A 109,946-nucleotide genomic window follows, 5' to 3' on the forward strand; every position below is an offset into this window, starting at 1 on the left:
CAGCACAAAGGGAAAATGAAGGCTTAGTCTTGGGGATGGAGTGCCTGCCAAGTACACACCAGAGCACAACCATCAGGAACTGTTTTGCCTGCCATCTGAATCTTTGTGCCATCTGGAAGCCGATCCAGATGGGCCAGTTTATCCCAGGGTAGCTTTAAACAGAATGGCTCATGGACAAACGAAGGTTCCTGTTGCTATTGCTGTTCTCAACTGCTTCTCATACTGTTCCTCTTCTACTTGTTCTAGCTTTCTCCCACCACCAGTGAGCACTTTTGCTCATCCAAAAGTGGGATGGGATGACCTGGGTCTGTAACCCTGACAAGTCTGGTTCCCTGATCATCATTCCCTTCTGGGGTCATGGCTATTGCATTGATCCACTTACTAACAAAATCAGGCAACTCAGTACTAAGTGATGCCCAGACACGTTCCCTGCATGACATGTGGCCTTCCTTGCCCCTGTTGGAGAGCGGCAGGGCCTTCAACACTCAAGTCTTTTCCTGTGGGCCCTTCAGCATGAGAAACATAAAGCAGCAGGTGGGAACTCTCTCTCTCAAGCCCAGAATTCCATAACTGGGAAGCCTAGAACAGTGAAACAGGAAGTTTCAATTCCCAGGTGGACCACTTGGAGTATTGAGTAGAACTTTTGTCATTCTTATTCTGTGATTTCTAGATCCAAATATTCTCCCTAATAGGTCACTGTATCCTATGTTGGCGGTTGAAAGTGGATACTCCACCCAGGAGGGTGCCCAGCACCTTAGCTCTAAGAGGAGGGCATTTTCAGGGTGATGTGGCCTCTGCTAAACCAGTGGATCTCGTGGTCATTGTCTCATGTCTACGTCTCCTATGCTGTCAAACTGATCTCTTGATCCACAGCTACGTTATAAGAAATCCCACTGCTGTGACTAGAACCCTCTTCTCAAATTCTGCTTCTACTTGCTGGAATATTGCCCCTGTTCCACCTACTAAGTGCAACTAAAAACCCTGGATACTATGCTCACAATTGTGTCATTAAAATAAGCAAACACAAGAAAAATTCCTAGAAGTGGAGGAAAGGTGGCTGATGGTTAGGGTCTTGGGACCCAGGAAACAACACACGGTAAGGTCTCCAAATTTTCTTTTTTGTCTCCTATATCCCAGACTCAGAGCTAAAGATGCTGACAATCCAGAGATGACCATTGGCACAGAAAAAAAATAATAAAATCATAAAACCAAACCAACAAAAGCCTTATTTTTCTATTCAAAGATCAGGAGAATCATCCTTAGTAAGACAGTCAAGTGTCAGTCAATCATCATTGCACACAAGCAGCACAGATGGATGCTTCCAGCAATACTGACCAAAGCCAGTGCAGAGCCCACTCCCAGGAACATCACCTGTTCCTTCCATTGGAGAGCCCTCTCCCAGGCCATCACGCATTCCTTCCAGTGGACAGCCTACTCCCAGGGTCATCACACGTTGCTTGCGGTGCAGAGCCCACTCCTGGGGCCATCACGCGTTCCTTCCAGTGGACAGCCCGCTCCTGGGGCCATCACGTGTTCTTTCCAGTGCAGAGCCCGCTCCTGGGGCCATCACGCGTTCCTTCCAGTGGACAGCCCGCTCCTGGGGCCATCATGCGTTCCTTCCAGTGGACAGCCCGCTCCTGGGGCCATCACGCGTTCCTTCCAGTGGACAGCCCGCTCCTGGGGCCATCACGCGTTCCTTCCAGTGGACAGCCCGCTCCTGGGGCCATCACGCGTTCCTTCCAGTGGACAGCCCGCTCCTGGGGCCATCACGCGTTCCTTCGTGTATCAGTAGCACTTTCAGGTCAGGTGCTCAATGCGTCCACCTCCCCCTTGCTACTGGCTCCAGTAATTACACCCTCTTTGCTGTTGACGTTTAAGTTCTACCATCTGGCTTCTGTGGTTTGGAAATCTGATTTTTGTCCCCCCCACCCACCCAACATCCAGAACTCTCATCTCTGAAATACTTTTTACCACCCTCAGTCCTAACCTGCAGCGGACAATTAACCTGTGCTTCCTATATGTGCTCGAAACTTCTCATCAGGGAATTTCTTACTGCTTTGACCAACAGTGCATCCTGCAGGCCCTCCCAGCAAACACAGCCTGAAAGTGGACATCCCAGGCTTAATCCTGTCCACTGTGGCAGGTCGGCTTCTCCACAGCTTCGGATCCCTCTCCCACCATCACAGCAATTCCGACATTTTGGTTTCAGTTTCCCTCGGTGCCCCGGGCCGTCCTAGAACCCACGTAGCCTCACCTCCTGGACTCCATAACAAGTCTGCCTCACAGAGGAGCACTGCCGTATTTATGAACTGTCCCCTAGCCAACTCTGTATCCCATTCTGCTTGATCCAGTACCCTCAGAATCCAGCCCTGCCAAGAAGGGAATTTTGAAAAAACGTTCGTGGAAAAGTGAAGTGAAATGACAAGTGTATCATGCTATTTAAAACAAAACTCTGTTGTGATCATTATGAATCCATTGGCCTTTTTTCTCGTCACAAAGTACATTTTTCCATGAACATTTCGGAAGTCTTACATGTGTACATACAGTCATATGTGCACATCCACATGGGTGCTGGGGCTCCCTCTTAGCAGGTCCAGCGTGGATGGGCTGTGTCATTGACACAGCTCCAGTCATTGGACTAATGACCAGGAGGGAAACTGAAAACATGACCCTGAGGAGCATTCACATCACTACACAAGGCAGAGGACACGGCATTGGCTTAAATCCAGGTGCATTGAGGGAGATAGAAATGTGCTATATATGTAAATCACTTGAGTATCTTTTGATAATAATAACTATTTTTTAAAAGATGTATTTATTTCTATTGGAAAGGCAGACTTACAGAAAGAAGGAGAGACAGAGAGGAAGATCTTCCATCTGTTGGTTCACCCCCCAAATGGCCGCAATAGATGGAGCTGAGCCTATTTGAAACCAGGATCCAGGAACTTCTTTCAGGTCTCCCATGTGGGTGCAGGGTTCCAAGGCTTTGGGCCATCTTCTACTGCTTTCCCAGGCCGTAAGTGGGGAGCTAGATGGGAAGTGGAGCAGCTGGGACGCAGGCCAGTGTCCATTTGGGGCGCCAGGATTTGAAGGTGCAAGGCTAGCCAGTTGAGCCATTGCTGTGGCCCCCATAGCCCTCCCTCACTGCGTTGTCCTCCTGTTGCATGTTGCACTCTTTGCACAGCTTTTCACGGTACAGTTTTGTGCTCTTGCTTCAAAGTCTAGTGCCTCCTCTCCCCTTAGTCTCTCTAAAAGTCCTCAGATGGGTTTCCAGGTAAAATACGGATTGTGAAGTTGATGGGTTTCAGGGCAGATGTGGGAACCTTCCATCTCCAAGGGTCAGGGTGCAAGGCCTGCCTCTGCTTCAGATTTTAGATTTCCTCTGGGGTGCACCCTGACAGGCAACAAGGGATTGCTCAAGTCCATAGCCCCCTGCTGCTCATGTGGGAGACCCCGCATTTAGCCCCTGCTCCTACTGTTAGCCGGTCTAAATCCTGGCTGAGGTGGATCTCTGGAGAGTCAACTAGCAGGCAGATAATCTCTCTCCCTCTATCTATCTCTTTTTTGCCTCTCAGATACACACAGTTTTAAAAAGTTTTGAATTTGAATTTCAATTAAGTAACAGTAACTATCAGCTAAGCAGGTTCTGTGTAATATTTTACCTTATTAATATGAAGGTACTTTAAAAGTTCATAGATAGTGGAATGGCTAGAGAAGCTTAATTTGATGCAAAAATGATGAAATCCATGAGTTTCTTTTTATTATTATTATTATTATCATTATAATCCACACTTGCTACAAACCTTTTAAAGACTTCTTGCATTTAAAACTCTTACAATGTTTTTCTGGAATTCAATGTTTTAACTGAGTGTCCTGCATGTTATTTGCCAAAGCTGGCCACTCTCCCTCAGGACAAATCATTTGCTGTTCTCTCAGCCCGCGTTCCCAGAACACAGCACGGGGGACCCTCACATGCTCAGGCTGCAATGCAGACCCCGGGGCAGGAGGTAAGCTGAGCAGGGAGCTCCTTGCAGCTTCCTGGGGCGAGGCGGCTGGCCGGAGGCTCTGAACGGCGCGTGGAAATGCATGTGCACTGCTATGTGTCCCAGGCCTGGGAGCTGTTCCTCTATGGACAAAAAGCAGGGATGGATCAGCTGAGTCCTCTATTTTTTTTAAATTTTTATTTATTTATTTTTTTATTGGAAAGTCAGATATACAGAGAGGAGGAGAGACAGAGAGGAAGATCTTCCATCTGCTGATTCACTCCCCAAGTGGCTGCAATGGCCAGAGCTGAGCCAATCTGAAGCTAGGAGCCAGGAGCTTCTTCCAGGTTCCCCACGTGGGTGCAGCGTCCCAAGGCTTTGGGCTGTCGTTGCTTTTCCAGGCCACAGGAAGGAGCGACAGCAGCTTGGGGAAGCCAGGTGCTGTGTCCTGTGCCATGGTCTTTTTTTTTTTTTTTTTTTTTTTTTTTTTTGCAAGCATTTACCAAGCATGAAGTCCAGCATCTTATTGTCCAGATAAGTTCAACAGTTTTTTGGGGAGACCATCTTTGTCTGAAGGTAGAGCCGGCAGAGTATCATCCCGGTCAATTAAAAGCCTCGAGATAACATCAGTAACAATTTATAACATTATGGAATTAATTGACATGGTACTGAGTAACCAATACGTTAAAAAAAAAAAAATGCAAGTTCTTAACCACATTCTGTGACTTCTTCATTGACATTTCAGTTCCTGTGCCCGGACGGGTAGCAGGAGCGGCAGGAGCTGTGAGCTGCTCCTAGGGGTGGGGTAAAGCCCTGCAGAAATCACGCCCTGTCTGGAAGCTGAGGCAGCTGTGCTATCAGGAGCCAAGTGATGGCAGTGACATCAGTGGAATGTGTGACAAAGTCCTGAGGTAAGGGGGGCACCGGGGTCGGGAGGGTGCGTGTGGCCCAGAGTGAATTCTGCTCCATGTGTTACAGTTCTGCCTCCTCCCACTGAAACCCATGCCCTCTGCTGGGGATCTCCCCGAGTCAGCAATAGCCCTGCCATGGATGCTGCTTCTGCTGACCCCTTCATCAGATGCATCTGGGGAAGGCTGTCGAGAGCAGACCCCCCACTCCCGGGCTGCAGGTGCTGCCACTCTCTGTTACTGGAGTGCCTAAGTGCAGAGTGGAGGCAGAGAAGGGGTTCTCTCCCCCTCGTTATATTTCATACTCATCCCCCTACGGGAACATTCTCTATACTGCTTGTGTTATCAGTGATGCTAAGGGTAGTTCAGCCTTCAGACAGCCTGAGCTCAGAGCTTGCATGATGTCCCCAAGGGTCGGCTTCTGTCTCAGGCTCCTTAACCCCACAGCGCTTACTGCAGGACACGTTAAATGGTTGAGAGGCAGGTGGGGTCGGGGAGTGTTTGCTGTAATAAGAGATTGGATAAAGAACGGTGAACAAACCAACATAGACCACACTTAACAAGGACTGCAGGTGCCTCAGCACCTCAAAGAATTCTGTTGCAGTGGTTCTGAGTATTTGGAAATGCCAGCTATTTTTAGCTGTTCAAGGAGTCTTTTTGCAACCATTAAACCAAACATGGGCTTGGATTACATGAGCCCAAATACATCTACCAAGATAGAAAGAGAAAACTGTCATGCATGAGTGTGACTAGAAGCTAGAGGCTCAAGCCCAACTTTGTAGTCGTTCACAGATTTTTACAGCGTGGCGCCCAATAGCCGCAGGTGGCTCAGGTCCTTCTGGTGCCCCCAGGGTAGCTGTGAGCTTCCTGCGCTTGGCAAACACTTCCTCCTTCGGTATCAAGCTGACAATGCTGGTTAATTCCTAAGCATGAAGGATATATGGAAAATTCGGGAGGCTTCATTCTCTTCAATTATCATTAATTTAAAGAGGAGACATGCATTCCATCAGTATAGTTATAAGAAGATAACCATAATTCCTTCTCCCCTTCACCCCATTCTTACCTTACTTTCATCCTTTGATTTTTGCTAAGATTTATTTTTCAGTGTCATGCATTCCTTTCATGGTCAATGCTGGGCCAGTCCTGGGTTCAGATGGCGGAAGCCCTGTGAGACCAAGCTCCCCAGCTAGCATATCCTTTTAGCTTCACATCTTCACAGACACTTTCAATCCCCTCTTATGTGTTCTCTCTTCATGGTCAGTGCCGTTGTTCTGCCCCACTTTTGGACTTAGTTCCTGACAGAAACTACAGCCACATCGACTCTATTCCACACAGTCACTTTGAGTCCCCAGGTTTTCCCAGAGCTCACACATGGAGGCCACTGGGAGGAAGACCAAGATTTTCACCATAAAATAGCTAAATCTGGGGCCTGGCACGATAGGGTAGCAGCTAAAGTCCTCGCCTTGAACACATCAGGATCCCATATGGGCACCAGTTCTAATCCTGGCAGTCCCACTCCCCACACAGCTCCCTGCCTGAGACCTGGGAAAGCAGTTGAGGATGGCCCAAAGCCTTGGGACCCTGCACCAGCGTGGGGAACCTGGAGAAAGTTCCTGGCACCTGGCTTCGAATTGGCGCAGCCCTGGCCTTTGCGGTCACTTGGGGAGTGAGCCATAGGATGGAAGATGTTCCCCTCTGTCTCTCCTCCTCTCCATATATCTGACTTTCCGATAAAAATAAATAAATCTGAAAGATAGATTGTTTCAAGCATCTTTCTTGTGAGTGCAGGTGAGTGGCGTGTTCCTGACACAAGGGGGCGCTATTTCTGCAGTTTGTAAATGCAAGGGGGAACATACCTTGACAATAGGATACCAGATATTCTATCATTGTCTACACATACAATTGTATGATGTACTCAAATGACAGAATGTCAAACTTGTTGCTACAGGACTATACTACTGTAGTAATGTGGGGAGGAATGGTTGGAGAGGAAATGAGGAAGGGGAAAGGGAGGGCAAGGGGGGAAACCGTATAATAATGAAAACAATAGTAGTAATGAAAAGAACTGGGGAGGAAGGCAGTTGCTGTATGCTTCTGGCTGGGCAGGGTCTCTGCAGCTAGGAGATGTGTTCTAACTTATCAGTCCCTCCCCAAGGGCTGGACCAGCGGGGCCTCCTGTGCTGAGCCGGGGACCCAACCAGTGCGTCTCCGCTCTTGGCCTAGAACACGCAGGCACCATCTACTAGAAGCTGTGGAGCAGGTGAACATGCTAGAGTCTAGCCCAACCCTGACACTCTTCCGGCAGGGCCTCCATCGCTAGCTTAGAGGCGAAGATGTTAGTGGTGCTAAACCAGGTTCATTATCGCCTGCAGGGACACGCGCCTCCGGGGCACATGGAAGGCACTTCGCACATCATTGCTCAGCTGGAGAAAGCTGGTTAAGAACCTTTTCCCTGTGAATCACCTCAAGGCAAGCGAAGACTCACAGTCACTCTGCATCCACCCCTGCCTTGCAAAGCAAGGAAATAGAGGGTAGAGTGCGGTGACCTCGGCTTTAAAGCCCAGGTCTCCTGAGTGCCAGGGTCCCGCAGCACGCACCCTGACTGGCTGATCCCGGAGCACAAACGGCCCTGTGGCTGGCCTGTGCTTGCAGAGGGACGTGGGTGCAAAGCCACGAGAGCATCGGGTGAGGAAAGAACCAGAACCGCAAAGAGCCTCCCAGCCCGCCCTGGGGCCAGCCCTGGGGCCTGCCCTGGTGGCCTCGCATCTGAAGACAGGGGGAAGAACTCATGTGGCGTGGTGCAAGGGACCTTGGGTCAGCTCCTTCCTCTGTGTAGCCACGTCCACAGCGTAGCTTGTGACTCTGCCACTCTCAGGACAGTCACGCCCCAGCCCTGGTCAGCTTTTCCTATCAGAAGCTGTCCCTCATTGCCTGACCTGGCAGGGCAGTGACACGGCTTGAGAACCCCCCACTCTGCCTTTGCCCCCTCTGGCTCTCACACCATTCACAGGGGGGTCTTCGCTGGCTCTCTGCTCCTACTGTTTTATCTGCACGATGATGTGGCTCTCACAAGGCCTGGCACCGCGTTTTCACTGTCAGCCCTTTGGATGTGTGTGTGTGTGTGTGTGTGTGTGTGTGTGTGTGCGTGTTTGGAAAGGCAGATTTACAGAAGAAGGAGAGACAGAGAAAACAGCTTTCGATACTGGTTTACTCCCCAAATGGTCACAATGGCTGGAGCACAGCTGATCCAAAGCCAGGAGCTAGGGCTTCTGCTGGGTCTCCCACACAGGCGCAGGGCTCCAAGGTTTTGGGCCATCTTCTACTGCTTTCCCAGGCCGCAAGCAGGGAGCTGGATTAGAAGTGGAGCAGCCAGGACATGAACTGGTGCCCATAGGCAATCCTGGTACTTGAGGAGAAGGATTAGCCAGTTGAGCCACAGCTCCCGGCTTCTCCCACTCCCTGATGTGCTGTCTTTTTGAAGTCTGATGTAGCAAACCAAAGGCATCCCATAGCAGTGGCCTGTGTCACATGCCAGCCAGGTCCTGCGTCCATCACCGCAACTCAGTGCTAAGCTGCTGCCATGAATGTGAAACCCTGTAAGCACTCTGGGGAGGGCTAACAGCTGGGCATGTGTCCCCAGCCTCTCACAGTCACCACGTCAAAGTCATCACAGACTCAGAGGAGACAGCTACACTTGGCATCAGCGGTCTCGGGTTCAAGCCTCGCTCCCTCCCCTTCGTGCAAGATCCAATGCCTGGCCTCTCACCGAGGGGTCCTGCTGGGGTTGGGGAAGGGATACACACAGGAAGCTGGAGTTGGGGGTCTGAGTCCATCACTGACTGCAAGAACTTTGAAATGGGACTCAGGTACCCTTATCACCAGGAAGACAACCCACCCCATTCCTCTGCCTTAAAAAAAAAAAGAGAGAGAGAGATTTATTTATTTTTTATTGTAAAGTCAGATATACAGAGAGCAGGACAGACAGAGAGGAAGATCTTCTGTCCGATGATTCACTCCCCAAGTAACCGCAACAGCCGGTGCTTGCACCAATCTGAAGCCAGGAGCCAGGAACCTCTTCCAGGTCTCCCACACGGGTACAGGGTCCCAATGCTTTGGGCCGTCCTCGACTGCTTTCCCAGGCCACAAGCAGGGATCTGGATGGGAAGCAGGACCACTGGGATTAGAACCAGTGTCCATGTGGGATCCTGGCATCTGCAAGGCAAGGACTTTAGACGCTAGGCCATTGTGCCGGGACCTCCTATGCCTTTTTGATGGCAAAAAAATTTTTTTACTGCATGCTTAGAAACTGAGCTAAAGATTCCATTTCCCTGGTAGTCAAAATGATGTGTGCAGTCTTGGGCCAATCTAATACAGCATAGAGTGATGCGTGCAGCCTCCAGGACCAGCCCTTTCAACAGGAGTCATGCGCATTGCTGCATCTTCACGGCAGGAATGCAGGGTGCGAGGGCTGTGCAGCTGGGGAGGCCGTTCTGCTGCAGCTAGGTTCCCGCCCACCCAGTCGGAGCCTTACAAGAGAGAAACACAAATGAAAGTGGCTATATCTTGGGTTTCTCTGCAACCTCAGGCTAACATTAACTAATGTAAGTGCGTCTGACAAACTGTCATGAAGAAAATGGTGAGGATACTGTAGAAAGAAGGCCAGGGGTTAGAACTGGATACCTGGAGGGCATGCTACCAGTTGGCTCTGTCATTTGCAGAATCACCGAAATGATATTGCCCATGTTGGGCCACAAGGAAGTTGCTGTTGAAATTCTCATTGCACTGAAATTGACCCAAGACTTCCCGTTTCTCTGGAAGTGACTTCATGAGGCTTGATAAAAAGCCCCAAGTCAAGCTGAGAAGGCCTGGAGCCCTGGCCCAGTGCTGCTTGGGTCCGCCCTAAGCAGACATGAGGGTGATGGTGTCCGTCTTTGGGGTATTATGACAGCTGGTTGGCACACAACGCTTGGCCCAGAACTGTCACTTGATCCTTTCTGTCCTGCCCAGTGCCTCTGCCTTGCTCTGGGCAGAGCAGCCTGTAACACGCTATTCCTCACAAGGAGGCATGCAGATGGCTGTCAGCCCACACCTGGGACGCAGGAGAACATGGGCACAGCCCAGGACTCTTTAGACAAACTGAGTGGACATGAAAAAGGAGGACAGCCTTGTGGCATTTGGAGAGCGTGACAATGCAGGCCGTCGCGTGGATGAAGTGCCATGATCGAAGGTGGCTGGGGAAGAATGGCTTGTTGGTTCAGGTTCAGTGTGTCAAAGTTCTGGTGGCACGGGTCTTCACGAAGAAACCTGAGAGAAGCTCTCTGCTGGACAGTCCAGGGACTGACATCAACCTGAACCCCTATCGAGTCTCAGAAGAAGCTCTCTTAACAAATCAGGAACAATCAGACATTGTGCAAGCAGGTAAGTTGCGGGCCACGTGGTCCAAATCCTACAACCAGCATTCTTTTGTATCAGCTTACAGCCCCCGCAGAGAAGGACTGCTAATCTGGGAACCCAAACTCATCCGCCACAACCTCCAGCCAAGGTCTTGGCCTTCGCAATGCCTGTGCGGCTCCTCCGGGAGGGAGAGAAAGAAACCCACTCGGACGGGCTGTATTTCTGGAAGCTGGGTGTCTGTTTCCACTGGTCCCTCCTCACTGCAAGCCCAGCTGTTGCTCCCATCTTAGCCTAGTCAAGTTCAAGGCTGGAGTGTTCTCTTTCCCCACTAATCCCATGGCTGAAGTTCTAGCCTCTTAGAGCATGTCTCAGGTCAGAGCAGCCCCCAACACAGCTTTCCCTAGCTAACTAGTATTTCCCTAAGTGGATCTACAGATCCTAGAATATGGGCACAGAAAACTTATTCTGTTGCCACATGTTATATTTTAGTAGGTATAGGAGAAGATAGCCCATTGAACTGTGATCTTATGAATATCATGGCTCAGGACAACTCTAAAACTTAAAAAATAAGAATTTGACATATAGAAGGACCCTCAACTTGTGATTGCTTTGCTTACAGTTTTTCAACTTTTTGATGGCATGAAAGCCACAGGCATCCAGTGGAAACAGCACAGCACCTGTACAGTCACTCCATTTTTTAACTTTCATTGCAGAATCCAATAAATCGCACAAAGTATTCAACTCTTTATATTAAAATGTGCTTTGTGTTTGATGATTTGGCCCAACTACAGACCAATGTAAATGCTTTCAAGACTGGGCCTGGCTCTTCAAGCACCGTGATCCCTCGTGGGCACCAGTTCATGTTCGGGCTGCTCCCCTTCCCATCCAGCTCCCTGCTTGTGGACTGGGAAAGCAGTCGAGGATGGGCCAGAGCTTTAGGACCCTGCACCCACGAGAGAAGTTTCTGATTTTGGATCGGCCCAGCTCGGGCCATTATGGCCTTTTGCAGAATAAATGTGCAGGTGAAAGATACATCTCTCTGTCTCTCCTTCTTTCTGTAAATCTGCCTTTCCAATAAAAATAAATACTTAAAAAAATTAGTAGTATTGGGCCCGGCAGCATGGCCTAGCAGCTAAAGTCCTTGCCTTGAATGCACCAGGATCCCATATGGGCGCTGGTTCTAATCCTGGCAGCCCCACTTCCCATTCAGTTTGTGGGAAAGCAGTCGAGGACGGCCCAAAGCATTGGGACCCTGTACCCACGTGGGAGACCTGGAAGAAGTTCCTGGCTCCTGGCATCGGATTGGCGCAGTACCGGCTGTTGTGGCTCACTGGGGGAGTGAGTCATCGGACAGAAGATCTTCCTCTCTGTCTGTCCTGCTCTCTATATATCTGACTTTGCAGTAAAAATAAGTAAATAAAACTTAAAAAAATAGTAGTATAGACAAAGCTTTGATGTTCAGTAGGTGAGGGATATTAAACTCATTCTCCACTTAAGGTGTTCTCTTTTCTTCCCCCCCCCCCCCACTCCCAAGGTGAGGACTTTAGCTGCTAGGCCACGCCCCCAGGCCGCTTAAGGTGGTTTCAACTGGGCTGGCATTGTGATGCACAGGGTCAGGCCACCTTTTGTCATGCCAGATACCTTATCAGAGTGCTAGTCAAGTCCTAGTTACTCTACTTTCAATACTGCTTCCTTCTAACAGACCTGGAAAGGCAGCAAAAATGGTCCTAAAAATGGGACCAAAAAATGGGACCCTGCAACCTTTGTGGGAGACCTCTGCCTTCAGCCTGAACCAACCCTAGTCATGGTGGCCATTTGGGGAGTGACCAGGTACATAGATGATTCTCTCTTGCTTTATTTTCTCTGTCTCTGTCTCTCTCTTTCTCTCACTTGGTCTTTCAAATAAGTAAACAAATGAATTTTTATAAGCTAATATTTTCAAATTTACAAAGGTTTGTGACAGTATAACCCCGTAGTACATTAAGAAGTATGTTTAGATCTAAAAAAAAAAAATACAACAAATACATTCTGGTACAGGGGTCCAAGTGACACAAACATGATGTCTTTCACTATGTTGATTCTGCAGGTGGACGCGCCAGCCCATCCCCCATGTCCCTTTCTAGTCCACTCCTGGCTACCCCAGGAAGAGGTCTGGAATGTGAGCCGCTCCTGCCTCATGGTCTGTGTGCTTCTTATTTGGACCATGGCAACATTAGTGCATTGGATTGGTGATGACTGGGATTTGGCTCTGGGTGTTTTCAGGGAAAAAAAAAAAGCCAAAATAGGAAAAGAATGGCTTCTTTCATTGCTCCTGGGGCAAACAGCTGGCTGAACAGGGCTAGTGCATTCTCCAAAAGGAAAAATAGTAGGCAGAAATCTGGGATGGAACCAGAATCCCTACTCTGAACCTTGGACTAGAGAGCCCTCTCGGAAGAACTTTCTAGAACCTAAAGTATGAACTTAAATTTTATTATCACTTGCATCTCTTTTGGAGATTCAAAACACTTGCAGGTTTGCTTCCTTCCTGTTGGTTTGGTTTGGTTTTCACACCATTGTCTTTAAAAAAAGATTTGTTTATTTATGTATCTACTCAAGAAGTAAAGCATCGGAAGGGTATCGGGGGATCTTTCCACCTGCTGATTCACTCCCCAAATGGCCACACCAGCCAGAGCTGGAGCAGCCTGAGACTGCGAGCTAGGAACCATTGGGATCTCCTTCATGGGTGATCGGTGTCCAAGTACTTGGAATACCTGCCATGCCTTCCCAACTACATCAGCAGAAAGCTGGATGGGAGGCAGGGCAGGACTCCAACCGTTGCTCCAAACTGTTGGTCCCATCATGTTGTTTCATCTTGAGTTCTAGCCTGCGTAGCATGGAGCACACAAGGTGCACAGATCTCCAATGTCCCGCCCGGTGAGTTCTCATGTTCGTCTCCATCTGCACCAAGATCAGCCTGAGGAACATCCTCGGACTTGCCTGTGCCCTTGCCCCGCCAATGCCATGACACAGGGGCAACTGTTACTCTGCCATCTTTTATTCCCAGTTAAGGGTACCTATTCTCAAGCATTTCATCAGGTACTCATCCGCGTCTGTCTTCTTCTGCACAGTGCTGTGTTTTTGGAATTGATCGGCGTCTTTGTGTGTGCGTCATACTTTGCTTCAATTTGTTGCTGAGTAACATTGTAGGATGTGCACACTCTACAGCTTGTTAATTTGATTTTTGACATTTCTAGTTCATTCTAGAGCTGTGAGCCTCTCATTCACAGTTCTGCTTTGTGCAGTTTCAGCAACGCACAGCTACGGTCTGAAAGAATACAAGAAAAGGGCCCAGCATAATAGCCTAGTGGCTGAAGTCCTTACCTCGCATGTGCCAAGATCCCATTGGGCACCACACTGGTTTATATCTTGGTTGTTCCGCTTTCATTCCAGCTCCCTGCTTGTGGCCTGGAGAAGCAGTGGAGAACTGCCTGGGGAAGCAGTGGGAGCCTGCACCCACGTGGGAGACCCAGAAGAAGCTTGCCTTGGGAAGTCTGGCCACTTGGGAAGTGAATTAGCAGACAGAGGATCTTTCTCTTTTTTTTTTCTTATCTGTGGGAATCTGCTTTTCCAATACAAATGAATCTTAAAAAGAGAGAGAGAGAGAGTACAAGAAGAATTCCAGGAATAAGCAATTTTTGAGTTTTAGATTGGTTGTTACTCTGAGAAGGGCGATCACATCTCACACCCTTCTCGTCTGTCCTGCCTGGGATGTGAACCATCCTTTGCGCTAGCATGTCCATGCTGTGCTAATGACCTGCCTGATGTCAATTAGCAATCATCTAGGACATCTGTCAGTCATTGACACGTCAGTCATTGACACGCTACAACACTTGTGTTCAAGGAGTCACTGTTGCTCAATAACAGATCCAAAGAACAAGCGTAGCCACGTTGGCAGTTTAGGCACACCAAAGAGAAGACAGTAACGGTTTCTGAGTGAGAAAGTGCATGGGCAGGACTTGAAAGAATGTGGTCCTGCATCACCTTTATTATAGCAAATATGTTGGACGTTTATCTATTTTGTTAATCACCTACTGTACCTAATTTATATATTAACCTTATCATAGGAATGGACTCGTGGGAAATAATAGTGTGTGTATGTATATATTTATATACATACATACATACACATATAGTTTAGGCGTCCAGGTCTTGGAACACGTGCCCCCAAGAGGTGGCTACTGTGTTATGGGTAAGCCTGAATAGTGCTGGGATATAGGCTTGCTCACGTATTCTGACACATTTGCTCATTTCTCCTGAGAGAAAATGTCTTGGGTATGAGATTGCTGGGTTGTGGAGCAGACTCTTCAATCTTTTAGGAAATGAGTAAAGTAATTCTCCTGACAGCAACTTAAGGGAGACTATCCTGAGACAAGTAGTTAGAGATGTGTTTGTGGATCCCAACGTTTCCAGTGATCCATGCCTTTTCTATGCCAAGAGCCTATCCTGGGTGCCCAACCATACTTAGACTGTTCCCGTAAAATTGTTTTTTCACTATTGTATTATCATCGTTATTGGGATTTATAAGAACTCACATGACTCAGAGGGAATAGTGGATGAATTCCAGATCCTACCTTATGTATCCCCCTAACCAATTTTTTTTTCCTGGAATATTTTAAGGCAAATTCCAGACCTCTTTTAATTCGAGTCATGAATACAGTAATATGTTCCTCCGGCAGCTAAAAAAAAAAACCAAAAAAACAAAAAACAAAACAAAAACCATTTTAATATAATCATGTTATCACTGTCACTTAGGGAGAGGACTGCAGATTTCTTTTTTTTTAAAAAAAGATTTATTTATTTTTATTGGAAAGGCAGATATACAGAGAGGAGCAGAGACAGAGAGGAAGATCTTCCATCCGATGATTCACTCCCCAAGTGAGCCGCAACGGCCGGTGCGAGCCGATCTGAAGCCGGGAACCAGGAACCTCTTCCAGGTCTCCCACGTGGGTGCAGGGTCCCAAGCGCCCATATGGGATCCCGGGGCGTTCAAGGCGAGGACTTTAGCCGCTAGGCCACGCTGCCGGGCCCTGCAGATTTCTTAATATGGTCGCTAGCCTACCTGCACTTAGATTTTCCCCATGGTCTCAAAATTATTTGTGTATTTGAATTAGGATCCAATCAAATTCCACACATCGTATTTTTGGACACATTCTCTCTTTTGATTCTCCTTACATTTATAACAGTTCCTTCTCCCTCTTTATTTTTCAAAACATAATTTATTTGTTGAGGAAACCAGTTCGCTTGATCTATCAAAATTTCTCACATTCTGGGTTTTGCTGATTAATTAAATCCTCATGGGTCATCCCTGGACCATATGCCACATTTCCTGAAAACTGAGAGTTGGTTGGCTCAAGTCTGGTTTAGTTGTTCATGTTTTTACTTTTGCAGATACCACATCAGAAATGGTGCTGCATCCTCCCCCAGTGAATCATCTCAGGAAACCCTGGGTCTCAGATACTGAAGTTGATGGCTGCTGCCCACTGTTAGGCTGCCCAGGAATCCAGCTCACTTCCTGCTCTGTTCCTGCCCCTCCTCCAATGACCACACCGTCCACCTGTGACCCCGTCCCGCCCCACCAGATACCCGGCACCACAGCTGCCCTTCACTTTTTGCCACCTCAAGTCTGTGGCTTTAACAGTAAATCGCACGATGAGTCAGAGACAACATCCAAAGCCAAAGGGACTTCTACTGTTCCTGTTGCCATGGCTCACCCAATTTGGGAGTCTCCAATCCAGGAGTCTCTTTGTGGGGAGCCAGCTGGAAAGTCAAGCAGGGAGACTGTCAGAACTTGACTGTGATTCTGTAACATCCCCTGGAGATTGTCTCAGACTGGTATATGATGTCCGATACTGGAAACTATAGTGGCCATAAGACAGATGGCAGCTGGAAGACTTGTGGTTATAAAGGTGTTCTTACTGATGCCAAACCAGCTTTATAGAATTTTCGTGCAATTAGTGGTATGCCTGGGTTTGGACGTTAACCCAGAGAAGTAGTGCCTTAGTGGTAACTTGTGATCGGGCCTATTCAAGTGTTGGCAGATTTGCATTTTTTTTAAGTGGCTAAGCTTACAGTTAGGATTTCTCCACCCTGTATCAGAACACCTGGATTCAGTCTTGGCTCCAGCCCCTGACTTCAGCTTCCTGATAATGGGCACTCTACAAGGCGGCAGTAATGACTCCAGTCAACAAGCCCCTGCCGCTCACATGGCAGATCTGAATTGGGTTCCCAGTTCTGCCCAGTCTCTATTGATGCAGGCATTTGGGGACTAAATATATATACTGCTAATTATAAAGGTACTGTCCATTAGCATTAAGTCTATTCACATCGATGCATAATGGATTTCCACTAATTTTTCTTTTGCAAAACTGAAACTCTGTCCTTATCAAAGAATTCCCTTTATTCTCCTGCCCCCAAACCCTGGCCACCAGCACTCTGCTCTGTTTCCATGATTTTGATTACTCCAGAAATCAGAGCCCTTTGTCTCTGACTCATTTTCCTCAGTGGAATGTCCCAAGCTTCACTTCTGTTGTAGCATAAGATAAAATTCCCTTCTTCATAAAGAGTGCGTGATATTCTACTGCATGTATATGAGGTTACTTTTGTGGGGAAAATAGGATTAAAGACAAATTTAAGGGTTGGTATGTTGGATAGCAGCTTAAGCTGGCATGTAATGTCTAAGAGTCAATTTGAGTCCCAGCTGCTCTGCTTCTGATCCAACTCCCTGCTAACATGCCTGGAAAACCAGAAGATGGCCCAAGAGCTTGGGTGCCTGTTATCCACATGGGCAATCAAACTACAGTTAACCTGCTCTTGGTTTTGTCCTAGTCCACACCTGGTAGTTGCAGCCATTTGGGGAGTGAATCAATAGTTAGAAGATCTCTTTCTGCGCCCATCCGTCCAGCTGTCTACCTTACAAATAAAAATACTTGAAATAAAAAAGACAAGATTACATTGATATTCTCCAGGTCCTTGAGCCTGCCTGTGTGGTGGGTGCTGGCCCTGGGGACAGGAGGCCCAGAAGGGTCTGGGTTACCTGGCCCAGACCCTTCAGCCCATCTGCCTGGTGGGTGTTGGATCCATGAGCTCCTGGGGTGGGGGTTCCAGCAGGGCCCGGGCTCTCAGGCTCATGTTGCAAGAACTGGTCCTCCTCAGTGGAAAAGACAGAGTAGTGGACAGCTTGCCCAGATCCACGTAGAGGATATGGCAGCCCATTGGGGTATTCAGAAGACATCTGTTACCACAGCAGAAGAAGGAAAACAGAACAGATTGGACAACTAACCCAGCCCAACGATGACAGCAAATATCTGGGCAAATGGAGACTCTGAGGCCAACTATGTCAGCCAATGGACATTGAAAGTGTTTCCTCAGCCTTGGATCGGTAGGACCGAGAGCATTTCAGAACTATCGAAGTCACGTGGGCAGCACATCAGAATCCTGAGTTGATCCTGGGTGGCTGTTTCCCATTCCCAGGTATTGGGATGGTTGGGAGGCTGGGTGTGGCTTCTTCCCTTGTCTCCTCCCTCCCCCCAGATACAGGAAAAAAAAATGAAAAACTTGGAAACAACAATCACATCAACTTTTCCCTGACCTTTGACCCTTCCCACCCTGATCAACTATGTAAGGATCATCCAAAATAAAAAAAAAAAATTGTAATTATTTTAAATTGACAATATTTACATAGTTGATTAGGGCACAAAGGGTCAAGGGCTATAGGAAAGTGTGTAAGACCTTTTTTTCCACGTTATTATCATTGTTATTTTTTTCTGTATCTGGGGTAAGGGAAAGGACAAAGGGAGAAGCCCCACCCAACCTTCACCCATCCCAGGTCCCCAATGTGGAGCACACTCCAAGGGTCCTGCTCAAGTGGGTTTGATAGGTCAACAGTTCTGAATTGCTGCCAATCTCGCCACTCCAAGCAAGATGAAATTATCTCCAGAATCCACTGGCTGACATAGTTCACTTTAGAGTCTCCGTTTGCCCACATTTTCACTGCCAACACATGGCTGGGGTAGTTGAATGATTTACTCTGTTCCCTTTCATCTGTTGTGGTATTGGGTATCCTCTGCAGGTTCCTAAGCTCTGCCATATCCTCCATGTTCACCTGGATATGCTGTCCACTGCTCCGTCTGAACCTCTGAGGAGGCTCAGCTTTGACACTTGTGTCTACAGTCAGACCATGGAACCTGCACTTCTCTTCATGAATGGGGTTCTGAGTCCAGCAGTTCATTTGGAGGGATCCCCAAGAAACTTCATCTAAGGTGATCCCAGATCTGATTCTTGTGTGTGTTTGCCTGTACAGGGTCCGACACAGTCCGTCGCCCCAATCAGATTATGCATATGTTGGTGGTTGCAATTGCTGGGTCCAATTGTATCCAGCCCTGCCTTCCACAAGAACCAATGGGTGTTGCATTCCAGCCTGATTCTTCTGTCCAGCACACACTTGGCCCTTACACAAACCAGTGGGAGCTGCAGCCTAGTAGGAGTGACCTGCAATAACCTCCAGCAAGCCCGCCCCATGTACAGCAGACTGATCCAGTCTGTCCCACATCCCATTGTGCTCTGCTACATGTCAGTGAGCATTAAAGTCAGGTTCAACCCAACCGGCCCCCGATCCAGCCCACACACAAGCTGGCAGGGGCCATTCTGTCTAGCCATGTCTGGCCCAGTCCTGGTTTTCATGCTTTCCTATGGGAGTGGTCACCAACTATTTTCCAACTGGGCCACTCCCACTCCCAGAACATGCACTCTTCAAGTGGTTCTGCAGTTAAACTTGACAGAATTAGCCCCAGTGCCAGCAACTGCTAGCTGATGCTGCAACAAAGCTCAACCAATCCTCATCTACTCTGGTTTGTGCTTGCACCAGTAGGAACAGTCAGCTCAGCCTGGCTTTTCCCTGATCTAGCTCACATGAGGCCCACATGAGCCCTGCCTGGTCTGGTCTGCCCCCGTTCCAACTCACACTCTCCAGTGGGAGAGGCAGTTCAGCAGGGGAGCCCTCCACATTCCTCTGCTGGCTTTGACCCCTTCCTCCCTGGTTCCTACATGTGCCTGTTGGGCACTGCAGCCCAGTCTGGCATGGTCCCCTCACCTCGGCATTTGCCAGTGGGTGCTGTAGCCTAGATGGGGCCCAACCCACCCCCAATTCCAGCTGACACTGATGAGGGTTATAGCCTAACCCAGACAAGCAGGCACCCAGTCCCAGCCCTAATGTATGTTGGTATGTGTTGCGACCGAACCTGGCCCAACCCACACTCAGTTCTGGAGCTCAGATTCGCCAGTGGGTGATGTGAATTGGTTCAGCCAAATGTATGCCGGTGGGTATCTTTCCCTGGCCTGGTCTGGGCTGCTCCATAAAATGGTTCTTGCACTTATCCTCCTCCATCAGAACCTTTCCCAATGTCACGATCTCAACTCACACCGGTGGGTCCATGGGTCAGCCCTACTTAGTCCACCACCTGTCCTAGAAGGAATAGTGGCCTTTCCTGACTGACCTTCAGCCCATTCCAGTTCTTACTATTGGATGTTGTTTCAGCCCAGCCAAGGCTGGCCCATATCCAGACACAGCTCACAAATGGCTCAATAGGGGCAGAGACCTAGTCTAGTCTGTCCTACCTACCATAGTCCTCCAGAGCACCAGAGGGTGCTGGAGTCTATCCTGGCCCAGTGCGCCCAGCCCCAGTCCACACTTGTGCCTAGAGAAACTATAGCCATATCCAGACCAGAACACAGCCCCCACTCCAGCCCCTGCCCTCACCAGTGGGAACCCCAACCCAGCCAGGGTGTCCCCTTTGCTCCCCCAACCAGGCCTGTTCCCAACCATAGATCATGCGCATGCCAGTGGTTGCTCTGTCCCAGCTTGGTATAACCCCTCACCTGTTTTGGTCTTTACCTTATATGCTGTAGCCTGCTTCCATCCCTGGCTCATGCAAACCAATTGGTATAAGAGCCTAGCTCAACATGACCTGTGCTCCATCCTGATTTCTGTTCTTGTTGGTGAGCTAAGGTTTGCTTGGCCCTGCCCAATCTGCCTCCTTCCATAACCAACCTACACATTAGTCAACAGTTGGAGCCACTTTGTCCAGCTTTCCCGACCTCCAGGCCTGAACCATGTGATCGTCACTAGGGGAGTTTCCCAAGTTCCCCCACTTGACCCACTCCCAGACCCAGATTTCATAGATGGCAGTGGATGATAGGACAGTGCCCAGCGTAGTCTGCCCTTCCATCTTGGCCTTGTATGATCTGGTGAACATTGTGACCCAGCCCACCCCACACCCTGTTTTTATGCACATGCGGGTGCTGCAGCCTGGACCTGCCTAGACTGTTGTAGGTCCCTTTACCTATGAGTGATGGCAGGTTCCATGTTCACACCTAGCTCGGCACATCACCACCCAAACTCTTGAGCTAACCAGTGGGACTTTTATTTACACAGGGTTGGACCCACATATCCCCCACAGAAGCTACCACCAGACCTGGCTCTCTCGTGTGCTGATTAATGTCATGGTCCTGCCTAATGTGACCCATCCCCTGATCCAACATTCAGTCAGGTACTGGGACCTAGCCCTGCTAGACTAGCCCTAGCCTTAGCTTTGCATGGATTGGTGTGTGGTGGTCAGCATTGTTCAGTGGTAACATGTCCTACACAGGACTCACATGTATGCTGTTGTATCAATCTGACCCATACAGATCTTCTGGTCTTTCTCCTCCAAACCACCAGGTCTCAGTACCCTTGCTTATCTTCAAGGAAAAATTACCCTGTCATTGGGAGTCTTCAGGATTTATTCCTCACCTACATGCACAGTGGCCTCAACATAGATTTACCTAGGCAGCAATTCCACACCCCCAAGACCCCAGAGCTCACTGCCGGGCATCCAACAAGCAGAACCTGGAGCCAAATGGTGCACTGGCAGCTGGGCCCAGCTCACCACGTGGTCGTGTGGATCCAGGGCTCCAAGATGGGGTCCGACCTGTCTTGGATGCTCCCAGCAACCAACAGGCTGCTGGAAGTTCTCTCCACACAGGCCCCTAGGTCGCACTCTCCTGGTCCCACACACTGCACGATGTTGGCAGCGGGTGGAACCCGGCCGCCTTGTTCCCAAGAGATCGCTTCCTAGCATACCCACCAGAAAGGCAAGAACCTCTTGAGCCCAGGCAGGCCCAGGCCCAGCTTACCATGTGGTCACGGTGGCTGGAGCCGGGGCCCCAAGTACGGAGTCCGACCCAGCCCAACATCAAAATTTTAAAAAGAACAACTTTGACAATCACACAAATTTTTAATAACACACATTTTCCATGGACTATTTGAGCATAGCTGGTGTATTACATTTGCTTACCTTTCATCGTTGATGGGTGTTTTGGTGGCTTCCATCTGTGGCCTCTTGATATAATGTTGTGATGAACTTGAGTAGGCATCAATCTCTTTGAGATGCTGCTTTCCATTCTCTTGGATATGTACCCAGATGCAGGATGGCTGATCAAATAATTCTGTTTTAATTTTTTGAGGAATCACCGTACTGTTTTGCATCAGGACCATGTCATTTTACATCCCCACCAGCAGTATATGGAGTCCCCATTCCACCACGTATTCAGCAATTTGTGTGTGTGTGTGTGTGTGTGTGTGTGTGTGTGTGTGGGCGGGGGAGTGTAGGGATTAGAAGTACCTGCTGTTTGGATATTGGCCATCCTAGTGCATGTGAGGTATTAGCCCAAGGTTGTCTTCATTTGCACTTTTGTAATAATTAGTGACATTAAGGAATCATTTATTTATTTACTAACCATCTGTTTATCTTCTTTGGCAAAATGTCTATCAGGTCCTTTGCCTACATTCTTTAACAAGATTATTATTATAATAATTATTGTTATTATTGAGTCATAAGAATTCTTTGTATATTCTGGATTTTAATGTCTCATCAGATACATGATTTGCCATTGTTTTCTCCAGTTATAGAAATTACCTTTTCATTCTGGTGCATAAGAGATTTTAAGTTTGAGGTAAAACCAATAGTCTATTTTTGGTTTTGTTTGCTTGTAGTTTTGGCATCATAGCTCAGAAATTATTATCAAATCTAGCATCATGAATCATTTTCTTCCCTGTTTTCTTCTGGAAGCTTTACAGCTTTGGGTCTGAGGTTTAGACCTTTAATTTAGGAAGTTCTGTATTTAGTGTGATTTTATTTTATAACTGGATAACCTCCAGTTCTTTCCACACCATGTGTTGAAGAGATTGTCCTTTCTGCATTGTGTGGTCTTGCGTGGTAACTTTGTTGAAGATCACTTCATTATATGCCTGAGGGTTTATCTCTGAGCCTTCTATTCTGTTCCATTGGTTTGTGCATATGCCTGTGCCAGTATCACGTGATTTTGATTATTGTTGATTTAGCATATGTTTTAAATAAAAGATGGATGGGGGCTCCATCTTTGTTCTTTTTTTTTTTTCAAGATTATTTTGGCAATTGGGGTTTCATTTTGATTCCATATGAATTGGAGGAGCTGTTTTTCTATTTTTGCAAAAAAAAAAAAAATACCCCTGAGATTTTGACAGGGATTATTTTGAATTAGTGGATAATTTTGAATATTATACACAGGTCAACAATATTAATTCTTAGGGCTGGCATTGTGGTATATAATTTTAAGCCACTACCTGCAGTGCTAACATCCCATATGGGCTCTGGCTCAAGTCCCAGATGCTCCATTTCCCATACAGCTCCCAGTTAATGAGCCTGGGAAGACAGTGGAAGATAACCCAAGTCCTTGGGCTGCTGTACCTACATGAAAGCCCTGGATGAGGCTCCTGGCTTCAGCCTGGCCCAGCCCTGACTGTTGTGGCCATTTGGAAGTGAACCAGCAAGTGGAAAAACTCACCCTGTCTCTCCTCTAACTCTGACTTTCAAGCAAAATAAATAAGTCATTAAAAATTAAAATTGAAAAAATAGGAAAAAATATTAAATAATTTAATCCACAAACACAGGGCATGTTCCCGCTTATGTGTTCTTTCAGTAGCATTTTGTAGTTTATCAGTATATAGGTCATTTGTGTTGCTGGCTACATTTGTTCCTAAGTATTTCACTCTTTTAGATGCTATTATAAATGCTCTTACCTCAATTTCTTTCTTGGATACATTGTTAGTGCATAGGCACATGACTGATTTTTTTTTTTTTGGTCAAGTTTGTATTCTACAGTTTTTGAACCTTTTTATTAGTTCCATTAGTGTTTTCACAAAGTCTTAGAGTTTCCTATATATAGTATCATTTAATATGCAAACAGATAATTTTACATTTTCCTATTTGTGTGCCTTTTCTCTCTCTTTCCTTGCTTACTAGCTCTGGCTAGGACTTCCAGTGCAATATTGAGTACAAATAGCAAGAGTGGGCAAACCCGCCTTGTTCTTGATCCTGGCAAGGGAAAGCTTTAATTTGTGAGCATAATGCTAACTATGGTCTTTCTACAGTTTTATTTTTAAAACTGTATAGGGTTTGCATTGCCTTTGAGATACTTAATTTAGCAGATATTATTCAAAGCTAAAAGGTGATTACCCAGGATGTGCAACTGGCAATAGATGAACCTATGTGGATTTTTTTACATGTGGTTTTGTGGAGACATATGGACCCGCACCTGTCTTAGGAACCACGTTCTTGCAGACCTCAGTGTCAAGGCACATCCATCCTCTGTAAGCCATAATAAACTGCTTCCCTAAGTGGTCCTTAAAGCCAAGCCTAACATTTTACACAGGTGAGGTCAGCGGGCCAGTCTCTATAATGAATGGGGCAAGGGGGAGGAAGGCATATCTTTAAGCTCTGTTGAGGAAGAACTTGGAGGAAGAACCAGTTGCCTCTATCCCTTTAGGTATCTGGTGGCTGAAGAGACCTAGTCTCCCAGCTTGGGGATCTGTCTTGATAGATGTGATGAGGTGCATTGCAAGGAGAAGTGACCAGGAAAGAGCAAAACAGGGTTTCAGTGAGTGTCAGAATGAAGCACTTGGGGCTGGTGCAATAGCTCAACGGGCTACTACTCAGCCCGCAAGGTGCTAACATCTCATAAGGGCACCAATTCATGCCGTGGCTACTTCACTTCCCATCCAGCTCCCTGCGTGTAGCCTGGGAAAGCAGAAGAGGATGGCCCAGAACCTTGGTACTCTATACGCATATGGGAGGCCTGGAAGAGGCTCTGGACTTCAGATTAGTACAGTTCCAGCTGTTGTAGTCATTTGGGGCATGAACCAGCTGATGGAAGATCTTTCTGTCTTTCATTCTCTCTGTAAATCTGCCTTTCTAATAAAAAGAAGTAAATATTAAAAATAAAAAATAAAAGAATGAAGCATTTACTGTGAATAAGGAAACAGAGATTCAGCGTGAGGGCTGGGACTGTGATTTGCAGCTACAAGATGTTGAGAACTATCACCAGCAGCAAGACCAAGCCTCGCTTGGGAGCAGGGCTTGTTGTTTTAAGTGATAGCTGACTTGGGATTAAAGGGGAGAGCTTCCCTGCTTTGCCTGCTACCCGAGTGTGAACAGATGAGAGCAGGAGCTCTAATATCAGCGCCATAGAAGCCATGACACTTGGAAGGAGGGAGAGCTGTGAGCAGGATGCACTGTTAACGGCACTGCCCCAGCACTAATGGTTTCTATTCAGTCATGACAGTTATCCTTAGGTCATTAACACCTAATAGTACAGTCCCTAATTGCTTTCTGACCATCCCACTTCCTTCTTAGCAACCCTAGCTCTCGTTCTGGTTTACCAACTTTCAGGTCACCTTGACTTGGAGGGTGCATGGGTGTCAGAGACACTGTTACACACACACACACACACACACACACACACACACACACAGAGGGACCCAAGACACAGAACCAGAGAGCTCATTCACAAAGCCTGGAGCACAGCTGCAGAATTCAAACAAAAATGTCAAGGGAACAGAGTGTTCCAGCCCACTTCACTTCCTGTTGATAGTCTCTGGGGAGGTGGGGTGAGGCCTGGAGTCCCAGAATTGGGGTAGAGGGAGGGCAGGGGGCTGCATGGGGGTGGTGCAGGACTCAGGCCTTTTCAGGAGGTCACTCAGGAGTTGGGTCCCATCTGCAGAGCTGTTGACAGTCACTTCCTGACGCTGGCCATGGTCAGAGGAGGTTTTCAGTTACTGATGTGCCCAACCTACAGAAAAACAGGATGTGAGCTTTCAGATCTGATTGAGCCATGAGATGCAAATTCCTGCCTCACCCTGCCCCCAGCCAACCCCCCTACTGTGCCACCCACACCATTCCCTTTGTGCAGCAGGGACCCGTTCATCTCTGCGTGTGCCTGCCATCACGGGCTGTTGGCTCCCTCGGCTTGCTGGCCAGCCCTGCTGGGTGTGACCAGAATAAAGGCTTAACCCACTTCATAAGGGCTTCAGATTTATGTTCTTCATGATTCGGAGTTCCTTGCCATCTCCCTGGGTGATGGATGAGAAATGTCTACCCATGAGGATGCAAGAATGGTTGAGTAACTTTGCTTTCTACCAAGCACCTGTGCGTTAGGGCCCTGCAGTCCCCTTGACCCCCAGGTCCCTACAGGTAAGCGGTTGTCAAATCTCTCTTACCTCTTCCTTTTCTCTTTGTTGCTGCCTGAAAGCCGCTCCGTATGCAATGGGGGAAACTCAAAAGGGCACTTGAGCCAGAAACACCTCTGCTCAAGCTCAGTCATCTTCAAAATGCAAATGTCAGTTATTTTTACCAAGGCCAACATCAAGCGCGGAACAGCCCCGCAAGCTCAGCTGCCTTTCCCTCAGGAGTCTAGCGGATGCCCACTCAAAGGGCCTCGTGGGGAGTAGCCCTGCAAGTGCGAGGGCAACAGAAACCACCCTCCTTGCCCCGTCTATCCCCTCTGCAGCCACCCTGCTTACTTTGATCATAAAGTCCTTCCGCCAGAGCCCCATGGCACCCCTCCCCACGGAGCACGCCCTGGTCCACTTCCTCTTCCTCTTGCCCCTGGGCCTTGCATGAGGCTCCTCCATCACTGTCAACATGACCTTCCTCAGGACCCAGTAGCTTCCAATCCAAAACAGGCGTCAGGACATTCTGCCAAGAATTTTGTTCTCTTTCGGATTCAAGCAGTCAAGTGTCTATTTTTGCCTTCTCTGATCATTGCTGTTCCGACAGCACAGGGAGTCTGTGTTTGCCTCATGAGGCCTGGAACTGCACTGGTCCCACGGCACAAAGTCTTTTAAAGTCAGTAACATTGTCACAGATTAGGGGCAGAAAAAAACAAGGGAGACATCTGGGCTGTGGTAGTATCAGGAAGACTGACACAATGGGTTGGGGGGTAAGAGCAGGTGAAGGAATTGACACGCAACAAAGTTTTGAGAAACAGAAACGTCAGACTCTTGACTATACCAAGAAAGTTCCATAGAAATCTATGATATGCAATATTGAACTGTGTCTTTTTTTTAAGATTTCATTTTATTTTTATTGTAAAGTCAGATATACAGAGAGGAGGAGAGACAGAGAGGAAGATCTTCCATCCGATGATTCACTTCCCAAGTGACCACAACGGGCCTGTACTGCGCCAATCTGAAGCCAGGAGCCAGGGGAACTTCCTCTAGGTCTCCCTCGTGGCTGCAGGGTCCCAAGGCTTAGGGCCGTCCACAACTGCTTTCCCAGGCCACAAGCAGGGAGCTGGATGGGAAGTGGAGCTGCCAGGATTAGAACCAGTGCCCATATGGGATCCTGGCATGTTCAAGGTGAGGACTTTAGCCACTAGGCCTTGGCACCGGGCCCCTCTGTGTCTCTTTAAACTGGTTTCTAAAATAAAGAACACTCACTATTCCAGAGAGTGCAATCTTTGCCAAACTGAAACATGAAAATTTTCTCTCTTTTCCTCTTTCTCATCCTCTTCCAGGCTTCCGCCAGCATAAAATGTAAAACTGCATCTGAATCCAGAACATCCAAGACCTGCTGTGATAAGTACAAACAAGAAGAAATAAGGCAAAAAAAAAAAGATTTTCCTACTCGGGTGGGCTGTAGTCAGTCAAAGACATTGATAAAAAGTGGGTGGCAGTCACGCACAGCTGGCTCCAAAGGGAGCAGTGAATGCGGAACCACGTGAAGTGCACTTCTCGAGTTACTGGGACCTGCCCATGTCAGGATGAAGTGTGGCTGCTGTCATGACAGTGATGCGTCACTTCACTGCCTTTGTCATGCACCAGCATGAAGTTTTTAAAAAAAGATTTATTCATTGGGCCCGGCGGTGTGGCCTAGCAGCTAAAGTCCTCACCTTGAACGCGCCGGGATCCCATATGGGAGCTGGTTCTAATCCCGGCAGCTCTACTTCCCATCCAGCTCCCTGCTTGTGGCCTGGGAAAGCAGTCGAGGACGGCCCAAAGCTTTGGGACCCTGCACCCGTGTGGGAGACCTGGAAGAGGTTCCTGGTTCCCAGCATCGGATTGGCGCGCACTGGCCCGTTGCGGCTCACTTGGGGAGTGAAACATTGGATGGAAGATCTTCCTCTCTGTCTCTCCTCTCTGTGTATCCGGCTTTCCAATAATAATAAATCTTTAAAAAAAATATTTATTCATTTTTATGGGAAAGGTAAGGTTACAGAGACAGAGAAGAAAGAGTGACCAATCTTCTAGCAGTTGATTTCCTCCCCAAATGACCACAAATGGCCAGAGATGAGCCAATCCAAAGCCAGGAGCTTCCTCCAGGTCTCCCATATGGGTATAGGGACCCAAGAACTTAAGCCATCCTCTGCAACTTTCCCTGGCCCTAAGTAGAATGGATGGGAAGTAGAACAGCCAGGACACAAACTGGAACCCATATAGGATGCTGGCACTGCAGGCAGAGACGTTAGCCCGATTTACCACCCCATTAACATTATTCTAAAAGTTCTGGGTGTGGCAAGTTCTAGTATCACCTCTATTTTACCATTGATGAAACTGAGGGGCAGATTAGAAAGCATCTTGATGAAGGTCCCAGTTGAACCTAGGATGTCTGGCTTCAGAAGGGATATTTAAACCACTCTGTTACTGTAGGTTACAGTATTCTTTTTTTGGCTACATTTTTAGATGGACATGCAAGAACTGCATTACAAAATCATTGCTGGGATTTTCTGAAAGGGACAGCTGTCCGCTCACTCCTTCATTCATCTAGCATGTATTCACTCACAGCATTTTGAACCTGGCTCTGATCACAGACATGAGAACAAGACAGAGTGGAGTATGCCTTGAGTCTAAAGCTTAAAGTTCAGTGGGAGGATACAGAAAAGAAATGAGCAATTGTAGAAGAATTGTGTCTCTGATAGGAATAGCGTTCTCCAAGGAGGAAGCAGGCATGGTGCTCTGGCTGCCTTGCTAGAGGAAACCCAAGCTGAGGACTCAATAATGAGCAGGAGGCCACTTTCTGGAGAGCAGGAAACGTGTTCCAGGCAGGGCAAAGAGCCCATTCAGGGACGAGAAAATCACTTAGGATAGCTGCAAGTTGGAATGCTGGGTAAGAAGAGTACAGCTCTGTCAGGACCCGGAACCAGCGAGCCATGAAACAGTAAGCTTACCTTTTTTTAAAAACAAGATTCACTTTCTTTCTTTCTTTCTTTCTTTCTTTTTTTTTTTTTTTAAGTCAGATTTACAAAGAGAAGGAGACGCAGAGAGAAAGATCTATCGGCTGGTTCACTCCCCAAGTAGCCACAACAGCCAGAGCTGAGCCGATCCAAAGCCAGGAGTCAGGAACTTCCTCTAGGTCTTACATGCTGGCGCAGGGTCCCAAGGCCTTGGGCCATTGTCAACTGCTTTCCCAGGCCACAAGCAAGGAGCTGGATGGCAAGTTGAGCAGCTGGAACATCAACTGGCATCCATATGGGATCTTGGCATGTGCAAGGTGAGGACTTCAGTCACCAGGTTATGACACCAGGCCGAATAAATTTTGCTTTGAGTGCTTGGTGGCCCACTTACACACTATTGGAAGATTATTGATGGAGGAGATGGTGGTCAAAGTTGGAGGCAAAGGAGCAATTGGGAGATACAGAGGTCAGCTGGGCCACTGCCTTCATCCACATGGAGGCTACAGTGGACCCCTGGGGAGTTAGGGCCAGAGATGCTACAGCTGGAATTGCAATGCCTGATTTTGAGACATGAACAAAGACTCAAGATGACTTCCAGGTTTCGGTCATGAGGAAGTGGATGGATACCAAGACCACCACGAGCTGGAGAAACACAGGTGCAAGCATGGATTTTTAGTTGATTTTTGTGACGGAGCTCTTGGCCAGAGTTGAAAACAAAAATCGGTGCAGAAAACTTTCGATATGCCTGTTTGCCATGGATAAAGACAAAAGGGGTGAGTTGGTGGTGAAATGTGGTCCTTCCTTATGACCTGTTTCACTGTATTAGTGCAGAAGCATTGGAGGTGTTGATTCTGGACAAGTTCCTGCTCAGTCCAAGATGCTGATTGGAGTCAAGGTCTTCAAGGGTAAAACAGCAGCATCACACGACGTGACTGACAGTAGTGGAATGGGTACTGAAACGTGAAAGGACACCAGGAAAGTAGGCTTTTATTTTAGGGAATGTCATCCCACTATGGATTCAGCTTTTCTTTCTTCATTTGGAAGAAGAAAAATAAAGCATTATCATACCAAGGACTGAGATAGAAATGAAGACACCCCAAATTCTGACAATGGGGTTTAGTGACTGGCACAGCAGTCTCATCGCTCCTTGGGACACTCACCTCAGTGGAGGGTCTGGATTTGGGTTCCAGCTCTGTCCCCACTGTTCTACTACTGCAGATGCTAGGAGGCAGCAGGTGCTGGCACAAATCTTTGAGTCCCTGCCATCCATTTGGGAGTCCTTGGATTCAACTGCTAAATCCTGGATTTGCCCTGCACCTGATATTCTTTTTTCAGAATAAAACGTTTTCCTTCCCAAAGGTTGTTATTAGTTTAGTCTCCCAGTCTTCCCCCCAACCCTGACCCTCCTCCTTCCTCTCTCTCTCTCTGCCCTTGCCAACCTGAGTCTTTCTCTCCAGCCCCGTTCCACATTCATCCAAAGAACTCTTCTTTCTCTATACTGGTATATGTCAAATTTTGCCTTATTTTTTTTTAAAAAAATATTTAATTTTATTTGAAAGCCTAAGCTTTCAAATAAGAGATGGAGCGAGAAGCCTTCATCCACTGGGTCACTCCCCAAATGAATGCAGCAATCACAGCTGTGCTGATCCAAAGCCAGTAGCTTCTTATGGGTCTCCCATGTGGTGTCAGGGTCCCCAGTCACTTGAGCTATTCTCCACTGCTTTCCCAAGCACATTAGCAGGGAGCTGGATCAAAAGCAGAGCAGTTGCACCTGCTGTTCCCCAGTGCCCATCCTGGATTTAGTCTCCATTTTATAAGTTTGGATCTATTTGAATCAGCTGACTGTCTTCAATTATAACAAAAAGTTCCTAACTCAGTGCCTACACTATCAAGAAATATATTTCTTAACGTAACAAGAAGTCCAGGCAAAGTGTCTCTGGGATTGGTCAATTCAGTGCTTCAGCAAAGATAGTGAGTTCAGTTTTCAATGAATACTTACTGATGCCTTTCTGTGTCTTGTCTTGATTTAGACGCACATGAGATACATTGACAAAGAAACAGAGTCTGTGTGGTCATGGAGCTTACATTCTGGCTTTGCTCAGGTTTGTCTTATGATAGCAAAACGGCTGCTGTGGTTGCAGTTCTCAGCAAGGGCAACATAATACCCTAATTTTTACAAAGCATCACTTCCTTCATGAAGACTTCCCTCTTTGTCTAATACGCCCAAATCATCTCTTCATCTGTTAATGTTAATACATTATCTGGGCCATGGGAGTGGTATTTCTATAACCAGCTTAGAGAGTCTGGGATGTGGATCTCTGCTGAAACTGATGAAAGACCACCGAGAGCATGACTCCCATCCCTGTTGGCAGAAGGTTTTGTCTTCAAAGCTCCATGGGTCCTTATAACTTACAGAATACAAAGTGCCCAGATATCCTTCATGATACATGGATTAGGCCTGAGAAGCTCCTATTTCCTGGGCAGATCTGCCCAGTTCACTACCAAACCCAAGGAGATGCTTCAGAAGGGGAAGGGGCGGCTCTGCCAGCATCCCAAGAGTGTCCCCTCAGTATCACATCCAGTTGGCTCTTCTGCGTCCGCAATGACAGCATTGTGCTGCTGAGCCTCCTCTTGCCTGGAGTACCCACCCCTTGCTTCGAGCCCCTACATGGAGTGCTGGCCTCTTCACCATGCACAGGTTTGAGTCTGTCTAGCTGGACTCTTCTGTGGTCTTTCTTTGTTTTTATTTTTTCTACATGTTGTGTATTTATTTTCATTTTATTTGAAAGACATAGAGAGACACAAAGATCTTCCATCCGCTGATTTACTTCCAACGTGCCCCCAACAGTCAGGACTCCAGAGGCAGGACTCAAGAACCCAATCCAGGAACCAGCTACTTGAGCCATCACCTGCACAGTGTTCCCTTGGGATTAGTCTCTGGTCATGGTCCTTCAGCCGCAGTGTCACAGAAGCAATGGCATCCTGTCAGGTACCATGTGATGCTGCCGGCCATGCTGGCATCGATCATTTGATTGATGTGGCATCTGTTGTGCTGCTTCTTTGAAAAACTATTTTCACCCATTTTGGTTGAAGAAATTTTTTTTAAATATATATTTTTATTATATTATTTATGTATCTGAGGTGAAGGGGGATATTGAGGGAGAATCTCCACCCAGTCTCCCACCCGCCCAAGGTCCCAGATGTGGGGCATGCTGAGATACTTGCTCAAGTGGTCTTAATAGTCTTCCAGTTATGGATCGCTGCCAGTCACATCCCTCCCAGCTCGATTAGGTCATTGAAGAAGCCACTGATTGTCACAGTCCATCATGGAGTCTTCATTTGCCCAGTATTTCGCTGCCCAACGTTTAGCTGAGGTGGTTGATTGACCTGTTCCGTCCTTCGTCTTCTCCTAGCCAGGGCTCTGAGTCCAGCAGTTCGATTGGGGAGATCACCAAAGAGACTTAGAGGTATTCCCAGGTCAGATTCCCGCATGTTCCAGCAAGCACCGGGTCCGGCACAGTCCATCGCCACAATCAGTTGGTGGTTGCAATTGCTGGGCTGGCTCCGTTCTCAGTCCCGACTTGCACTGGAACCAAGGGTGTTGCAGTCCAGCCTGGTTCTGCCCAGCATGCACTCAACTCTTTCATCAACCAGTGGGGTCTGCAGCCCAGTCGGGTTGACCCACAATAACCGCCATCAGGCCCGCCCCTCACCATGGCCTGCCAGTATACATAGCAGACTAGTCCAGTCTGTCCCGTTTCCCATATGGCTCCAGTACCTGTCAATGGGCATTGAAGCTTAGTTCCCTCCAACCAACTCAACTATCCAGCCCTCACGGATACTGCTGAGTGCCTCTCCTTCTAGCCACCCCAGCCCCCGTCCTAGTTTTCATGCCCTCTCGCGGGAGTAGTGACCCAAGAGGGGGAACCCCACCACTTCCCTCTTGGGTCTCTCTCAGCCCCGGTTTATGATCTCTTTGGTTGAAGAAATTAATGAGAACCTTGTAGGAAGATAGCTTGAAATTACACAAAATCCCATTGCTCTTGCTCCCCACTTTACCCAGCATATTTAGCATACAAAGTCCTAAAAGAAAATGATAGTTGTCAGATGGCAAGTTTCTGCCTCTCCCCTAAACCCATTTATTAGTTTACATTGTGCTGTTTCCCACTTACTGGCATATATCTCTATGGATTATTTTTTAATTTTAGGTTTATTTTAAATTTTTATTAAAAAGGTATATCAGATTTACAGAAAGAAGGAGAGATAGAGAAAGATCTTCCATCTGCTGGTTCACTCCCCAAGTGGTTGCAACCACCAGAGCTGAGCTGATCTGAAGCCAGGAGCCAGGAGCTTCTTCCAGTCTCCCATAGAGGTGCAGGGTCCCAAGACTTTGGCCCATCCTCAACTGTTTTTCCAAGCCACAAGAAGGAAGCTGGATGGGAATAGAGCAGCCAGGATACAAACTGGCACCCATATGGGATCCTGGTGCTGGCAAGGTGAGAACTTCAGCTATTGAGCCATGGCACTGGGCCTCATTATGGACTCTTGAACTCTTATTTTATTTGAAAAGTCCTAATCCATCACCACTATTGTTAATTTTGATGCTTATCTTAATTTGGCTAGCAAGGTCTCCAACATGTGCACTGTGACCCAAATACTCAGGCCATCCTCCACTGCTTTCATAAGCACACTAGAAGAGAGCTGGAAGCAGCAAGGACTCATACTGGCAACCATGTGGGGTGCCGACATCTAAGGCAGTGGCTTAACGTGCTGTGCTCCAGTGCCAGCCTCTGTATGAATTCTTCACAAAATCATGGATTCATAGCCATACCTCCTATTGCAACCCAACACCACAAGGTTAATTCTAATACTTTGCATACTTGCACACCCCCTCCTTATCAGCAAGAAATATAAACCCCCAGATAGACAAAGACAGATATAGCTAGGTATGGCTTCCACATATCTGCCTGTTTGCTCAGGTTCCCACGCAGCCAACCTCCTGACCTCTGTGGGACAACTATCCCACAGGTCTGGTCAAAAGTCCTCGTTATGAAGCCCCCAGTCCCTGTGGATCCCCATCTCTGCTACTCCAGAACCCTCCCCTGCAGCCCGTGGCTGCCAAGCTACCTTCCTCCTGAGTTTACCTGTTGGAGAGTTTTCACCGTCCTCTGGAAAACCACAACCATGCAGAAGCCTTTCAACCTGTGTGTTCTCATATCAATATTTTCAGTGTTATTTGTGGCCAAACAAACTAGCGGTTTCTTGTTTATTCTTATATTTATTTTCTGGTGTTTGATTTTTTGCCACATTCCCAGGATTTAAGGCCTGTGTGTGTGTGTATCTGTAATCACAAAAGAACACTTGTTCATTGCTCTTAATTTCCAACATAGCTGATCAGCAAGCGGGTGTGGCCAGGATGAAATGGGTAATTGGAGCACTTTGCAGTTCTGCCTGAAAACAAGTGAAGTTACTGCTGAGCGTATTATCATGGCCTTTGATGATCTTTTCTTTCACTGGGTCTTTCTCCTCATTGCAAACTCGTTATGATTTAGCAACTAGGACCCTACTAATTTGCTTTATCCCTCCATTCTTGCATCCATCCACCTTTTCATTCCATAGTCAATTCACTAGGTCCTTATTTCAGGCCAACTGGTGCCCAGGATAGCCTCTGTACCCGCCCCTCTACCAGCACAGGCTGCATCTGCTGTTCTCTGGTTTCAGTTCTGTACTGGCCTCTATTTATTACGTGGCTGGTTCTGACCGTTGGGGCATACGAAGAGGAAGCCCTGAGTTGAGGGGTGGGGAAGGAAGGGGCACATACAGGAAGGGGATCATTGTGAACCAATCAGACCTCCCAGGAGGGAAGGACCAACTCCTCACAGAACCACTTTCCCTTCCTGTTGGGTCGTCAACCAATTGCCAGGACGCCAACAGGAACAAGGTGTTTACCAGCTGGGGTCGCCTCCACTCTGGCTCCTGGGGATCTTCTGGAGCGATGGGAGCAGAAGACAAGGGGAGGATCCCTGCAGGATTGCTTGGGGCTGCTGGGACCCAGCTCACGACTGTCCCTACTATCCTCTGCCTACCACCCCATTCCCATTTCCTACCCACTGCTTCAGAGAAGGGCTCTGCCTAGAGTCCGAGGAGCTGGGCAGAGCAGCCCACTTTGCACTTGGGACGCAGCAGGCTCATCTGCTTGGTGGGTCACCTGTTCTCAGCTAGGGGCGGGGAGCAGCTGCAAGCCACCCTGGTGGCTGTGATGTTATCAGGGCCTAACGGTTTCCTTTGGGTCGGCATTTCCGCCCTCCTGTTTATGAAGCCAGAAAACTGTGCTGGGGCAGCCCCAGTGGGGGCGGAAAAGAGGACTCCAAGGAAAGAGAAAGACCCCGGAAGCAGGCTTGGAAGATAGAGCGTAGATGACTCACTTTGAAAGCAGAGTTTCACTTTTCCTATTTGAAAGGCAGAGGGACTAAGAGAGACCCGTCTGCTGGTTTCTTCCCCAGATACCTGCAACAGCCAGGGCTGGATAAGGTTCAGGAACCTGCAACTCCATCCAGGTCTTCCATGTGGCAGACAGGGACTGCAGGCCTTGAGCCATCATTGGCTGCCCTGCAGGGTGCACACTGGCAGTGAGCTGAAGCAGAAGAGGAACAGCCAGGGCTCATCCTCAGGCATTCTGATAAGGGATGTGTGTGGAACACACGAAACCAAGCAGTGTATCAACTGCTACACTAATCCCAGCTCCACAACTCACCTGTAAAAAGGAGGAAAAAATTAAAAGCACAAGTGCACATTGCAAATGACTGGGAAATTTCTCATCCTGTGCTGGCCGGGCCCCATCACCATCACCTCTGTAGCTAGGAAGCTGGAATGGGAGGAGGCTCTACATGAACCCCTGGAGGCTTAGGGCTCCTTTCATTAGGCCCACGGCACTAGACTCTAAATAAAAGCAACATCAGGGCTCAACGTGATGATTCAACTGGTTAATCCTCCACCTGTAAGCTCTGGCATCCTATATGGGTGCCAGTTCATGTCCTGGCTGCTCAACTTCCCATTCAGCTCTCTGCTTCAGGCCTGGGAAAGCAGTTGAGGATGGCCCGAAGCTTTGGAACCCTATACCTGCATGGGAACCCCAGAAAAAGCTGCTGGCTCTTAGCTTCACATGGGCTCAGCTCAAGCCCTTGAGCCATTTGGGGAGTGACCAGTGGATGGAAGATCTTTTTCTTTATCTCTCCTCTCTGTAAATCTGCCTTTCCAATAAAAATAAATAAATCTTTTTAAAAAACAGCAACAGCTCCTTCTACATCTGGAGTATATATTCAAGGCCAAGCATTGCAAGGGTGGGTAATGGGGCCAGCATTGCAACTCAGTGAGTTAAGCTGTCACTTGTAATGCTGGCATCCCATATCAGCGTGCTGGTTCTGGTCCCAGGTGCTTTGTTTCCTATTCAGCACCCTGATCATGACCCTAAAGAATCACTGGACCCCTCCAACTCACGTAGGACACCCAGAATTAGCTCCTGGCTACAGCCTGGATCCAGCCGGGACTGTCACAGCCATTTGGGGGAGTGAAGCAGCAGACAGAAGATCTTGTTCCATTATTCTGCCTTTTGGATAAATAAAACAATTTTTTTTTTAAAAAAATGGTAAAACAAAAGCAGTTACTTTTTTTCAAAGTGCCCAGTTCACTGGGTGAAGAAGAACATCAGAGTGGTTAACTCTGCTACAAAGTAGCAGAGCTGGAATTTGCTTTGTCTGCTCCTGAAATCCTGTTTTACCCCCATGTTCAGCTGAGTTAGGTGACTGGAAACCACTCTGGCATTGGGGCTCCCGGTGTGTGCAAAAGTCAGGCAGGGGCTCGGCACGGTAGCCTAGTGGCTAAAGTCATCACTTTGCATGCACTGGTATCCCATATGGGCACCAGTTTGTATCCTGGCTGCTCTACTTCCCTTCTAGCTCCCTGCTTGTATTCTGGGAAAGCACTAGAGGATGGCACAAAGTCCTGGGACTCTGTACTCACATGGAAGACCTGGAAGAATCTCCTGGCTTCGGATCAGCTCAGCTCTGACTATTGCAGCCACTTTCTTGTCTCTATCTCTCCCTCTCTCTGTAAATCTGACTTTGCAATAAAAATAAATAAATCTTAAAAGAGACAGAGGGAGAGATGCTTAAAAAAAAAAAAAGAAAAAGAAAAAGAAAAAGAAAGGAAGTCAGACAGGAGGGTGAACTGATTTCCTAAAGATGAGTTTGGAAGTGGCCATGCCAGAGCACGGGTAATGCTGAGATGAGCCACTGAATCGGCGCTGTTCTCTTAGCCTGAGTACATACTCACTTCCCTTGGCATTCTTCCCCGCATCTCCCTTCACAAAACTCACCGCTGCCTGTCCCCAACCTTGTCTGATGACCTGGGCTCCAGGCTTGAGGATGGGGTTAGAGGGTATGGCATTGCGGCAGGATGACACAGGGACGCCCCCGCCAGCCAGTCGCCTGCATTTGTAAAACCGTCAGGAATGGGCACCGAGGACTGGTAGCCGAGCAGCGGACGAGGGTAGCAGACACCGAGCTTGGTGCAGAGCGCGGTCCCTGCTGCCTTGCTGCTGCCCAGGAGGCCGCCTGGCGCTGCCGTGGGGGTGGACAGTTGCTAGGCTGTCTCAGGGGAACCGCATGGTTAGGTCCTTGCCCTTTACTGTATTTAAGGAATGGAGAAAAGGTCCTTTAGCCAGTGACTTGTGGGGGCGGAAATTCCCACAAAAGCCCATCAGTGCAAGATTTGAGGAAGCGATTTACTATTCCAGGGGGCTTGGAAAACTTTGGGTTCTTGGCTTTTCTACTCCTCCTCCTGACACACAGATGGGTGGACGGATGGAAAGATCTTCCCCACGAGGGTGCAGCATCTTCCCTAAACCGGGCACTGGTGGGTACCCAAGGACTCCCGTGGCCTCCGGGGCCGCCTCAGTTTGAAAAGAACACCCAGGCTCGCTCATCTCCGGGAAAGAACTCCAGAACAGCCAGGTATGACACGCGGGCAATTTTAAGCAGAGAGCGAGAATGTTGGGGGCGGAAGAGGGGCAGAAAGAAGGAAAGATGAGCATGAAAGGGGGAGGAAAGGAAATGGATAGAGCGAAAGATCAAGGGAAAGAAAGTGCTCCAGCGAAGACAGAGGCTGAGACGGGCCGACAGCACCGGCAGACCGGTCCCCGGCGGCGGGACGCAGCGGCGAGGGCGCACCGTGGCGCCGCGCCCACGCTCGGGCTGGTTCAGAGAGCCGGTGGCTCCGGCTCTGGAGTCCTGCCCCGGCGGGGACAGTATCTGTTTAGATTTGTGTCTAAATTTAAACCCTGTTCACTGGCCTCCCTCCCCTCGCCTCTCCCCTCCCTTTTTTCCTCCCACTCTATTCTTCCTCCTCCTCCCTCCTCCTCCTTCCTCGTTCTCTCGCACTGGGCCCCCGCGGACGGGGCAGTCCCACAGCCGAGCACAGCCCGGTGCGCCGCCGCCCACTCGCCCTGCGCCGGCTGCAGCTGGAACCCGGCCCGGGAGCCGAGGGGACAGCGGGGATCGCCACTTCCAGCCCGGAGCTAGCGGGCACCTCTGCTGCGGGAGGACAACCCGGAGAACATGGAGGTACAGGAACCCGATCGGGGGTGCGGGGGTCACAGGCGGACCTTTGCAGGCAGCCATCCCACCCGGCGCAGGGAGCACTTGGCTATCCACCGCTGCCGCGGGGCAGCAGAGGAGCAAATGTGGGCTGCCCCGCACCTCAGTTTGCCAACTCTGGAGGTTTGACCATCGCCAGCCCTACCTGGCAGAAGCTCTGGACAGGCAGAGGGTGGGCAAGGAGAGACTTCAGAGGGAGAAGAGAAGGGCCTTTCTAGGGACCTAGGTGTTTGGATTGGGTGCTTTTTTTCGCGTAAGGAAAAGTTGGTGCACACGTTTGTAAGTGAGCAAATGTGTGGGCACAGACTGCAAGAAGCCAGAGCCTCCGAGGTTGAGCTGTTTATTGGAAAGAGAAACAGCGTTGCCAGGGTCTAGTGGGATCAGCCCTTCTCCTGTTCAGAGTCTGCTGCTATCTGAAACCCATTGTACCTGACATTCCTCCTTATTTTCACAGATGCCCCTTTCCTGGGATAGGATGGTGGCGCGGGGGGGGGGGGGGGACGGGGGGGGCGGCAGACAAATGGTCGTAATTCAGATCACACTTGAGACTCCACTGGCCAACCTTGCTTGCTGAGACTGGGTTCTGGGGCATGCTATGGACCGTCCCACAGTAAAGCTCCGCACTTGTGTAGACAGAGGGCTGGGGACTTTCCTAAGACTGTTCCAACATCTGCGGGTCTGAGGGACCATCCTGCAGTGTCAGAGCATGCTGTGGTTCCCCCAGAACCTCCAAGCCCCACAACTTGAAACTTCCATAGGTTATCGTCTCCCCCTCCCCTTCCCCTCCTTGAAATGGAAACTTGACTATGGAGCCCTGAGTTGATCTTAACAGACCTAGGGGTTTTGGAGAGAAGAAAGGGGAAGGTGCCAACGTTACACAGTTTTTTAAGGTGATTTCCCACTGGAATGGGAAAGGAGATCCATGCTGCGGCTAGCCTGAGGTCAGCAGCCATCAGGCCGGCAGGAGCCAGCTGCTCTGTGTTCCTGGCCTCTCCTCCCTGCTAGCTCTTCCCAGCTCCAGGCCCATGCCTGAGCCGTGCTCGTCTCTTCTGAGCTAACTCACTGCTTTGCCTGAAAAGTTCTGGGGCTTCTCTAAAGGGGCAAGTTTGTCTTTGGGCAGCTTTCTTTAGGCCTCCAGCTCAACCAGTTCTCTCCGCAAGAACCAAGATCAGCTGCAGAGAGAACTTAGAGAATGTGGGGGACTCTGGGATCTGCTGGACCCAGAGATGGCCCATCTGTAGCAGCATTTGCAAAGTAGGGGACCGTGGTGGGTGAAGGCCACGGGTGCAGCTAAGCAGGTGGTCTTTGGAAGTCATCTCTGAGGTTGTAGAAGCTCACGGCAACAGGCTCTTGCTGAGCAGGTGCACTCCAGGGCAGGGAAGGGAGAAGGCTGGGCTACCCCTCCATGGCCGAACCTGGTGAAGGTTCCCTAAGAAAAGGCTTTAACAGTGAGCTCCCTCCTCTGAACCAACGCAGGATGTCTGCACTGCAGGCCCCAGCTGGAGATTCCAAAGGGTTTACGCCCTGCCTAATCTCTTGCTGCAATGGATTGGAGATAAGAGGAAAGCAAACCTCAGGCTTGGAGCAGACTGCAGGACCCAGTGCAAGTCTGAACTACAGAGTGGAGGCCCGGTCCAGAGAGGCACTTGAGGGGTCCTTTGGTTGAGGAAGGAACAGTGGGTGACAGCAGCCCGGAAAGTCTCAGTGGAGCAACTTCCTGTGTTACTCTGGGGTGGAGGGGCGGGGCCGGGGAGGGCCCACTGGCTTCAAAGTGAGGAGGGCCGTGACTCACCAAGGGCCTACCTAGAAAATCAAGTCACCATGTGCTGGGGAGGGACACCTGACAGGCCACCCTGCACCTACCCCAGGCCATGGGTGTGCTGACTGCCAGACACTGCTTTCTGACATTGTAGAAGAGCCTGGGGGAGTAGGGGAGGCAAAAACCAAACCTTGTCACTGTTAGCACAGGTGAAGGAAGTGAAGAGATGAAGAGGAAACCAGGGAGGTGGTGAAGACCCACTCTTGGCCAGGAAGTGAATTTGTCAAGGTGGGGTGTGGCCGGCAAGAGTGAGGTGTGGGGATTCCTGAAAATCTAGAGTAAAACCTTCCACAGAGAGGTGAAACCCACTTGTGACATGACGCTTCTACCATATTTGGGAATAAGCTGAATCACATTCATTTTCACTACCATGGTTCTCACCAAACAAGGCATGCTTTCTCTAGCTCTCATTGGAAATGTTTGTTTTTAGTATTATTGTCGACTTGAAAGGCAGAGATCTTTCATTCGTGGTAGATTCCCTCAAATATCTGCAAGAGCTGGGGCTGGGCCAGGCTGAAGCCCAGGCCTCCTGTGTGCATGGCAGGGCCATGAGTACTGGAGCAGTCCTCTGCTACCTCCCTGGAACGCACACTCACAGGAAGCTAGATCAGAAGCACAGAGAGACTTGAACCCAAGGCACTCAGTTTTGGGGTTCAAGAGCTCCAGATGGTGTCCTAACCACTAGGCATAAACCTGCCCCTGGAAGTCTTTGAGAAATAGCCTTCATTGATTTGGAAGACAAAATTACAGAGAGGAAGAGAGACATAGCTCTTCCATCTGCTGGTCCGTTCCTCAGCTGACTGCAATGATTGGGCCAGACCAAAGCCAGGAAGTAGGAGCTTCATCCAGGTCTCCCCCATAAGGGCAGGGACTCAAGGACTTGAATCATCATCTGGTGGTTTCATAGGAGTGTTACCAGGGAGCTGGGTTGGAAGTGGAGCACTTGGGACTTGAACTGGTACCCTATGAGCTGCTGGCTTTGTAGGCAGCTTAATTTGCTGTGCTACAACGCCATCCCTGAGAAATATCATTTTAGAAACAACTTACCATTTTCAACAGCATGAGTCATGTCAGCCGTCATTAAGCCCTCTGGAATGAATAAAGTGAAGATGCCATCAAGTCAATGCCTTTTAAAAAAAAAAGAATATTGGGCCTGACATGATGGCCTAGCAGCTAAAGTCCTCGCCTTGAACACGCCGGGATCCCGTCTGGGTGCCGGTTCTAATTCCAGCAGCCCCACTTCCCATTCAGCTCCCTGCTTGTGGCCTGGGAAAGCAGTAGAGGACGGCTCAAAGCCTTGGGACCCTGCACCCACATGGGAGACCCAGAAGAGGCTCCAGACTCCTGGCTTCAGATCGGCTCAGCTGCAGCCATTGTGGCTGCAGATGGAAGATCTTCCTCTCTGTCTCTCCTCCTCTCCGTATATCTGCCTTTTCAATAAAAAATATTTTTAAAAAAATATTTATTTTTATTAGGAAGGCAGATTTACAGAGAGAAGGAGTGAGAAAGATCCTCCATCCACTGGTTCACTCCCCAAGTAGCCGCTATGGCCAGAGCTGAGCCAATCGGAAGCCAGGAGATTCTTCTGGGTCTCTCATACAGGTGCAGGGTCCCAAGGCTTTGAGTCATCTTCCACTGCCCTCCCAGGCCACAAGCAGAGAGCTGAATGGGAAGCAGAGCAGCTAGGACATGAACTGGCACCCATATGGGATCTTTGCGCATGCAAGGCAAAGAATTTAGTCACTAGGCTACCATACTGGGCCCAAGTCCATGCCTTTTGAAACTCACACTCGATGAATGAAATCAGACTCAGTGTATCTGATCATGTGTGTGACTTTCAAACACACGTGCTCCAGATGCATGACTGCTGCAAACCCTGAGTTCCGTGATAGCTGAGAGTAGAAGAGACTCGAGAAAAGCCTGAAAAGAAAGAAGGTGGCAGTGAGGAGGAGAAGGTGTAAGGTATGGGTGCAGGAAGAACATGGCAGCTTTTGACAATAGTGAGACACTGCCAAAGGGCCAGGAAGTGTAGTAAATGCTGGCCGAGTGAGTGGAGCAAGAAACCTAAGCCACCTGCAGGAAAGGATCACCTTCTCCTCATACAAATTCTCCTTGCTAGATGTGCCCCAAAGCAGTGCCCTTCGCTGGTTCATACAGAGCCACCCGTAGCTCTGAAAGGCCAGTGTGAATGATCAGGACTCAGCTCCACAGACAATGGGAAACACGGACAAGGGTTGTGTGAGATGATGACTGTGAGGTGGTGGCTCCTAGCCTGAGCAAAGGACCCATGGCAGAGCTTCTTTGCTGGCCAAGGGATAGTCTGACTTAGCAGACTTAGCAAGAATAGAAAGCATGGGGGAAGCGGGGGTCTTTAGCCATTCAGTGTAGATGCCAGTGAAGACACCCGTGTCTCACCTCGGGATACCTGGCTTCAGTGTGTAGCTCTGGTTCCTAACTCCAGCTTTGTGTCGATACAGATCTGGGGGGAGAGCGGTGATGGTTCAAAGTGGACAATCTGGATTCAGGTCCTGTGGAAATCAGAGGCCACTTGTGTTTGGAGTTCACCAGGGCACCCAGGAGAGTGGAGTTCTCTAGGGTGACAAGCAGAGACAGTGCGTGCTGGTACAGCTGTCTGGGCAGGGACTGTCTTAGGGGTTCTTGGTTCTCCAGAGATTAACACGGTGCCTGGCACATATTTGCTCTAATTTCTCACTTAAAGCCTGATTGATTGGATTCCTTTCCCCCTCCGCTTGCAATTCAAAGATCTCCACCTCTGGGAGTCTTCTTAGATGCCCTTGACCTCTTCAGCACTCTGTTCAAGTCGGTGTTCAAGGCACTATTACAGTACTCGATAAAGCTGCATTGCTGCCCCACTGGAAGCCTGACTCTGGAAGGTCCTTCAAGGCAGAAGCCATGGATCTTGGCTTGAGTGGGCTCCCAATAAAACTTGCTGAGTGAGTGAATGAATTACTGGCTTTTTTTTTTTAACTTAAATTTAAAACAAATTCTTTTTTTTTTAAAGATTTATTTATTTTATTACAAAGTCAGATGCACAGAGAGGAGGAGAGACAGAGGGGAAGATCTTCCGTCCGATGATTCACTCCCCAAGTGACCGCAACTGCCGGTGCTATGCCGATCTGAAGCCGGGAACCAGGAACTTCTTCCGGGTCTCCCATGCAGGTTCAGGGTCCCAAGGCTTTGGGCCGTCCTCAACTGCTTTCCCAGGCCACAAGCAGGGAGCTGGATGGGAAGTGGAGCTGCCGGGATTAGAACCAGCTCCCATATGGGATCCCGGGGCGTTCAAGGCGAGGACTTTAGCCACTAGGCCACACCGCCGGGCCTTAAAATCCAGTGTATTGGTTTGGCTTATGCTAAGAAGACAGGTCTGGGATGTTGAGAGAAACACAGATCTCTTAGGATGAAAATATAATAGGTGAAAGATTGGTGGGTGGGAACGTAGAGGACAGACATGTGTAGTCAAGAAATAGCTGGGGACCTGTGGTGTGGGGTAGCAGGTTTAGAAGCCACCTGTGACAGTGGCATCCCCGGTCTGAATTCTGATAAATTCCCCGCTGCTCTGCTTTTGAAGTAGCTTCCTGTTGATGTTACTGGGAAGGTGGTAAAGGATGACCCAGGTGCCTGGGCTCCTGCCCACCATGTGGTAGGCCCAAATGGAGTTCCTGACTCCTGTCTTCCTTGCTGATCTTCAGCCTTTGTAGCCATTTGGGGAATGAACCAGCAAATGGAAAAATCTTGTTCTCTGCATTCCCTTCTTTACTTTGCTCTCTCACTTTCAATGAAATGAGAAGGAACTGGAGACTTAAGATCTCACATGTAAATTAATATCTTAATTTTGCCTAAACAGGAACATAAGTACTAGCAACTAGCTGAGTGTACTTTCGAAAAGTTCAGTTTCTACTCTCTGAATCCCTCCTTTGTTCAGCCAACTAGTAGATACATAGAAATTGCATTTATCTCTTCACAACCATGTCTACCATTTCGCTGGAAAATGGAGGATTTAGTCAGTGAGAATCCAACCTTGTTGTCACTGAACAGATCATGAACTTCTAAACTAGACAGAGATGACAACTGAGCCCTTTTCCCTGAGGCAATGCCAAGGCTTTCCAGACAATACTTACTTATTCAACATTTCTTGTGTGTCTTAAATGGTCCGTAACACTTCGGGGGGCTATCTTGTCTTTTTATCCTCACAAACCATCTGTATTACTGACAGTTATGGTGTATGTGGATTAATAGAAATATATGTCATTGTTCATGCTGTAGTTTGTATTTTTATCGATGTGAGGGAACTTCAAAAAGTTCATTGGAAATGATATTAAAAGTATTTATTTAGGTGCAAAAAAATGGAGTCCATTCATATGAGGAGGTCTTCAAAAAAGTTCATAGAGAATGCAGAGTTGGGAAAAACTACGTATAGGTTTCAAAAAACGTTTGCACTAAAATAAACTTGTCTTACTTTCATCTATTTCATGAGCTTTTTGAAGTAGCCCCTCCCCATCTTTTTACCTTGTTAATGGTATTCCACCACCTTTAAAAAAATAATCATGGTGCTGGGAGGGCAGAGAGAAAGCCGTGACCAACTGGAAGCTTGTGAAACCCTGGAGGAAGCAGTCCCAGCCTCTCCCTGGGCCACTTGGTGACTGCCACATGCCTGCTACCCCACATTCCGCCTTCTGGCTCCTGTGTCCTGCGGGGGGGGGGGGGGGGGACCCTTGCGGTGACATTGGCTCCAGGGAGCACACATTGCCCATTGGTTGAGCTGCACGGGGACAGCTCTGATAGGTAGCCTGTGGGGCCATGAGCATTCCTGCCATGGCATCAGGTTTCAGAGCCGGAGCCACAGCCCAGCTCCTCACCGGCAGAGAGCCAGAGCCTGGCGCTGACGGGTTCGTGGGAAATGGGAACACTGGTGGCTGGCAGCCCACTGATCTTATCAGAGCCGAGAGAGAGAGAGAGAGAGAGAGAGAGAGAGAGAGAGAGAAAGAAGAGCCTTTGGGTTCCAGAGGAATCTGAAGGCGGCTCTGCCTCCTCCAGGAATAATGCTTTTAGGATGCAGGATGGAGCTGACCACCCCTACTTCTCTCACTGTGGTCTGCACATCAACATTGAGCTCTGGGTGGTGGGAGTAAAAGCATCGTCTGTCTGGCCCAGACATGATGCAAAGGAGGCTGCCAAGAACCCAAAAGGGGCGGCGGAGGAAGCCGGCGGCTTGCAATGTTTACCACAGGTGCTGGGGAGCGGTTCAACCAGAACCTGAAGAAGACCTGAAGATGTGGTCTTCTAGGGATCAAGGTGTCAGCACACGTCCATCAGGCGTCCAGCTCATGTTCCACCTGCAGTGACATGTAGGCATAGTGCAGCCTGAGACATCACTGCCCACACTGTTGATTTCATTGGGATCCTGCACCTTGAGTAGATCTTCGTGCTTTTAGCCCTGAGTCCCAGGGGGCAGTGAGCTGCCCATCGTCTTCCTTTTGGGTTGCCTGAGCACTACTCTCTGTCCAAGGAGTAGTGAACTCACCCTATGAAGACCTGTGTTCAGACAGATCGAGTCCTGTTCCAGGAGGGCCTCTAGCTGCCACAATTCTGTGCTTTGTGGATTTGCTAGGAGAGGTACAATAGACACACAGGGCCCTTATCTGTCCAGGGGGCCTGTGCGATGCCGCTAAAGCCCCTCCTGAATGGGTAACAGCCAGAGACTCCCAGCTGCAATCTCCCAGATGGGTCACTGAGACGTTCTGGACTCTAACGTGAATGCTTTTCGAAGCCAAGAACTTAAGCATTCACACCTTGAGCACTTTGTCAGAAATCTGCTTGTACCATATCAGGGCCTTCTCCCCGGGCCTGGGGTCACCATCACACCTGTTTCCCAGGCTGGGTCTTCAGTTCTCAGTCAGTAATAGCCCACAGGATGCTATGCCCTAGCTTTTTAAGAAGGATCAGTACACATGTGTGGCACCTTCCCTGTCTGGGATCGAACGAGGAGTGCGTCTCTCACCTTGCTGGCTCCTGCAGAACTCACAGTCAAGAAGGGAAGCAAGCGCCCAAACACATGAGTGCAGGACAGGAGGGAGGGCTCACAAGGCACAGGGGAGAGGCTCAGCCTGGGCTTCAGCGAGGGATTCCTGGTGGAGGTGTTTTCAGAGTTGAGTCTTTAGGGATGAATAGGAGTCAACCAAGTGCAAGAAGTTGGGAGCAGCGCTCCCATCAGAGGGAATGATGGCAACAAAGCTACTCATGTACGGGACAAGAGCCACAGTACAGGGTGCGCGTTCCAGGGTGCAGCGCGGGGTGAGCCGGAGATTGCTAGAGAGTAGAGCGAGGGAAGCATATTTCAGTTGGGTGGACTGGATGGGAAGGAGAGAAATGTAAGTTGTGGTTTTCTGCTGTTTGGGGAAGCAAGATCTATACACATGACATGACAGAAAGAAAAATACGAGATAGGATCTTGGTAAGCTGTAAGGTATGTGGGAGTTCAAAGTCAGCTTCTCTGGTGGGAGGCAGAGAGGATCTGCTGGGGATTCCTCTGCGAGGGTGGCTCTTCCCCTACCCCGGGCAGTCCTGGGTGCACAGTGCACAAGGGCCTTCAGTCTGTTGCAGAGCACGCTCCTGCTGTGGGCCTGCATCTAAAGCCCTCTGCCAAGGGGTCAGCAGGAAACAGGCTGCAGATCCCAAGAAAAAGCCGTTGGTCAAGCTCACCGAAAGACCCCAGGGTCCCCTGACCTGCATGCGGACGTGCACACACTCACAGGCACGTACACAGTCTCCTGATCCTCCACAACACCTCCTGCTGCAGCCACACATCTGTTTCCCTGCTCTGACCAGAGGCAACCCAGGGATGCCCCAGGGTATACTGAAGAGCAGCTGACCTAACGCAATAACCCAGGCCACAGCGCGACAGAAACCAGAATCCTAGCCTTTGCAACGACTATTGCACAACCCAGGGCGCACGAGGCCCCGCCCCCTCCCAAGGTCATCGAGAATGTCTGTCACGCTTGGTGCTGTAGGAGGCTTTGGTCTCCCTGCTAGACCTCCACCATCCCCCCAACACTTCATTCCAAGCACATGAGCTGGAGGGCTGCTCCTCCCTGCCTGCCAGGGGGCCTCCCCAAAGCCATTCCCAGGCCTCAGGTTCCTGGCTTGTCATGCTTTCCAGATAGGCCTTGATGGATAATGGGAACTTGGTTTCTGAGCAGCAACACTGATGCCAGCGTGGGAGAGACCCGGAGCATGTGGTCCTGGGAATGACGCCCACTTGTTGAATGCCTGCTCCTTACACATGTTTTGCCTCAATTTGTGCTTTAATCCTCGTAAAGTCTTGTGACATCTACGCTGCAGATACAGCTGCTGAGGCTTGACCGCGTTTAAATAATTTACCCCAGGTATGCGAAGAGATTAACGGAGGAGCCACATTCAAACCCACCCTGTAGGTGGGATCTCCTGGCCTCTGTTGCTTATCTTGCTCTCAGGGGAACCTGGCCACCCCCACTGCCCTGGTGCCTGTATGGATTCTCAGGGAGACCATGCATCCCACAACCCCCAGCTCAGGCCGTGGAGGAGGCCAGGCGGCCCCAGCCTTAGGGTGTGAATCTGGCACAGCTGGTCTCTGAGCCCCCACCTGCATGTCTACAGGGTTTCTGACAGGCTCTGGCTGTGTCTGTGGGTGCAGCTCACCCCAACGCTTAAGGCAAAAGAAGGAAGTGGGTGTTTTTTTGAACAATCATTTTGTAAGGCGTTAGAGGTTTGAGAGCAAGAAGGAACCTCAGCAATTTCTCTCAACCTCTTCATTTTGAAGATGAGGAAATTTAATAACTTTAGGAATTTATTCAAGGTCACATTTGAAAGCCTCACATTTCAAGTGGCTCAATCGGAAGCAGAAGGAAGCACACCATCAGGCATATTTGGTCCTGTGTGTGTGTGTGTTATGTGTGCGTGCATGTATATGCATGCATTTATACAGGGAGAGAAACAGATCCAGAGACATATAGACAGATTCCACGCACAGGTTCATTTCCCAATGCTTGCGACTGCCAAGGATAAACAGAGCTGAGCTTGGGAGCCAGGATCTTCATTCAGGTCTCCCATGTGGGTGTCAGGGACCCAAGTACTTGAGCCATCACCTGCTGCCTCCCAAGGCAGTAGGAAACTGCAATCTGCAGCAAAGCTGAGTATCAAACTCAAGTATTCTAGTGTGGGCATCTTTTACATATATACAAAAAGCGTTTGTTTCTTTGAAAGGCAGAACTGCGGACAGAGAGGGAGAGAGAAATCTTCCATCTGCAACAGTGGGGGCTAGGCCATGGCCAAGCCAGGAGCCCAGGAGCTTCTTCCGGGTCTCCCTTGTGGGTGCGGGGACCCAAGCAATTGAACCACCTGCAGGGGCTTTTTCAGGCTCATTAGCAGGGAGCTGGATTGAAAATGGAGGAGACGGGTCTTGAACTGGTGCCCAAATGGGATGCCGGCACTACAGGTAGCAGTTTAGCCTGTGTACAACACCTGTCCTAGGGCATAGGTGTCTCAACTTGTAGGCCAAACACTTGTCCATGATCCAGATATTTCAATACATAGTTATTTTCTTGTCTCTCTATTTCTGGACTTCTCTGAGGTCCTCCGGATTCAAATTTGATTTTTTAGGAATTCCTTGTAGCACCATTACCTAGGGAGCAAGGAGAAGGCAGCTTTGACTGTCTCTGTTTTAACAAATTCCCAGAGACCCAGAGCTGAGGCTCTGCGGGCCAGTCTACCAGGAGCAGTCCTGCCCCTACTCAAGCACATCAGGCTTGGGAAAACCCTAGGGCTTCTTCCCAGGAACTCTTTTGCCCTGGCTACCCACCCATGCTTGAACCTCCTTCAAAGATTCCAAAGGCAGTACAAGGGATGACCCCAAACCCTAGTTTTTCCTAGGAGAAATGTATGGGGACTTGGAGGGATGCCCTGTTCTCCAGGCTCCAACAGAATGCCTGGATGCTGCCTAGATGGAGAGCCTGATGTCTATGGGACTGGCAGGCCTGTGAGCTTATAGAGGCTGCTTTAACAAGTGACCCCAGCAGTGGATGGGGGGAGTTGGGTTGGGTTTGAAAGTGACAGAGATCCATTGTCTCAGTTCAGTTTGTTGGGGTGCTGGTTTTAGCCTCAGATGATCTACTTCCGCTCCAGCTCCCTGCTTATGCACCTGATTTGGGGAAACAGCAGGTCTATGTCTCTACCACCCAAGTGGGAGACCTGAATCAAGCTCCTGGCTTCCACCTTCAGACCAGCTCAGCTCTGCCTATTGTGGCCATCTGAGGAGTGAATTGGCTGATGGAAGATCTCTCTCTGTTTTTCTCTGTGTGTGTCTTTCTGTCTCTATAGCTCTGACTTTCAAACAAATATGTCTTTAGAAGAGGGGATCCTGACTTTGGGGGGACCACTGTTCACCACACAGAGGTCAGCGGTTTGCTGTCCTTACAGAGGAAGGTGCTTAGGGCTGCTGGGGTGAACCATTGGTGTTTGTGAGGTTGTTAGGAGGCTATTGTGCCCCCTACCCATGCCATTGGTGATCAAAGAGCATCCACTGACACCTGTTGTGTGACACGTACCCTGTTGCTATCACCCATATCCTCTGTTGTGCCCTCCTAGTGTGATGGCAGATACAATTCCCTGATCTGAGGGCTACAACTTTGGGAAGGAGGGCCCAGTATGATGGCTCAACTGGCTAATGCCGGGATCTCATATGGGCGCCAGTTCAGGTTCTGGCAGCCCCACTTTCGATCCAGCTCCCTGCTTGTGCCTGGGAAAGCAGAAGAGGATGATCCAAGTCCTTGGGACCCTGCGCCCACGTGGGAGACCTGAAGGAGTCTCCTGGATCCTCCCTTCTGATTGGCTGAGCTCCAGCTTGAGAAGTAGACCAACAGATAGAGGATCCTTCTCTCTGTCCTTCTCTCTATAAATCTGCCTTTCCAATAAAAATAAATAAATATTAACACACACACACACACACACACACACACACACACACACACACACACCCCACTGCAGCAAGGAGAAGCCCTCAGGGTGTTATGAGACTCACCTCTGCTTCTGTTGGTCTCTTCCCATGGAAATAGCTATCTGTGCCATCCAGGACCACTGCCCGTTTGGTAAAGGACACTGCCTGACAACACTGGGAAATTACATTTCGTAAAGTTTCTTGTGACATTCTGTTCTCCAACAGCTCATTCATCCATGCATTCAATGACATGTAGTGAGCAGCTACCAAGTGAGAGTTACTAAGATGTCTGAATTGCCCTTGCGATCCATACAGTCTGGAGGCAGAGATGAAAGAGATGATTACAAAACAATGTGATTGGTTCTGCAAAAAACAGTAACCAGTCCTATTGCGTAAGTAGCAGGATGGCCTGGCATTGCTGCAACAAACAGTGCCACAGCTTAGCAACTGAAAACAAGGCCTGTTTACTTCTAACTCGGGTGTGCTGTCTGTCTGTGGAGGGTTGGCCGGGGGCTCATGCAGATGGGGCAACTCCCAGGGGAACACTGCTGCTCTTCGTGACACAGGGAAGGAAGTTCTAGAGCTCTCGCCTGTGTCATCAGATGCTCTCTCCCTGAAGAGGCAGAAGAAGCCACACAGCTCCACTCCACCACCGGGGATGGGGGGACAGTTCCCCCATGACCCCAGATGATGAGAGTTGGACATCATTAGTGACCTGTGGGAGTTCTACAAGACTTTGCAGCAGATGATCTTTGAGCCGCGCCCAGAAGGGAGGCTGCATCTTTCAGGTTGGCAGGAGCGAGACGAGATGAGAGGAAAGCAGGTGTTCATCCTGATGGAAACAGAAGCTGCTTTGCAAGGAGGTTTACCTTGGTGCCAACCTATTCTTCATGCTTTAAGGTGGTTTAGAGAGGCAGGGGGCATTGACAGAGGAAGCTTATACATCCCGTTACTATGGGAAACCACAGCAGAGAAACAGAAAACAAGCTGCTAATACAGGTGTTCATTCCGTTCCTCCAACATCTTACTTCTGGAGCAGTCTGCACAGAGTTGATGCCATCAGGAGACTGCATGGAGCCGATACACTCCCCCGATGTGGGAGTCTTTCTGCCCATTGCTGATCTAGCAGTGTAACATCACCCACAGCCTGGTTGAATAGAAAATGCTATAGAGGAGGAAGGGGGCATCGGTTTCTTTTCTCCCCCCATGGTGACATAGCACTTGGAATCCCCATTTGTCTCCTCTCAGCCTTGTGCCTAAGCCCTGCCTCTGGTACCGGCTGAAGTGGGTGTTGAAAGTCAACCTGGGAGTAAGTTTGCAATTAGGCAACGGCTAAGAGACTGCACTCCCTCTGCATCTGGAAGCTTCCTTTGTCTCACTGTTGACCTTGTGATGGGCCCAGGGAGACACAGCTGCCCGCCTCTGGATCCTGGTCCCTTTCTCCAGCTGTTCAATTGATACCAGCTTTTCGTATGCACCTGGACTGCATGGAAAAGGAGACTGAGATCATGCATGATAAATATGGAAGTATCTTGAAAAAAGTTCTACTCTCCTAGCAATTGATGATGAAGGTGTCCATATGTATTGAACTGAAGTTGTGAAAAACTGTAATAAGCCAGAGAATACCTTCTGTAAGAAAGGTGCTGGAGTTCCCTGTGTCCTGTGGAAGGTGGCTGAAGAGCGGGTGATGTGGGTTGGTAAGTGTAAGCAAAGCCAGCCCTTCCAGTGTGGGATGGGGTGGGGCCATGTGAGACAGCAGGGGAGATGATGCGCTTCGGGCACACTTTCTTCTCCAGGCATTTTCCAGCGTCTCTCCCGCCCCCGTGGACCCCAAGCACCAAAAATCACAACCACAGCCCTACTCTTACCACCATGTGTACAACGGGGTCTTTAAAACATGCTTGGAGATTGTGTCTTTTGAGAAAACTATGCATGGATTTCAGGATTCTTTTGCACCAAAATAAACATCTTTTAATGCCATTTTCCCACACACAGTCTCCAAAGTCCTCTCACACCCACACCCTCATGAGAGAAGCCAGGAACGCAGGCTGCGTGCTGCAGGGTGGAAAGGTAGCCCGAGGGTCACGCAGCAGTAAGAGCACAGACCCAGGGGTGGAGGGCTGGGGTCAAGTCCCAACTTCGCCGTTTACTAGAGTGTGGTCTCTCTGCTTTGGTTTTCCCATCTGTAAAACGGAAAGAAGAGCAGACCCTCCCTACTAGAGCTGGTGTGAGGATGGGATGAGTGAACGGCCAGCCATGTCCAGTGCTCAGAACAGTGCCCAGCAGGTGAAAGATGCAACCTAACTGCTTGTTGAGGAAGAGGCCTAGACAGTGCTTCGGAAGAGAGCCAGGCTCGCTCACCTGCAACAGCTCTGAAGGGGACGTGGGGCGAATCACAGGATACCTGGAGTTCCTGGGCCTCAGAGTCTGTGATGGGGTGGTTCGTGCACAAGTCTGTGTTGGCAAAGCTCCCTGGCCTTTGGTAGGAGGCTGGGCGCTGGGGCAGTGTGGATGTGGCATCCCAACTGAGTTCAGATCAGAACCTGGGAGACTAGGGGGCTGAACTGCAGACTCACAGTGCAGGCAATGCCTGAGGAAAAGGGGGTGGCACTGCTGTGGTAAAAGGCAGAGCAACGAAAGGGGAGGCACGGGAGGAGATGGTGAGTGTGTGAAGTCCGTTCCCCTGTATACAGTGCAACCAGGGATGGCAAGGGGGCAGGAGGAAGGGGCAGCTGAGGCACAGTGGGCCCCCTGCTTTCCTTGGGGGACACATTCTAAGATCCCTAGTGGGCTGAAACCAGCGGTGGTACTAAATTCTGTAATTTAGCGACTTTTCCATCTTAAGAAGACACCGGTGTACCGTGACCATAATTTGTGCAGCTTAAGTTGTAACATTAAAAGTAATGTGATGGGCCTGAATTGATGGCCTAGCAGCTAAAGTCCTCACCTTGCATGCACCAGGATCCCATATGGGCCCCAGTTCAGATCCCAGCAGCCCCGCTTCTCATCCAGCTCCCTGCTTGTGGCCTAGGAAAGCAGTAGAGGACAGCCCAATGTATTGGGACACTGCACCCACATGGGAGACTTGGAGGAAGCTCCTAAATTCGGATCAGCCCAGCTCCAGCTGCAGTGGCTACTTGGGGAATGAATCATTGGACGGAAGATTTTCTTCTCTGTCTTTCTTCCTCTCTGTATATCTGACTTTCCAATAAAAATAAATAAATCTTTTTTAAAAACTAACATGGATTTTTTTTGCTCTTCTAATTTTACAGAGACTTGTTCTTACAGTCAATCTCAGCAACCTTGACAAATGATTTTTAAACAGTTTTTTAAAATGTTATTTGTTTGAAAGCCAGAGTGATAGAGAGAGGGAAAAAAATAGACGCAGAGAGATCAGCCATCTGCTGGTCCACTCTCCAAACAGCCACAATAGCTGAGGCTAGGCCAGGCCATAGGAGCCAAGGACTCTGTGTCTCCTACATGGGTGGCAGGGGCCCAGGTCCCTGGGTCATCAACTGCAGCCTGCCCAGGAACACTAGCAGGAAACTAGACCAGAAGTGGACTCTCACCAGAACGCTAATGTGGGATGCCTGCTTCACAGGCGGCAGCTTGTTATACTGTGCCACAATGCTGGCCCAGCATACCATGTTTGTTTGTTTAAGGTTTTTTTTTTAATTGGAAAGTCAGATTTACAGAGAGAAGGAGACACAGAGAGAAGCTCTTCCATCTGCTTGTTCCCTCCCCAAGTAGCTGCAATGACTGGAGTTGAGTTGATCCGAAGGCAAGAGCGAGGAGTTTCTTCCGGGTCTCCCATGTGGGTGCAGGGTTCCAACACATTGGGCATCCTTGACTGCCTTCCCAGGCCACAAGCAGGGAGCTGGAAGGGAAGTGGAGCAGCCGGGATACGAACCAGTGCTGGTGTATGCAAGGTGAGGATCCTGGTGCATGAAAGGCAAAGACTTTAGCCACTAGGCTATTGTGCTGAGACCAATGTTTTTCTTTTCTTGCTATCAAGAATTTTGACTTTTACCTAAAGGAAGCATTTTACAGGGCCCTACGTGGTAGTGTAGTGGTTAAAGTCCTCGCCTTGAACGCGCCGGGATCCCATATGGACGCCGGTTCTAATCCCAGCTGCCCCGCTTCCCATCCAGCCTCCTGCTTGTGGTCTGGGAAGCAGTCGAGGACAGCCCAAAGCCTTGGGACTCTGCACCTGCATGGGAGACCCAGAAGAGCTCCTGGCTCCTAGCTTCAGATTGGCTCAGCTCTAGTTGTTGCGGCCTCTTGGGCAGTGAACTATCGGACTGAGGATCTTCCTTTCTGCCTCTTCTTCTCTCTGTGTATCTGACTTTCCAATAAAAATAAATAAATCTTAAAAAAAAAGAAAGCATTTTGCAACTATGTCTTTGGCATATCTCAACTACTAGCACCACCAATCTTGTGTTTTGGGACCAGCGTTTAGTAAAATAAGAGTTACTTGAACATAAGCGCTGTGATGCTATCACGGTTAACTAATGGTCACTTCATGGGTATGCTGGCCAGAGAGCTGAGTCATGCCCCAGGTAGGACATAGTGGAACAGCACACATCTCATCATGGTGCTAGGAATGGGGATGAACTTAACACTCAGGTTGTTTATTTCTAGAACTTTCCATTTGATATTCTAAGGTCAGAGTTAACTGCAGATTAGTGAAACCACAGAAAGCGAAACCTCAGATGAGGGGCGACTCCTGGAGTGCTTCTCTCCCTCCCCTCCCTTCCCTGGGTTCCATGTACCCTGGCACTTCCTCTCCTTTCTCACCTCCATCGGGAAGCCCCCACTATGTAGCCAAGCAGGGTGTGATTCTGAGACTGCCAAGACTTTTGTGGGCCTGGGAAGCAAGAAGCCAATGGTTCATACCAGATCGCTTCTCCCCATCTCAGCTGGCATGGCTCCTGAGCTGCTGGCCGGGTGTAAGGAGCTGAGCGCTTTCGTATGCCAACAGGGTATTCTGATTTCCCAAGCAGTCACGTTTCTTGCATTACAATGGATTTTTTTTTTTTTTTTTTTTTTGGCAAGATGAATTTCAGAGCAGACAGAGCTACCTTTCCCAAAGTATTGTGATGAAGGACCCCCGGAAGGTCTCTGACAGCGTGCCACAGGACTCTGTCCTTGGCCTGGACTTGTTTAAAGTTTTTGCTAATGGCTCGGATGAGAAACAGAAAGAATCCAGATGACCTGCAGCTGGGATAGTTAATATGATACATGACATATTCAAGTTCAAAATGATTTATATAGAATGGGATGCTGGGCCAAAACCAACATAATGAAATTCAACAGGGATGAATGTAAAGTCCTTTGCTTGGCCTTGGGGAAATTCGTGCACCAGTGTGGGATGGACCTGGCTTGGAAACACACATGCCTTTGCTCACCCATTGCAGCCTCGTATTGGGCCTACTGCTTGGAAAGTGCTGTCCGATGCCTGGAGAGAGTAAATCATGAAGACGTAGTCCTGCTGTGTTGAATGTTGAGCAGTGGTGGTGGCAAGTGATAAGATGTGACCCCAAATAAAATAGGGATCAGGGATGCTGACATGCTACCCAAGTGACAAGAGCACAGGGCAGGCGGATTCCTGCAGACTGTTCTGCATGCGTGTGACTGGAGCAGGCTGCATGGGCCGGGGGGGTTGATAGCACTAGGATAAGGAGGGAGTGAAAGTCACATGGGACCACCTGAGGAATGTAAGTGCCGAGGCGGAAGGTGTGTGTGCGCACGTGCAAGCACACAGGAGGTGCCTTAGTAGGCCCCAGCGTGGCAGTGGGGTGGGGGGAAGCAGGTGCCGGTGAGAAGTGAAGCCTGACCTGGGAAAGGCAAGGAAGCTGTGAAGTCCAGGAGGCCAGAATCGTCATCCTTGCCCTTGGCTTGTGGTGGGAGTGTGTGCCAGGAGCCCTGGCAGTCCCAGGGGAAGAGAGCCATGTAGCTACGTTTTCTGCTTAGGGCCAGGGAAGAAGGAGGTCCCGGGGTTGGAGACCTGGGCAGGATACCTCATGGGAAATTCAGACCTGGGGCTGGGAGGTGAGTTGATGCCCAGACCGTGAAGCAAGACGCAGGCCAAGGGTGAGTCTGTGTTGTACTCTGGGAGCAGAGGACAGGGCAAGGGCATGGCCGTGGAGAGAAGGGCCTGGAAGTTGGTGTTAGGCGCAAAGTGACATTTTCCCTCAGCAAAAGACTCAGGTCTTGTGCCCCCAACACAGGACTTGGGCATCACCCCTGAGGGGTCTCTTCTGTGTGACTTCCTCCCCCTTCTCCCTCATTCTTTCTCCAGCTCTGGGGACTGGAGGCCTCCTGGGAGACAGGCTCCTTGAAATTTCTGTGCTGTGACCTGGAAGCTGGGCTAGTGGCAACCGGGCCAGAGAAGGGGACAGAATTACTTATCCTTTGGGTAGATGTCTCTTCAGTGCTTCTGGTAGCGATCCGGCTGTGGGTGCCCAGTCAGCTACGGCACAAGGCCCAGCCGTGCCCTGGGAAAGTTTCACTGGACCATTGTTACCGCTCGTAATGCAATTCTAAAGCATGGCAGAGATGCACCTGCTGAAAAACCCGAGGACTTTGACTCTTTGATTTCTAATCACTTTTTTTTAAGATTTATTTTTATTTTTTATTGGAAAGTCAGATCCACAGAGAGGAGAGACAGAGAGAAAATCTTCCGTCTGATGGTTCACTCCCCAAGTGACTGTAACGGCCGACGCTGAGCCAATCTGAAGCCAGGAGCCAGGAGTTTCTTCTGCATCTCCCACGCAGGTGCAGGGTCCCAAGGCTCTGGGCCATCCTCCACTGCTTTCCCAGGCCACAAGCAGGGAGCTGGATGAGAAGCAGGACTGCTGGGATTAGAACTGGCGCCCATATGGGATCCCGGCGCATGCAAGACGAGGACTTTAGCCACTAGGCTACCGAGCCGGACCCTCTGGTCACTTTCTAAAAATCATTGGTATTAAACTAATCTTAAGTATCTTAAGGTAAAACTAAAAATCCGTCATCCTAAGCTAACAGCCATTTTATTTTCCTTGCTCCCTCTCCTCCTGCATTCTATTCCCTTTGCAGTTAGACACATGCGAGGAGCACAAGGCAGGTCCGCTAGACAGGTTACTGCTTCCTGATTGGTGTGTTCCTTGTAGCCCTGTCCCTACAGAAACACAGCCAGTGTGCGTGCCATTCTGCACCCCGTCTTCTCCCATCATGCTGGTTCTAGATAATACTCTTGCTCTCTGTGATTGCGTTCTCATTTTAAATGCTCTGATGTGCATATAACATGATTGGCTTGATCTTTTTTTTTTTTTTTCTATTTTGGGCTATGACATTTGCTTCCACTTTCATAGCTATAACATAGCTATAAACAGAGCATGTATCCTTTTTCTTTCAAATTATTTCTTTGGAAGCAATTCCCAGGAGTGGAATTATCAGGTCAAAGGATGTGGATGTTTTTATGACTCTCGGTGCAGACTGCCAAATCGGCCCCAGCCCGCCCGCCTTCCACAAAGGCTTTCTGGTACCTGGTATGCACAAGTTGCAGGCTCAGCAAGATGTGCCCAGAAGGGGGTGTAGGGTGAGAGCGACTTAGGGGACCCTCACTCAGCAAACAGCCCTGTGCCCCCCTCGATGGGAAAGGGCAGGAAAGGGGTGTGGACACCCTGGGAAAGGCAGCAGGCATATGGTGCTTCCCATGGGAGCAGTGAGCGAAAATGACAGATCTCAGAGGGGCAGGCCACAAGGAGCCTGGGGACTCTGGGAACCTCACCCAGCCAGGGAGGGAGCAAAACACCTGCAGACCTGGGCTGGCCTCTGGGGGGAGGATGGCTTGTCCTTCAGGAAATCCCTGGGAGTCAAGGCTAGAGTTGTCTGCACCAGGAAAGAGAAGCACTCCCTCACTGGCTGGCTTAATAAGTATTTAGTGAACGCCTTCTGCATCAGGTTCTGTGCTGGGAACCCTGGCTATGGAGGGGAGTCACGCCAGTCTGCTTTCTTCAGAGTGTGTAGCCCAGTAAGGGAGTCGGATTGGCAGGTGCTTGGGACCGTCTGTTCTGTGCTTAGGACACACGAAGCCTGCCAGCACATCAGGGTCCCTCCCCGAGCAGGGGTGGCCCTGGAGGAGGGATGTTTTCCCCAAGGAGAGGATCTCTGAGCTCAGGCCAAGGACAAGGATGGGCTGGATGGCTTAAGCGTGTATGGCTGGAGAGAGAAGAGTAGATTTAGTTGTAGATCAGGCAGGACCTTGAGACTTGACCTGATTGGTGCCCAGGAGCCCTGCATGGCTCGCCTGAGCTTTAGTCTGGAGGACTCGACAGCATTTTCAACTGTCTCCGTGACATGCATGCTCCAATCCATTCTGTGAACTGTAACCTGAACTACCGTTTAAAGTGTGGGAGTCTGATCGTGTAATTCCCCACCCCAGCATCCTGAGAATAAAATGACTGGCAGCATCAGTAGGTGGCTATCGGGAGCTTTTGTTCTCTTCAGTCTCAACAGCCACATCTGACATAAGCTGAGCAGTGTGCCTGATGCTGGAAAGTTGACCTTTTGGTCTCCTCCGACTAAAGCCCGGAAGAGTCGGGCTCTGGCAGGGACTGTGGACGCTGGGCTGGAAAGAGGGGAATGTGTGGTGTGTGTGTGTGTGTGATTTATGATACAGTTCCAAATGCACAGGGATTTCCCCTTCCACCTCCCCTTTTCCCCCTCGCTCTTTCCCCCCACATTATTACAATGGTCTAGCCCTTCAGCAACAGTCACAAGTCCATCATTCTGCTATCTAAGTGTATCATGACATTGTAGATATAGACAATGATAGAAAGTCCAACATCCTGTTCTCAAGATGTATTTAACAGGGCCTGGCGGCGTGGCCTAGCAGCTAAAGTCCTCACCTTGAAAGCCCCGGGATCCCATATGGGCACCGGTTCTAATCCCGGCAGCTCCACTTCCCATCCAGCTCCCTGCTTGTGGCCTGGGAAAGCAGTTGAGGACGGCCCAATGCATTGGGACCCTGCACCCGCGAGGGAGACCTGGAAGAGGTTCCAGGTTCCCGGCTTCGGATCGGCGTGCATCGGCCCGTTGCGGCTCACTTGGGGAGTGAAACATCGGATGGAAGATCTTCCTCTCTGTCTCTCCTCCTCTGTGTATGTCCAGCTGTAATAAAATGAATAAATCTTTTTTAAAAAAAAGATGTATTTAACAGTTTATTGGGAGTCCTCCTTTTATTTGGAAGTGGAGATACACACTGCAACGTATCTCTACTCCCCGGTGTGCTGGTTTCCATTACACAGATCATCTTTGAGAATATATGTACACACATATTTACCTGTAGAACTATTTATCTTGCATTTAGCAATTATATCAGAGAAAACATATGATATTCATCCTTTGGGGATTGGCTTATTTCACTGAGCATAATGGTCTCTATTTGTTGCAAATGGTAGAATTTCACTTTTTTTATTATATTGTTGACAATCTTTACATAGTTAATTAGGGTTAAACAGGTTCAAGGGCTATAGGAAAGTGGGTAAGACTATTATTTCCATATTGTTTCCTTCATGTTTAAAGGGGGATATTAAGGGAGAAGGCCCACCCAATTTCCCATCCTCCCCAGGTCCCGGATGTAGGGCATGCTCCGAGGTTCTTGCTCAAGTGGTTTTGACGGTTCACCAGTTATGAATCGCTGCCAATCTTGCCACTCCAAGCACGATGAGGTTATTAAAGAATCTGCTGATTGACATAGTCCATCATAGAGTCTCCATTTGCCCCGTATTTCGCTACCAACATATAGCTGAGATGGTTGATCGACCTGTTCTGTCCTCTGTCTTTTCTTGGTTAGGGTTCTGAGTCCAGCATTTCGATTGGGGAGATCTCCAAAGAAACTTTGTGTGAGGTGTTCTCAGACCAGAGTCTTGTGTGTACTAGCAAGTACAGGGCCTGGCAAAATCCATCGCTCTGATCAGCTGGTGGTTGCAATTGCTGGGCTGGTTCTGTTTTCAGTCCCAACTCCCACTGGAACCAATGGGTGTTGCAGTCCAGCCTGGTTCTGCCCAGCACATACTCAGCCTTTGCATAAACCAGTGGGAGCTGCAGCCTAGTTGGAGTGACCCACAATAACCCCCACCAGGCCCGCCCCTACCCTGGTTTACCAGTATGTGTAGCAGTAGTCCAGTCTGTCCCATGTCCCGTTCGGCTCTAATACATATCAATGTGTATTAAAGCTTTGTCCCATCTAACCAGCTCCACTATGCAGCCCACACAGATGCTGTTGGATATCTGTCTCGCCACCCCAGCCCCTGTCCTCGTTTTCGTGCCATCCCCGTGAAAGTGGCAACCCAAGAGGGAGGAGCCCACTATTTCCCTCCCAGGCCTCTCCCACTCCCGGATTATGCATTCTCCAGGTGGTTCTGTGGTTGGACTTGACAGAATTAGCCCCCATGCCAGCTTCTGCCAGCTGATGCTGTGGCTAAGCCCAAACAACCCTCACCCACTCTAATTTTGTTTGCACCAGTAGGAACAATCAGCCCAGCCTGGCTTTTCCCTGATCTGGTCCTCATGAGGCGCACAGGTGTTGTAGCCCTGCCCAGTCTGGTCTGCCCACATCCCAGCTAACACTCTCCAGTGGGAGCAGCTGTCTAGCAAGGGAACCCCACCTTATTCCCCTGCCAGCTCTGCCCCCTCCCTTCCTGGTTCTCACATGTGCTGGTTGGACTCTTTGGTCACATTTGGTACAGGCAACCTTACCTTGGCATTCCGTATTGTGCACTAGTTTTTGTTGCGACCAAACCCGGCTCGACCCACACTGTTCTGTTGCTTGAATTTGCCAGTGGATGACGTGAACTGATTCAGCCTGGTCTGCCCCTGACCCATGCCAAATGTCTGCCAGTGGGTAACTTTCCAAGGCCTATTCTGGGCTGTTTCCTATCATGCTTTTTGTGCTTACCTGCTGGGTCTGTGTCCTGCCAGAGGAGTTGTCCAGGTTCCTCCATCAGAACCTCTCCCAATGCCAGATTTTGTGCATACCAGGGGGTCCATGAGCCAGCCCTACTCAGTTCACCTCCTGTCCTAGCAGGAACAGTGGGTTTTCCTGACTGGCCTTCAACCCAAACTGGTCCTTGCTGTTGGATGTTTCAGCCCAGCAATGGCTCGTCCATACCCACATTTGGCTCACACATGGCTCAGTAGGGGTTTAGACCTTGCCTAGTCCATCCCACATCTACCCTGGTCCTCCAGAATACCAGAGGGTGTTGGAGTCTGACCCGGCTTGGTGCATCCAATCCCAGTCCACACTTGTGCTAAGGGAGACTACAATCATTTCCTGATCAGAACGCAGACCCCATTCCAGCCCACACGTCCCTTGGTGGGAACCTCAACCCAGTTATGGTGTTCCCTTAGCTCCCCAACTGGGCCTGTTCCCAGCCGTAGATCACACGCCTGCCAGCGGTTGCTCTGACTCAACTTGGCTCAGCCCCTCACCTGTCACAACCTCTGCCTTAGACACTGTGGTTAGTGTTCCTGGCTCATGCAGACCAGTAGGTGCAAGAGCCTATCTCGGCATGACCTGTGCTCCATCCTGGTCTCTAGTTTTGCTTGTGGGCTAAGGTTTGCTCAGTCCTGCCCGGTACACCCCGTTCCATTACCACTTGACACATTACCCAGCCATTGGAGCTACTTTGCCCCAGGTCTGGACCACATGTTCACCAGCGGGAACTATGACTTACCAAGGGAGTTTCCCAAGTTCCTCCACTTAATCCACTCCCAGACCCAGTTCTCATACATGCCATTGGGTTTAGGCCAGATTCCGGAGAAGTCTGTCCTTCCATTTGGCCTTGTATGAGCTGGTGAACGTTGCAGCCCGGTCCACCCCACACCCTATTCAGGATGCACATTCGGGTACTGCTGCCTTGACCAGTCCAGACTGTTGTGGTTTCCTTTACCTGTGATTGATGGCAGGCTCCTTGGTCACACCTAGCTTAGTCCATCACCACCCCAACCCTCAAGCTAACCAGTGGGGCTAGAATTACCACAGGGTTTTGCCCACACATCCCTCACAGAGTCTACTAACCCTGGATATGGTTCTTGAGTGCTAGTTAATGTAATGGCCCTGCTTAATGTGACCCTTCTCCTGATCCATCATCACGTCAGGTAACAGGATATGATTCTGCTGGACAAGCCCCGAGCCATAGCTTTTGAATGGACTGGTATTTGGTTGTCAGCATTGTTCAGTGATTGCAAGTTTTTCAAAGGAAGAGTTACTGTCATTGGGAATCTTTACGATTGATTCATGTCCTAGAAGCTCAGTGGGTTCAACCTGGAGCTACCTAAGCAGCGATTCAAAGAACCAAAACCCCAGAACTGCCTGGCCAGGTGCCCAGCAGACGGAGCCTGGCACCAAATGGCGCCCTGGCAGGCCCGGGGACAGCTCACCATGTGCACATGATGGCTGGCGTCTTGGATCCAGGCATGAGACGCCCTGTCCTGAGACCCTGGAATTTCACTTTTTTTTAAATGGCTGAGTAGTATTCCATGGAGTAGATGTCCCACAGTTTCTTTATCCATTCCTCTTTCAACAAACTATCTGGGTTGTTTCCATATCTTCTCTATTCCAGATCATGCTGCTGTAAATATAGGATTGCAGGTCACCTTCTCATGGATAGAATTCACTTCCTTTGGATATACTCCCAGGAGTGGCATAGCTGGGTCATCCAGTAGTCTAGTTTTCAGCTTTCTGGGCACTGAGAGAGGGGAATTTGAGGGGAAAACACCTCCTCAGAGGGAGAAGTTTCTACCAGAGGCAGAGCTGAGAACTCAGGGTAGGAACAACCTGATTCCAGAGGGCTGTGCTCCACTTGGGGTGCCCACCTTGGCCATAACATTTACAAGGTGGACACACAAGTGACATGGTTTCCTGCGATGATGACAAGTGACTCCCCTGTGCCTTGTGGCACTGTGAAGTGCATTGTGTAGGTGGCATGGAAGAGGAGAGACCGAGTGAGCTTGCAAATCCAGCTAGTGAATGCCAGGTGGGGTGGTAAATGAGAGCTCAGGTCACTAAGTTATTATGGGTGTGAAATGAGAGCCTCAGGACTGAATCATCACCAGGATGACCGTCCCATCCCTGCCTGGCTTCTTGGGAGGCTTTTCAATGGAATGAATGAATGTCTTCCTAGTCAAGGATTTGGAAAAGGTTCAAGAACGCTTAAGTTACAAGATATTTGTCAACACATTATTTTAAGGAACATTGGGATGTATCTGGAAATAATTAGGTCTCTGAGAGAAAGCAGGTGCTCTGGAGTTGGGGTGTGTATGTTCGGGCAGGAGTGAAACAAGGGGCATTCACATCCCATGGGCCTGCGCTTCTCCTCTCTGAAGCCCTGGGCAGCTACAGCAGGTGAGGCTAGATTGTCTGGGCCTGGACCACTTGCTCAGGGAAGAAGCTATGTCTGAAGCCACCTGCCTGGAGGTGGGTGGGATTTCCTCACTCTCCAGTGTTTGGGTCAGCCCTGACCTGGGACTGGGGGCTGGTGGGGGAGACTACCACAGGGCCTGAGGGGTCTGAGGAAAGGCCTGTTGGCCCCACCAGATGGACCACTGTCTGCTCCTCTAGCCCAAGGCTCCATCCCAACCACAGCCAAGGCCAGTGTTCAAAAGCTAAAGGGACCTACCTTTGTTCAGGGAAGAATGTGCGTTCCACAAACAAAAGCAAAAACAAAAGCACTGGGGAGGGGGTGGGGGAGAATTCTCACCCAGCCGATGGCCCTACTGTGTGTCACTGGAGTAGGATCAACTATGAGATGCTTTTCCCCGATGCATGCCGTGAGCAGGAGTGTGCACAGTACAACAGGGCAAGGGAGGTGGGTGGGGGAGGGTGGGAGAGAAGGAGGAGGAGGCAGCAGCCCAGAGACAGCTCCTCAAGGCCAAGTTCAATGGCTTTATTAGTTTGCTGTGGCTTCTGTAGTAACGCACTTGGAGACTTCACTGACAGAACTTCGTTTGCTCGTGTTTCTGGAGACTGAAAAGTCTGAGATTCCTCTTCGTGGAAGGAGTCTTAGGTGATCAGTGAAAACAGTCCACTGCTTACTCACCCGGAAAAACCCCAGTCAGGCAGCTCAAGAGGGCTGGAGAAACCACCCAGACCATCGAGGGTGTGCAAGTCGAAAAGCCACCAAGTACCTAAAAGATGTCACATTAAAGGAGCCATGCATGCCCTTTCGTCGTTATGAAAGTGGTGAGCTGGTCTTGTTTCAACAGAATTACCTCTGTAAAGACCCCATCACTAAGTACAGACCTCTGGCACTAGGACTTCAGAATAGGGTGTGTGGCAGGACTGGGGGGCACAGTGCGGTCCATGAAATGCCCTCAACCCAGGAGCCTCCCTTCCAGCTTGGGTGAGAGTGCAAAGGTCACAGTGAAGGTCACCACTCCCAACCAAAGGCCATGAACACCCAAATCCTGCTGGGGGTCCCTTGAACCCACCCCTGGCTGCCCTTGTCGTGCCTGTCCTGGGAACATGCTGGGAAACTCCCAGCACCTGGCACACTGCCTCTGGACCAGCCATTCTGCTGCTTGGGCCCCATGCACTCCCTGCAGGTGGCTAAGCTTGTACCACTCCTTGCTAACAAAGAGTGCCCAGCCTCTGCTTTCCAACCCCTCTGGGTTGGTTCCTCTGCCCAGCATGCCTCCCAGCCTCTTCTTTATTGTCCTGCAAGGAATTGTGCTTCCCTCTACCCAGTAATTCTTCTCCCTGATAGACAGGAGAAGAGACGACAGCATGGCCACACAGCTGGCAGAGCCCACACCTTCCCCACCACCCTCAATCACTGTGGTCATAATGAGGTCTCCAACAGGCTTCTTCCCAGTGGAGCCCGGGAGGGGTTGCATTCCTCCCCTCCTCCACCGTTATCTGGGAGGTGGGCCCCAGATGTTTCCTCTCACCCAGACATTGGCCAGCTCCTTTCCCACACACACGGAAGGGTGGGTGTTCTCCATGCCCCTCACCACCCTTGGCCAGGTCCAGGTTGGAAGCAGAGTTCCGCAGCCCTGGCTCCTATCGCTCTTCACTGCTCATTCCTCCTGGAGCCACCATTCCCCTCTTATCACCAGGATGGAAGAGGATTTCAGCTTTAAAAGGAACTGGGCCCCTTTAAGGTTGAAACGTTCCTGTGGCCAGATACCCGGGTGTATTTTCGGCCCAGAGACCTAGGTAAAGATAGTAGCAGTTGTCAGACTGGAAACAGGCCTGCTCCTGCTAGTAGGTGCAGTCCCTGTGGAGTACTCACATTTTCGTGTGATTATTTTCTGGTAATGAGAAGGATGAGCCCTTGCAAAGCTAATGAGCATCACCTTTGGGTCCATCCTTTCACATTCACTTCTCATCTTTATCAGTGAACATTCCTGGCTATATGTGATTCATCGCTGCTGACAAAGCTCTGCGGGTTTTTCGGGCATTTTTGTGGTTGTTGTCCCTTACATCTCTCTATGTTCAAACATTGTTGGTCATTTCTCATGGGAATAATCTTTTAGGCAATTTTGTGCCTTGTGAGCTCCTTCAATTTCTCTCTGAAAATCAGTATTCCCATGACCTCCAATTTTTCACCTTTATAAATAGTACTGCTATAGATGGCTACAAATTACTTCCTTCTTCATCTCCTTAGTGTATTCTAAAAATAGATAAAGTATGTTTGAGCTCTTGTTCCATGGTCCCAGATTATTGTCTCAAAAGAGTGCAGAGTTAATTAATACGTGATGCTAACAGCAGATTGCTTTGTTCATTTTTAAAAAGATTTACTTATTATTTTTATTGGAAAGGCAGATATACAGAGAGAGGAAGAGACAGAGAAAGATCTTCCACCACTGGTTCATTCCCCAAGTGACTGCAACAGCCAGAGCTTAGCTGATGCAGAGCCAGCAGCTTCTTCTGGGTCCCCCACGTGGGTGCAGGATCCCAAAGCTTTGATCATCTTCCACTGTTTTCCCAGGCCATCAGCAGGAAACTGGATGATAAGTGGAGCAGCCGGGACATTAACTGGCACCTGGCACCCATATGGGATCCCAGCACATACAAGGCGAGGATTTAGCCATTGAACCATTGTGCTGGGACCCTTTGTTCATTAAAATATATAGCCAGGCAGTTTCCAGTCACTAGTTTATTCACCAAACGTCCACAATGTGTAGACCTGGGGTTGGGCTGAGCTGAAGCTGGGAGCCAGGAACTCAATCCAGGTCACTCATATGAGTGGCAGAAATCCAGTTGCTTGAGCCATCATCACTGCATTCCAGGGTTTGCATTAACAGAACGCTGTGGTCAGGCACTCTGCTGTGGGGCACAGGTATCTCAACTCACATTCTAACCTCTAGGGTAAACATCCAGCCCTAACAAGCAGTCCATTTTAAGGGAAAAAAAAATTCCCCATAAGCCTGGCAGCTTTGGCCTTCGTCGTGATAGCATCATTTTACCAATCCAATAGTTGTACAGTAATGCCTTCGAGTTACTTTGCATTGTATTAACAGAGGTCATTATCATGTGTCTTCTTGAATGATGACACTGGGTTAGCATTTTCTCTGCGCTGGTTGCTTTCTGGTGTTTTTACACAGATTTCACAGACATAAACATGCTGTGTGTTTTCCTTTGTTGAGCTTTCCCCCCCACCCCGCCCCCAGCAGCTTCTCTCACCACTAAGTGTTCTACACAGACAGAATGGTGCTCAGCCCAGAGTGTCTGTCAGCATCAGGCTGGAGTCTTCCCAGAAACAAAGGAGGAGCAGAAGGGGAGATGGACAAGTCTCATGGACGATGGCTTTATATTCTATATAAAGATGAATTAATGATTCAGTAGGAACTAGCTCATAGGAGCAAAGACACGGTAAGACTTTTATTTCAGAAATATGAAGGAGGGTAGAGAGAAAGACCAAGACCAAGAAACTGGATAGGTCATCGTAATCTCTCCCCACAGTCAAGGGAAAGGTCATGGCAGCCTGAAGGTCACGAGCCACAGTGAGGACACAGCCTGTTGCTCAGCCTGGGCGTGTATCTGGAAGACTGGAGGACCAGGCTGGGTGGCCTGTTGGTATGAGAAGGCGGGAGAGAGCAGCGTGATGCTTCCTGATTGCCATCTCCAAATCTGCCCGTGAACTCTGCACACCCAGCAGTCATATCCTCTCCAGTGGGCCTGTTATCACTGCTCTCCGGGACTCCTGGACCCTGCCTCCCTGGGCCTGGGAAGGCTGCAGAGGACAAAAGGGAACAAGGACCTCTTGTTTCTAAAGCTGGGACGAGGCTACACCTCTCCTCAAGGAAATGAGCTCAACTTCCCCAAACTCTGTCTCCTGCAGAAGAGCAGCTTGCAGACTTGGAAGCTGCCCCAGGACGCTCACTGACAGCTGCCCTTAAGCGTTGGCTGTCCTGGGCTATGGCAGTGTGTGGTCCAGGCCCATCTCTGTCTGCGGAGGGGTGACCCACCAACAGGGATGTGCTGTGCAGGGAGGAAATAGCTCAAAGCAGATACCGCTTTGTTTGTTTTCCCTGTGGGAGGGAAAAAAAAGAGAGACATTTTCCTCTCTTCTTGTATTTATTTTTGGGGGAACAGGCAGATATTTTTAATTCTAGCTTCCTGCTGTTTACAGGTGTTTCCTTTGGCGTTGCTGTCAGAAAGGACAGAACTCATGACATAATTTGCATTGTTCCCAGGTTATCCAAAATGTCTCCCTCCTGCCCTGCAGATGTCATCTCTCATGGTCCCTGGGCACAGGGAGGGGAGTACACTCCTCCTCCCCGACCAGCTGTACGCCCTCCACCCTTCACCTGCCGGCCCTACGGGGTCTCCCTTCACACCAGCAGGTAGGCCATGTGATGGTGGTTGTTGAGTCCCTTGTGGACTAAGCTTCCTTGAACCCTTGCATGTTTCTTGTGAGATCCTGTGTCTCCTCCATCCGTGAAAGTCATGCAGGAAAGAGGAGGCAAAAATACTTTTTTAGCAACAACAACAGAAAACCAAGAGAAAACCGGAAGAGTCCCCCTTAGGGGAAATCCTTTCATGAAGTTAAGAAATTGTCACTAAAACAACATAATCTCTCTCCGGCTATGTGTTTATAGAGCACATGGATTCTGGAAGCCTCACATCTGTCCTTCAGAAGGAGTGGGACAAATATTTATGCGTACTTCTGTTGCATAACTTGCTTTTAAGTCTTCCCAGCCATTCTGCGAAGAGGGCGTCCCTGACTCATTTTACCCATTAGGCTCAGGACGGTTAAGAGGGTCTCTTACAGAGTTGCTGAGGGACAGGGACCCACATGTTCTCAGCCTTGCATCAGAATCCTCCTTGGTAATGCCTTGGATATTATGTAGCAAATACTATTTTTTTTTTAAAGATCTGTTTATTTTTATTGGAAAGGCAGATTTACAGAGAGAAGGAGAGATAGAAAGATCTTCCATTCACTAATTCATTCCCCAAGTGGCCACAATGGCTGGAGCTGAGCTGATCTGAAACCGAGCCAACCCAAAGCTAGCAGCCAGAAGCTTCTTTCAGTTCTCCCATGCAGGTGCAGGGTCCCCAGGCTTTGGGCCGTCTCTGTCTGTTTCCCAGGCCACAAGCAGGGAGCTGGGAGGGAAGTGGAGCAACCGAGATGTGAACTGGCACCCATATGGGATCCTAGGACGTGCAAGGCAAGGACTTTAGCCACTAGGCTACTGCACCAGGCCCAGTAAGTACTATCTTAAACCTTTGTGTATTTTATTTTTATTTGAAATACAGAGAGAAGGAGAGGAAGAGAGTGCTCTTCCATATCCTGATCTGCTCTTCAGAGGTAGTCACAAGAGCTGGGGCTGATCCAGGTGGAAGCCAGAAGCCAAGAACTCCATCCAGGTCTCCCACATTGCGGGGAGAGAGACCCAAGTGCTTCTGCCGTCACTCAGTGTCTCCCAGGAAGCTGGACTCGAATAGGCGATACAGATGCCCTACCTGGGGCGCCTCATTGCCAGACCAAGCTCCCACCCCGGTATTATTTATTATTAAGAACAATGATATAGCAACATAATAGAATAATTAAAAATAAATGAATGTATTGAACCAGAAGACACCTCCTGGCTCAGCCCAGGGAAATAGAATCAGACAGAAGAATACTTCCCCTAAAGCAGAAGTGGCCAATGGGTACCCTGTTGGTAAGTGCAGCAAAGAACCTCTCCCTTCCCCATGGAGGTTCTCTTGTTTTCCCTCAACTGAGCTGATTTTTTTTTTTTAAACAACAGAGTGTATTGAACAGTCAGTGTGTTGATCTTCTGTTGGACAATCAGGTCATCTAGTGATGCTGGGCCTTGAAATATCTCTTGAAAAGTGACCTGTGTGACGCCTGCTGAGAGTGGCCTAGCCTTGAGGAGCAGCAGCCCCAGACATGCAGGTGGGCACAGGTCACTCCCACCCACCCGCTTCACAGCACCTGCCTGGCCTCTGAAGGTTTGTGGGTGGGAGCGACATTGTGGTCCATGGAGTTAATCCTCCACCGGAGACTCCAGCATCGCATATGGGCACCAAGTTCAGCATCTGGCTGCCCTGCTCCTGATCCAGCTCCCTGCTAAAGTACCTGAGAAGGTAGTGTGGTGAAAAGATGACCCTAGTGCTTGAATCCTTGCATCCACATGCGAGATCTGAAACAAGCTCCTGGCACCTGGCTTCGGCTTGGCTGGGCCCTAGCTGTTGTGCTCATTGGAGGAGTGAGCCAGCGAATGCAGACAGAAAGAAAATCTCTTTTTTTTCTTCCCTCTTCTCCCTTCCTCTCTCCTCTTCTGCCCTCCCCTTCTCTCCACTCCCTTCCTCTCCCCCCTTCTGTCCTCTCCTTTCCCCTCCAGAACTCTGCCTCCCAAATATATAAAAAATAGATTTAAAAATGTACTTGGCCTACTGCATAGCAAGCAAGTTGGCCCAGATTTTAGTAAACTTCACTCTTCAAAATGGCTTCAAGGTGCATAAATTCTATAACTCCATTCTTCAATGAAATATTTTACTATAACTGATCACCGTTTGTCTCCTTGTTCCCTTCCTTCCTTGCCCTGTTCCAGACATACAGGGCATGTGTTTTGTTTTGTTTTGTTTTAAGATTTATTTATTTAGGACCCAGTGGGAGGGCTCAGTGGCTAAATCCTTGCCTTGTACATGCTGTGATCCCCGTGGGTGCCGGTTCATATCCAGGCTGCTCTACTTCCCATCCAGCATCCTACTGGTAGACTGAGAAAACAACAGAGGATGGCCTAAAGCCTCTGACCCTGCATCCATGCAAGAGACCTGGAGGAAACTCCTGGTTCCTGGCTTTGGATCGGCTCGGCCCATTCAGCATATGCACACAAGCACGTATCTGCATAGATGTCACTACACACACGTACATTGGCTGCCTTACAAAACTGGGATCCTGTTGCACACACTTCTTGGCATCTTCCTCACTCATTTTACACTTTCCTTGGAAGTTTGGGATGCTCTATCTAATTCATCGTCTTAAATGGTTTCCTAACAGCCTGTTGCATGGATGGATCTTTGCTGGCAGTGTGTGGATGCAGTAAACAGTGCTGTAATAACTAGTCATGTGCCTTTATAGACTGACGCTTTTATGCCCACTGGGCAGAGTCCCAGGAGCACAGTGCTGAGACGAGGGGTTGTGTCATCCGGTTTAATGGATGTTGCTAGAGCACTTTCCCAAAAGGCTATAACAAGTCACATTGCTTCCAGTAATTTCCCCATTTCCCTAACACCAATAGCAATCTCTTCCTCCCTTCTCTTTATCTTTAAGAAAATTTATTTCTGTACTTGAAAGGCAGAATTATAAATAGAGAGACAGAGACAGATCTTGCATCCACTGGCCCACTTCCCAAATGACCCTAAAGACCTGGGCTGGACCAGATGGAAGCGAAGAGTCTTTACCCCCCCCAAGATCTCCCACATGGGTGCTGCCCACCCAGGCACATTAGCAGGAAACTGGATCAGAAGCGGAGCAGCCGGGACTCAGACAGGCACCTGTATGGGATGCCGGCTTCACAGGTGGTGACTTAGCCCATTGAGCCACAACGTCGACCCCAACTCTCTTTCTCCTTTCTCTGTGTGTCACTTCTCCAGCCCTTCCTGCCTAATAAGTACAAAAAAAAATCTTGATGTTTTCCCTGACAGCTAATTGGTCTGGACATCTTTTTGTATTTGTTGACTGCTTGAATTTGCTTTTCTATGAATGATCTATTTATATCTTTGTTTTTACATGTGTATTTATATATTATTTTTGCCTCTTTTAAATTAAAAATATTTATTGGCTGATTTTTACTTGAAAGCGTTACAGAGAGAACAAGAAAGAGACAGGTATATATGAGAGATCCTCCATCCACTGGTACATTCCTGGTATGGTCACAATGGCCAGAGCTGGGTTGATTCAAAGCTGGGAGCCAGGAGCTTCTTCTGGGTGTCCTTTGTGGGTGCAGGGTCCCAAGGCCTTGGGCTTCCTCCACTGCTTTCCCAGGCCACAAGCAGGGAGCTAGATCGGAATGCAGCAACTGGAACACAAACTGGCATATAATGTATATATATATATATATATATATATATATATATATATATATATACACATACATATATATACATATATATATAGAGAGAGAGAGAGAGAGGATGGCAGTGCAGCAGGCCGAAAATTAGCCTGCCAGCGCCACAATATCAACCCCTAATTAATTGATTTTTAACTTATTTGAAAAGCAGAGAGAAAGAAAGAAACACACAAAGATCCTCCATCCCCTGATTCACTCCTCAGATGCCCACAACAGCCGACGCTGGGCCAGGCCAAAGTCAGGAGCCAGGAACTCGGTCCGGGTCTCCCAGGTGAGGTGGCAAGAACCGGAACCGTCACCACAGGTTGTACGTTAGCAAGCAGCTGGAATCGGGCTGGACCAGACCGAAACCTAAGCTCATCTGTGTGGGATTCAATGTCTTCTCCTCTGGGCCAGATGCCTGCCACTTGCTCATGTCTGTATGTGGGAGTGCTTTGTGTCACACAAATGGCCTCCTTTTCATGTGTGCCACAAATCCTCTATCAGATTCGTGCTTTTCCTATTACCTCAGTGGTAGTATTTTTTGTCTTTAAAACATTTTCCTTTTTTTTTTGTTACAGTTCGAGAAATTTTTGCTTTTTCAAAAAACAGCTCCTGGGATTTCTTAGTTAAAAAGGGAAGCATGTCACCTTAACACTTACTTTTTATACAGCCTACCATGATGCCCTGTGTTCCAGCTAAGTAGGCTCAGTTTGTTTTCAAATACTGTGAACCCCCATCCCAAGGCAGGTGTGGGCACCCAGCATGGCACACTGGGAGGTGTGATCCCTGCCAACCTGCAGCCACCGTCCACTCTCTGGCCAGATCCTGGAGCTGACACCAGGCTGGAAGCCTCCGCTTTCCAGTTCTTAGCACTGTCTCCTCTTCCCTTCCCTGTCAGCCCCTCCCCTGCTTGCTTCCTAAATGGAATTCTTCCTTCCATTTTCCCAGCTCTCTTCTATAGTCTGCCCTTCTCTCTGGCAAGATGGATGTGGAATGTCCCTGAACTCTCCATGCCCTTGTCCAAGGCCTTTGAAGATTTCAGGGTCCTTTCCTGCAGGCCTAGCTTGCTCAGCCCTCTTCCTTGGGCATGCTTTGTAGGATGTTGGCATTGCTGTGGGGGCCACCTCAGCGCCTCCTTTTGGCTGCCTTGGTTTGTATGGTAAGAATTCAAGACACATATTTTCCCTTAAATAAACTTCATGTCATATTTACACCATTAGGTTAGATTCCAAATACTTTGATGTCATACTTAAGAGCTGGCACTTAGTGAGAACTTAATGCTTAACCCTTTCACATGTTCTCTCACTTGATCTTATACAAGCCCAGGATGTTACTGCCCCCACTTTATAGATGCACCTGAAATATATTTATTTAAGTATATTTATTTAAGACATATTTGTGTATTTGAAAGAGTCAGAGAGAAAGAGACAGAGAGAGAAAGAGAGAGAGAGAGAGATCTTCCATCTGCTGATTTATTCCCCGAATGGCTTCCATGGCTGGAGGTGGGTGAGGCCAAAGCCAAGGGTGTCATTTGAATCCCCTTCATGGATATCAGGGCCTCCGGGACTTGGGCCATCTTTTGCTGCTTTCCCAGGAGCATCAACAAGGAGCTAGACCAGAAGAGGAGCAGCTTGGACTCAAACCAGCACTGAAATGTACAGAGATTTAATTGTCTGCTCCTTGGCACATAAGCTGTGTCTCCAAAGCACTGCCCCAGCCACCTACGTAATCCTCCTTATCCATCACTCAACCACCCCTGGGTGCTCAGGCACAGCCACATTTCGTACCCTTGTGCTGCACTTTGGCCGTTAGTCATGTCCCACATGGATACAGCTCCTGTGTCACTGTCTGCTTGATTCTCTCTTGCCTTTCTCCTTGTTTCTTGTGTCCCTAGCTGCTGTCACTACTGTGCCTAGTGGTTAGGATGTCCGTGTCCCGGTGGGCATAGCTGCATTCGGTTCCTAGCTCTGGGGAGGTAGCCATGAGCACTGATGTCATCAAGTTCCTGCTACCTACAGGGAGACCTGGATTCTGTTTCTGGTTCCTGGCTTCAGCTTGGCTCAACCCCAGCCATTGCTGGCCAGAGGACGGGAGCTTGCCGTCTCTCTCCCTCTCGAGTAAAATTTCAATACAATAATAAAAAAGAAAGCATCCACAACTCTGAACCCATAGATGTTCTTGCTTGACTTAAGGTGCTGACAACTCAAGCAGGTTCTTCTCCTGTGTGAGTCAGCTCCCAGCCGTCTGAGGCCAATCAGTGGAAAACAGGAGCAGTAAGTATTGAGGGATTGCTGTGGGAGTTTCTTTAATTGTTTATTTTACTTGAAAGTCAGGGTTACAGGATGAGGTGAGGGGCATAGAGCTTGTGCAAAGTCCCTTGGTGGGCAGCAGACCTGAGTGTAGACCCTATATGTTGCAGTCTGCTTCTGCCTGTTGTGGGGGTCCTGCAGATGCTCCCTGTAGGAAGCAGGCTAGAAGCCACGAAGAGCCCTGCCATCTCTCCTGGGTGAACATTGCCAGCTACCAATCCAGGCTCGCTGCAGGCAGCCAGGAAGTGGATATGGAGTGCCAGGCCCCAGGGACCAAGTGTAACCTGATCGCTCTCCCAGGAGGAATGTAGGGCTGAGTGGCTCCACAAACACCAAGCAGGAGGCTGGGACCCTTCCATAGGGAGCAAGTCCTTCTCCTTCCCACAGGGCCCCAGGTCCTAAACAGCCTTGACTGCCTCGGTTCCAAATGCTTTCCTGCAGGAGTAGCTTGTTTTCTGCTTTGTCTTGTAAGAGTTTCTTATTTATTTGAAAAACAGAGCATCAGGGAGTGAGATAGGAAGGTCTTCCATCCTCTAGTTCCTTCCCCCAAAGGGCTGCAAGAGCCAGGACTGGGATAGGTAGAAACCAGGAGCCAGGAACTCCATCCTGGTCTCTCAGACTGAGGCCTGGAAACTAGAACTCCATCTGGTCTCTGATGTGGGTGTGAGGACCCAAGCAGTGCTTTCTCAGGCACATTAACAGCTGGGTCAGAAGTGTAACAACTGGGTCCAGCATGGTAGCCTAGTGGCTAAAGTCCTCACCTTGCATGTGCCAGGATCCCATATGGGCACCAGTTTGTATCCTGGCTGTTTCCACTTGCCATCCATCTCCCTGCCTGTGGCCTGGAAAAGCAGTTGAGGAGGGCCCAAAAGCCTTGGGACCCTGCACCCACATAAGAGACCTAAGAGAAACTCCTGACTCCTAGCCTCAGATCGGCTCAGATCTGGCCATTGTGGCCACTTGGGAAGTGAACCAGTGGATGAAAGATCCTCCTCTCTGTCTCTCCTTCTTTCTGTGGATCTGACTTTCCAATAAAAAAAAAAAAAAACTAATATTTACCAAAACAAGAAATGTAGCAACTGCACATGGCTCAGGTCTGGAGGTGGGCCAGATTGGGCCAGTTCATAGCACCTACTGGGAGATGTGAGAGCCAGGACAGGATGCAGGGCAGGCCAGGTTGGGCTGTACACCAGCCAGGACTGGGAACTGTCCAGGCTGGGATAGGCAGTAGCACCACCAGCCTGAGCTGGAACTGGGGGCACCCACTGGTGAATGACACTGCTGGTAAGCATGAGAGCTGGGCCCCCCCTTGATGGACCAGAGTTTCTGGTTCTTGCCTTGAGCAACCCTAGGCATCAGAGGCCTGGCAAGAGGCTGGGAGCTGCGCTGGGTGACTGACCAGAGATGTGGATGTTGGCCGCTGACCAAGACACCCTCCAGCACTGATGCTGGTCCCATCCCTTCCTTCTCAGGATCTGAAAGTATCACCCAGCCTGCAGATGGGATCCAGAGCTCTAGATAAAGAAATAGACACATCTTAAGTATTTTTTAGATATGTCATATCATGATTGTTACACCTGGAAAATACAGACTCAGGAGCCAGGGTATGAAATTCTAAGGGATTTTTTAGCTGCGGGTGGAGGCAGAAGGCCCATGTGGCTAAGAAATAGATTGCGCAGGAGTAGTTCTGGTTCTTTGTTCTTTGTTTCCTGTTCCCGCGACCTTGGACTAGTCTCTGGATCTTAATGGAAGCATTTGAGCCTTGGGTGCTCAGAGCCATCCTGGCAGGCACTTTGTTTCCATTTTCATCGCAATGTCCCTGTTTATTTTTATCTAGCCCTTGATGGTATGGCCAATGGCACGGCTTCCTGAAGCATCATTCATTTACATCAGTACTGAGTGAGTGCCCACTACATGCTGGGCAGTGGGCTTGAGAAAGGGCTGTGAGTAACCTTGGTCTCTGAGTCAGGGCTCACAGGAGGAGAAAACTTGGCAAAGCATGGGTAAACCGTTGCAGCCCCCAGACCTCCTCCTTTCATCTCCTCAAACACCTGTTTCTCTTGCCAAAACTTTTGTATAAATACCACATGGTGTGCTTTTGGCCACTTCCAACCATCCAGTACACATGCATGCCCCCTACCAGTGCACACTTAGCCTCACACTCACACACAGTTGCACACTTAGACATACACACACGCACACTTAGACTCATTCTCGTAGCACTCTCACACATACCCATGCACACACAGGTGCACACTTAGACCCCCATATACACAGATGCACGCTTAGGCTCACATTAACATGCACACACACACTGTTACCCATTCCACCACCGCTTTGCCTGTGTTATTCGTACTTATCTCAATTTAAATGTCACATCTTTGGGTCAGATTCCTTGTCACTTGTTGTTCTAGCCCTTGTTCTGCTCTGCATTGAAAAACAAACAGGAGTCAAGAATGGTGGTGGTTGAAAATACAAGGGGACCTTATGAAGTTTACAGAACATAGAATTAAACAAGTAGCTTGGTGTAAAAGAGTGAAATTTGTATAGTTTTTTCATAATATGCATTTTCCGTCAGCCTCTGAGAACTCCTCCTATGGGTAGATTTCAAAATTTTTCTCCAAAATAAACTTATCTTTTAGTTCCATTATTCACAAAGCTCCCTTGTATGTCTCCCGCAACATCCGCGCCCTCTCTCATGAGGGCTGTAGCCTGAGCACCTGATGGGAGCTCTGGAGTACAGGAGGAAAAAGTCCAGAATTTGTAAAACAAAAAGAAGGAGCAGCCAAATCAGCCTGAGTGGGGCAGGGAAGGAGTGGGCCAATGGGAGCCTCCAGGAGGGCTTGCCAGACAAATCCGCAGCACAGCTGTGCTTGAAGGATGCTCTAATGCCATTTTCCAGATTATGGGCTCCTGGAGAGTCTTCCTGGGGTTTTGTGATATGTTTAGACAGATCTGTGAGTTCAGTGGCTTACAAACGTTTAAATGTGTGCTCTTCTGGTACTACCCTGATCCAAGCTACTTTCCTTCTGCTGCTTGCAAATTAGACACTTCCCTGTGCGTTAGTTCCAACTGAAATCAGGGTCAAGCATGTAAATGGCGGATGTGAGAAAATGTCTTCCGTTTGCTGATCGTCTAATGACTTTGTAACTTCAAACCATTGACAGTGTCTTGATTTGGGGGCTATAGGGCTTCTTAGCTGGAATTTTTGAAGCATCATGACTGACCAGATAATAATAATTGGAAATTTAGCAGCATGTAGGTGATCCCAGTGGCTAAGATGTGGGTTAAGATGGTCATGTTGCACATTGGATGGCTTGGGTTTGATCCTTGGCTCCAACTCCTGACTCCAGCTTTCTGCTAATGCAAGCCCTGGCAGGCAGCAGTGAGAGCTCGGCTGGTTGGCTTCCTGTCACCCACCTAGGAGGCCTGGATTGAGCTCCCAGTTTCTGACTTGGGCCTCAATCTAGTCCTGGTTCCCCAAGGGCACTTGGGAAGGGAACCAGCAGACAACAGCTCTCTATCTCTCTACTTCTAAAAAAAAAAAAATTGAATTGTTAAAAAAAAATCGGCAATTTGATCAAGCATAACCATTGGTGCAGTCATGATTTTACTGAAGTAGAAAATGTTTTGTTTTGTTTTGTTTTGTTCTTCCTAATTTGTTAACAAGAGCCAAGGCCCGTTGGCTTCCGTAGGACTAGCCCTTTGCTTGTTCTGGGCATGCTTGAATCTGCCTGCCCTGTCACTTCAGGTCAGTCCTAAACTTCTGGAGAATGAGCCCAGGAACCTTCAGAAGTCCCAAGGCCTGGGGCGGGCTTCTGGCCTAGTGGTTAAGATGCCAGTGAAGACGCCTGTGTGCCATGTGGGAATGCCTGGCTTTGGTACTGGCCTCTGGCCCCTGGCCCCTGACTCCAGCTGCTTGCTAATGCAGGTCCATGGAAGCAGCTGTGATGGCTCAAGTGGTCAGGCTCCTGCCGCCCACCTTGGAGACCCAGACTGAAGTCTTGGCTCCTGGATTTGGCTTTGGCCGAGCCCTGCTGGTCACGGGTACTTGGAGAGAGAGCCACTGGGTGGGAGCTCTGTTTCTCTTTCTTTCTCTTTCAAAGCAAACACTTAAGTTTAGAAACTTCACAATTTCTGAAGCTTTTCAAAAAAAAAAAAAAAAAAGAACAAAAGAAAAACAAAACAAACAAACAAAAAAAAACAGACAGAAGAATGGGAAGCCCCATTCAAAGCCCTGTTCCCCCGCAGGGTTCCATGAAGTGATTCACTGATGGACAGATGAGAGGGTTTCAAGCAAGTATTTCAGAGTCACTCCAGGGAACATTCCTGCCATTGCTCGTTCTGTCCACCTTTCTAGAAGCTTCTTAGCCTCTCTATGCCTCAGTTTCCTCAGTCCAGCAGGGTTAATAAAGGGACTCCTTCCTTGGGTGATTTTGGGTGTTTTTGTTTGTTTGTTTTGTTTTGTTTTTTCTGAGCCTGGAATGTACTCCTGCACCTTGGTGGCCTCAGTAGTGGACCTTGGGTCACCGCAGTTGTTGGAGTTGTTATTGTGTGTGTGATGGGACCCCCATGGCAAGGTGAGCATGTGTCCCTTCTCCCCCATTGGTGTGCTGCTCTAGGACAGAGCCCAGAAGGATAAGAATCACACCCTGCTATGCCACACCCAACTATAGTGTGTCCTGAGGGGCTCCCTGCTCAGGGACTGGCTCCAGAACACAGCTGGCTTCAGAGCCTGAGGGAGGTGAGGAGAAGAGTCATTGTAACGTGAGAGGCTGCAGCTGGCTGGGAGGGAGGCTGGCCGGGACCCCAGGAGCCTGGTTCTAATCTGAGAAGGCAGCTTGCACTTTCTGCTGCTGCCAGGAGAGTAATGTCCCAGACCCCAGGACATCACACACTGTCCCACAGCTCAAGAAGTAGGAATGGTCTCCCTGAAGGGTGTAGATGTAGGGACACCCAGGAGAGGTGGTGCCTGGGCAGGGGGGCTGGCGGGGTGAGCATTCAGTGAAACCAAGACTGGATCTGCCAGCCTGAGGGTACTTTGCGACAGGCAGGCCCAGCACTTCCCAGAGTGATAAATTGTACATTCCTCATTGACCAAGGTGTGGGGGTGCTGTCCCAATCACCCAAGCCAGCTCCGCACTCTTCCCCTTTGCCCTGCAAAGAACAAGACCAAATTTGGACTGCTTCTTGGCCCGTGCACCTGCTCTGATGGGAAGAGAAGGACAAGAGGGCAATGGCTATGCCTACCCCCGGGGAGGCTGCTGGTTCTGTGTCCTCAGTCCGGCTCCCTCCCACTGCCTGTGTGGCCTTGGCTCTCCTTGCCTGTCTTCAGACTCTGCTGTCACCTCGTAACATGAGCCAAGTTCAATGCTGGGTTCAATTGACTGCTAGACTCTCAGGCGTCAGGGTCTGTCCTGGGCCCTCTGCGCCATTCGTGACCCCTGTCCACACCCTCTTCCCATGACTTGCTGGTCTTTCCTTTCTTTTTGGCTCTGAGCCTTCCCCAGGCTCCTTCTTGTCAGTTAGTGACATCACTGTCCACCCAGAAACCAGGGCCAGAAATCTGGACAACACTTTGGCTGTGCCCTGCCCCTGCCTGACTGCTCAGCCATCCTTCCTCCTGGATGGCTTTCGGTGACTTTCGAGAGCTCTCCCTCCACTGACCCCACCTCATTGTGGGTCTCCAGCCTCTATAATTCTGCTCACGCCTGAGGGGAGCCTGGGCTAAAGCCACCTGTAGGACATTATGCAGCCCGTGGGGCCTTGCATGCTTGGGTCCACCTCTGGGCTGTCTTCTGCCTTGGCTGAATCCTTGTTCTGTATTTCCATTTGGAGAGAACCAACTGGGCTTTAGCATCTGGAGGTCAGAGCCTCATCCACGCTGCTTTCCAAATGTCCCTAGGTGAGGCAGGTATGTGGCCGAGCAGTTAGATGCCTATGTCACCTAGCCCACCTGGGCCTTATCTTCAGCTCCTGACTCCAGTTTCCTGTTTTATTGGAAAGTCAGATATATAGAGAAGAGGAGAGACAGAGAGGAAGATCTTCCATCCGCTGGTTCACTCCCCAAGTGGCCACAACAGTCGGTGTTGAGCCAATCCAAAGCCAGGAGCCAGGAGCTGCCTCCCATGCGGGCTGCAGGGTCCTAGGGCTTTGGAACGTCCTCAACTGCTTGCCCAGGCCACAAGAAGGGAGCTGGATGGGAAGCGGGGCCACCCTGATTAGAACCAGTGCCTCTATGGGATCCTGGCACATCTAAGATGAGGACTTTAGCCGCTAAGCTACTGCGCCGGGCCCCATAAACCTCTTTTTAATAAGAGCAAATCTGCTTTCCAAGAGTAGCAGAGATTCCTTTGATTGCCCAGTATCCCCAAACTGGATTGAAATGTGTGCTGCTGCAGTGTCTGCCTCCAGAATCATCCTTGCACAGCTTCCCTGTTCTTCCTGGTGTAAGGAGGAGAGCTGTGGCCCAGCCCGAGCGCATGCCTTTTCTGGAGCCCCGGCGCTGTGCTGAGCTGGCATGGAGGACACAGTGTACATCACTGGGAGGGCTCTAACATCCCAGGTGCCCAGCACAATGCCACAAGATACAACACAGGCCTGCTATTGTCAATGTGGGAACCGAGACAGGTAGACACCAAGTAACATGATCAATGTCATCCATGCAGTTCGTTAGTTCTGGAGCCAGAATTAAAATGCAGAAACACCTTACCCTGAACAAGCCACTCTTCAAGGCCTTCCCATCTATTCTGTCTCATTTTTTCCCTCGGTTGTCTTGAACTGGAGTTTCCTGAAGGTGGCTTGCTCATCCATGCTTTGGACCCTGTGTGCCTGCGCCAGTCCCTTGTGCCCAGTGCGTGCCCTCCTCTCCCTCCCCTCATCCACCTTCTCACCTGGAAAGCTCCTTGCATCCTTCTCAACTGCTTAACCAACACTTCCTTTGTGTTCTTTCCCTGGTCCAGCCAGGCATACTGAGTGCCCCTTCTAAGCTTCCCTCGCAGTGCTGTGTCTTTCTCAGGTTCAGCTATGGTTTTTTTCCACTGTGATGGTTTTATTGCAAATCTGCCTTTTAATTCTACTAGGGTTCTGTGAGTGCCAGCACTGTGGACCTTCCTCTGTTATAGCCCCTGACAGTGCCAGGGCTCTAGAAGCTGTTCAAAGACTGTTCAACTGAATATATGAATGATTGAGGGAGCCATCATACAGAGAAGGTCTCCCACGTGTCAGGCCCTGCGCCAGCACTTGACACCAAGTTCATGTGTCCTCTTCACAGACCCAGAAGGGACCCAGTTCCATTTTTTTTTAAAGATTTATTTTATTTATTTGAAAGGCAGACTTACAGAGGAGAGACACAGAGAGAGAGAGATCTTCCATCCGCTAGTTCACTCCTCAAATGGGTGCAATGGCTGGAGCTGAGCTGATCTGATGCTGGGAGCTAGGAGCCTCTTCTGGGTCTCCTTCTGATGTGGCTGCAGGAGTGCAAGGCCTTGGGGCATCCTCCTCTTCTTTCCCAGGCCATACACAGAGAGCAGGATAAGAAATGGAGCAACCGGGACGAGGACCAGTGTCCATATGGGATGCCGGTGCCATGGGACAGAGGATTAGCCATTTGAGCCACCGTGCTGGCCCACGACCTGGTTTCATAATCAACCCACAGTAGAGGCTTCAAAGAGACTTGCCAGAGGTGACTGTAACTGCAAAGCATGATGGGAGAAATGAAAAACTGTGTGTGGATGGAGGATGCTGAACATAAGGAAAGGCAGGAATGTGGGAACAAAAACAGGTGTTTCATTTATCTTAAAACAGAGTTACAGAAGGAGACACAGAGAGAGACCTTCCATTTCCTGATTTCCTCCCCCAAAGGCTGTAATGGCTAGGATTGTGCCAAACCAAAGCCAAGATTTCTCTTTTGGAACTCCTTTGTGGATGGCAGAAACCCAAGAACATAGGTCATTTTCTGCTGCTTTCCTAAGCGTATTACCAGGAAACTGGAGCAAAAGTGGGGCAGCTGGGAATCAAACTGGTGCCCATATGGGATGCTGGCATCCCAGGCAGTGTTTTATCCTCTAAGTCATAATGCCGACTCAAAAGCTGTTTTTTTTTTTTTTTTCTATTGGTCCTTCCTACCCCCAGGCTATCAGGTTCTGTTCACACTGGGTATACAGACTTAACACTTTTCAAATAGTGGTTTTATTGGGATATAATGGGTATGCCATGCAATTCAGACTTGAAACGTACCATTAAATGACTTCTACATTTACAGAAGTGTGCAACCGTCAACACAGTTAATTTGATAACATTTCCATCAGTCAATAAAGAAGAAACTCCATGCATTTAGCTACTACTCCTACCTCTTGTCTTCCATTCCGGACAGCTTGTACTCCTCTGTCTCCATGGATTTGCTTGCCCTGTAGAGTTTGTGAAGGTGGTCTTTGAGGGCTAGCTTCTGTCGCAACACGAAGCACATACCAGATCTCTATTCCTTTTCAAGATTGGAGACTGTCATGTTGGGGGTCTGTCACACTTTGTCGCTCCTTTCACCCATGAAGGGATTTGACCTGGTTATTGTGGGTGTTGCTTGGATCTGACCCAGATCCTTGCACAGCTGAGATATATAGGGTTGCTCATGACCCACGTCATGGCCCTAAATAGCCCTTTAATTAATCTTAGTTCTTGTTACCTTTTAATTGCTACCTACCATGCCTATTGGTTTCCCCAGGATTCTATAAGGTCATGGATAGCATGAGAATCTGTGAAGTGCCTTCCTTGGCAATAAAATAACACACCAAAACAGCTCTGTCAAGATGGCCCATTGTTGAGGAGAAAAATGCCTGGAAGTACACAGAGAATATCTTTTCTGGCTGGAGCTCCCCCTAGCTCTTCTCTTCCCTAGAGGGAATGGATAGACAAGAGAAGATCAGATGCAGTTCTGGACATTTCTCACCATGTGCAAGGTGGCTTCTGGCCCTTAGGCACTCACTTCCCACATGCCAGGTTTCCTTCAAAACAGTTCAGGAGGACCCGGCTGCGTGGCCTAGCAGCTAAGGTCCTTGCCTTGAACGCCCCGGGATCCCATATGGGCGCCAGTTCTAATCCCGGCAGCTCCACTTCCCATCCAGCTCCCTGCTTGTGGCCTGGGAAAGCAGTCGAGGACGGCCCAATGCCTTGGGACCCTGCACCCGTGTGGGGGACCCGCAGGTTCCTGGTTCCCGGCTTCGGATCGGCGCAGCACTGGCCGTTGCGGTAACTTGGGGAGTGAATCATCGGACGGAGGATCTTCCTCTCTGTCTCTCCTCCTCTCTGTATATCTGACTTTGTAATAAAATAAATAAATTTTTTTTAAATAATAATAAAAAAAACAGTTCAGGAGCAGAAACATTCAATGACAGCCCTTAGGCACTCACTTCCCACGTGCCAGGTTTCCTTCAAAACGGTTCAGGAGCAGAAACTCATTCTCATTTCATGACTCTGTATCACAGGTACCACCAGCACCATTATCATTGATCATCACCACCATATCCACTTTTTATAAGTGGAAAACAGAAGCACAAAGAAGTTGGGGAACTTGTCCAAGGCTATGGCATGAGCATGTGGAGAGCATGGACCTGTACTATGTCCCACATAGAGCACTACGAAATTGCCAGTGTAACTTGGATTCGTATTGGCCCGTGTTTTGCTTTCCATGAAAGAAGAGTGGGGAAGCCTACGGAAAAAGGACACATGACATCACGGGCTGGAGCAGGAGCTCATGGATGTTCATTTGCAAATGAGGAAGCTAAGGCTCAGAGAGGTTCAACATATGTCAGAGGCAAGGCTGAAACCGGGTCTACTCTGAGTTGCTTCTCCGACTTTCGCTCTCTCTGCTTGTCCTCTCTTACTAGAATCATCAAGATCATCTCTCTCCTTCTGCTGGCATACCTGTGCACAGGCTTGGTAGAATACATTCCCGTTATCTGTTGTCCCATCACTATAATGATATCTGAAATGAACCTGTCCCTCCTTCCAACCATCATCCATGCTGTGACTCTAACCCTGCACTAAGCCCACTGGCCACCAGAGGGCCCTCCCAGGCATGCAGTGCTGTGGCCCACACTGGTTTAACACCATTAAAGCAGTCAGGACTGTGTCCCACTGACAGAGGGCTGCTAAGTACTGCAAAGACCACTGAGCATCAAGGCCAAGTCTGGGGAGGGAATCTCCAGGAAGCCCTGGAGATCTCAGTGAGGGACACAATGTGTATTTGGGCCCTTTGGGGAGCAGAGGATATCAACTGGTTGTTTTCTTGGATAGCGTTACAGAAGCCAAAGTCTTGCCAGCCTCTTGCCGATTCCTAAAGCCCACAAGGGTGTGTGGATTGGGGATCAAGCCCATAGTGGGGTAAGTTAGGAATCTTTGAGACTGTTTTGGTCTTGGGTGAAACACTTGCTCGTATGCACCTGTTCACATGTAGCTGTTCCCATTCCTGTGCCTTGTCTGTTACTGTTCTCCCTCATCTCCTCTACAGTCGCACCACCCACCATTCCCAGAAAAGGCTGTCCACTCCTGGAGGCCAACACTGTTATGCCGGTGTGTTCTTCACAATGCTCATGTGGGGTGAATGAAAGATCCAGTAGAAAGGATGAGGGCCACAACACTCATGTGTGACACCTGGAATTTGTGACCCTCCATCACTGTCCCAGCTGCATGGTACACCAAAATGTACCATGGTACATTGCCTGGTAGCAACGCATGGTGGCACTAAAATGGCAGCATCCAGAGCAACAGAGGCAGTCCCTTCTTCGCAAGTGAAACCAGCTCTGTGTCAGCTCAAGACACCCAGAGCTCTGTCAACAAGCTCTTCTTCTCTTCCCCACGGTTTCCTTTAATTTTGTTTCATCCTGCAGCTTCAACTACCCGTGACTCTAAACACCTTGTTTCCGGCCTGATCCAGCTGTACATTTGACTGTTCTCTGCTACATCTCCACTTGGATGCAGCTTTTCAAGTGTCTATGACCAAGAAAGAATTCACTCCACCTACCTCTGTCCCCCCAGCTCACGCACGCCATCATCCAAGTCAGACAACCAGGAACCCACTTCCCCTTACTCCCCACAACCAACTGCATTTTGGGAACTCCCAGCAGTCTCACCTCCAAACCCTCTCTTCATCATGGCCTTGCTCCTAGCCTGGTCTACTCCACATCTCCCCTCTGCCCAACCAGAGTCCTTCTCTTGGCCTTCACCACTCCTATTCTCTTCCATCCTTGGTAGCCGACCTCTCACCTTCGTCTCCGCGGGTGTCCCTGCCACGCTCTGTTCTTCTCCATCTCTCAACCTTTGTTCTGTCTGTACTTCTGTTCAGACTTTTCCTCTCATCTTTTTTCCCATTTTTTTCCCTTCCAGGAGCTATGTTCCCACACCCCACAGAGACTGTGCCCTCTTTTATCTTTTTCTAACAAGTAACAAATTGTCTGATGCATTTTTCTAAATACAAACTCTCTTCAGAAAGCTCTTGGAGAATGAAAAACCTATGCATGCATTTCAGAAGTTTTTTGCGCCAAAAACTGACCTTATCCTTGAATTTTCTTTGGAAAAATTTTTAGTATCTTCATATATGCTTTTTGTTTGCTTCTCTTCTAGAATAAAAACTCTGGAAGGACAAAAATTGTGTCTTGCTCACAGTTAGACCCCATGGCCTACAACAGTAAATGTTTATTCACAATAGTCTGCAAAAATCTTTCATCAAAGGAGCAGAGTCAGGATAATCTACTGGTGTAGAGAGAGCTAGAGCTCTAGAACCCAGAACATTGTCGTGCTAGCACCTGCTAGCTTGAATGGCAAATGACTTGGCAACTCTGGCCCCAGTTCCCCTTCTGGAAGAGGTGAGAACCGTTGAAGGGGGAGCTTGGCGTCTCCCCATAGAGCAAGTTTTCTAGGTGGAACAGAAGACCACCTGGATCCCAGTCCAGTGTACTATCCATTCTCTGAGGATGGCGCTGGCCAAATACAGGGATGAACTGGAGAACCAAGGTATAGTGTGAACACTGCAAAGGAAGATTCTGGAGTCTTTGCAGTATCCCCATAAGGTTCTGATGATCCTTTTGAAGTGATGGTTTCAGCGTGACCATACTGAAAGGGGAGGAACACCTTGCATGAACATCTTAAGATCTCTTCCCATTTTAAAGGACTAAAGATACAAGCATGATTTCTACCTTTGAAGCGTTGCCTTCCCTGACCTGTTTTTGGTGAGCAGGAAGATCTTCTTTTGAGCCAAGTATAAGGGTTCCTCAGCCCCAGGAATAGCCCATGCATTGCTTCTTGCCTTAAACTAGACAATGAGACCTCCCTGGTACTAGGTTTCCTTACACTGTGGTTCAGAGAATGGTAAACCCTTAGGTCTTGGAGCAAGGAGGAAGATGGAGAAACAGCAATAAGCCCAGAAGGTACAAAGAGCTCCTCACTGGCCTGCATACAGAGATCCACCACATAGCTGGCCAGCAGCATCCAAATTGTGTTTACTCATATGGCAACCATTGGAGGCGAGGGGCAGGAAGTGCCAGGCTGCCCAAACCCAGGACTCTACAGTTCTTGGGACAAAGTCCCATAGAAATGGAAGCACTAGCAGTGGTTTTACTCCTGGCTTTGGCTAAGTCAAACTGTAACCACAGCCTGCCTTCCAATCAAGGTGGGATGGTGGCAGGAAGGGCTTGGTGAGCACGAGCTGGGCCCAGGAGATCTGGGATCTGTAAAGACACTGGCAGGCTAAAGAGGATACAAAGGAAGATGAGTCTGAGAGCAGGTGCAAGGCACAGAGATCTGTTGGAGGAGAAAGGACAGGCTGAGTTCCATCCAGGCAGTCATCAAGACTCGAGGGTAAATGCAAGCAGGAAGTGTGGTGAGAGAATTGCAATGGGGTGAGACCCACAAGGGTTACCAGAGGGTGTCAGGTGCCTGAGCCCTGAGACTGGCCAACTGGTTGGATAGAAGGAATGGGAAGAAGCCAGCTTTGAATGAGACATTCCATGCTTATCATAGGAGCAAGGGAAAAAACAGATCATTTAATCCTGGGGAAGCTGGTGGGGGCCTAGGACAGTCTGAGAGTGGATGGGCACCTTGAGTCCTTCTCAGAACCAAAACACAATCAAGGTGAGAGTATGGCCTCACCAAGACCATGTCATCAGGACTGAGGGCGCTACCCGGCCTGTGGCTGAGCCAGCATGGCCTTGAACCCCTGGAAGGAGGTCGGTAGCTGCTCCTAGAAGAACTGCAAGGCATAAATCCAAGCAAAGCCTCCAACAGGCTGAGCCACACTTGTGTCTCCAAGACCATCTTCCTCCATTGCAACCAATGGCTACTACTGATTTTGAGATTTAAACAGCACTTTTTAGTTTGCAAAGCTGTTGATAGTTTACAAAGCAGCCTGCTGCTCAGCAGTTGGAGTTGTGCGTTTCAGAGATTCTCCTGTGTGATGCTAGCTAGTCTCCTTGGCCCCCTGACTCTCAGCGTGTCCAGCTGGCAGAAGGTAGCCATCAGTCCACCTCCTGCAGCAGAGCATGGGCAGTGTCTCTACCAGGACTGGTGAATGGATTTAGACCTTCTAGTGTCTAAAGAAAACTCGCTCACTTGGCTCCAGTAAAACACATGCAGACCTATTGTAGTCTTTCCCGCTACCCAGCCTCTTAAGCCCTAAATACTTCCAGAAGCCTCGTAGTTCTCTCTCCGCTGAACCCCTTGCCAAGCCCTGTTTGAGACAGGGAAGTTGGGGAGGAGTGGTTGATTCCTATACTGCTCTATTTTTAACCAGAGCGTGCCTTCCTACACCGCCAGTGATTGGCGCCTCTGAAGCCGAGGTGAAGTGCACCATCAGCAGAACCTGGGCAATAAATAGCAGCGGACACAGAGGCCAGTCTGTTACACGGCCAGGAAGCAAGACAGATGGACACACTAAGCTGCCAAGAGCGGCTGAGTTGACCACACATGCTCTCTAAAGTCTCCACTATTGGGGGAGGAGTAAGTGCCAGCCCCTGTCTGCTCCCAGGTTGGACGGGTGCACGATTGGGGATGGCACTCGGGCGCTGCGGCTTCCTGCCAGTGGTGTGTAGAAACCAAGCCTCATAATACTTTAAGCAATACCAGCGTGGGGGTTTAGGCAGGACGGGGGAGGTGAGTTCAGCCCTAATCCTTCCTTCAGAGCAGCAGGTTCATGGTTCCAGCAGCTGTTTCCCAACTCTAAACAAAGCCTCCTCAAAGCTTTACCCCCTCCCCCCCACATTTCCTTAGCTTGGAGTTGGTCGGCAGGGGGTGGCGGAAGGTGAAGGTAGGAGGGTCCGCCCGCCCTGCTCCGAGGAAACAGCAGCATAAAGCACACTGATGATATTTGCTGTGGAGGATGCAGGCAAGTAAGAGAGCTTGGAGACCCTGCAAACACAGACTGCGTCGGTGGGGAGGGAGGGTACAGTGTGCAAGCTTGCAGGAGACTGTGTTGTGACTCCGTTGGGACAGAAGACCTGTGGAAAGACAGAGACAAACTTGGACAGATTATTGCCCAACTTCTCCCAGCTACAGGCTGGACCTAAAGCAGGGAGGAGATAAATTTGTATAAGAAATGCCACCATCAGGCCCAGCGCCATGGCCTAGCAGCAAAAGTCCTTGCCTTGAATGCGCCAGGATCCCATATGGATGCCAGTCCTAATCCCGGCAGCTCCACTTCCCATCCAGCTCCCTGCTTGTGGCCTGGGAAAACAGGCGAGGACAGCCCAAAGCCTTGGGACCCTGCACTCGCGTGGGAGACCCAGAAGCTCCTGGCTTAGGATCGGTGCAGCACTGGCCCGTTGCGGCTCACTTGGGGAGTGAATCATCGGACGGAAGATCTTCCTCTCTGTCTCTCCTCCTCTCTCTCTATAAATATATATCTGACTTTGCAATAAAAATAAATAAATCTTAAAAAAAAAAAAAGAAATGCCACCATCACAGTGACAATAGAAACATCATATCTCTTGGATTTTAAATTAAAAAAAAAAGATACAAAGAAAACCATTTAGCTAAGGCAAGCATTTGGCTCAGTGGCTGTGTTGCTGCTTGGCACCCCTGCATTCCTCATCAGGTGCCTGGGTCACACTAACTCCTCTACTTCCGATCCAGCTTCTGGCTGATGAATGCGCAGGGGGGCAGCAGGTGATGGCCCAGTGCTTGGGTCCCTGCCACCCATGCGGGAGACCAGGAGTGTGCTCCTGGCTCCTGGTCTCAACTTAACTCTTGCAGCCATTTGGCGAGTGAACCGGTAGATGGAAGTGTGCTCTCTCTCTTTCTCTCTCTCTCTTTCAAGCTCTGCCTTTCAAAGAAACATATCTTTTAAAACACTACTCAATAAGGCACATTTGTTCATCCTATTTCATTACAACTGAAGGTCCCTCTCTCCAAACGCATTTGGCCAAGCTGAACAAGGAAGTGATACTCTTACACTGCGGCCTTCTTCTCCTGAGATCTTTGTGGAATGAGAAGCCAGCGGTCTGTGCTGCCTCCAAAACCTGCGGGCACCCCTCCAAGACTGCACCAAATTGCATCTGCCCCCAGGTGCCCAGAGGCACACCCCGAGCCAAGCACATTGTAGATGTTGCTCAAATGTGGTTGCCAGAACAGTCTTCCAGGAGGTTTGCACAGAGGAACAAGTTGGCAAATGCTGTTGAAATACCTAATTGCCAGCCCTGCACAATAGCCTAGTGGCTAAGGTCCTCACCTTGCATGCCCGGGATCCCATATGGGCGCTGCTTCTAATCCCGGCAGCCCCACTTCCCATCCAGCTCCCTGCCTGTGGCCTGGGAAAAGAGTCAAGGATCCTGCACCCATGTGGGAGACCCAGAAGAAGCTCCTGGCTCCTGAGTTTGGATTGGCTCAGCTCCAGCCGTTGCGGCCGCTTGAGGAGTGAACCATCAGATGGAAGATCTTCCTCTCTGTCTCTCCGGCTTTCCAATAAAAATGAACAAATCTTAAAAAAAAAATACCTAATTGCCATTGTCCTCCTCTTTAGATCACATCATCACAGCATCCCAGCATCCCTGGCCTTGCATGGCACCAGCTGAGGAAAGTCCAGTGCACATTTGCTGAATCATTTTTGCTTCTTGTGTTTCTAGGAAAGACCGGCAGAAATCAATGCTAATGTGGACAGCTCAGCATCCCCATCGGTGGCCCAGCTGGCCGGGCGCTTTAGGGAGCAGGCAGCTGCTGCAAAGGAGGTAAGTCTAGGGGCTCCAGCACCCCTTTCTCTGTGAGAGGCTGGATGAAGGTGCCTCAGCAGAGGGAGGCTTCCCTGTGCAAGAAGCAGTGGGGGAAATGGGGCGGAGAGCTGAAAGGCCTTGCCTTAGAGATGGGAGTCTGCCTTCCGTTTCTTCCCCATCATCCGGCAGGCTGAGATCTTGCCCAATTGTGCCCCTAGGTTGGGCTCAGAGAGAAGAGTCTGACCTTGTAGCCTAGGAATCAGGAACAGGAAAGGAAAGGGGTCGAGGGGTGTCAAAGGATTCCAAAAGAATCACAGAGCCCAGGGAAGAGTGGAAGAAGAGTTGAGCCTTGGGGAGAGGGGAGTTCGGACTGTCGCTGGTGATAGGGTGTGAGAGCTACAGGGGACATCAGGGTGCCTGGTGGTTCCTCGAGGCCCTGGAGCTGAAGGATAACTCGCCCAACTGGCTCCTCGGCACTTGCAATGAGTCCAGCTTTTTTTGAACATCACGAGAGTGCCTGCAGGCTGGCTGTGGAGGTCCTGTTGAGATGGTTTCCTGCCAGTGGCTCTCCAGCACAAACAGATGCTCTAACAGGAAAGGGATGACAGGAGGTGCTGGAAGTCAAACCGGGTGGGCATTGAGGGGGTGCTGATTTAAACAGTCTGTGGCTGTGTCCACATTGCATCATCCTCTCCCACCCCCAAACCTGCCTGCCCTGGTCCCCACCTCCTTCTTCTCCCTCCCTGTTGCCTGATAAGCACTCTCTTTCTCTCTGTGTGTCTGTCCGTCACCATCCCTCCTCTAGACACCAACCAGTAAACCAACAAGAAGAAAACCGCCCTGCTCCCTCCCCTTGTTCCCCCCCAAGGTAGAGCTGGGCCAGAATGGCGAGGAGGTAAGTGCGGTGGGCCCCCGGGCTCCAGGACACCACTGCCTGGAGGAAGAGGCACTTTGGTCCTGCCTGGGGATTCCTCCTGCAACTGAGATCCTGGGAGGAGTCTCCTCCCCTGCTGGCTCCCCGCCCCGCCCATCCCTCACTTTGGAAACTAGGCCCCGCCCTGTTCCCTTGGGATTGGTCAAGGACACTGTGCTACAAGCCCGGGACTTTCTGCAAAGAAAATGAATGGAACTCAGGAGGGAAGAAAGCTATGCTTTATTCCCAGATCACCTTGGAGTAAAGTGTGGAGAAAGGCAGGAGACAGAACTGTGACATGGGAGACCCTGTGGTTCTACGATGTCTTTCTGAAGGCTGGAGGTTGTTCTGGATGGCCAGCAGGAAACCAGAGCCCCTGCTGGCCTTGGATAGAAATAGCCAATGCTGGGCCCGGCGGCGTGGCCTAGCGGCTAAGGTCCTCACCTTGAAGGCCCCCCCCCCCCCCCCCCGGCTAAGGTCCTCGCCTTGAAGGCCCCGGGATCCCATATGGGCGCCGGTTCTAGTCCCGGCGGCTCCACTTCCCATCCAGCTCCCTGCTTGTGGCCTGGATTGGGACACTGCACCCGCGTGGGAGACCCGGGGGAGGTTCCGGGTTCCCGGCTTCGGAACGGCGCGCATCGGCCCGTTGCGGCTCACTTGGGGAGTGGATCATCGGACGGAGGATCTTCCTCTCTGTCTCTCCTCCTCTGTGTAAATCTGGCTGTAATAAAATGAATAAATCTTTAAAAAAAAAAAAAAAGAAAGAAATAGCCAATGCTACCAATATAATAAAGACTCCGAAATCATAAGTCCTAGACAGTCCCTGAGTCCCAGCCTGCGTACTCACCTAACCCTAGTTACTGGAGTGTGGCCCCATCCCAGCAGCCCACACGCCTCAACTACTGTCAAGGTCCGTGCCTGAGATGTAGATCTGTGAGTTAACATCGTTGGGCCTGGCCCCAAAAGACAGCTCAGCTCCTGGGTTGTTCCACCAACTGTTCCATTCTGGGGATGAGCATCCTTGGTGCCTGTTGTGGTCCCAGGCAAGCCTTGCATCTATAAAGTGACAGAGTCGGAGCATGGCAGCAGTTTTCAAAGATTTTTGTCAACCCAAGATACCCAGCAGATCAAGTCAAGAGTTGGCTGCTCCTGGCCTGGTGGGAAAGGCTGGGGCGGCGGGGTGGGGGGCTTACAGCCTGGTTGCTTTGAGAATCCTCTGTCCTCTCACACCAAACAAGGGACTTGTGCTGGGAAAGAGTCCCCAGGAGCACTGTTTAAAGTAGCAGTGTTTTGGCTGATTGTCTTCAAGCGCCAGTATGACGGGTCTAGGCCGCATCAGGTTATCAGCCAGAGTTAAGTTGCCTACCACCGACTTCTCCTTGCAGGGGACCAGCCTCTGCTCACAAGCCTTCCCCATTGGGCTGGGTGGCATAGCTGCCATGCAGCAGGTGGAGGCTGTGGTTACTGATCACCCAGGCTTGGCCCAGGAGGAGTCACCAAGCCATTCTGAGCCTACTCCCTTATTTACAAAATGGAGACAGGGACGCTGGCCAACTAGGTCATATAGTCTGATGGGGAGAAGTTTTCTTCCCTGGAATGAAAGCAGAGTGAGTCAGGTGGGTTCTGGTCGGATTAAGCAGCTCTCTTCCAGGGGTTCTGCAGCGATAGAGTTATAGGTTGTACCCTGTGGCACACAGGGCACCTCAACCTAGGAGCTGCACAACATCCAGTAACCAAGCAGTGAAGGGACAGAAGGATGGTGTTTTGTGTTTTCTGAAGTTTTTGTTTTGTTTTGTTTTGTTTTGTGTGTGTGTGTTTTACTTTCATTTTATTTGAAAGTCGGGGAACAGAGACCTACTCAAACGCATGCAACTGCCAGGGCTGGCCAAGGCTCAAGCCGAGAACCAGGAGCCCCTTCCAGGTCCCCCATGTGAGTGACAGGGACTCAACCACTTGAGCCGTCACTGGCTGCCTCCCAGAGCACCCATAATCAGGAAGGGAGATTGGTAGCCAGGACTTGAACCTGTACATTCTAATGGAGGTTGAGGGTGGTCCGAGTGGCACCTCAACAACTGTGCCCAAGCCCCCTCCCCGGTTGAGGGGGTGGAGCAGGTGTGGGCATGGGTTGGGTGGCTTCAGTCCTGCCTGGGGTGGCAGGCTGCTTGCTCGTAGGGAGAACCCTGCCTCTGGGGATCTGTGGTCTCATGGCCTTGAGTTCCTCATAGAAATAGCCTGAGTGGCCAGAATTTCCCAGCAGTAGTGCTGGGCCCAGCCTGACCCCTCTACTGCTTCTGCACTTCTGGAGTGCAGTCTGCAGCTGGCCTAATGCTCTTCCCAGAACGAAGATTCATTCCATCGCTTTTGATCCCTGACACTCTCTGGACCTGCTGGGGCCTAAGATGGTGGAGACAGGCCCCTGGGCAGCACCTGCTGACTGCAGATCCCTCTTGCAGGCAGGGTGAACCTGACTACTTCTCTTTGAAAGAATCAGGCAAATGTTTCCTGCCTCATCAGCTCAGAAAGGAGCTGGGAAACACGCCCATCTAAACAACCAGCTTGTTTTCCAGACCTTCATAGATAGATCTGCTTCCCTCCAACCCTGGAGCCTTCTGCTAAACCATAAAAGAAATGCTGCCACCTGCTGCCACCCTCAAGAACTGCATGCACAGTTACTTTGGAAGGATTTGTTAGAGTTAGTGGAAATTTTTACTGGGAATGAGGTACAGGTAACACGTACTAGGCTCCAAATTATAAAACGATCCCTTCTTTGCCCTGAAGATATCCAATACCTTAAAACTGTCCTCTCCTTCTGTATTGTCACATCATTTTCCTCACAAAGTCTTGGAAATCTCAGAGCAAGGAGCTGGTGCTGGTTTTGTGGCATAGTGAATAAAGTTATCATTTGCAATGCCAGCATCCCATAGGAGCTGGTCCTTAGCCTGGCTGCTTCATTTCTGATCTAGCTCCCCACTAATGGCCTGGGGAAAGGAGCAGCACATGGCCCCAAGTGTTTGGGCCCCTACACCTACATGGGAGATCTGGGTGAAGCTATTGGCTCCTGGATTTAACCTGGCATGGCCCTGGTCATGGCGGCCATCCGGCAGATAGATGAACCATCTATCCCTTTTTTGTGGCTCTGACTTTCAAATAAATAAATAATCTTTTAAAGAGAGGAAGAAGAGGAAGCTGACCTTTTCTCCTAACACAGGATCGGAAGGCAGACAGGGTTCCTGAACTAACCTACCTTAAGTGATCCCAGCACACACTCAGCCAGCTCTGCAGCACGTGGGGTCCACCATGATGGCTACTGCGGGGCAGGGGCAAAGTCATGGTCACTTTGGAGCAGCCCACACAGGGCCCGGAACACAGCAGACATTCCACAGATGTGTGCTCAACCGCGATGAGCATTCTACTTTCAGAGGATTGTAATAATGAACAGTACCATTGGAAGTGCCGGGGGTGCTTGTGCAGAATTCCATAAGTATGAGGGAGGGACTCCAGGAATACCTGCCTGGTTTCACGCCAGGCCTGTGCTTCCTTGTTTTCCTTTATGGCCAACAGAGTTAGATGGTCATTGCTGCCCTATCTCTTGGAAGCTCCATCCGATAGTGGAAGGTCCCAAGGTGAAGGCCTTGCAGGTGCAGGGCCTCTCATCATGACCAGGAGGCCTCCTGGTTTTCAGATGTCTGTCCTGGCTCTCCTGACTTGCAGCTTGCAGTGAGATGAGGGAGGGAGGGAGAGGAGGGGCGGCCTCCCCCTGAAGTCAGTGGAACTGAGTGACACAGTCCAAGGTGACACCAACTTCTGCTTGCTGGAGGCTTCTAGACGTCAGCTAGAAGCCAGCTGCTTTCACCTCACTCAACCTGCTTGTTTTGATCCCTTTGCTCTGTAGAAATCACCGCCCAATGCCAGCCACCCTCCTAAGGTCAAGGTGAAGAGTTCTCCTCTGATTGAAAAGCTTCAGGTAAGCACAGAATACATTACCCACTGCTGCCTTTTGTGCAGCTCTGGCTCTCATCTGGAATGTGTCTGCCTGCCGCGACTCCTGGGGTAGCCCTGTGTGTTTCCTGGGTGCTTGGCTCCTGAGAATTGTCTAGTGACTAAGGGTTGAGGGCCTCACAGCTCTCAACAGGGGCAGGAATAACACCCAGTGCTTGATGGGCCAATGGATAGTTCGTGGGCTGTAAGGGGAAAGAATGTTACGGTTTCAGGAAACGCTCCAGAAACAGCCCAGCTCTCTTCCCCAGAGCCTAACTGCTGCTCCGAAGTATCTCAGCCCCACACAGCTGCTGCCCACTGCACTGCAATAGCCAAATGCCTTGCTTACAGCACAGGCTACCCTGCATCTCCATCAGTCACCCTGGTGCCCACAGCCCCCTTCCTTCTGGGACCATGGCAGGCCTGGAGTGTCCATGAGGCAAAAGACTCTGCCCTGGAGCTCACAATCTTGTTGGGGACACAAGGTGTTCACTCCTAATAGAATGAAAGATACACAAACATAAATAGACGGGATCTCACCTGCAGGTGTGGGCCCCACTCCTGCTGCTGCAGTCCAGGGCTCCTTGGCCTTGGCGTTGTTGGAGCTGGGTCACTCTGTTGCTAGGGGTAGGAGTAAAGGGAGGGGGACTGTCTGCACATCCACTCAGCAGCAGCCCTGGTCTCTACCCTGTGCGTTGAAGATAGCTCTGAGCCTACCCTGCAGATCCAGGAGAACTCTTTGGGATCTCCCTGGATGTTTAGTTCATCCTGAGATGCCCTGCTCTGCCCCAGGTGCAGAGAGGACAGAGGGGCCGCAGACCACCCATGCACATAACAGAGGCCTCTGGGAAGGGCCCCAGGACTCCGGCATGCCTTCTGACTGCCAGCTGAGGGCTACAGCCTGGAATCCCCCCTTCCCTCCTCACCCCAGCACAACACAGAGAGAGCTCCCTTAACCCCATCCCAGCACCAGAGCTGGTTTCCCATGTTCCATATGCTGTAGTGTTGGGCTCGTGCCCTGTGCCAGTCATCCATAAGTCATCTTGGAAACACAGCCACTTGAGCACAAGGTTTGGGTGCCTAACTCTTTTCATCTTTTCAAGAATAGAAGCATAAGTCAGTCAAATACCAAAGGAACCTGGCTTTGTTAACAATTTGCTGTGGTGGCAGGGCCGAGGTAGGGAAGGAAATGAGACATCTGTCATTGGCTAGATGTTTTTTGCTTTAAATGGTCTGTCCGATGTGTTATAACCCCTGACTTTCCTTTGCTAGAGTAGTTTGTCACTTGAAGTTCACATGTTAAGCAGATGGGCCAGACCCATCTTCCTAGCGCACGGCCTTACGGTGGGGACTCGCCTGTCTGATGCTTACACAGTGGGGGCCTCCTTGGCCAGCCACAGAAAGCCCAGCAGGATGCCCTTGGAGACTCTCCCCCCCGAGATGCCGAGAGCCTGACCAGCTGCGGGCCAGACCCTTGCCTTAGTCCTCACCACGTGCTGTTTTCTGACGTGCCTGGGCGCACGGCCCTTGTGCCTGACTTGTATATTTCACAGGTTGAATTCTTGCAGTGACTTGTTTCTGTGTAAATGATCCTAATTGGTTTTCTTCTCGGATCTAGAAATGGGCAATACTTCATTCCACAGAACAGGAGCAGTGTCCCCGACTCAGCCTTGTCTGTTTTGTAGATCCTCTCCTCAGATCACAATAAAAGAAAAACCTAGTACCTTCCACAGCCTGCCGAATGGTTTATGGTCTGCATGTCCAAAAGTGTACGGGGGAGTTCTGGGGAACCAAAGTTGGCTGGGGGAAGGCAGAGGTGTGAGTGTGGGCTGTGAGGCAAGGACAAGGTGACTAGAACCAGATGAAACAGACTCAGGAAGTCAGGATAAGAATCCGAGGCTCAGAAAGACTGTTGGACTTGCCGGGAGCCACACAGCCTGTGTTACATGAGTGGTCCAACATTTGAGCCAGGAGGAGCCATCTTTAGTGATACCTCAGGGTCTGACACGGGGACCAGCACCACGGCCCTAGGACACTGTGGTGCAGACTGGGAAATGCAGAGGGCAGGAGGGGAGGCACACCCCTAGATGGCGCTAAAGAGTATCTGGGGTGCTGCCGCCCAAGGCCTCCAGGGAGGTCTTCTGCCCCATGATAACGGGATGGATCTGGACCCCAGCCTCCCAAACTCAGGACTCCCCCAGGCTTCGGTCACTCTAGGGTAACTCTTCCCTTTGGCTGCCCTTAGGTGTGTTTGCATGGGGTCCGACTTGCCCTACAGTGTTTCAAATGGTAGCATAGATTGAATTCTTCTGCCATCTTCCTTTCTGAGAACCCGCACCCTGGGGTCTTAAGGGACACACACACACACACACACACACACACACACACACACACCTTGTGTGACCCTCAGGGCAGGTGCCTTAGTCACTATGCTGATTTGGGCAGGGAGGATAAACCTGAACAGACAAGGTTGTTGCAAAGGGAACAAATGGCATGTGTCCAGCAAATATTGGGTCCCCAGGAGATGACGGCTTCCTTTAAGCTCCTGGGCTGCGGGTGCTGCTCTGGCCACTTTGCAAGTTAAAATCATTTCAGGGCATCTTCCTGGATCCACATCCCTGAACTTTTTGGAGATCAGTCTCTGGGGAGGCAGGCTGCAGGAGAGCGACCAAGGAGACAGTGCTTCTAGGAACGGGACATGATGTGATAACGGAGAACCGGTGGAGAAATCACACGAAAAGCCTCACAGAAGCCAGCGTCCACCAGGCATGTGGCCAGGTAACCATCGAGTTCCTCACCCTGCTCTGGTCATTTCTCTACAGGCCAATTTAACCTTTGACCCAGCAGCTCTGCTGCCTGGAGCGTCGCCCAAGAGTCCTGGACTCAAGGCCATGGTGTCACCGTTTCACAGCCCTCCTTCCACCCCCAGCAGTCCTGGCGTGCGGTCTCGGGGCAGTGAGGCAGAGGAGGTCCCCGTTAGCTTCGACCAGCCTCCTGAAGGCAGTCACCTGCCCTGCTACAATAAGGTGCGTTGTAGGCTCCGGTGCTGGCGCGTGGAAAGGGGCGGACTGCCGGCTTTTCTCTCCCCTTCTTGTCTTCTCGGAGAAAGGGGCAGCTAATGCGCAGCCACAGTCAGAGCCGGCTTCCCCACAAGAAATGAGGCTTCTCATTTCCTTTGCAAACGATGCTGGAGCCTGCTTATCCCAGCTCTTCCCCTCCATCTGTGCCACCAGCTCTAGCGCCACGCTTAGGCTCTGTCTGTTTTGGCGAAAGGGGAGGGAGATGCAGACTGCTATGAGAGGAGAAACGGCTCACGCTGCAAACCAAAGCTGAAGACCCGGCCCACGGTTCACCCGGAAAGGCAGGCAGGGCCCCAAGGATACCACCAATGGTCCTCTGTGGCACAATGGGAAGTGTCCCAGCATGGGCTGCAGCCAAAGAGGGGGGGGTCCCTGTGCAGACAAACACACAGTAGGGCTCATCTCTGCCGAGACTACCCTGATCCTTGGTGTAAACCTTTTCAGCAGGTCCCTGGACCCACTGCTGGAAGGAGTTAACATCAGCATCACGTGATGTGCTCCAAACCGGTCTGCAGCACCTGTGGGCTAGAGCCCTAGAGCCAGGTTGGGACTGAGACAGTCAGGGGACAGGGTCCTGTGACTTCAGAATGGAGGTCTTCTAGGTCATTCCAGGAAATCTATGCAGGGAAAATAATGTTTAAAAACAGAGAGGGCCCCAAGAACAACACTAGTGGTACTGGAGTGCCTGGGGCCAGAGCAGCGGTCCTCCCTGTGGTGATGAGCGGAAGTGATGGACACCTCGAAGGCAGACACGAGGCAGCAGACAGCACAGTGTGCTCGGAGGGAGTCAGGGCAAGAACAGACTATCCTTGGAGGTTTCAGTCTTCTGACTGCAGCAAAGGAGCAGACAAAACGGTTTGGGAACCTGCTGGCCACGAGGGCCAGGGCTTTTGATGTCTGCAATGTTAACCTGCTGGTGGTCTTAGGAAACAAAGGTCTGGGACATCCTCACGCACCCACGTCCTCTCCCAACCTCTGGGTTTTTCTAGACTGGAAACATCCCAAAGGGTCGCTCAGTGGGAAAATAAGATTGAAACAAATGTTGTGTACATATGAATTTTGGAAGGACACAGTGCTGCAGTCGAGTTGAGCGTCTGACACAGATCCTGAATTGCATTTTTCAGCAGGCGTCATGAGCCAGAAGAAACCTTGTTTCTGGGAGTCAGGAGTGACTTTCTGGGAGTCCTTCTGGGGCTCCCTAAAGAATAGTGTCTGATATTGGTGGAGCTGAAAGCTTTCCAATAAGCCTGATTTTTAAGAGTGGGAAGGACTGAGTTGGGACCAAAAAGGAAGCTGGACCAGCTAGTTGTCTAACTTGTCACCGAAGAGGTCCCCTTACTAGGCTCAAGGGTGTCAGCTGGCCTCTTGCCCTCTGCTGCTCTGATGGGCTCATCTTGGTCAAGGCATCATTTTCTAGATGTGAGAACATGAGCCGTACAAAACAAAAATGGCTTTTATTCAGCTTGTAATTTAGGAGGACACCTGTTAGATGATCAAAGAGCATGTGAAGAATTGATTATTTATGGGTCATTTTTTACATGCTCTTATAAAATTGCTAAGTTAGACACCAGACAAGTCAATGTTTTATAGGGCAGTAAAAGCTTTTGAAGATTTTTCATTTATTTCTTTTCAGTTTATTTGAAAGGGATCAAATCAGAGACAGACTGGTAGAGAGAGTTTCTAGTCATTGGTTCACTCTCCAAATGCCTGCAAGAGCTGGGGCTTGTGACTCGGTAACGCTAAAAGCTGGAACTCAGTGCAGGCCTCTGATGAGGGTAGCCATGACCTAGCTGCTAGGGCCAGCACCTGCCACCTCCCAGGAAGCTGGGATTGGAAGCAGAGTCAGGATTCAAATCCAGACAAAGTGATGGGAGGATGCTGGGCATCCCTGTGTCAAGCAGCAGGTCCCTCTCACAGCTCTTTGTTTTCCTTAGGTGTGGGGAACATCTGTACCTCCCTGAGGTCCGGGGTACACCATGGTTTCACACTCTCTCTACCCAAGCCCATGATAAGTAGCGGTCGATATGTTCCCCTAGGAAGCAGCCCATAGTGGGGCTTGTTAAGCAGTGCTTAGCTGGGTGTCATTTTCCTGAATGCCTTCTTCCAGGTGCGGACGAGGGGCTCAATCAAGAGGCGCCCTCCCTCCAGGCGGTTCCGAAGATCCCAATCAGACTGTGGTGACCTGGGGGACCTGAGGGCCACAAACACAACTCAGGAGAATGGTGCCAAGGAAGAGAATGGAGATGAGGTGTTTGTGGCCAAGAGCCGAGTCCTGGGGACCCCTCTGTACAGCGGGGGAGCTGCAGGAGAGGGAGGGCAGGCGCTCCTGGGGCGTGGGGACAAGCCCCCTCTGAGGAGGACACGCAGCGAGGCAGAGAAGCAGGAGGAGCGGCCCGGGGCCGGGAAGGAGGAAGTCTCACACTGCGAGAGGGCTGTGCAGAATTCAGAAGGGGGGACCCCCGAACCCTCACAGGCCTCCAGCCCAGAGGCAGAGAGCAGCCGTGCCAATCCCATGGAGGCAAAGCCAGCAGAGGAGGAAACAGAGGGAAAAGGGGAGGAGACAGGATGCACAGACGCCAAACCTGGACTGCAGAGCCCAGACTCCAAGAAGCTAGAGGAGGAGGAGGCAGCTGTGGAGGATCAGGTCCCCCAGAGTCCACCTGCAGGCATGGAAGACAGCGACAGCTCCAAGCAGGATAAAAGCCAGGAGAAGCAAGCGGAAGGGGCACTCCCCGAGCCAGGCTGCAGCCCCAGAAACAGCCACACCCCACTGGAGAACAACGAGGTCCACTACAGCGAGCCAGCCGACCCCAAGGAAAAGGTAGGTGGCCAGGCTTGTTCACGTGGGGAGGCCTGTGCCCTGCTCCTTTCAGCGCCACCCCAGAGCAGCTCAGAGCGCGGAGACAAAGACCCGAGGCTTCTGCCTCGTGAGACTGCACTGGGACAGCCTGTCATCAGGGTGGGGGGACCAAAGGACAAGAATGGGCAGTGCATCTCTGGCTGCTTGCAGCTTTATGCTGCCCTGAGCTGCCCAGGAGTGCTGGGTGCAATGGAGTGACGGCAATTCGACTCGGTGGCTGAGGTCTGCTGAGTGCAGGAGTCCAGCAGGAGGGACCCTCCCGACCTGTCATGGGCCATCAGCAATTCCTTGGTGTGCATTAGCAAGGCAGAAGGGGACAGGCGACAGGAGCCACTCCTAGGAAGCCAGAACCACAGTGGAGGGTGAAACCACTTGTTTGTAGACAGTAGGTAGAAGTTGGGGACACCTCTAGACACAGGTGAATATTTGGGTCTTTAGAGAGAGATGCTTTAAGGGACACCCCCCAGAAAGTCTTGGTGCCTCACCCCCGAGTCCTCCGCTCCACAGTTCATCAACTCAGTCAGATTGGGTCCTTGTTTCCCTTGTTAGTGCATTCATTCACTCCCAAGCCGCCATCAGCTGCCTGCCCCCCAGCTCCTCATCTGGCCTCCTGCTTCCTCTTTGATTTTTTTTTTTTTCTGCCTGTGCAACCCATTTCTGCCCATGGCTTTGAATCACCTGCTCTCTTCAAAAATTACCCAGCTCTTTGTGCTAGCGTTGCTCTGACAGCACCCACAGACTCAGTGGCTTAACATGATAGAACTACCCCTTCATATGGTCCCAGAGGCCAGGACTCCCAACCTCGAGACACCTGCGGAGTTGGCTCTCCTACAGGTCCCAGTTGTGTGGAGTGACTTGACCCTGAGACTGGCCCCACCATCCGACTCAGGGCCATCTTGAATGCCAGGAATGCCTGTTTACCCAGCACTACCATGAATCACCTAGGTCTTGGCCTCCTTAAGGCCCACTTGCCTAAGGAAGCTTAGTGACCTTCAGGTTTCAACCAGTCTGCGGAGGCATTTATCCATGGTATGTCCACTTACGGCTGCATCTGCTAATCCCTGAGCCTGTACTCCCCACGCCCACCTTGAGCTGTTCGTTCTCTCTCTCTCTCTCTTCTCATGCTCTCTGTGTCTCTCTCTGTCTCTCTCTGTGTCTCTCTCTCTCTGCTCCCTTCTGTCTCCACAGCCACCCCCCTTGCTGAAATAAAGACATCTTGTGTGGCTCATTTGTTGTATCTGGCTTCTTGGGTTTGTGGAGAGGCCATTTCTCTGCTTGAAGTTCTGGCGAACTTCACCTGCAATTCTTGGAGTCCCTTGTGGTCTCTTCCAGCTGCAGGTGTTTGTCAATCTCCTCGGCACTGAGTGACCTCAGGCGCCTTGCTCCCACCTCTGGCACCCGCTGGCATTCTGCTCTCTGTGTCTCCAATCCCTGCCCACGCTGGCAGATACTCTTTGCCCTTAGTCCATTTTGTCATCGTGGTATATGCTGCTGCTGCTGGAAATTCTCGTTTAGCTGAAAGGCAGAGTGTCAGAGAGAGAGAGAGATGAGAGAGAGGACTCTCATCTGTCTGCTGCTTCACTTCCCAAATGACCAGAAGAGCCAGAGCTGGGCCAGGCAGAAGCCAGGAGCCAGGGCTACTACACACGGGTGTCCTACAAGGATGGCAGGAGCCCAGGTTTAGCCATCTCCTGCTGCCTTCCCCGCAGCATTAGCAGGGAGCTGGATCAGAAGCAGGGCCGATGGTATTCAGCTAGTGCCCTGAGAGATTCCTGCTGACGGGTGGCAGTTTAGGCTACTCCGCCGTAAGGCCTGTCCCCTCTGGCTCATTTTTTTAAATTTATTTTTCTTTTTTAAAGAATTATTTGGTTTTTATTGGAAACTCAGATATACGGAGAGGAGGAGAGACAGAGAGCAAGATCTTCCATCCGATGATTCACTTCCCAAGTGGCCTCAATGGCTGGAGCTGTGCTAATCCGAAGTCAGGAGCCAGGAGCTTCCTCCAGGTCTCCCACACAGGTGCAGGGTCCCAAGGCTTTGGGCCGTCCTTGACTGCTTTCTCAGGCCACAAGCAGGGAACTGGATGGGAAGCGGGGCTGCTGGGATTAGAACCGGCGCCCATATGGGAGCCTGGGCGTGCAAGGAGAGGACTTTCACCACTACACTATCACACTGGGCCTTTAATTACTTCTTTTACTCTTTCCTCCAGTGCATTTTCAGTGCCTACTGCACAATCTGGAACATAGTGGGTGCTTTAAAAAAAATAAATAAATATATATATATATATATTTTAAAGATTTATTTGTTTTATTGGAAAGGTGGATATACATAGAGGAGAGACAGAGAGGAAGATCCTCTATCCAATGTTTCACTCCCCAAGTGACCGAAACGGCCGGTGCTGCGCCGATCCGATGCTGGGAACCAGGAACCTCTTCCGGGTCTCCCATGTGGGTGCAGGGTCCCAATGCATTGGGCCATCCTCAACTGCTTTCCCAGGCCACAAGCAGGGAGCTGGATGGGAAGTGGAGCTGCCGGGATTAGAACCGGCGCCCACATGGGATCCCGGGGCGTTCAGGGCGAGGACTTTAGCTGCTAGGCCATGCCTCCGGGCCCTAAAAATATATTTTGTGTGTGAATTAAAAAAGTGTGAAAGTGAAAACTGCCTGACCCAAGGAAAGTAATCGCTAATGATCCAGCCACAGGTATTAGTGGCATGGAGTGTTTGTGAGCGGCTCCTCGGGAACACTTCCGAGGAGTGAGTGCCGAAGACTCCCAGCATGCATCTGACACTGCTGTGATTTCACTATCGGGCAGAATGCTTCCCGTATTTCTGTGACATCTTCCGCTGTAAGGGACCAGTCCTTAGATTTAGAATCTTCTGGAATCTAGAGTGTCCATTCATTTTCCAAGAGGCTAAAACATGGCCCAAGTCCTTCATCCTTTTTGAGTCCATATTATCTCCTGCCTATGGTTCCCAAATCTGTTCATCCCCGATAGGTTACTGACTCCACCACTCTCTCCTCTTTTTCCTTTGTATCCATCCCAGGGACACACAAATAGTGCCAGGGAACCCAACCTTCCTATTTCCAGCTGGGGGACAGAAACTTTCCAAGTCACAGAGCTCAGTCAGGGTTGACAGGTGGAGCACCTGCTGTAAGTATCCAAATCATCTACTTTCACTGTAGCTGTGCAGTGGCCTTCCTTCACAAGGAGGGGCCGTTGCCTCCAGGTCTTTTGCTCCTTACAGGCTGGTCAAGATTAGAATCAATATGCCTCAGGCACTAATGTGAAAGTATTCCCTGGGAGAACCAGTCCCCAGTAGGCCCCCCAAGGTTTCCCCCCAGGTAGCCACGCCTCTGTCAGTACTTTCCTGGGTCCGGCAGAGACAGTGCTGAACTGTTTTCTGGTTCCCCAAGCCAAACTCCAGGGCATGCCCCAATTGTTACAGACAGAAGGATAGGACAAACTAGGACAGTGGCATTCAGGCACTCCATATCTATCATTGTCACTATGCAAGACAGGACGTATTCAAAGGTGAACCTGGGGCATAGATAAATAACTAAGTAACAACACAACAGAAGAATAAAAAAGGTGCTACTGTGTCCAGTGTGGTGGCCTAGCAGCTAAAGTCCTCACCTTGAACATCCCATATGGGCGCTGGTTCTAATCCTGGCAGTCCCACTTCCCATCCAGCTCCCTTCTTGTGGCCTGGGAAAGCAGTCAAAGATGGCCCAAAGCCTTGGGACCCTGCACCTGTGTGGGAGACCTGGAGGAGGCTCCTGGATCCTGGCTTCGGATCAGCACAGCTCTGGCCATTGCGGTCACTTGGGGAGTGAATCATCAGATGGAAGATCTTGCTCTCTGTCTCTCCTCTCTGTATATCTGACCACAATAAAAAATGAATAAATCTTTAAAAAGAAAAAAAGCCCCACACATTTAAAAATAAAAAAAAGGTGGGCCTGGCAGCATGGCCTAGTGGCTAAAGTCCTTGCCTTGAGCTTGCCCGGGATCCCATATGGGCACTGGTTCTAATCCCGGCAGCTCCACGTCCCATCCATCTCCCTGATTGTTCCCTGGGAAAGCAGTCGAAGACGGCCCAGTGCTTTGGGACCCTACACCCATGTGGGAGACCTGGAGGAGGTTGCTGGCTCCTGGCTTTGGATCAGCACAGCACCGGCCGTTGTGGTCTCTTGAGGAGTGAATCATCGGACAGAAGATCCTCTCTATATATCTGACTTTGTAATAAAAATAAATAAATCCTTAAAAAAAAAATAAGGGTGTTACTCTCCAATGGTACAGTGTGAGGCAGAGGAGGGATTAAGCTGTTCTTTAAGAGAAAGCACGGATGGTTTCTAAACTAAGCCAAATTTACCAGATGTATGCACCAGCGATGCTCCCCGAAAGACCCAGCACTGGAATGGCAAAGACAAGCATCCAAGGACATGGTCAGTACAGGCTCCAGTGCTGACCTTCCCACCGCCTGGGGCAAAGGCTTCGCCCACGTCATTCTCCCCAGTTTGTCAGCAGGACAAGTCCTTTTCTGCCTCGGTTCTCATAGAACCGACTCTGAGAGTCCTCCAGCTGCCTAAGGGTTGGCATTGCTGGCTTCCTCCATCCCAGTGGATGACTAAGCCTCCGTTCTCATTCCTTCTAGCATCTCTCAGGGTCACGCTGCCCTGCACTCCTACTACCACCTGCCCTGGATCCCTTCACCATCCATCCCCGAGTCCTCCATCCCTGACGTGCCTCTGCAACTCCCTTCTAATAATCCTTGGGCTCGGTTCCCGGCGGCGTGGCCTAGCAGCTAAAGTCCTCGCCTTGAACGCGCCGGGATCCCATATGGGCGCCGGTTCTAATCCCGGCAGCTCCACTTCCCATCCAGCTCCCTGCTTGTGGCCTGGGAAAGCAGTCAAGGACGGCCCAAGGCTTTGGGACCCTGCACCCGCTTGGGAGACCCGGAAGAGGTTCCTGGTTCCCTGCATCGGATCGGCGCACACCGGCCCGTTGCGGCTCACTTGGGGAGTGAAACATCGGATGGAAGATCTGTCTCTCCTCCTCTCTGGATATCCGGATTTCCAATAATAATAAATCTTTAAAAAAAAATAATTCCTGGCCTCCAGGCCCACCCCACATATCAGCACCAATTTTTTCTGGAAATACCATCTTGCTCTTGACTCTCCTCCTGCAAACCCTAGGATGTCTGTCCACTTGGAATGGAGTTCGCACTGCCCTACATGCTGAGCCTCTTGCCAGGGTCCCTAACTTTTACTGCCTCTCTGAAGCTCCCTTACTGCAGCTTAGAACTTGACCATCTGCTGCACTCAGCAACCCACACTAGAACACATCTGCTCCCTGTTCTTTCTACCAGAGTTGCCTTCACTGCCAAGTGCAAATTCTCACAGCCCCTGCACTCAATGACCTCTGAAATCCTCTCTCAGCCTCTCTCACTCCTCCTTCACAGCCTTCCCGGGGTTGCCCCCAAGGACAGAAGCCCCCAGCCCCACGAACGGCTGCTTCCACTCAGGCTGTCATCCGCCATGACCGTGTACATCCCATACCGTCCTGCAGTGTGGATGCAGTTGCGCCCTCAGCCATTCCTCAGCTGCAAGGCTGACAGAGATAAGGCCTGCATCCTGGCACAACCCCTAGTGCAGAAGCAGCTAAAATAACAGCTCTTAAGCGAGAGCTGGACAGATAGCCCTTCTGCTGTCTCCTGTTTCAACCCTTTCCGCTCTTTTCTACTTTCATTGCTGCTGGGAAAAAAAAAATCCTAAGCAGCTTTTTGCGGAAGATGAAGTTGCAGGGGTGAGTGAGTGGGTCAGAGACCAAGGCAGGGAGGACAGAGAAAGCCAGGAATGAAGGAAGATGTAGTGTTACCTAAGGGCTCAAGCAGTGTTCCCAGGGTTTAGATCCTGGCTCTACCACTTACAAGCTTTGTGATCTGAAAGAAGTCACTTAACCTCTCTGTACCTTTATTGCCCAACAAGAGTTAGCAGCGAAATACCTAGCTCATGGGCCCAGTACAACGGCTCAACTAGCTCATCTTCCCCTTGTAAGCGCTGGGATCCCATATAGGCTCCAGTTCAATGTCCCAGCTGCTCCTCTTCCAATCCAGCTCCCTGTTTGTGTCCTGGGAAAGCAGTAGAAGATGGTCAAAATTCGTTGGACTCTGCACTGGCATGGGAGACCTGGAAGAAGCTCCTGGCTCCTGGCTCTGGGTCAGCTCAGCTCTGGCCATTGAGGTTATATGGGGAGTGAACCAGTGGATGGAAGATCTCGCTGTCTCTCCTTCTCTCTGTAAATTTACCTTTCCAATAAAAATAAATAAATCTTAAAAAAAAAAAAAAGTTAACCTAGCTCACATAGCTTGAGTGAGGATGAAATGAGCCCGATGCATGTAAAACACTATGACAGGCACATAATTATTGTTACCATGGCTATTACTCTAATTCCTACCCTCTGTGTTTTGTCTAGGATCTCCAAGGGGATGTCCTGAGCGTCAGGATTCCCCAAACCTCATGATGATTCCTTCTTTCTTTCTCTGTTCCCAGGGTGATGCCCTGGGCCTGGATACTAAGATGTGAAGAGCTCCTGGTGCCCGAGAAATAAAGCTGCCGGGATGTGCCTTTGCCAATATCCACAGCAATGGTAGCAGTGGCAGGATATGGCCTGTCCGGATTCCCCAGGGACCCAGGATAGATTACTTACTGCCTCTGATTGCTCAAATGGAGAAGATCTGAGGGCGGAGGACTTTACCCAGCCTGATTCTTTATCATTTGATGGATTGGTCTGGAAAAAAAAAAAAGAAGAAGAAGAAGAAGAACGTATTTAAAACAATGGACTGTGATCACCCCACCCCCAGGGATACTGGTCAGCCTGCAGGAGCCTGGAGACCGTCCACAGTGCCCTCTCCCTCTAGCTGACCTCTACACGGAGCTCGGATTGAGCAGGCCAGGTTTTACTTGTGTAGTTAATAGCTGCTTTGCTGTCCTAAGATTACTGTGGTTCTCACATAGAAATAAAAACTGATCAGAAAGAAGATAAGGGAACACTGCTGAAAATACAGATCCTGGGTGTTGTAGCAGTCCTGCAATGGGCTTCAGAGTCCAGTGAGAACCTTTCAGATCTATCTCCATGTGAACTGGGCAGCTGCTGTTTAAACCGCTGAGCTAGAAGAGATGAGTGAGGGAACAAGCCTAAGTGTGCGACCCACCAACAGGAGGAGGCTTGGGCTGAGGATGGCCACAGGAGGTGACAGCTCAGCTCGATCCCTTTGCCAGCCCAGAGGAGCCTTGGAAAGCATCCGTCAGAGGAAGACAAGTCTAGGTTTCTTGTTCTGCCCTGCACTCCACCATTCTGAAGACACAGCAGCAATACCCACTCCCTGCCAGCTCTCTGAATTCCCTTGCATAATGAATTGGGTCCTTCCAGGTTGGACTTGAATGTGGATTAAATAAATGTTTACTGGCAGACACCTGGAGCACCAGGAAAACAGCCTTCCACGCTCAGCAGGGAAGCGTTCTTTGGATGGCAGCCCAGGTTCTTCTCTTCGACTCAGGGAGAATGGGTTGAAGTCTTTGGTCTGTTTTCATTGGATAGCTCTTGCTTTAATGTTCTGTTGGGGGAGTATAGGAGGTTTTTCAAGGCACAGGCTAGCCACTCCCTGACTTACACCTTTTCCTGCCTCCACCCCTTCCTGCTGAAAGATGTTAATGCAAATCAATGCTTAATTGTTAGGGTAGGTCCTTATTCTGACTCTCAACGTGCTAAGTTGGTGATGGTTTCCCTGGAGGTTTGTTAGGCAATAAACTATCCTGACTTCAGAAAACAGTCTCTCAGACAGAAAAGGCCTATGTCACTACTGGTACCTCGATTTTTTTTGTCATTGTACTTACAGTTTTTCTAACTACAAGGTAGTGTGGATATTTGGGGTATATGTATATTTTTTTCAAAGCAATTTTTAAGTAGATTGTAACTTGTATCTGATTTGTAACTTGGTTGACATGAATGCTGTCATGGCTATCATAAACTCTGGATTTGTGGCAGAATTTAGCAGATGTGCATAGTTCATTTGCAATCTATATACCATCTATCAGCAGATATGTACCCCCCCAGATAACATGTGGTTTATTTGTACATATATTGGGTTCTTAGAAAAACACAGATGTTTGCATGCACACAGACACACACACACACATCTGAGCAAATGTTTTGCATATGTGTGCCTGACTGTGAGTGTGCGGTGTGAACAGCCACTTTGCTTTCCTTGAGAAAGGCATGCGACAGAAAGTGGACAATATAGAAATGCAAACAGACCTGCATTTTTCTTCTGGAGGAACTCAACATGCTAGCAGGTAAGAAAGGAGCGATCGAACAGTGATGTCCCCGGAGATACTTGGCACTGTTCAAATACCTTCCTCTCTAATCCCTTGCTGGTTACATTATTTGGTTGATTTTGCAAAAGAGCAGAGACCCATTCCTGGGGCTCTAGGAAGCGAAGAGCTCCTGGCAGGGGATGTGTGAGTTCAGGGAATGGTCTGCCTGGTGCTTTGGCCCAGATTGCCACGGCTCCGCTTTCCCCCAGCCGCTGTGATACAGCAATGCACTTGCCGGTCGATTTGGAATTAAAGAACCTTATCTGTGTATTGTGTGGCACGAAGGCATTCCTGGGTTAGGTAGGCTTCGCTCTTCTACAACAGCAGCCACATAAAAACACAGACTCAGTTTCCCCTTCTCTGTGTGCTCTGACTTGCATCTC

General features: G+C 49.8%; 1 protein-coding gene across 2 annotated transcripts; it reads left to right on the plus strand.

The window, feature by feature from the left end:
* The first annotated feature begins 38,223 nt into the window (after positions 1-38,223).
* Positions 38,224-109,558, plus strand: RCSD1 (RCSD domain containing 1). Of its 2 annotated transcripts, XM_012928086.2 has the most exons (7): positions 38,225-38,466; positions 90,274-90,375; positions 91,163-91,252; positions 95,163-95,234; positions 98,071-98,274; positions 100,436-101,149; positions 107,740-109,558. In XM_012928086.2, exons 1-7 carry the CDS (start codon positions 38,461-38,463, stop codon positions 107,770-107,772), a joined length of 1,221 nt encoding a protein of 406 aa, XP_012783540.2. In that variant the 5' UTR covers positions 38,225-38,460; the 3' UTR covers positions 107,773-109,558. The 2 variants fall into 2 exon arrangements, with proteins under 2 accessions (XP_058516576.1, XP_012783540.2); XM_058660593.1 differs by lacking the exon at positions 91,163-91,252 and having other exon boundaries at positions 38,224-38,466.
* The last annotated feature ends 388 nt before the right edge of the window (positions 109,559-109,946 follow it).

The sequence above is a fragment of the Ochotona princeps genome, chromosome 2 (genome assembly GCF_030435755.1).
Source record: "Ochotona princeps isolate mOchPri1 chromosome 2, mOchPri1.hap1, whole genome shotgun sequence".
Classification (NCBI taxonomy): Eukaryota; Metazoa; Chordata; class Mammalia; order Lagomorpha; family Ochotonidae; genus Ochotona; species Ochotona princeps.

Excerpts from the sequence above, each read along its gene's own strand:
- RCSD1 (XM_012928086.2), top strand. Across the intron at positions 91,253-95,162 it reads TGGGCCAGAATGGCGAGGAG|AAATCACCGCCCAATGCCAG; the intron begins GTAAGTGCGGTG and ends TTTGCTCTGTAG. Across the intron at positions 95,235-98,070 it reads CTCTGATTGAAAAGCTTCAG|GCCAATTTAACCTTTGACCC; the intron begins GTAAGCACAGAA and ends ATTTCTCTACAG.